The sequence below is a fragment of the Cricetulus griseus genome, chromosome 7, assembly GCF_003668045.3.
Source record: "Cricetulus griseus strain 17A/GY chromosome 7, alternate assembly CriGri-PICRH-1.0, whole genome shotgun sequence".
NCBI classification, from domain to species: Eukaryota; Metazoa; Chordata; class Mammalia; order Rodentia; family Cricetidae; genus Cricetulus; species Cricetulus griseus.
This window is the reverse complement of record NC_048600.1, coordinates 90,354,103-90,475,998: the sequence shown is the minus strand read 5'-3', so window position 1 is coordinate 90,475,998 and position 121,896 is coordinate 90,354,103. Positions and strand designations below refer to the sequence as shown.

At 43.4% G+C, this 121,896-nt stretch overlaps 3 protein-coding genes and 1 non-coding gene across 10 annotated transcripts; 2 read left to right on the top strand and 2 right to left on the bottom strand.

The window, feature by feature from the left end:
- Nucleotides 1-913: 913 nt before the first annotated feature.
- Nucleotides 914-26,211, top strand: Nsrp1 (nuclear speckle splicing regulatory protein 1). Of its 6 annotated transcripts, none has more exons than XM_035447631.1 (8): nucleotides 1,034-1,065; nucleotides 2,255-2,348; nucleotides 10,795-10,866; nucleotides 17,437-17,493; nucleotides 21,248-21,376; nucleotides 22,348-22,555; nucleotides 23,332-23,440; nucleotides 24,914-26,211. In XM_035447631.1, the coding sequence occupies exons 4-8, from the start codon at nucleotides 17,485-17,487 to the stop codon at nucleotides 25,914-25,916; spliced, it is 1,458 nt and encodes a 485-aa protein (XP_035303522.1). In that variant the 5' UTR covers nucleotides 1,034-1,065; nucleotides 2,255-2,348; nucleotides 10,795-10,866; nucleotides 17,437-17,484; the 3' UTR covers nucleotides 25,917-26,211. The 6 variants fall into 6 exon arrangements, with proteins under 6 accessions (XP_027282486.1, XP_035303522.1, XP_035303523.1 ...); XM_035447632.1 differs by lacking the exon at nucleotides 1,034-1,065 and adding an exon at nucleotides 1,379-1,530; XM_027426686.2 differs by lacking the exon at nucleotides 1,034-1,065 and adding an exon at nucleotides 1,574-1,726.
- Mir423 (microRNA mir-423) lies at nucleotides 1,289-1,366 on the top strand. Its single transcript, NR_105237.1, has one exon. It is a non-coding gene; the product is annotated as a microRNA mir-423 (primary transcript).
- Nucleotides 26,212-36,148: 9,937 nt separating the features above from the next.
- Nucleotides 36,149-57,414, bottom strand: Slc6a4 (solute carrier family 6 member 4). The gene is made up of 13 exons (XM_035448185.1): nucleotides 56,613-57,414; nucleotides 53,539-53,673; nucleotides 53,190-53,409; nucleotides 51,853-51,991; nucleotides 50,582-50,716; nucleotides 50,119-50,222; nucleotides 48,532-48,659; nucleotides 47,345-47,457; nucleotides 46,597-46,728; nucleotides 45,243-45,342; nucleotides 43,438-43,538; nucleotides 40,438-40,605; nucleotides 36,149-36,850 (listed from the first exon to the last, which is right to left on the bottom strand). Exons 1-13 carry the CDS (start codon nucleotides 56,953-56,955, stop codon nucleotides 36,776-36,778), a joined length of 1,893 nt encoding a protein of 630 aa, XP_035304076.1. The 5' UTR covers nucleotides 56,956-57,414; the 3' UTR covers nucleotides 36,149-36,775.
- A 21,403-nt stretch (nucleotides 57,415-78,817) lies between these two features.
- Blmh (bleomycin hydrolase) lies at nucleotides 78,818-119,569 on the bottom strand. Of its 2 annotated transcripts, XM_027426690.2 has the most exons (11): nucleotides 119,335-119,569; nucleotides 115,618-115,727; nucleotides 114,693-114,834; nucleotides 113,334-113,422; nucleotides 112,013-112,105; nucleotides 99,694-99,849; nucleotides 98,727-98,885; nucleotides 98,556-98,623; nucleotides 96,896-97,013; nucleotides 93,271-93,340; nucleotides 78,818-79,723 (listed from the first exon to the last, which is right to left on the bottom strand). In XM_027426690.2, the coding sequence occupies exons 1-11, from the start codon at nucleotides 119,552-119,554 to the stop codon at nucleotides 79,572-79,574; spliced, it is 1,377 nt and encodes a 458-aa protein (XP_027282491.1). In that variant the 5' UTR covers nucleotides 119,555-119,569; the 3' UTR covers nucleotides 78,818-79,571. The 2 variants fall into 2 exon arrangements, with proteins under 2 accessions (XP_027282491.1, XP_035303438.1); XM_035447547.1 differs by lacking the exon at nucleotides 115,618-115,727 and having other exon boundaries at nucleotides 119,335-119,470.
- Nucleotides 119,570-121,896: the final 2,327 nt, after the last annotated feature.

The following is a 121,896-nucleotide window of genomic DNA, read 5'->3' as shown; positions in this document are numbered from 1 at the left end:
AAAACAAAGCCATTTATACCAAAGCAGAGAAATGCCTCTTCTCTTTTGTAGTGTTGGTGTTCAAACCCAAGGCTTTGAGTAAGCTGGGTAAGCGTACCACGTTTGAAACATAAACCCAGACCTCAGGGTCACCCTAATGATACCATCCCACAAGTTCATACAACTTCCAAATATATGAGAGAAAAAAGAAAAGAGAAACAATTGTACAGACTTAACGGCCTTTCTATAACTGGTCTCTTAAACTGTTCTAGGACTAGTTTAGAATGGTGGATGCACAGGTGAAATGTGGCCTGAGTTTTTTTTTTTTTTTTTTTTTTTTTTTTTTTTTAATGCGGTGGCAAACCTGCGATGGAGTACCATCCACTCAAGAGGCTAAGACAGGAGAATATTCTGTACTACATAGCAAGATGGTCTCAAACAAAGAAGTAAAAAAGTATCAGATATGACACTGTTCCCTACGCCTAGCGGCACCACCATTATTGGTAAATTAATTTCAGTTCTCCGAAAGGGCCTGCAACTCAAGCATTCCGAAAGCTGAGGCAGGAGAACCCTGAATTCTAGGGCAGTCGGGGTTATATAGCATGACCCTGCTTGAAGAAAATAACCGGTTCTCATCGGCGTACTACTGTTTTTCGTTTTCTAATTACCCAGAGCCAGGTACCCTGAACAGCTTAGAAGGAAAACAAACAGATCCGTAGGTAGCGGGTTGGAAGCTAATTAAATTCAGATTGCTGGCTCCACCCCCACCAGGGCAGGATTCAAAAGGCGCGCGGTGGGATTTGTGATTCTATCTCCGGCGACGCGGCTCGTCCCAGGATCGCGCGTCAAGAGCCAATTTTGTCGTCCCCTCCTAGCGTCGACTTCGAGAACACTTGTCGGATCCGAAACAAACCGCGGCGGTAGGACGCTGCCTCGCATTGTCGTGCAAACATCCCCAGGACGACATCCCTCCGCCAGGCGAGTTCCAGCCACCGGAAGTGTGCGTACCCGCGTCGGCGTCAGCGTCACGTCCGCGTCAGCCACGTCCAGCGGAGACGGGAACAAGATGGCGGTCCCGGGCAGGCAGTGAGTGATGCGGGAGTTAGGGTCAGGCCGGGGAGTGAGAAGCCAGGGAGCCCGAGTCTTTAGGCTGAGGCGTCAGAGGTCGCCGGAAGTGCAGGGCCGCTGCCGTCAGGGCTAGAGGCGGGAGAAGGCGAGGAGTCCCGAGCAACATAGATTCCCCACCCCCGCCCCGTACATTTTTCCAGGATGCAAGCCCGAAGTTTGAGAAACTTGTGAGGAAATAAAGGAAGTTAGGCTGAGGGGCAGAGAGCGAGACTTTTCTATTTTCCAAAAGCTCGGTCTGAGGCCCCTCAGTCTTGCTTCCTACCCCGCGCTTGAGTTTCTCCCGGTTGGATGCGCTCAGGGGCTCTGAGAAGAGAAACTCCTGGGTCCCTTAGAGGGCCTGGTTCTCCTTGGCAGACGCTCAAGGCCTGCTTCCCGCCCTCCCTCTGGTGTTAGGAGTGTGGTGCTGAGAAGCCACAGGAAAGGGTAGGCAAATAGGAAGTGGGGTTGTACGCTGCCATGAAAAGACAAACACTGTAAACGTGCTTGAGGTGATACCTTGGGTGTGTAAACCCATCCGATGCCACGTCCCGTGGCCTCTGCAGTTTTCAAAGCCAGAAACCTCGAGAAACGGTCTGAGTTGAATCTGATGAGGATTCTCAGAGGCGCTAAGACAAAGCAAGTGAGCTCAACCGACGGTGATGGGAGCAAACCCCGTGGTGACATGCTCACAGACAAAAGCAGTTGAGCCTAATAGAATGGGAACTTGCCCGGATTTACGCTTGGGTTTCTCAGTTAATTCTCTAAAAAGTTTAAGTGGGTTTCATTATTCTAAGAACTTAGGAACTGTGTAATTACACAGTAGTGGGAAAAGATCAGATGACAGTTTAGAACATTTTGACTTTTAGCAAATTGTGTGCCTGTTGAAATTACTGTCACGTCACTATTTAAAACATTCCTGTATTCTTCGTTTACTTCTCTTCCTTAGTAAAAATAATGTTTTAGTTTGGCTCCGGTAGACAGATAATAATTACAAAATCATGACACATTAGAATTTTGAGATCTTTGCAAAGCAGCAAGTCCGTTAAGTGTTCATAGGGTGTAATGATATGTTTTGATTTGGGAAGTTCAACAGAAGAGGTAGTGGGTGTGCTATGTTTTAACATTTAAAGATAATGGCATGATTTCTATTTCAAAAACAAATATGCAGGTATGGGCTTATTTTGCCAAAGAAAACACAGCCGTTGCACCGAGTTTTGCAAAAACCATCAGTATTTGGGAATGATTCTGATGATGATGATGAGGTAAGGAAAACTTACTTTGAACTCCTGTATTTAAAAACTGCTTGTGGATTTGTGTCTTCACCTTCGCTAGTTGTCAGTACAGTGGTTTTGGAGTGTTATTTACAGACCTTTCAAAAGGACTATTTAAAGAGAGCTCTGCTGTTACTTTCTGTATGACTTAAGATGCCACCCCCTCTACCCCATACAATTAGTTACTTTTAGATAGTTTTGTACACTTTTTCCAGACACTAATAGTGATGCTACAGATTTCCTGACATGTTTCTAGGAATGAGCTAGTTTCTTAGTTTCTAATGTGTTAACTGACCTAAGATGATGATTTCTTTGTGAAATAGTTTTTGTAGTTATTTCTTGAATTTCTTTGTGCATAAATGGTTTTTGTAGTTATTCCTTCAGTGCCTTTTAAATGTAATTACTTTGTTATAATCGAGCTATTGAATAGTTACTTTTGATAAAACTGTGTGTCTGATATGAACATTTTCTATTTTTTTGTTTTGTTTTGATTTTCAAGACAGGGTTTCTCTGTGAATCCCTGGAACTGGCTCTGTAGATCAGGCTGGCTTCCAACTCACAGAGATCCTCCTGCCTCTGCCTCCTGCATGGTGGGATTAAAGGTATGTGCGCCAGCCAGTGGGTCAAGTGTGTGCTTGTCTTAACATTAAAGTCATTTATGTTTCTTAAAGATTCTTGAATCAGATTAATCTGTCACCTTGTTTGCTTTGACAAAAAAAAAAGCTTCTCTTTTAGATTTTTCTAATTATATATTAGCACAAGTAGATATTTTTTATTCTTTGCTTTTTTCTTTTTGAAAAAAATGGTTGTATTTGCCTCATGGTTTTTAAAAATTAAAGTTAAATTTACATACAAAAGGTTCAGATTTTATTAGCACAGTTTGTTTTGTGTGTTTGTTTTGAAGCAAGAGCTCCATGTGTGACAGAGTAACTGGCCTGGAATTCAGTATGTAGCTAGACTGGCTGAAAACTCACCATCATCTTGCCATGACTTTCTCTCCAAGTCCTGGGAGTCAGGGAGTTGATTAGTTCTATAGCTGTGGGGGGAACATCGTAAATAGATAAAGCTCACTAACTTACATTGACTCAGCTTATAAGTTTGAACATTATGGTAATGCAAAAGCAGCACACAGTCAGTAAAAGCATACTTGGAATGTTGGTCTCCCTGAACTAGCTGTATAGTACTCTTGTGCACACTGGGCAGTTAGTGGACTAAAGATAACAGCCATGGGATCAAGAGGGTAAATAGCCCATCTACAATATAATGTGTAGCTAAGCTATTATGTTTGGGAGGCTAAGGTATATTAAATATATTTTGTTGGTGGTGTTTTGTTTTTGTTTTGAGACTGGGTCTCACTGTATAGTCTGGCTGACCTGGAACTTAATGTGTAGACCAAGCTGGCCTCAAAGCTCTGCCTGTCTCTACCCTGTTTCCTGAGTGCTGGGTTTAAAGGCATATATTACAACACCCAGCAATAGTAAATGGTTTGTTTTCCTTAGGATATCAAGGCTTTTCGGGATTTAACCCCATTATAAATTGAAAGCCATCTGCATAGTGTTTTCATTCAGTTTAAAGTTAAGTGACAAAGACACATGTAAACACACTGAAGCAGATTGAAATTAAATTAGTAAGGATTCCTGTATACCTACTATCCTTTGATAGTCAAAATTACCCTGTGATATGTGTCTTATTTTCATCTTACAGATGAAGTTGAAATTCAAATAGGTTACGAAATTTTTCCATTACTAGTCCATAGAACTAATAAGTAAATGGCAAGATTAAGATTTGAATACAGGAGACAGCTAGAAGGTTTAGTCCATAAAGGCATGTAATGCCAACCCTGACACCTGAGCTCAGTTTCCAGGACCCACATGGTGGAGGGAGAGGACTGACTCTATTTGTCCTCTGATCTCTGTGTGCCATGATACCTGTGTGCCCCCCTCCCCCTACCCCACACACGTAAATAAATGTAATAATAAGATTTGAACACGAGTCTATCAGATTCTCAAACCTACATTTCCTTTTTTTTTTTTTTTCTTTCTTGCTCTGTTTGAATAATAGGGCTTTAAATGTTAGTGAAATATAGGCGACAAAAACCATCCATTGTGCTAAAGGAACACCAGGCAGGAATAGGCATTTAAGCAGCCTCTAAAGCTAGTTTAGATTTGAGTTTAAAAGAAAAAAGGTAAAGGTGGTGATCAAATCAGTTGAGAGAGAACAAAGAACATAATTATAAGGCATTTTTGTAGAGTAAGTGTTTAGATAAGAGAATGTTTAGAGAAGGAAAAAAATGTTGCAATGAGATTTTAGCAGGTTGAGGCCAGATTGTGGGATATCTTGCACTGTTTGTACAAAATGTCAACTTTACAATTCTAAGTAGTTTTTGAGTACTGTGTTTAGTTTACATAGTGATGCCATCCCATTTTTATCTTGTGTTTATCTTGAGAAGATAGCTCTTGAATTGTGAAGCACAGAAGGGGAAAAAATCTGAGGTTGGAGAGTCAAGAGTTTGAGGCCAGCCTGGGCTGTAGGTCCAAGAAGACCTTGTCTCAGAAGAAATGGGAGTGGGGAGGAGAGAAGAGATTCCCGTTTGTGGAGGTGACCTCTGGTCAGTTCTCCTGAGCACTGAGATTACAGATGCACAACCCCATACCCCCACTGTTTTATTAGCTCCAGGGATCAAGTTTAGGTTGTCATACTGTGTGGCAAGTACTTTTACCTGACAGGCCATCTCATTGACTTGGTTTTGCCCTTTTAAGAAAATACTAAGATACCATCTACATGCCATATACTTGTGTCTTATGCCCCCACCCCCACCCCCAGCGCTGAGGATCAAACCCAGGGCCTTGAGCTTGCTAAGCAAGCACTCTGTGAGCACTGAGCTAAATCCCCAACCCCTTCTGTTTTTATTTTTAAATTTCATTTATTTATTTATTTTGTTTGTGTATGCTCATATGTATGTCTGTGTGATTGTGTGGCCCATGTTCTTGTGTGGAGGTCAGAGGGCAACTTGTAGGAAAGGGGTCTCATCCCAGAGCCCACTTCACCTTTTTACATTGTATAGCTCATTTTAAGAGTTGTACAACCATCACTAATTTTTTTTAATAAAGATTATTTATTTATTTATTATGTATTATACATTCTGCTTCCATGTATATCTGCACACCAGAAGAGGGCACCAGATCTCATAATGGATGGTTGTGAGCCACCATGTGGTTGCTGGGAATTGAACTCTGGACCTCTGGAAGAGCAGTCGGTGGTCTTAACCTCTGAGCCATCTCTCCAGCCCGGTTGCTGGAAATTATATTAACAATTGTGGCATTATCAGAGTAGTGGCACCACTCTGCTTTCCCGTTGGTGTTATGTAGCAGTCCTAACACTCCTACATCCCCCCAACACAGTTATGAGATTAAAGGTTGTGCTACCTCACCTTTTTTTTTTTTTTTTTTAAGATTTTATTTATTATGTATACAACATTCTGCTTCCAGGAGAGGGCACCAGGTCTCATAACGGATGGCTGTGAGCCACCATGTGGTTGCTGGGAATTGAACTCAGGACCTCTGGAAGAGCAGTCAGTGCTCTTAACCTCTCTCCAGCCCCCATTACTTTTTTTATTTATTTATTTTTTTTTTTTTGGTTTTTCGAGACAGGGTTTCTCTGTGTAGCTTTGGAGCCTATCCTGGCACTCGCTCTGGAGACCAGGCTGGCCTCCAACTCACAGAGATCCGACTGTCTCTGCCTCCCGAGTGCTGAGATTAAAGGCGTGGTACCACCAACGCCCCCAGTTTTCTTTTTGAACATAGCTTTCTAGTGGTACCTCATTGTGCTTTTGATATTTCTTTGTAGACCAAGCTGAGCTTGGACTCATAGAGATCCACATACCTCTGCCTCCCAAGTGCTGGCATTAAAGGTGTGTGCCATCACTGCCTGGCTTGTATATTAAATATATAAAATAACCTGCTCAGTCATTGTTACTTATGTGTAGGTTAGTCAGTTATGCTCTTCCCTAGGGAAGACTATTTCTCCCACTCTCAACATTCTTTAGTTGCCTATAGTACTTTGTCAAGTACTGAAGTCTCCTGAACACATTAACATGTCTATTGTGTTGTTGTTTTTTTTTTTTTTTGTTTTGGTGGGTTTTTTTTGTTATTTATTTATTTATTTATTTATTTATTTATTTATTTTGAGACATGGTTTCTCTGTGTTACAGCTCTGTCCTGGAACTCGAACTCAGAGAGATCTGATTGCCTCTGCCTCCCAAGTACTGGGATTAAAGGCGTGCGCCACCACGCCTAGCTGTAAATAATTTTTTCATTCGTGAGTTGTCTTCATTTTCTTGTTAATGTGCTTTGAAGGGGAAATTTCAGTTTGAGGAAGGCATTTTTTTTTCTTCTGTTGCTAGTGCTTTGGTGCCATATATCAGAAAAACATTACATAAGTGAAGGCCACTAGGTTCACATCTATTGTGGTGTGAAGTAGTGATCCAATTTCATTCTTTTGCATGTAGCTATGGAGTTCTTCCAACACCATTTGTTGAAAAAAGACTATTTTCCATTAAATGTCTGGTGTTTCTGTGGCTTGTTTTAATACACAAGTCACTCTTTATTTTTAACCATGGAGCCTACAGAAAGCTTAGGTAGTTTATCATTCCTTTTTACGTTTAATCATCCTGGCATGCTTTGTAAACAAAGCAATATGAAACTTCACTGATGCTGTTGCTCTTTTTTTTCTGTCGTGAAACTAGGGTGGTAGCATCCGATCAAGGGTCCTCTAGAGTCAAAACTCTAGCTTTCTTCCTCCCTCTCTTCCATAACGGAACTTTGGTCATGTAGATTGTAAAAGACTTGAGAAGTCAAAAATAGGAAATGGTGAGGTGACCAGAAAACAGCAGTAGGAAGAAGGGAAGAAGTAGTGATAAATGGAGGCATATGATGGGCTTTGGGATCTAGGGGCCAAGACTACCTGGTGGGAACTGGAATTACCTAGATTCTAGAAGAATCTTAAACGAGGGTAGAGATTGTGTTTTAGGTAGGAGAAATAACCCTGGCATCCTCTTTGGTTTTTCGAGACAGGGTTTCTCTGTGGCTTTGGAGACTGTCCTGGAACTAGCTCTTGTAAACCAGACTGGTCTCGAACTCACAGAGATGTGCCTGCCTCTGCCTCCCGAGTGCTGGGATAAAAGGCGTGCACCACCACCACCTCGCTCCCTGGCATCCTCTTTACCTCCCCAGCAGCAGTTGACAGGGAATTACAGTTCAGTTCTTAACGGACAGGGTGTAAAACTGTTCCCCCAATAGCTTACTTGCCTATAAGAACATTTATCTACCTCATCCCAGTTTATCTTTGTACTGAGAAGTAAAGTAGGTTATTTAAATATTTGTGAAGTCTAAATGTTAAAACCTCTTTTTCATAACCAGCTGTTTAAACAGCCATAAAATTCTCTAAAGTACTGATGATACATAGAAACAGACTTTGTGGATCCTCAGAAGAGCATTAGATACAGCTGGAGAAAAACTACTGCAATGCAAAGCTCTTGCTTTTTAGTTAGCTTTTTTTTTTTTTTTTTTTTTCTTCATGGCTCATCAGAAACAAGATATCAAATTTTAGATCATACTTTATCTTCAGTGGTCCAGCAGAGGGGGCACTAGCACATGAGTTCTGTGGTATTGACGTGCTTATATTCTGGGCTGGTTTTGTTTGTTTATTTTTTGTGTGTAATGTGCGCGTTTATCTTGTGCCAAAGCACCTCAGAGGACAGACTGGGGTGTGGGTTCTTGTTTGCCCCCATATTTGGGGCAAGCTCTTGGTTGTTTATTGTTACATATTCTAGGCTAGCTGGCTCTCCGGCTCCCAGGAATTCTGTTTCTGCCTCCCACCTTGCAGTTAGAGCACTGGAGTTACAAGTGAGGTTGCCACATCCATCTTTGAAAGGATTCTGGAATTTGAACTCTGTCCTTAGTGCTAAGTCATTCCCTAGCCCCATGGCTAATTTTGCATAGAAAAGTGGTATTCTGGTGCTTGTATTTATGGGTTCTTGTTTTTTAACTATCTGAACTAATAAGGAATACTTAGTGGTTTGTTAGAGGAGAGAAGATAGCAAAGACAATGAGAGGTTCTTGTCCTAATGTTCTGATGTTCCGTACAGTCATCTGAGTAGGTTTTGATCATGCCATTTTCCCAGTGTGTCCTCTCTTCCAGTCCTTTGGTTACCAACCTTTTATGCCTATCTTTTAGATTATTTTAATAGCTTTTTAAATAGTTTCCTTATTGCTTTCTTTCTATGCTAATTTTAAATATGTTGTCAGTCAATCTGATCTTCACAAAGCACAAGTTAATCATTTTATAACACCTCAGTTCTTAAATTTAATTCTGTTTAATGCTTTGACCTTCAAATGCCTGTTAGCATTTTCACCTAACTCTGCGTCCATTCAAAGTATACTGCCATGTTATTAGTTCTTACAGCTCTGTTTTTCTTCATAATGAAAGTTTCGCATATATCTCTTCATGTCCATATTATAGCCATCCTTCAGAATTGAGAGCCAAAGCTACTTCCTATGAGATACTCTTTGATTTTTTTTTCCCCAGTGTACACATCCATGTGAAGATGAAAGACAGAGAAGGTGTCAAGTGCCCTTTTCTGTCACCTTCCATTTATTTCTTTTAAGACAGGGTCTCTGCCTGAACCTTGGGCTTGGGCTTTCTAAGCCAGGCTAGAAGCCAGCAAGACCCAGCAATTCTTATCCACATCCCTCAGAGCTGGGGTTTGTGGAATTGCCCAGTTTGTTATGTGAGTGTTGAGATCTGAACTCTGGTCCTCATGATTGCAGAGTTAGCTTTATTTACTACTGAGCTCTCTTCAGCCTACTAATGCAATTCTAATTACATAAACAGGTAGTTGGATCTGGCAAACAGTCTGTCACTTGCTGGCTCCTTACTGGGCTGCATGACTTCTCTGCTCCCCTCCTCTTCTTTCCTCCCCCTCTTCTCTCCACCTCTTCTGTTTTTGATGTAGCAGACTTTGAACTTGTGATCCTCCTGTCTCGGCTTTCTGAGTACTACAAATAGTATTACAAGTGGTATCACCATGCCTGATGATTCTTTTTAGCAGTACCCATGATAACAAATATGCCATGTGTCACAACATAATTCATGACTAATAGACTAAAACCATATGTTAGAAGACAGATTAAACATGAGACAGATTAAACACAAGATAAGTTAGTGAAAATTTCCCAATAATTATGAGTGCTTAAAAATTGTATTAGCCCCCAACCCCCAAAAAGGAAGCCAGGTGGTGGTGGCACACACTTTTAATCCTAGCACTCTGGAGGCAAAAGTAGGAGGATCTCTGTGAGTTCCAGGACAGTCAAAAAAAAATTGTATTAGGTGTTAGATTAAATTTCATTAGCTGTTTTCTTTTTTCCAGTATGTTACTGTCATGCATTACATTGATAAATTTTCCTAAAGTGAGACCACTTTTTTAAATACTAACATAAACCCCTCTTGGTCTTGGTATATATGCACAACTGTTTTTAAATTACAAAATGTAACATAAAATGAATCTTTTACTATTTTTAAAAATTATTTTGTGTGTATGTATGTCTGTGTACTGTTTATATGCCTAGTTCCCTGAGGAGGCCAGAAAAGGGCAACTGATCCCCTAGAATTAGAGTTATAGATGGTTTTAATCCACTGTGTGGATGCTAGAAATTGGACCTCGGTCCTCTGGAAGAGTACTCAGTGCTCTTAACCACTAAACCATCTGTCTAGCCCCCACTGTTTTTGTTTTGTTCTTTTGTAGCAGGATTTCATGTATAGTCCAAGTTGGCCTTGCACTTACCATGTAGCCTTGAATGATTCTCCTGCCTCTACCTCCTGGGTGCTTTGTTATCACACCTGGCTTCTTTCTTTTAAGTAACAGCCTTTTGGAGGGGTTGAACACCCTCCCCTTTGTGACAGCATCTTGAGGAACATTTGGTCCTCCTGCCTCTTCCTTCTGAGTGCAGGGATTATAGTTACATGGAACCATGCCCAGCCTTTGTTAGCTTTAATTTCTTTGAAGTACATTTAAACAGTTTTAAATTTTACTTAGTTGTGTGCATGTGTGCTCATGAGGTTAGAGGACAGCTTTCAGGAGTTTGATTCTCTCTACCTGGATTCTGAGAATTGAATTCAGTTTCAAGACTTGGCAGTAAGCACCTTTTAATTTCTAATATGGTAAATCTGTCTATATAGACAAAAGGTTTTGATGTCCCCAATAATTTAAGGAGTCTAAAACAGTCTTGAGAGACATTACATTCTGTTGGAGCCTTCTCAGCCTTCCTAATGCTTTGGTGATTCCCCGATCATAAAATTATTTTCATTGTTACTTCATAACTGTAATTTTGCCACTGTTATGAATCATGATGTAAATATCTGTGTTTTCCGATTGTTTTAGGTGGCCTCTGTGAAAGGGTTGTTGAACCATCAAAGAAGTCTTGACCCTTAATTTGAGAACCACTGCCCTAAGGTGTGTCTAGGCCCAGCACTTGGTGAACTTTTTACTTTAGCAGTTTGAACTTCTTGTTCTTGAAAACTGGGTTTTTTTGTTTTGTTTTGTTTTCTTTTCTTTTTTCTTTTACTTGGCAGTGTTTTACCTCCACCTTACTCAGTCCTTCTCAAATTCACATAGGACACATTTTAGGCAAGTGTTCTACTATTGAGTTAGCCACTTGTCCGGGGCAGTGGCATACTTGAGACCAGACATCTTGTCTGTCTGTGCTTCTGTATTATTTCCAATAAAGGCAGAAATGAAATCTGTTACTTGTCTTCCCAAAGAAGGCAGTATGTAAAAGTCCACATCTACATTGCTTCTTTTTGTTGTTGTTGTTGTTGTTGTTTTTGTTTTGTTTTTCCAGGCAGTGTTTCTCTATTTGCTTTGGAGCCTGTCCTGGAACTTGCTCTGTAGACCAGGCTGGCCTTGAACTCACAGATATCTGACTGCTTCCCTTCTGAATGCTGGGACTAAAGGCGTGCACCACTAATGCCCAACTTACATTGCTCCTTTTAATGTGAAATCCCCAATTAATCTGTCTTCTGCTATTCATGTTCTTGCTTCAAAATACCAACCCTTGGAGCCACTCCCACCTGTGTTTTGCACACAGTCTCTGTGGGTAGTTTGGTTCCTTGCCTTCTGTCTTTGAGTTTCAAGTATAGAGGGTAACTCTTAACTTTTCACCACAGTTGTGGATTTCCTGGTCATTTCTAGAGATCATGAGGAAGACAAGGCTGCAGCTTGTATTAATTTGCAGTTTGTAGCAAAGTTTGAACTTTACTTTCTTAGCTTGGTATTGTAAATGATTGTTTCATTTCTCTTAGTCTCAGTTTACCATGCTGCACACCTGTAATCCCAACAAGACAGAGGCCAAGGTAGAGGGAGCCTAGGTTAAAGGCCAGCCTTCAATATACTGCAAAACCTTGTCTCCAAAGCCTGACCCCGTGATATTTGCTATTTAAAGTTTGTGTTAAAGATGAAAATAGTTTATCTGCAGTGCCTAGCTTGGTGCTTGACATATGGTAAAAGTGCAGTGAGTTGTGTGTGTGTTACTACGGAAGGACGGACCCTTTCTGTATACAGTCATTACCATCATTAATCACTAGTTGTATGGGCTGGCTACATCCCACTAGGTGTTTGGTAATTTAGTAGCCTTGCTTTTTTGTAGCCTTTTAATTTTAATTTCCAGTTTGTAGCTATTAGCTAGGAGACATTATATTAGAAATCTTTCACAAGTAAGTCACTAATATTCATAGTTGCTTTTTGGAACTAGTATTTTATTGGGTTTATGTACAAGCTCATTGCCTCTTTCTCACTTATCCTATTTAACTGACAAATTTAATTAGAAGCCAGTAAAATTTTTACCTCTAAATTTGCAGAGTTAAATAACAAAATTAGTTTTTTATTTGTCTAAAACTGTATACATCTTCATATACTATACTGACAGGCTTTGATATTGCTTATTTCAGCTTTACCATAAAAATTATTTTTGCAAAGCTTTTCCTTTATTTTTATGACATGTCTCAGTGTTTATAGTCAGACAAAAAGTAATAATCCCATATTTCACTCTTGGACTTATCAAAAGCTCAAAATAAAATAGATCAAATCACTTTCTGAAACAAAATTACTTTATTAGTTTAGTAATAATTTGAGGTTACTTTAAAGATAAGAAGCAGCATTTGGGAGGAGATTCATTTCCTGCCTCCCAGCTTTATCTGCAAGAACTACAATCTTTAGTGTCAAGAGACTGTGTATTTATAACAGAACTCTAATAAAGTCTGTCCTGGGCACACTGCACACCTGACTTGGTCATTGCTATTATCTATGGGGTCCTAAACTATTTCTTGTCTTTAAAAAGAGAAATACATTGCCAAGTGTATTTTATTAAAATTGAGCTCACACAGGAAGGATAATAAGACCTTTGACTCTTCTGAGTGTGCTAGCTGTTGCCATCATGGTTTATATTGGTGCTTTTGAAAACAAGTTTATATTTCTAACTGAAAAAACATACAGAATTTTTATTTTATTGGTAAGTTAAAGAAAGTTGGAAGAGATACCTTTCTGCATACATGTTTTCATTAAACTTATAAATACTTGTTTTTCTGTCGCTAATTTTGGCTGATATAGTGAGACATAGAAAATATGTTCTGATTTTTTTTTCCTTTAATCAGGTTCTTACACTTTATGTGTTAGAGAACTGTACTGTTTTCATTATGAGCAATCCAAAACTGACCTTATATGTTTCCGTTATGCTGCTCATGGCTTTTTATCTCAGAGCAATTTTCATACAAAGCAGGTAAGGTAGTAATTTCAGAACTGCATCCTTTGTGACATTAGCACATGCAGTGTGTAGAAACTTCTGTGTGATAGTGCTTCAACAAAGGCAAGAGCCATTACACACACAGAAGACTTCTTCTGAGTGGTTTCTGACAACTGTCATTTCAAGGCACACTAAATCATTATCCTGCATGACTCTTGTCCTGAGCTATCTATTAGTTCACTATATACCACATCCCTTATCCTCTCTTGCTTTCCTTTTTAAACATACCATGTTGTGATTGATAAATAATATATTATTTTTGTCTAGGTAGGTTTTTTGTTTGTTGTTTGTTTTGAGACAGGGTTTCTCTGTGTAACCCTAAAACTAAGGCTGCCTTTGAACTCAGAGATCCACCTGCCTCTGCCCCCCAACTGCTGGGATTAAAGGTGTGCACTACCATGTCTAGCTGGTGGTTTTTAAATTTTATTTCACTTGTATTAGAGAGTGAACCCAGGACCTCATGCATGTTAGGTAAGTCTTCTATCACTTAGCCATATCCCAAACACCCATGTAGTATTTGAGAGTTTGAAGTATAGATCTTATTTTCAGTTAACACCATATCTAACTACAAATATATATATATTGTGTTGAGGCCAGAAGTAGATGTCAGGAATCATCCTGGTTACTTTTATGCCCTATTCATTCAGCCAGTTTCCTCTGTGGATCCCCTGCCTCTGCCTTCTGAAGCTGGAATTTATAGGTGGGCCACACACCCATCCAGCATGCATTTGAGTTCTGAACTCCAGTACTGACACTTTAACTCCTGAGTCATTTCCCTTGTCCCTTTTTTTTTTTTTTTCAGTGTGCCAGACCATGCTAGGCATGGTAGCACATGCCTGTAACTTCAGCATTTAAGAGACTGAGGCAGGAATAATGGAATAATACAAATTTGAGGCCAGCCTGGGCCCCACAGGGAGGATCTATCTAAGAATTAAAATGTTAAAAGGTGGGGGAAAGCATTAAAGTAGATAAAAATTATATGGTGGCTATTTAAAGTAAGGTGAGTATTGGTTATCACAATCAAGTGAATGAGATAAGCCAATGATAAAGTAATGGGCCAGTGCTTAGGAATATTGGTTGCAGGGAAACCGCAATTCTTCAGAAGAACAGAATTAAAGACGTAATTCAGAAATAGAAGTCAGAGCCAGAACATGTAAAGTCAAGTTAATAGGATGTAAAATCAGAAGTATAATCTACAAATAAGAGACAAATTATAGTATAGCAGCTGAATCTAAACATTGTAAATAAGTTAAATTATGTCTAGAATGAAGACATACTGCAGTTTAAGACTGATTTTTTTTTTTTTAAGAACAGAAAGCAGGTAACCAAAAATAGGTGAATCTAGAGTGTGTAGCCAGAAATAGGTCAAAGTCAAGTGTGTGTACAACAGCATGAACAAAAGAAGCAAAGCTGTGCACAAAATAGGAGCTCATACAGAATTCCTCACAAGGAAAGCCAGTTATTTCTATTCCTGAGAATAGAAATACTGAGAATAGTGGAAAATGGCCCTAGTCCTAACAAAGCACTTCTAATATATTCTGGGAAAAAATGCATATTTAATGAGACAGGGTTTCCCTATATAGTTCTGTCTGGCCTGGGACTCCCTATGTGGCCTACACTGGCCTTGAACACACAGAGATCTGCCTGCCTCTGCTTTTCCAGTGCTAGAGCTTAGATTAAAGGTGGACAGTTTCTGGAATTTTAATTGGATAATTTCTGAAATTTTAGTTTCTTAGGAGTGACTCACTATATATTCATTTTCATGTTATAAACATCTATTTGAGCAGAGATGTTTTATTAGGTGTCTAAGTGTCTATTTACTGGCAGTAGTGCCCAGAATGGTGTCTTCTACACAACAAGATCCTCAAATGATGGTTTAAAAGTGTTAAAATAATTAAGCCATTTTTAAATTTAAGTTGAAGTATTAATTCTCTACATCTGAAATATTACGATATTTAATAAATTTGTGTGCTTGACCTGTTCCTGCACTCAGAAATCTGAACAATTTTAAGCCAAAATTTCTTCCTCTTTTTTTTATAGATAAGGACAGTTGGCTTTGTCTTCAGTCTGAGCTCATAATAAAAATCTCACACATTCTTCACAACTCTTAAGCAGAGTTTATGACTGGGAAAAAATTAATATAAATAGTGGCTTAGTGTCCTCAAGTTTTTTCAGATTGTTACACAGCCTCTTGGTGAAAGCAAGCCAGCTGCTTCTCTCACGAATCATCCCAGCCCAGGAGGCAGATCAACTAACTAGTGACCAAAAAGTCTCCCCTATAGACCAGATCTCACTAAGCTCAATGTAGCAAACATTGGGTTGATTGAATCACTTTTATTCTCCAAGAATAAAATGACCATACTTGACTACGTCTTTTTTAGCTTTTTTGAGATGGGATTTCTCTGTGTAACTTTGTAGACCAGGCTGGCCTTGAACTCATAGAGATTCACCTGCCTCTGCCTCCCAAGTGCTGGGACTAAAGGTGTGCACCACCACCGCCAACATCATCTTTTGTCTTTAGCCCTTAGAATTGTGTGATGGATACCTATAGGTGGTAATTTTTTATTTGAAACTTAAACAGACAAAACCCTACTTACTTAGGTGCTATCTAAAGTGTCGGTTGGTGAATTAAAACATTTGCAAGGTTTCAGGTTCTGTAGGCTTCTTTCCTTAAGATTTTTGGCAGAAAATGTATTTTTAAGTATCTTTATGGATTTTTTTTCACTTTTAGGATGATTCAAATGTTTATATTTCTTCTTGCTTATAATTATAAACTCTTTAAATTTTTTCTTAGAGAATAATTTTTGTCTTCCTAAATTTAAAATGAATGGTAATCTATGGTTCAACAAAAAGGTACCTGTTAATTTCTTTTCTTTATTTTCTTTATTTCTTTTCTTTTCTTTTCTTTTCTTCTTTTTAAACAAAAGAATAGCAGTACCAGTAATGAATTTTCTTTTTTTTTTTTTTTTTGGTTTTTTGAGACAGGGTTTCTCTGTGTAGCTTTGGAGCCTAACCTGGCATTCGCTCCGTAGACCAGGCTGGCCTCGAATTCCACCTGCCTCTGCCTCCCGAGTGCTGGGATTAAATGCATGTTCCACCAACGCCCGGCTAAAGTTTCATTTTAGATTTACTATGAAGTGGTCTTAGGCAAAATCAGAATTGTTTGTATACTAATTTAAGTGTTGACAATAGTTATATATCATGGTTTTGTTTTCTCTATATATAAAATCCATTTTTTCCCTTAATAAGTTTATTGTTCCTGTCTCTGATTTATGGAAGATAAAAATCCATTTGCACTAATTAGAAAGATAGACATAAAATACATTGGCAGTATATATTATTCCTATAAATGTTTTAAATTGATAATCTGACAGGATTTAGGAGGCAGGGTCAGGCAGAGCTATGTGAGTTCAAGGCCAGCTTGGTCTACATGGCAAGATTCAGGCTAACCATGGCTACAGTAGTGAGACTCTGTCTCAAAAAGACAAACAAAAATTTTTATTGAAAGTGTTGCTTACCTGGGAGATCTGGATTCAGTGACCAATGCATTTGGCTATACTTTGGTAGTGTTTTAACATGCTAGTTCCATTCTCTTTGGCTGAATACCCAATAATAGGATTACTGGATTACATTGTAGTTAACCCTGTTTCCCCAAGTGACTTCCTGGCAGGGCTCTCTGTTCTGTATATCCTTGCAGCACTTGTCTTTTAGATAGTAGCTATTTCAGCTGGATTGCAGCAGTATCTTGTAGCTTCAGTTCATACTTTCTATTTGTAATGCTAAGTGTGTTTCTGTTTTTTGTGGTTTTTTTTTTTTTTTGAGACAGGTTTCTCTGGGTAACAGCTCTGGCTGTCCTGGAACTCACTTTATATAGACCAGGCTTGTCTCAAAATCACAGAGATCCACCTATGTCTATAGCTCATTATTCTGTATTACCCACTTCAGATGTATAGTGTACAAAATTCACAACCAGCTTTGTGTGTGTGTGTGTGTGTGTGTGTGTGTGTGTGTGTGTGTGTGTGTGTGTGTGTGTGTCTTAGAGTCTGTTCTGATGCATTACAATGGAAATTAATTTGTCTCCTGACATTTAGGGGGAAAGACCCTGTTGTTAACTTAATTAGTACTACCTTTTTATTTTTAATTCTTAAGTAAGAAACCATTTGCTGATCAGAATACTGGGAAAGGAATTTAAATTAGGTAAACAATGACATTTTTCTGTCTTGCAGACCTCCGTGAGTGAAAGCCTTCAGAGGGAAGCTGCTAAGAAACAGGCCATGAAACAGGTAGGGATGAAAGACGGAAATGCATTTTACCAAGTGTTTTGGTACCTAGTACTAGTACTGAGAGGAGAATAGAATAAATGTGTGTAATGAAGTTATTTTATTTCTTAAAATTTATTAAGTGTTTCTCAATTTATATATTTCGCAGACTTTCTTTATAAACTTTAAAAGGAAGACATAATTAATTCTATATTACAGCCTTGCTTTTGACTGACTCAGGAGTCTGGTAATAGGTTGTTTAGGTTGCTGGAATTTGTTTTCTTTATTGAATTTTGCTTGGAACTTTAGCAAAACTTAAGCTTGGAACAGAAGAAAATGTCTAGCCATAGACAAAGTGATTGCACAATTACTTCAAATTCATCTGCCAGAAAGGGGGAATGGTCAGGTCCTATTTGACAATGGTTTTGTTAGAAGCACTCTGGTGGCTCTAAGCACTGCTTCCCAGGCATCCATTATCTTTTAAAGTTCTGAGAATTCACCTGTGCTTCTGACTAAGAAAGTATCACTTGCCCCTTTTGTCGACACAACTAGATCTGAAAATGTACTGATTTCTGCTTTTAGAATACCATTATCTTGGATTTTGATGGTCCAAAGTATAATGCGGTGAACAAAGTTGAGAGAGAGAGCTACCCTAGTGCACCCTTCTCACCTGCCGCTGCTGTGTTTTCCCCGCCGTGACTGCCTCTGCTTCTTCGTGTCCCCACTTTCACCTCTGCTGCTTTAATTCCAAACTAACTTTTATCATGAAGTTTGGTAGCATTTACCAAATTGTAAAGAAAATATGAACTAGGAAATGGATGATACTTTGATAGTCTTTTTTTCCTTATTTATTTGGACCTGAGTTATACAGAACTGATGGTGAAATTTTGTCCTTTACCTATTTCACTAGAAAAAATACTGTGTGTCATTGTTAAATACAGCATTTTAGTGTAATTATCTAAATTGAAATAAGTCTAATGCTAAGATTATTACCCTTAGCTTGAATAGCTTGAATTGCCCTTGCATGTGTGAGGGTCAGGAGTTGGTTCTCTCCCTCACTTTCTTAGGGAGAGAACTCTTTATTTCTAGTTTCTGCCAATGTGTTTTCCTGTGTCTGCCTCCCACCGTGCTGCAGCAGTGCTGGGATTACAGATGTGCACCACCACATCCCTGTCCATGGTGCCAGGGTTTGAACGTGGGGGTCAGTTTTGCTCAAGGGCTTTTAGCTGCTGAGCCATTTCTCCTGTCCTGCGTTGTGTTTGTTTGTCTTAGTATATTTATTTAGAAATAATGTCTTGCCTATCACCTAGCCTGGCCTAGAATTTTTAATGCCCCTGCCTCAACCTCCCAAGTGCTGGGATAATAGGTGTATACCACCATGCATTGCTTCATACTACTTTTTCCAGGTTTATTTTATTATTGTTTGTTTGGTTTGGTTTTGGTTTTTTTGTTATTTTAGTTATTACGTCTGTTTTTAAATTTTAGGTTGGGAGTATGACATGGTATATGTGAGTAGGTCAGAAGCTAGCTTCCAGGACTGCTCTCTCCAGTCATCATAGTTGGTCAGGCTAGGTGTCACTGAGCCCTCTCACCAGCTCCTTTTCAGAGATTTTTTTGTTGGTACTATTTTTATCAGTAATTTACCAGCTTTTTTTCAAGTTTAAGTTCTTGGAATTAATTACAGTGAAATTTTAATTAAAAGCCCTACAAAAATGCATCCCAGTGTTAAAATATTGTAGCCATTTTCAGGACTTGACTGTCATTGTCCTCAGGACTTGTAATATGGCATCTCTCTAGCCCCCAGCCCTCACTGCCCCCCATATAATTTTTGTTGTTATTGTTTTGGTTTTTGAGACAGAGTTTCTCTGTGTAGCTTTGGAGCCTCTCCTGGAACTCTCTGTAGACCAGGCTAGTCTCGAATTCACAGAGATTTGCTTGTCTCTGTCTCCTGAGTACTGGCAGTAAAGGTATGCGCCACCACTGCCCAGCCCTGATATAATTCTTTAAAGGCATATATTTACCTCAGAGTACTCCTATCTTTTGTTGTTTTTGAGAGACAGGGTCTTTCTATAGCCCTGGCTGACCTGAAGCTCACTATGTAGCCAGCCCTGTTCTTGAACCCCTAAACCTTTTGCCTCCACCTCCCAAGCACTGTGATTACATGTGCCACCACTTCCAGATGTTGTGTTGTTGGTATTGGAAGTGACTATGTAGTATTTCTTAGATGCCATTTTTCCCTCTTTGGATTCTCCCAGCTAGTTTGTGGAGAGAGCAACAGTTCACTATCATTCAGTTTCTGAATATTGAGAAGTCCAGGATGTGGGATTCTTGGTATTTTTAACAATAATCCAGATAAAATTTATTTATATATGCATTATTCTAGACTCTGAAGGTTTAGTATAGAAACGTATGACAGACTGAGGGAGGGTGTAGCTCAGTGGTAATAGATTTGTTTGCCATGTGTATGGTCTTGGGGTTCAATCCTTAGTGCCGCAAAGAAACTTAAAGATAACCAGGTGGATTCTTTTGAATAATTATATCACCCTTTCTTAAAAAGGACCCTTTTAACATCTATATTAAACAAGTCATATAGCAGTTCAAGAAAAATATGTACAGCTCCACATTTCAGAAGCTAATGAGTTGAATCAAAAAATTACAGTTGTGGAACAGTAAAAAGGTGGTAACATTAAACATACTATTAGGAGTTCAGGGGCTGGAGAGATAGGTTGGCAGTTCAGAGTACTCTTGCAGAAGACCAGGGTCAGGTCCAACACCCACCTGGAAGCTCACAACCACATGTTCATTACTGTTCCAGGGGATTGGGCTCCCTCTTGTGCCCTCCTGGGCAGTAGAGTCAAATACTGCCATGTACCGTGTTTTATCAGACTCAAACACAATGTTGATAGTTAAATTTCCCAGAGATGGCCTCATTTGAGAGGTAGAGGGTTGAGCTAGCTCTGAAACTTGTAGTAAATTTCTTTTTTAAAAAAATTTATTTCATATGTATAAGTTTCACATGTATGTATGTATGTACTATGTATATATCTATCCATGTATGTGCACTTGTGTGACTGATGTCTTCAGAAGCCAGACCATCAGATCTTCTGAACTGGAGTTAATGTACAGTTGTGAACCAACATTGGCATATGCTGGGAATTTAACCGAGGTCCCTACAAGAGTAGCCAGTGCTCTTAACCCCTGAGCTGTCTTTCTAGCCTCTAGATAAGATTTTGATATGCCATAAAAGGAAGAGAAAGATAGAAACATGATAAAAGCAGAGGACATTATATGATTGATAATGTAAAAATTAATAATATGGCTCCCATTTAATGCTGTGTTTGGATTTTTTAATGTTAGGAACTTTAATGTTTTTCAATTTATTAGGAAACCTATTAAACATAACATAAAAAGCCAGGTCTATGTGTTGCTCAGTCATCCTTATGACTTTTGAAATTTTTGATGTGCAAAATTGTATATAATTGAAAATGTCTTAGTGTTTGAGCACTTACTCCCTGTGTTATCACAACTTGACAGATATAATAATCATTCTTCTAGGTGAGGAAAATTAAAGCACACAAATTGCTCAGAGCCAGTGGAGCCAGGGTTTAAACCCAGATGGTCTGCTGTAGAGTTCACATTCATGTCCCATCTTGTACAGTTTCTAAGACACATTTCTAATGTATGAACCTTTCTGGAAAAAAAAAAAAAAAAAAAGACTTCTTTTTTAGTGGTATCTGTTGGCTGGTGCATATTTTTTAAACCTTTACCTTTTTTAAAGACCAAACTGGAGATTCAGAAAGCCCTTGCAGAAGATTCCACTGTGTATGAGTATGACAGCATCTATGATGAAATGCAGAAAAAGAAGGAAGAAAGTAATCCCAAGCTGCTGCTGGGAAAAGACCGGAAGGTTAGTAGCTGAAATACAACTTTCTTTGATTTTGGCCTTGTTTTTTTCTTTGTTTTTGGTTTTGGCTTTTTGGTATTATTTTGAAAGTGACTTAAGTAAAAAATAAAATTAGTTATTGCAATGAGTTCTTGGTTCTAAATTATAGATTTGAGTTTTAGAATCTAGGCCCTAGCAGATGTAAAGTGAATTATTCAGTATTTTGATTTTTTTTTTTTACCTTGCAATCTTTGCGAATAATTTTTTGAAAATTTTTCTTTAACAATTCTGTATACTAGATTTAAACTGCTTCTGGTTTGTTTTCTGATTCATTCATTTGTTGAATTAAGACTATCAAGTAGCCAGGCATGGTGGAACACACTTTAAATCCCAATACTTGAGAGGCAGAGGCAGGTGGGCATGAGTTCAAGGACAGCTGGGATTACATGGTAAGACCCTGTTTCAAAAAATAATCTTTTAGAACCAGGCATGGTGGCATATGCCCTTGGGAGACTAAGGCAGGAGAGTCCAAAGATAAGAACCATCCTTGGATATATAGAAAGTTCAAGGCCAACTTGGACTGTGTTATGTACTATCTCAATAAAACAAAGTAAAAAGAAAACTAGGAGCTAGGAACTAAACATGATGGCACTGAGGAAGATAGGCAACGGTATTGCCAAGAATCTGAGGCCAGTCTGGTCTATGCACCTCGTGGGAGCAAGTTTCTCTAGCTCTCATCTACCTTAAACCAGGTATTAGACTGAGCTGACCTTGAAGTTGGTGTGACTATCCTGCCTTTGACTCCCACAGGCTAGGATTATAAGTGTGTGCTACTGTTCCCTCTGCTACACTTCAATTCATAGTAGAAACCATTTCAGTAGTAGTTTTGCTAGCAAATTTATTCTGAGTTTTATATAGACACACTGTTTAAATTTAATATTTCTATATTAACGGGTGTCATTTTGTTTCCTCTTTTTAAAATTTTTTTTCTCTAGCCCAAATATATCCACAACTTACTAAAAGCAGTGGAGATCAGAAAAAAGGAACAGGAAAAAAGAATGGAAAAGAAAATACAGAGAGAACGAGAGATGGAAAAGGGAGAATTTGATGACAAAGAGGCATTTGTAACATCTGCTTATAAAAAAAAACTAGAAGAAAGAGCTGAAGAGGAGGAAAGAGAAAAGAAGGCGGCTGCCCTGGAAGGTAAAAGGAGGAAGGTACGGCAGCAGATTGCTGCCCGAGCCATTTGCTCTGTCGCCAGACAACAGTGTATGGTGGTAGAGGCAGGGTTACATCAAAAACACAGCTGAACTCTTAAGTGACCGTTAGTCCTTTGGGGCTTTTCATTTAGTTCTTATTTTATTACTTTAACTGTGATAATTACAAGCCATTGTCTTAGAAATTCCAAATGTAAAAACATGTATAATGCATAACAACATTACATTTACCAGAAGCATAAATAAACTTTAAACTCTAATTCCATATTCTAAATGAGAAAATGTTTAACAGTAGTCAAGGAATATTAACTGGGCAGTTAGAAAAAGAATATCATTAATAATCAGGGGCTACGGAATATCTTAGCCATTGAATTGAGTGCTTCTCAAGGCCAAACTATGATATGTACTTATCAGTAATTTAATTGGCAAATGCTCTTCAATTTTAAGTGAAAGAAAAGTAAATCTGTAAGGTTGTATCTGGGCCAGGGAGATGGTTCAGCAGGTATAGGAGCTTGCCACCAAACCAGACAACCTGAGTTTGATTCCTTGGGCCTGCAGGATGGCAAGAGAGTACCAGCTCCCACAGGCTATCCAGTGGCCTCCACATGCTTGTGCATAGACACACCAGTCAGTTAAAAGCACTGAACCTGGGCTAGAGGATGTTACTCATCTTTGTATGGCATATTTTCTGCATGTGTGAAATGAAGCTGTGCTCTGCTTTGCTGAATCTGTAATCTCAGTTTGTCTTTGCTTCCCCTCCAGCACGACTGGATGTGACCAAGCAGAAAGATCTTAGTGGATTTTATAGGCACCTGTTAAATCAAGCCGTTGGTGAAGAAGCAGTTCCTAAGTCCAGCTTCCGTGAAGCCAGGTAAGAGGCGGCAAGTGAAATGTTTAGAAGAAAGATAGCCTTGACAGTCAGTGGTTATGCAATTTGGGAGTCATTTTAAACTGTTGAGTAGAAGGCTACAGCATTGGGTATTTATTGTGTTGTCAGTCAACAAAACCTAATTGGGTGAGTGAGTTTACAGTTTCCTAACTTAAAAACCTAAAGATTCAGGTCGGTGTGATTTTTATTCTACAGCTCACCAAAAAATTATTATTTTATATTAAAACATTTTAGTGTATAAAATTTCTGAATATTTAAGTGCTTGATGGGTCTTTTATATATAGCCTTAAAGGAAGAACCAAACAAAACTACAAACATAGCTCTGGTGCTTGAGAATAATTACTGCAAGAAGTAAGGAGAGATTGGTAAAGGGTTGGGTCACACAGCCTGTGCTTCTACATGATCATCAGATAGCATGTGATACAAAAGTGGCTTATCTTCTTGAGGGGAACCCAGCCTCTATAAATGTCATAGTCACAAATAAGAGCCTAAAGCTGTCCTGTGTAATATCAGCAGGAGCCATAGGTTGGGTGTTCAGGTAACTTAAAAGTAAATAAAATCTAAAATTTTAATCTTAATTCTACATTGCAAGTATTATGTTGCCATTTTTGGCTAATGACTGCCATACCAAACAGCTCAAATGTAGTTATTACCATTTCTTTAGACATTTTCTTTATCCATCTCTGATCTGGTAAAAGCGAAGGATTAGAAGACGCTTACATAAAATTTTAAAGTATTATAGGAATGCTAAGCTAATTGTGTCATGTGTACAGTACAGCTAAATGTAAAGGAGAATTTGCAGAGGACATGGATATTTTAGAACACTTGACTAGCATGCTTAACTCCAGCCAGTCCTCCAACACTAGGAACAAGCAATCATGTATGAGTGTTATCAATGAGTTAATCACCCAGCTGGAAAAATGTAGTCATATAAATAATTTTAGGGTTGCTGATGGCAGCAGCCAGGAAGGTTGAGCAGTTTCTTTTCTGTTGTGATAGGCACTGAGACACTGTATCAGGGTCACGATGCCTTTCTAATCTTGGAAAAGTTTAATTAGTAATGTTTAGAATTAGGTTTGGTACTGTTAGGACTTTAAAGAACAAAATGAAAGAACTTCATGTTGTGAAAATAGAACTTAGATCCATGGCATACTTTTCCTAATTATTCTTTGTCTAGAACTAGAAAGAAAAATGAGACCTTGTACAGACCCTTTCCTAAAGGTTCTGGTAACCTAAGAGAGAAGGACTGTGTTCTTTATTTTACTACTATCAGCATTAAAATGCTCGAAGCTGTTTGAAAGTACTAATTGGAAAGATAAGTAGACAATGATCAGAAGGACATATTTAGTTGTATTGAGTAAAGCGTTGAGAAAATTCACATGAGCGTTCCTTTGTTTTCCACAACTAATAAAGTAGTTTTTTCTATGTATATGATTTTTTTTTTTTCTTTTACAGGACTGGAATAAAAGAAGAGAAGCCTAGGGGTTACTCTGATGAAGCAAATTCAGAGGACAGACTGCAGCAGAACTGCCTTCTCCAAGCTGGTGGAGAGGGGAAAAACCCCGATGCTGACAGTGATTTTGACACTAAGAGCAGTGAGGATGATGAAAGGGAAGAAAATAAAGTCAGCCACAGAAGGGAAGAAGAGACTAAGAAGTACCCCAGGCATCACAAGAATCGGACCCACTCTCGATCCTCTAGTGAAGAAAGAGGACATGGTGCTAAGCACCATTCCAGAAGTCCCAAGTCAAGAGGACACGACCAAAAGGGAGGTCAGCACCAGAACAGGCAGGCCAGAGAGCAGGAGAGCTGTCAGATGGACCACAGCCACCGGAAAGAAAAGAGTTCTCACAGGCACAGAGAAATCGATCACAAAGATCACTACCGGAAGAGGCATGAGCAAGAAGATAATGTGAGGGGGCGAGAGCAGAGAGAAAGGCAGGACAGAGAATGGAAAAGGGAGAAATACTCCTCCAGAGAACAAGACAAAAGCAGACAGTGGAATGACCACGACCACGACCAATACAATGAGAAAGAAAAGAAAAGCAAAGAGAAAGAAGAACATATGAAAGGAAGAAAGGAAAGATATGAAAACAACGGGAGATACAGAGAGATGGAAAAACAAGAAAGAAATCGAGACAGAAGGGAAAGCAGCCCAAGATCTAGACCAAAGGATGAGTTTCTTGACCAGGAAAGATCCAACAAAGTAAGAAACATGGAAAAGGACAATGGGGACCAAGAGAAGCCCTCTCGTTCTGAAACATCACTAGCAACAAAACATAGACTGGCAGAGGAAAGGCAGGAGAAGGGCAATGAGCAATCGAAGCCCCCCGAGGCCTTGAGCAAGTTTGCAAAGCGGAGCAATGAGGAAACTGTGATGTCAGCGAGAGACAGGTACCTGGCCAGGCAGATGGCGCGGATTAATGCAAAGACTTACATTGAGAAAGAGGAGGACTAATGACTGCCAGGATCTCGAGTTCCTTGGAAGCATAGAACACTGTGAACCCTGGAACTTGCTTTAAGAAAGCAACTGGGTTTGTGAACAGTGACTGGAGGGTGTTTCTTAAAGTGTATTTTCAAAATTTGTGAACTCAAAAGTCAGTGCTTGTCGGGACTTGTGAGATAGTTAATCTGTATTAATTTGTTGGTTGTACTCAAGAATCATACAGTGTTAAATCTTCCTGTAGATTCTTTGTGAAGAAAATTGGCTTCATTATAACCATTAAAAATAACTAATAATGTTGCTTTTGAGATTTTTTGGTTTTGTGTTTATTTATTTTACCCAAATGGGTGTTTTGCTTGCATGTGAGTCAGTGCACCAAGTGGGTGCCTAGTACCCACAGAGAAGGCCAGAAGAAAGCATGAGATCCCCTGGAACTGAAGTTACAGATGCCTGTGATCCACCATGTGAGTTCTGGGCATTGAACTTGGGTCCTCTGGAAGAGCAACAGGTGCTCTGAAATACTGAGCCATCTCTCCAGCTCAGAGGTTTTTGATTTTTATTATGTCCTGCTTTTGTTTGAGGGGTTGGATTTTGGGGTGGGGAGGGGTCGTTATTATTGAGATGAGGTCCCACTCTTGTTGCCCAACCTGCTTTGGAACTCCTGTACTCAGGTGATTCTCCTGTCCCAGCCTCCCGAGTGCTAGAACTATAGGTACATGACTGACCCCATGTCCAGTTTGTCATGTTTCTCTTGTGGCAGAAACTTATTTTGTAAATACTGCCTTTTAAGTTAAAATACATGAATTTTGGAAGTAGGAAAAAAATGGTATATGTTCTGAAATTTGTTTTGAAATACAACATATAGATCATGCATGTTGTCTAAATAACTTTTTGATCCACACCATACTTGGCTTAAATAAAAATAAAGATAGTGATGTACTCCTGCATTTAATTTACCTTTTACTTTATTGTAAAAGTAATTTCCAGGTTAGGGACAAGGCTCAGTAATAGAGCTCTTGTCTAACATGCACAAGGCCCTGGAATTGATGCCCAGGATTGAAAAGAGTCAGTAATTTCGTTCATGTTTAATTCCTTGTTGTTTAGAAGATGTCACTTTATTTTGTATGTTTGTATTTTGCAAGTTACTAAGTTGGTATATAAGTAAATCTGTTGGCTGAAAATGAAAAGATGTTTTATATACTCGAACAAGGAGACTGAAACCTGTCAAAAATCCATTTCTCTGTTCAAATAAAACTACAATTTTTGAACTATGTCCTTGACACCTGCCACTGGCGGTTGCATACTGTAAATTTATTCACATGTAAAGAAAGGATGACCACCAGGAAAAAATAATTCTCTAGCATGTTTTCCCATTACAGAAAAGCCATTTATCTCATGATACTTTATCGTGAAGAGTTTACGGTTTTAGAAGAATAAGCTTGGTCTAGGGGCAAGTTGGCTTAGATGAAAAACCATTTTATATTGAGAGGCATATTTATTTTTACTATATTCTTAGGTCCTAAAAGGAAACATTACAAATCGAATGTCTAGATCCCTGGCTGACTTAGTGAATGTTACATTCTTGTAGATCTTGACAAGTCCTAAAAAACACTGATTTACACAGGGGAGCAACCTAAGTGGAAAGATAAGATCATGGAAGAGCAGGAGTGATCTCAAACTTTCAACAGAGAGAGAGAGGAGAGCATCGTTCCTTATGATTTTATTATGGTGTGCAAAATAGTCTGAGGAGGGAGAGATTACATCAAAGAGATCAAACAGCTCATTTTCCCTTACCCCGAAGTTCAAATACTTCCACAAAGCACATTGGCTACTTTGGAGAGGAAAAGATACCAATTGGTTAAGATATGTAGATTGTCCCTGAATAAGCAGAAGCTCTTATCTCTGCCCTTCAGTTTTGGGAACGGTATCCTGATTTTCCCTTGGAAAGCACCCAACACCCTTTCATTTTTGTTTTTTATGTGTGTTTATGTTCATGCATCATGTATGCTATGTGTAGGAGAGCACCCATAGAGGCCAAAAGAGGGTGTTGGATCTCCTGAAGCTGGAGTTGCATGTAGTTGTGTGCCACAGGCTGTGGGTGCTGCAAACCAATCCCTGCAAGACCTTAGAGCACACTCAACCACTGGGCCATTGCTCCAGCCACCTTTTCATTGGTTGGGTTTGGCTTTCCAAGAGTGAGTTCAAGGCCATTCTGGACTACATGAAATTGATCCAGTCTAAAAGAGAACCAGAGCTCACACAAAGATGATCTCAACACTTGGGTTCCCATGCCTTTAATCCCAGCACTTACAGAGGAATATAAGTCAGGAGGAGACAGAAGCTTAGTGCAGTCTTGAGGTTCAGTGGATAGCATTGGTAGAAGTAACTCTAGTGGCTGACTGCTTTGCTTCTCTGATCTTCAGCTTTAACCCCCATCATCTGTTACATGCTACAGTTGCCTTTGCCCACATGGCCACTAGAGCCACCTATGATTCTAGCCCCAGATGATCTGATGGCCTCTTCTTACTTCCAAGGGCAATGTGTACACTTAGTACACAGACATGCATGTAGGTAGAACACCCATACACAGAAAAATAAATTTTAAAAAATAAACTGCACATTTGATGAATAGAGTATTTGAAGTCTCAGAAGTCCCCTTATTAATAAGACAAAAGATAAGACCCTTTAGAGTCTTTGCAAACTAGAAAGCCTTAGTCAAGATTGAAGATGACATCGACGTTGAGGGATAAATGAAAAGAACTTGCTCCATCTGATAGGGTGTGACGGGAATGGTGTAGCACAGGACTTGAGACATGCCTAACAGAAACACACAGCTAGACTTGGGTGTAAAACCAGTCAAGTCAGTTCATTAAGTATTAAGTTGATTATCCAAAATAACTGCACATAATCTCCCAAAGCACCAAGGCCATGAAAGATGGAAAACTCCTAGAATGGAGACAAAGGATCTGAAACAAAGCGAAAAATGGTGTTCTGGGTGGATCTATTTGTACAACGGTCATCAATGAGGTCAGGATGAGAAGGCAGAAAGTAAAGGCGTTGCTGTCCTGATATGATAGTTGTATTGTAGTCAAGGGAATGTCATCGCTTGTAGGAAACAAGTCCCTCATCATCCTTATTTTTTGTAGTTAAGATCTATGTTTTAAGATCTTTTTTTAAAATCCAAATCCACTCAGAAATCAACATTATCCTCTCCATTTTCCCTACTGAAATTTTAGTTTATGAAAACCATACAGTTAGAAACAATAAATACAGGTGATCATTTTAAGATCCTCAGAGATATATATTGCCTAGTGATGTGTCCCTAAAGAAAATCCTGCAATTGAAACGTCACACTCAGTGCTGGCCAGGCTTGTAGCACATCAAGCTGCCTGTCACATGGACCCATGTATGACATGTAGCCTCAATTCCGGAGCATTTTGTTTTCTCATTCCTGCCACCCACCTGTTGCTTACATTCATTCTCTTTTACTTTGACAATTGTCCTGGCAAGCTTTATGTCAACCTGGCACAAACTAGAGTCATCTGAGAAGAGGGAAGCTCAGTTGAGAAAATGCCTTCATAAGATCTGGCTGATAGCAAGCCTGTAGGGCTTTTTCTTAATTAGTGATTGATATAGGAGGGCCCAGCCCATTGGGGGTGGAGCCACCCTGGGCTGGTGGTCCTGGGTTCTTTAAGACAGCAAGCTAAACAAGCCACGTGGATCAAGCCAGTAAGCAGCTCTGCATCAGCTCCTGCATCTGGGATCCTGCCCTGCTTGAGTTCCTGCCCTGACTTCCTTCAGTGATGAACAGAGATATAGAAGTGTAAGCCCCATAAGCCCTTTCCTCCACAAGTTGCTTCGATCATGGTGTTTCATCACTGTAAACCTAACTAGGCCAAGTTGGTACCCGGATAGTGGGATATTGCTGTGACAGAGCTGACCATCTAATTTTGGGGAGGATTGTGGGAGGACTTTGGAACATAGGGCTAGAAAAGCCATTGAGTGTTGAGGGCTCAGTGAAGTGTTCGTGGGACCTTGGAAGATACGAATGTTGAAAGCAGTGCAGATGGTGGAGCCTGGCTTGTGAAGTTTTAATCCCAGCACACCAGAAGCAGAGGTAGGTGGACCTCTGAGTTCGAGGCCACCCTGATCTACAGAGTGAGTTCTAGAACAGCCAGGGCTACACAGAGAAACTCTGTTTTGAGAAACAAAAAAACAAAACAAAACAAAAATCTGTGATGTCTGGTCAGTTAGGGCAAAGAGTCTGTTGTGATTAAGAAGAGACCAGCGTCACGGAGGTGACCTCTTCTGGGAAGTGTTTCCTCAGGGTCAGCACGAAGAAGCTGTGGTCCAAAAGTGGCCACGGTTGAACTTGCCGTTGGCAGCTGAACTTGGTAGTGTAAGGCTCACCCAGGTGCTGCTGGTTTTAAAGGCGTGAAGGGGTCATGGAGAGCAGCTGAAGCTTGGCACTGAGTGGCAGGGCTGGAGTCCCTGAAGAGAGCCCGGGAGAGGCTACTGCTGAAAGTGCAGCCCGCTTACAGCAGAAGACCCCAGCATTTTGGAGATACAAGTACCATGGGGCAACTACCAAGAATAGCAGCAGTGGAGTGGAACTATCCTGAGCTTAGAAGACACAAGCTCTGTGTGCTGCAGAGGGCAGGAGCTGGAGAGATGACCCAGGCCCTTTGCAGGGGTCCAGAAGACTTTGAGTAGATCCCAGGTAATTTGACATTGTTACTTAGTTGGAGTTTGGTTTTGCTTTGTTCAGATTGTGACTGTGACCTGGTTATTCCTTCCAGAAATAAGAAAAAACTTAAGCTAGTTTTGATCTTTACAGGAACCCAGAGCTGAAAGATTTTTAAACTTAAACAAAAAGGTATTTTTGTAATTTTACAGAGAATTATTTGAATTTTAAAAGAGACTGGATATTTTTAAAGAGACAATTTTTAAAGTGTTAGAATTGTTAAGGCTGGGTACCTTTTTAAGTTTGTAAAGTGTTTATATGTAATATTCTTATTAATGTGTGATCTTGGGGATGAGCAAGAAAGGAAAGGTTGTGGATTAAAAGCTCTCTTTCTTTCTCTCTCTCTCTCTCTCTCTCTCTCTCTCTCTCTCTCTCTCTCTCTCGTGTGTGTGTGTGTGTGTGTGTGTGTGTGTGTGTGTGTGTGTGTGTGTGTGTGTGTGTGTGAACTTGAGGAATTCAGCCTCCCCGAGCCTCAGGCTCCTCCTTTGCAGACCTGGGAGCCATCTGTTAGACCAATGGTGACCAAATGAAATGGCACATGATAGACTACAAAGAACTGTAACAACCCATTTAGTTTTTCTGAAATGTATTATTCATAGTTCAAGTGGGGTTTTTTGTTCGTTTGTTGAGACAGGGTTTATCTGTGTAGCCCTGGCTGTTCTGGAACTCATTCTGGAGATCAGGCCAACCTGGAACTCTCAGAGACCTACCTGTAACATGAATTCTTTTTTTTTTTTTCCTTTGCAGATTTTTTTTAAAATTTGAATTAGAAACAAGATTGTTTTACATGGCAATCCCAGTTCCCTCTCCCTCCCCTCCTCCCCTACCACCCCTCCCCAACTAAAACCCTACCTATCACATATCCTTTCTGCTCCTCCTGGATGAAGAGGCTTTCCATAGGGTGTCATCAGAGTCTATAGTATCCTTTGGGATAGGGCCTAGGCCCATCCCTGTGTGTCTTGGCTCAGGGAGTATTCCTCTATGTGGGATGGGTTCCCAGAGTCCACACCTATGCTAGGGATAAGTACTGAACTACTACAGGAGGCCCCATAGATTTCCGAGGTTTCCCCACTGAAACCTATATTCTTAGGGTCTGGATCAGTCCCATGCTGGTATCCAGCTATCAAACTGGGGAGCAAGAGTTCCCCGATGTTCAGGTCAGCTGTTTCTGTGGGTTTCGCCAGCCTGGTCTGGACCCCTTTGTTCTTCACTTGTCCTTCTCTGCATGTGGATTCCAGTTCCGTTCAGTGATTAGTTGTGGGTGTCTGCTTCTACTTCCACCAGCTGCTGGATGAAGGCTATCGGGTAGCATACAAGTCAGTCATCAATCTCATTATCAGGGGAGGGCATTTAAGGTAGCCTCTCCTCTGTTGCTTAGAGTGTTAGCTGGTGTCATCTTTGTAGATCTCCAGTCATTTCCCTAGGGCCTGATTTCTCTGTAAACCTAAAATGTCTCCCTCTATTATGGTATCTCCTTTCTTGTTATCGTCTATTCTCCACCTGACTCAACCTTTCTGCTCCCTCGTGTCCCCCTCACCCCTCTTCTTCTTCCCTTCTCATTCTCTCAGCTCCCTCTTCCCATGCTCCCAATTTGCTCAGGAGATCTTGTCCCTTTCCCCTTATCCAGGGGACCATGTATGTCTCTGTTAGGGTCCTCCTTGTTTACTAGCTTCTCTGGCAGTGTGGATTGTAGGCTGGTAATCCTTTTACTCTATGTCTAAAATCCACATACTGCTTACTGGCTTGATCCAAGTGGCTTGTTTAGCTTGCTGTCTCACAGAACCCAGGATCACCAGCCCAGAGTGCTGGTGGCACACGCCTTTAATCCCAGCACTCGGGAAGCAGAGGCAGGTAGATCTCTGTGAGTTTGAGGCCAGTTTTGTCTACAAGAGCTAGTTCCAGGACAGCTAGGGCTACACAGAGAAACGCTGTCTCAAAAAAACTCCCAGAGTCAGATATTGGGGGGAAAAGAGGGCCTGAAGGATCAGAGAAGCAGAGCAGTCGGCCACTAGCACTAGAGTTCATTCTTACCTCTACCAATGCTCAGACCAAAGGAGCAATAATCCTGTCCTCAGACTGCTTCCTCAGACTGCCTAGACTGCCCTGAGCTCCTGTCTCCTCCCACCGTATACTCCTCTCTGCTGAGCCTTATCGCTATCTCCACCTCCTTGGTGCTGGCCTTAAAGGCGTTGTGATCCCAACACTTGTTGCTTTGTGTGAGCTCTGTTTCTCTTTTGGACAAATTCAATCTCATGTAGGCCAAGGTAGCCCTGAACTCACAGAGATCTGTCTGCCTCTGTCTCCAGAGTGCTGGGATGAAAGGTGTGTGCCACCACTGCCAGACTCAAGGTGGTTTTCATATTAAATATTTGTAAATGATATGCCTGAGGGACTATTTAAATGTTTGACATTTATCTTAGGAGTTTGAATTTTTAAATGAAAGTTTTTTTAAAAGATTTATTTATTATGTATATAGTATAATGTCTGCATGTATGCCTGCACGCCAGAAGAGGGCACAAGATCTCATTCTAAGATGGCTGTGAACCACCATGTGGTCGCTGGGAATTGAACTCAGGACCTCTGGAAGAGCAGCCAGTGCTCTTCACCTCTGAGCCATCTCTCCAGCCCCTAAATGAAAGTTTTAATATAAAAAGTCACATATGACAAAGCAATGATAAAGTAATAAAATCTCCTTTTCTTGAGTCAACTTTTGCAGTCTTTCTTATTCTAATTTATCTTGCCATTCTCCTCTCCCAGGGTTTGTATTACTTTTCCTATCTAAGATTGCATTGACGAGATTCCACCCTGCACTCTGAAGGCTACGTGGTTAAAGCTTTTAAACGAACCCTTTTTATCATTGACCTTTTTTGCTGCTCTTACCAAATAGCTTACAAAGCACCTTAAAGAAAGGAGGGTTTATTTTGGCTCAGTGTGTGAGTGCAGTCCATCGTAGTGAGGGGGATGTGGCAGAAAGAGCAGTCCATCATAGCGGGAGAAGCATGGCGGAGAGCCTGGTCCATCCCGTGTGAGGTGTGAAGCAACAGGGCTCACTGCATTCACAGTCCAGGAGCAGCGAGATGGATGCTGGTTCTCGGCTTTCTCCTTTTTATTCAGTTTGGTTCCTAAGCAAAAGGAATGGTGCTGCCCATGCTGAGGGTGGGTCTTCCTCACTGCCACTGCCAGGTGTTTGTCTTCTAGACGATTCTAAATCCTATCAAGTTGAGCCATCACACTTCTAACGTTACCAGTGACTATTCCATTATACACCTCCCCAAATGTGAAATATGAAATTCATTTTCCGGTTTTACTTGCGGTTTTTTTTGGGGGGGAGGGGCATTTTGGTGGAAAGAAACTCCTGGAATTGTTAGACCCCCGGAAAACTCAGGCTTCCAGGGTCTTAGCCCAAGACCTCCGTCACCCCAATCACCAGGGGGATTCGAAAGCTTGCTGCATGAGGCTTTATTGTTGTTTAATGAGCTAACCCCATGTTAGCTCAGGTCTTTCACCCACCCGCCATGGTAGATGGCTAGCAAAGACAGCTCCAACCAGCTGCAGAGAGATCTTATAGGGCAGCGTAAGGGGAGTGTCTAGGGGTACGCACAGGCTCAGGATTGGTGTGCCTCCAGGCTTGGAGGGCTTGCCCTGTGTTGATTGGCCAATTGGTTGTTATGGCCCATAGGCCCTCCCAGGGTGGTTGCTATGCTCTGTGTGTCATTGCTGTGCACTTATCAGTAAAGCACACCCAGAGCCGTAAAGCATAGCGCCACCAGCTAACTTCTGATTGGTTCCTTGCCACGAGGCAGGCATCTGACTTCTAGTGACTAGGACAAGGTCATGGCAAGCATGTGTTACTGTCATGGCTGCCGAAATGGGGAGCTGGTCCCTTCAGAATATCAATATCAAAACTTAATCTTTTTCTATTCGCAAAATTAAATGCCAGCCTGGCTGGATACAGGATTCTAGGTTGAAAGCCTTCTCTTTGCTGAGTGTCGTGATTCTCTGTGTTCCTTAAACTCAGGATATCATATGAGAACACTTGAATTTGCACGTGAGTACTTTATAGGATCACTGTTCTGTATTGCCAGAGCTTTTGAGAGGCCAAGGGCCAGGTTAGGCTGCGTACTCTAATACCTGTTTTTCTTCCTTCTGGGCTTCATATTCCTTCTGCTACTTTGTCAACATTTTCTTCTCAGAGTCCCAAACCAAATATCTAGAGGCAATTTCTTTAAATTCATGTAAGGTCACCTTTTTTCTTAGCCTAAGAAATAGCCTTTGCCTTTTTGCCTCTTCTCCAACTTCCTCCCCCTCCTCCTCCCCCACTTTCTCTCCCTCCTCCCCTTTCCTCCTGCCCCTCCTTTCACTGACCGAGAATTCATTAACAAATCAATTCATCTCCAAGCCATCCCTGGTTGTTCCAATTGCATGATTGGTATCTTCCACACTAAGGGGCTGAGAAGTTGAGTTCTGTTTCATACAATACTGAGATCTCCTCCCCCTCCTCCCTCCTCCCTGTAGATCTCTCCATCCTCCTGCCTGTTTTCTTCATCTTGGACTGAGGTTTCTTCTCCTCCTCACCCTCCAGTTCTGAACTTTCTTTTCCCTCCTCCTCTAGCTCTGAGGCCTCTTGATCCCTTGACTGAGGTGTTTGTTTCTCCTTCCATCTCAAAGGTTACTTACTCCTTACTTATTCTCCGAGTTCTTCATGCCTAACCTAGCAATTACCTTTCATGAACAGGAAGCTCAAGTCATCACTTTGGTGTGTTCCTCCAGCGTTATGTTTGAGTCTGAGTTTTACTTTTTTTGAATCCCGTTTTTTTCGTCTTGCTTGATTTGCTATTTCATTCTATGGAGAGCATCTTCTAGTAATTATTGGTGTGTGAATGTGTGTACATTGGGAGGGCACACGTCCAGTGTGTGTATGGAGGGCAGAAAACAAGTTAGTGGGGTAGTTTCTCTCCCCCCCCCACCTTTATATGGGTTCCATAGATTGGACTAAGGTCACCAGGTTTTTGTACAATGTGCCTTTATCTGCTGAGCCAGATAAGAGTTTTACTACTAAGTTTTCTGAGACTTTTATAGTTATCTCAGATTCTCCAATTGTTCCTGGATGGAGTAGACCTGCCCTTGGCTCACAGAATGGACCTATGCACCCCAGAGCTAAGAGGAAGTTGGATTTGCCCTGTGTTCACAGGACAAATAACCTGAACAGTTGAACCCTTCAGTCATTTAAAGTAGAGCTTTCAGCAGACACCCGGCTGAACATGGAAGCTGCATCTGGCCACAACCATCTTGAAAATAGTCTACTAATAGGACTAGTAGACTAATAGACCAGGCCCGATTTGTTCCCAGAACATTAGCCTCAGTGTTTAACTGTGTGTGTGTGTAGGAGACATTGGAGAGAACAGGTGGCCAAACACTGGATTGCCACTGAAAGGATGGTAGCAGAACATGCTTCTAACATAATAACACACACACAGTGCTACACATGGAGTAGGTAGAATTTTTTAATGTAAGAAAAATTAGAGGATGCTTATATAGTTTGTAATGGACCCAGAACACCAGGTCTAAGAGTACACAGACACAACAATGTACAGACACAAAAACTCACACATACACATCATTTATTCAGTTTAGCATCATTACATCTTCCGTTCTTGACTGCACAGTAGCAAGTGTGTTAGAAGGTTCTAGTAGATTCCAGCTATCGATTCTATGCTACTGAGAAAATATATGGCTAGCAAGACATCCCTGTTTTCTCTTAGGTGGTTTATGCATTCATGGACAACGAAGGCTCTAGAAGCAAAGAGATGTGAGATCACATGGTCATACCAAAAAAAAAAAATTACACAGACTTTCACAGACTTAATTCTAAGCCTAACGCTAACTGATGAGTACCCTCAACACACTCCCTCACATGTCCCAACAGAGGCCAGTTCAGCTATGTCACCTCCATGTGGCAGTGTGTCCAAGAGATTTCATGGAAAGAAGTGGCTGGCACCACAGTCCTTTAAGACCGTGTCAAATGAAGAAAGACCTTGCTTCATCGGGCTTGGCTGAGAGGGGGAGAGGTGGAGGTGCGGCTTGTCACAGCTAAGAGAGGAGGCTGGGAAGCTGTTTCCTCCCTGGTGTGTTACACAGCATTCAAGCGGATGTCCCCACAGGGAATTTCTGTTGGTGTTTCAGGAGTGATACTTTTAATAATGCGCTGTTGGGGGAAGAAAATACAATGTTATGAAGTCTTGTTTGAAAAGATATTTCCACATTTAATATTAAAACACTGAACAGTATTTTAATGACATTTCATAATAAGTTGGAATAGTCTCATTGGCCTTTAAAAGAGAAATTCCCAATTTATCTAATATGGGTAACAATGGCAGAGTGGAGAACACAAGCATCCGTAGAGCAAGTGAGGATATCATTGTGACACTTAATGGAGGACCTTGCTGGCCATAGCATCACGGACTTTAAAGAGACAAGGCTTGTCAGAGCCACACAGACTTGGGGACAAACAGGCTGGATTTCAGTTCTCCCTCCCCTTGGCCATAGAGCCCAGTGCCATGGGTCAGTGACACCCACCCTTTACCATGTTGTAAACTATTGTTGATAAAAAATATATATAATTAGGATTAGTCTTAAGTGGAGTTATGATATGCAGGAAAGAGCTAATTAAAGCATTGGGAGAGGCAAGCCCAGTAAATAACATTATAAAGAAAGTGGCTTTTATGCCCCACCCCCTTCCTATATGTATGCTGCCCCTTTGGCTGATTCCCCCGTTACCAGGCTTAGGTATTTAATTTTATACGTGTGTAGGTGCACCTATGCGAGTGCATATGTGGGGGTTGGAAGATGGCTTACAGATGTCAGTTTTCTGCTGTGTAAGTTCCTGCAATTTAACTCGTCTAGCCTGGTGGTAAGAGCCATTTTGCCAGACCACCAGACTACTATTGACTCAAACTTTGTCATGCCCTGGCCTTGTGCAAGATGGTAACCAGCTAATCTAAGTATGCAGCATTGTGGACAGCTTCACCAATGTGTTCACTAGAGACCATCTCCCATTCTCTTTGTGTGGGTCAAAGGCTTTCTCTAATGACGACTTTAGCTAGTGAATGACCCCAGCCTTGAGCCCTTTAGGCTGCTACTGCCTGTGATACTTTCCCAAATTAGACCACCAAATGGCTCTTATTCTGTACACTGCAGACTTACACGGGTGGTCCCCAGCTTGAGGTGGATCACTACAACCCATTTTTCCTTTGTGAAAATGCAAAAGTGACATCCGTTCAGTAGAAACTCTATTCTAAATTCTGATCTTTTCCCGAGCAAGTGACATTGCTCTCTCCTGATGCTCGGTAGTGCCAGCAAGCAGCCATGAGAATAACTGTACTGTGCTATGTTGCTAGGCTATGTTGTTCAAGAGGCTAGGTATATTCATTGTATTTTTAAATGACATTTTCAATTTATGATGGGTTTATCAGGATCTAATCTCATAAAGCCCAGAGCATCTGGATATGACCAGTACCCAGCAGAGTTCAACCATTTACTTCTCTCTTAAATTTACTTTTTTTTTTTTTAACCAAACCAAAATTTTATATGGAACCTCCCTTCCTCCCAGAGTGCTTCTGTCAAATCTAGAAATTAATGAAAACAGGAATAGTAAAGGTCTCTGAGAGTTTCCTGTAAAGAAGGGGAATGGATTTTTTCCCTTAATTCAGTCTTCTCTAGATTTCTCTACCTGGCAGGGTCACTGCTGCTACTCACCAGAACACACTCTGGTCCCATGAGTACATTTTACTGATGCAGAAACCAAGGCCCAGAGGCAAGTGCTTTTCCTGGCTGACTAGGTCCCATCCTTAAGATTCCCCGGGCTTTCTCAGCTGCATCCTGGAAACCTACAGTCTCCCATCTGGTGGCCTTTGGTAAAGACGCCCTGTCATCTCACCTACTGCCAATGGGTTTGGGCTCTGTCACACTTCCTTGGGTGGTATTTCCTTGAAACTAACTGAAAATCTGCAAGAAAGCTAGGATTTGAGGGGGCAGCCTGTGACAAAATACTGACATTTGTTAGCCTGGAGTTCCTACTTCTTACCCTGGCCTCTGGGTTTGTAGCAAAAAAGGTGGTGGACCTTCCCAGCCATCATTAAAGGGTGCCTGGAGGAATGAGTGCAGTGACTCTGGATCTGGGAATGTATTGCAGGAAAATGACTGTCTGGCCCCTCGGGGAGGAAAGGTGATAAGCCTGCTTTGGTTTGATTATAGACATTGTCAAGAGCTGAGTTTTCTCCACCTTGAGTTTAGTTTTCCTACCTAGAAAAAGGAATGGATTCAGTTGTTCTCAGAAAAGGATGTTTGTCTCATGCTCTAATGAAATGTCTGAGTGCTCTAGTGTGGTGGCCTACTCAGTACACAAGTTTTGCTTACTACAAGCCACAGTCTAGCCCACTGGGTTCTCAAAAGCCTCCTGCTTTCCCCTGATGCCACCCTTCACCTCTGAGCTCTTCCCTTGCAAACACAAGGGCCCTCAGACTGTCCCGGTGTGACATTCATTACTGTGTGTAAAAAATTCGTACTGCTGTGGCAGAAACCCACCTGAACAATAACATTTAAAACATTTCAGGTCTGTGGGAGTCAAGTGACACTGTCATGAGTCCTAGTAGTAGAGCCACTAACCCTGGCAGCAGGGCATGAAAATGGCCACTATTCTGTCCCTAGCATTTAACATCAGTTTCTACACTGCCAAATGGTCAGCTCAGAAGAAGAGAAACTGCACCCAAAAATGCAAAGTCACTGGCCAAAGAGAAGATCTGGAGAGTCCCTGGACTGTGTTGTCTTCAGACAAGTCACCAAAATAATGACCTTGACGATGTTTTCCCCACCCTTGGTGTTCTTGTCTGCCTATAGTACCTGTGCCCATCCACCTGCCAAGGTCTCTCGAGAGCCAAATGAGATGACCTACAGGCAGACACTTTGGCAAGTTTGCATCTTACAGAAATTGTTAGGGATTTAAGAACTTATAAATTCAGATATCAATAATCATTTTTTCTATTATGGCTCCAGTGGTCTGAGCTACAACTTTAATATCCAACTTTGTTGGGTGGGTGACAGTTTTTAAGCTAAACTGTTATTGTAACATCCTTATTTTGCAATGTTCTTCAAGTAAGTACTTAACACATTGATGTAACGAAAAAGACCTTGGCACCAGACATGGTGGCCACACCTTTAATCCCAGCACTCAAGAGGCAGAGGCAGGTGAATCTGAATTGGAGGCCAGCCTGAGTCCCAAAACAGAGAAAAAAAGGACCATGGCACTTTTAAACCAAAACCTTCACTTATCTGTGCCCTGGATGTCACACATGTGTGGGCTATGCCAATGGCAAGCAGCAGGTAAAGGGATGGTAAGCTTAGGAAGCCAAACAGAGCCCAGACAGAACCCTTCAGAGAACCCAGTCACTTTAGACAGGGTCTCATATAACCCAGGCTGGCCCCAAAATCAGTGTCACAGAAGGCCTCCACCTCCCCAGCATTGTGATTCATCAGGCTCAGCGCACTCTTTGTCACTGTGTTTATGAGTGGTAATGAAAAAGGCAGCCATTTAACTGTCTCTACCTTCAATGAGGTAAGTGGAACTCTGTAAACATATAAGACAAAGAGCCTTCTGGTGGGTTTTATCTTTTGAATAACATATAACAAGAGAATTACTTTCTTCCCAATTATCCTATCTCTCTCTCTCTCTCTCTCTCTCTCTCTCTCTCTCTCTCTCTCTCTCTCTCTCTCTCTCTCTCATTAGCTGGCACATACCTCCTTAAGTGTCCCCGGAGTGCTGATCAGCCGATAAATGATATACGTAGGGATGCAGACGATGGATGACATCCCCAGGCAGTAGCCCAAGATGATACTCCAGTGAGGATAATTGTATTGGAAAAGCCGAAGTTGGGGTGGGCTCATCAAAAAACTGCAAATGATGAACTAAGACAAATTCCAAGAAACATTGAAAATCTTAAATACAAGCACTGAAGACCACATCTGAGATTCTACTAGGGGATATACTAGATTGAATTTATTACCAACTAAAAGTCAAAAACAAAATTGGTACATTCCCTGTCTGGGTTTCTTCACCTAATTGCATCCCTACAATTACTCCAAAGGCAGGGGGATGTAGCAAGCACCTCCTTCTGCCAAGGAGAAGAGGCCAGCACCCAGTGGGACTGGCCAGCAAACAGACGACCTGGGCAGCCCCACTGTTTATCTCTGCTTTGTTGTCTTGTCCAGCATTTCATTACTGTTTAGGTTCGATGGACGGTGCCTTCTGTCTAGGAGAGAGAAACTGAGGAGTATGTTCTCTTGGGAATGCTCCTTCCCATCTTTGCTCTCCGAGTTAGGCTCTGCAGCCCTGGGTTTCAGTAAGAATGACTACAAGGATGCATCTCAACACAAGTGACAGTCTGCTATGGGCCCTCACGGGAAGGAATAGTGGAAGCAAGGGAAGCAGCTTAACACATTTTTCACTTGAAAAATCCTGTGAAATTTTTGATGAAAAATTCAAATCTCTTAACACCCAACTTAGATTTTTCTTATTTTCAGTTTGGTTTCCAGAATGGTTTTGGCCTAGGCACCACTGTGTCGAAATCACTATTGCTCCTGACTTAATTTTATTTTAGTGCTGCATGCTCAGAAAGAAGACACTAATGTAAGTTATTTATGGAGCTAAACATCTATTTGTATCTGTTCTCCCTTTTGTCTGCAGGTGATAAAATGGGAAATTGTTAAGCACACATCCTTCTTCGGAGCAGTGCTAGCCTGTGTCCAGGAGGAGGAGGGCTTCAGCCCAAACCTGGCTACTGAGGAAGGTAACTGGGAATAGAGGTGGGGAAGATCCAGTCAGGAGCCATCCTTGACAGAACTGGGCTATCTGCTGTCAAGTTTGTGAGCTCCGCCAGGGCCCAAGCTTGTCACACTCCCTCACTGAGCCCAGTCTCTCTTCTCATTCAATCTATTTCCTTTCTTTCTTCCTTTTTTTTTTTCTAACTTTGTTTCAGTGAAAAAGATGGTGAGTAATGTGCCTGCATTAGTCTCTACATGGGTGGTGACCGTGAGCTTGCAGAAACAGACCAACAAAAAACCCAGGGCCTCCAGACCCAGACAAGAATGAGGCACTCACCTCATGTGTGAGGGGAAGACAAAATATTTTTGTATAATCTGTCAGAGACAGGACCCCATGGGCACAGACCTGGGTCAGGAGAACGAGGAGAGTCCCACAGGTTCAGGGGCAGGCCCAGCATTTTGATAAAATGATTTCCATATTAAGCACTGAATTAAAATAGTATTTATCTTGAGTACTGGTGTTTTATGTCCCCTGGTGTGGTCTCACTTGCCTGCCCCAGTCTGGGACTGTACACTGCTTCCTTGCTGGGTAGGGATATGAAAGCAATAAGCAAAAATGCCTCTACCCTCAAGGCATTAATCTACTGTGCCTTCTTCCATGAAAAATGAATGAAAGGGTTTAAGTGGATTATCGAGAAGCATAGGTATTAATGCAAGCTAATAACCTATTTATGGCAGGACTCGAGCTTTTGGTCACAGAAGTCTTAATCTGAGCCTCTGAATAGAAAAGCACCAAACTCTGCCAGGTGTATGAACACTTGCCTTCAATCCCAGCACTCCAGAGGCAGGGGGATCATTGTGAGTTTGAGGCTAACGTGGGTTTTACATAACAAGTTCCAGCCAGGACCACAGACCCTATAAAAGCTAGCACACAAAACAGAAAAAGACAGACTTCTGGATTTAAAAGAAACCGGCTGCTTGATGATGCACACCTGGAGTCCCTACTACTTGAAAAACTGAGGTGAGGATTTCCTGGGTTAAGTTCAAGACCAGCAAACCTTGTTTAAAATTAAAAAAAATTTTTTTATATAGGCTAAAAGCACTAAGCGACCAATGAGCTGACAAAGCAAGATGAACTACTGGACTAAAACCTAAAGAGCACAGCCAGGGCCTACACAAAAGTCACCATGTGTGTGCCCCTTCAAGGTGCAGCATCTAGAATTAAGGATGAAATTGCTAGGACCCCTCTCAGGACTCTCCCAGCAATACTCACAGTGTATCTTTCCTTGGTCTTGAATAATATTTGTCCCGTGATTTTAATGACACTAAGCCTCAATTTCCTTAAATGTTAAGGAGAAGAAACAAGCCAGGTGCAGTCGCTCATGCCTGTGGTAGCAGCACTTGAAGGCCAGCCTGGGCTAATTATAGAGTTCCAGGCCAACTCAATCTCCATACAGAGGCTGTCTTTAAAAACAAACAGAAAAAAATCCCTTTCTGAATTATCATAAGGATTACAAGGGCGATGGGTGTAAATTTGGTGCCGAGTCAGCTCTGGCACACTGCTCGGGAAAGCTAGGGTGATTCCTTGTGTTCAGTGTCAGAACCAGGTGAGCAGTGGCAGGCACAGCTGCTGGGAGGCCCCCGACAGAGGCCTTCTTGGAGTGCTAGCTTATTTTTGTCTCTTGGTAAGATTTTGTCCTCAGAGAAGTGCTGGGTTTCTAACTCTTTGAGATACACACCCTGGGTTTGCATGTTCTTCTGTCTGTGTGTTACAACACTTCAGTAGCCTTTTTGATTTTTCAAGAGAGGATTTCTTTGTGTAGTGCTTGCTGCCCTAGAGACCAGGCTACCCTTGAACTCAGAGATCCACCTGCCTCTGCCTCCCGAGTGCTGGTATTAAAGGCGTGCGCCACCATTGCCTGGCCTTATTTCTTATAAATAAATACCTGGGACAACAAGGCAGAAGTGACAACTCACCAGGAGAAACAGAGGGCTGATGGCTACCCAGCAGAACCTCCAGAACCAACCCGGGCTGAAGCCAAGCATTTCCTTCACGTCACTGCAGAACTGAGTGATACCTAGAATTGCCCAAAGGAGAATTTGACTGAAAGAACATGAACTTCTACCTCCTGAGCCTCTGAGGCAGGGTCAACAGGGTCAGGAATGGGAGTGGGAATTCCTCCCTGAGCTGGTGGAGTCGCTCTGGTACTTCTCCACATGATGGGGTGGTGTGTGTGTGGGGGGGGGAGGTGTATTACAAAACTGAATCATTTTTATAGCAAGCAAAATTCACAGAGCCAGAAAGTTGATGGACACCTAGGCAGAGAGCCAAGTTCCCGGTTGGTGCCCACACTGTCATTCTAAGATCTCAGCCTGAATTTGATTACAGTGTTAACTGTAGGAAGGAAGTCATTTAGGAATGGTGAGTCTGCCTTGCAGAAACCAACTTGGACTATCCACTGGCAACTTTCAAGGAGATTCTTTTAAAGATTTATTTCATGTGTATGAGTGTTTTGCCTCCATGTATGTCTGTGCATCCTGTGTGTGCATGGGGCCCACAGAGAAGGCAGGAGAGGGTGTCAACCCCCGCCCCCCCGAAACTGGAGTTGTGAGCCACCATGGGTACTGGGAATCAAACCCAGGTCCTCTGGGAGAGCAACCAGGGTTCTTAACCACTGAGTCATTTCTCCGGCTCTTCCAGGGAATTTTTTAACCACAATATTGCTTTGTATGCCAGGCCAAGATCCAGGTTCTTCTGTAAAAAATTGCTGGCATTAATGTGGCAACTCCCACTGACAAGTGAGGGCGTGAAGAGTGAAAGTGCTTTCAGCTGCTTTCTCCAGAAGTCTGAAGTTCCTAGGGCAGGTCTACATGGTGACTTTGAACTCTGTCCTCTGAAATAGACCCTGAACTCAGTTCTCAGAACCAACAGGTGACTCACAACCTCCTACAAGACCAACTTCAGGGAATCCAGTACTCTCCTCCAGCCTCTGCAGGCTGCTACTCTCTCTCTCTCTCTCTCTCTCTCTCTCTCTCTCTCTCTCTCTCTCTCTCTCTTTCTCTCCTCTCTCACACACACACAACCATTTTCTTTACACTGTGCATAATGACTACCGTGAAAAACTAGTTGAGCATAGAGACTGGAAAGCAAATGCATTTCCAGAATGAGCTGTTTGCTTCTGGATCATACAGACACGTCTCTGAACATGTGCTCTCCCTGTCAGTGCCTGTGCCCTCCCCTCCCCCAGGCCAGGGCTCCTGGCAGCTCTGCCAATAGAGCGCAGCTCACTTCCTGTACCTCTTCTCACCACTGTCAAAGTCCATCCCAGGACCAGAGGGAGTGGCCCCGGGGACTTGGGGACTTGCCGATGCAGAGACAGCAAGACATTCTTTTCTCATTAGTAGACAAAGACTTAAGCTCTGCCTCAGCACTCTGGAAAGGGGTCCTGCTGGAGATGCTTAAACCTGGGGCGCTCTCACTGAAGCACACTGCACATCAGGTCCTAAAACACCACACCACTGTCGGTAAACTGGCCAACTTTAGCTGTTCTCTCCTGCATAAATGTTTAAAAAAACAAAATCAGGGGGTATGGCAACTGCGGTACAGTGTGGAGGAAATGATGGGTGGCCATAGAGAGTCCTCCACTGAGATTATCTTAGACTTGTCAGGAGATCACACTTAGCCAACTGCCCCTTCCTGTCCTCCTCTGATGAAACCAGGACTGGCTCCATGCATACTGAGGGTGATAGAGAAAGAGCCCTCCCTGGAAGGGGCTTCTTACCATAGAACCAAGACACAGCAACGGCTTCTATGAGTGCCACCGTGAGCACTGCGGGCGCCGTGGCATACTCCTCCAGCAGCGTCACCACATAGGCCCCACCCTGGGAACGAGATTACAGATGTGGTTAACAGTCTTCTGAGGTGCAACCCTCCTCATTACAAAGGCCTGCAGAAACTTCTGAACCGAGGGCGATGAGTGGGTGTTTCTCTCTATGGAGATGTTCTAAGTGCCCCAGGGCTGTCTTGTGGAGTGGCCTTTGAATGTGTCCTTATCTGACACTTTACCCTGTGGAGCACATTTTTTTTTAATGATGCTGAGAGCTGAACCCACAGCCTGGGGCATGTGAGGCTCTACCACTGAGCCCTCAGCCCCCTAGCTCATCCTTATTTTACCCACTACACTATAAGAGACAAACTCTGAGAAGCCTCTATATTCACTTTCAACTTACTGACCACTTTGCAGACTCAACCTTGGAGAACCCACAGTGGTAATACTGAATCTGGAAGTTGGGCCTGGCGGACACACCCTTAATCCCAGCACTAGGGAGGCAGGAGGATCTCCGAGTTTGAGGCCAGCCTGGTCCGTACAGATTACTCCAGGACAGCACAGAGAAGCCCTGTCTAGAAAAAGACAAGACAAATTCTGAATGTGGAATGACCAACTTGACACAGAAGCGCGTAGGTTACTGTTGTGCGCCTTTTTTTTTCTAACGTCTGACCCCCCCCCAAGACCTATGCAGCCCCCTACCCTGTCCTGGTAAAATGCTGGAGTCACTGAGGTCATCGCTTGAGCCAGAAGGACACAAGTCCATGATGTCACACTATCTGATGTGCACTTGACTATATTTGCCTTGGCTACTAAACAAAGATGGAGAAGGGGAGATGGGTGACGGGAGAGGAGCTGACTTCTTCACATGGAGAACTCTAAAGGAGACAAAATAGCATTGCATCCAAGACACCAGGACAAAGCACCCTGGAAAGGTGGAAGTGCAAATCCTAACTTCTCCCCAGGTATTTTTCCAAGCCTGAAACATAACTGGATCTGTTGTGAAACACTCAGCACTCCCACCCCACATGCCATGCACAGATCTCGAAGAAGGTAATGCAGAAATAACTTCTCGTTAGTGACAAATTTTTCAAGGCTGAAAATTGAACCCGGGACCTCATATTATGCTAGCCAAGCACCCTAACGCTAAGCTGCATCCTCAACCCATGATAAGCGTTTCAATACTGCTAGCAACACCCCTGGAGGCCCTCAAGTGAGCACACTGTGGAAATGAAAGGATAGGATCCATGCTGGTGGAGTACTGGTGCCCTAGCAGAGGCCGCTCGCAGCCAGAGGCCCCGGGACTCACAGAAGTCAGTGTGAGCAGGGATCCCAAGATGCAAGTAATGACCACGATGAGCACAAACCACTCCCGACGCTTGGCCCAGATGTGTGGAAACTCATCCAGCACTGCTGTTATCACGCCTTCCAGGCCTGCAAACTAAAAGATACATGCAGATGGTCACAGTGCAGTCTTGGGACAAGCCTGTGCCTTAAGAACAGTAACAGGAAGAGAGATAAGACTACAAAGTGAACAGTCAAGCTGATCAAGACCAGTTTGCCCACTCACTGGCCTGTGAACATGGCTGGAAACCCATTTCTATCTGATACCATCTTCAGAACCCATCACTTAGACCATGCAGGCAAGAAAATAGAGCACACACAACTTCAGCATTTGGTGTGTCTGAGAGAGACTGGGTATCCCAAGGCCAGCTCAATGCCCTCTCTGACAGTTACAAGTCTCTGAGCTGAGCCTTTAGGCGCCATCAGGGGTAAAGAAGGAAAACAAGTAATTTATATATGCTGAGCCCTTTGTGCCAGGCTCTTTTCCTACATTATGCCAATAATAACTATTGTACCCAGTGCAAAAGGTGCCACTGCTGAGAGGAGTGGTCTGGGGGACAGAATGGGGAGGAAGGGAAGAGGAGGGTGAGAGGGGAATTGCCAGGAGGAAGCAGACAGCACCTCGTGAGGGTTTGGGTGGTAGGAAGTGAGTCTAGACATTTCCTGCTCCCTTTCCTCTCATCCTCCCAGACCCACTTTCCGTCTCTACTCACCGTGCTGTCCAAACCCAGTGTGATTAGCATGAGGAAGAAGATGATGGCAAAGAATGTGGATGCTGGCATGTTGGCTATAGCCTCTGCATATGTGATGAAGAGGAGGCTGGGGCCTGAAACAGGGAGAGGGAGGAAGAGGAGGAGGTGGATGCTGAGACCCATCTTACCAAGCAAAGTAGAATGAGCACACAGAAGTTTACAGTTCTCACCATAAGTCCTCCCTACCCCCCAGGGAATCAGGCTTTGTCAGTACCAAAGGTTTCTTCACACCTGACATTTTGCAAAGCCAGGGAGAAGAGTATCCACCTTGAAAACTGTGTGTCTTCAACCCAGGAAATAGAAGAGACTTAAGACTGGGACACAACAAGCTCCAGTACTTGATGGTTCTATGTTTTATTGTCATGGCCAGGACTGCTATAGCTAAAGTACATTGTGATGTCCTCAGCACCAGAATAGCAGGAGATGGACTAAGGATCCCCTGCCATTTTATTTTATTTTATTTTATTTTATTAGTTCAAATTAGGAATAAGCTTGCTTCAGATGTCAATCCCTTCTCCCTCTCCCTCCCTGCCATTTTTAAGTAACCCCTTCTTTATACATTTGGGGGTACTATGGTATGAACTCCAGCATCTGAACATCATAGGCAAGTGCTCTACCACTGACCTATAACCCATCCCCCAGCTCTTAAAATCATTTTGACCATGTGACAAACAACTTCTCAAGCCCTCATGGTCAGCTAGGGATGCTATCATTTGGTTAAAGTACTATATCTGACAAAAATACAAATATTTCTCATGTCCCCGGGGCTCCATCTACTTGGTCTCATTGCTTTAAATATCTGTTCTGCTATTTCCCAAGAAAACAGTAAGCAGCATGGCCACATCAGTTAAATCTTACCTCTCCGCAAGGGAAGTCCTAAGGACTAGTAGTTTTTTGCCTACTAGACTGGACCATACTACGAGATCATCCCAGTGCCCAGACCCACTGATTTTAAAGCTATCATACAAGTCATTTTTAATCCCATCATGCACTGGGCACTAAGAGAATTGAATTTGTGGGTGGGCTGAGATCACAAGGCAATTAAGTTTCTTTCAAATCTTTGAAAATTTAAAAGAACAGTTGAAAAGTTTACTTATTTCTAGAGATCCAAAGTATATCAATTCCATAAACAGAGCCCTGGATCCTACCTGCATCTTTGGCCACCTCAGACACATCTTCGTTCCTCATCTCTGCCATGTAGCCAAGCACCGTGAAGATGACAAAGCCAGAAACGAAGCTCGTCATGCAATTTACCACACTGGTCACCAGGGCATCTCTGGAGTGAAAAACCCAGGCTACCTGAGACACTTCTGGGGTAGGGAGTCTAAGAAACACCTATCTGTGTCTCCTGCTGAGACAGGTCTCCATTCCCAACCTACCCTCAACATCTCCCAGAGTTCTATCCCCAAATGCTGTGACTGCCACACACAGCATGGGGAAGGCACATCAGGGATATTTTAAGACATGGTCATAAACCGGGTACAGTAGCAAGTGCCTTAATTCCACCTCTTGGAAGGCTGAGTGAGGCAGGAGGATTGTGAGTTCAAGGCCACAGAGCTATGAGCTACAGAGCAAGGGGGGACAGACCAAGACAGGGACAGGGAGAGCCGCTGTGGAAACAGCACACTATGGACCTCTCCACTTTAACCAGGAGAGGCAGTGCCCTGGAGTGGGGCCTTAGCCAGAGGGGTCCAGGAAGGGGCTTTGGCCTCACATTTGTGAAGCTGAAATTTCAATATTATCTTTAAATCACAAGACTGCTGAGGAGATACCTTGATAATTTTTAAGACTCCATTACATAGTTTTAGCTGGTATCCCAACACAAGGCCACATTCCTTAGAGGGTGTGTGAACTCCTCCCCCACCTTCAGAAAGAATAGATTCCATAATTGTATTGATAATGGTATAAATGGACTCCTGGGCATTGCCATCTGTACAGGAAGATTTACTATCTAAAGGTGATCAGTGGCACTGGAGCCACCATCATCGCAACGCTCCTATTTTAAACTATGCAAGCATGACTCTTCTGCAAGCATGGCATTTTGTTGTAAGCTAAAATAGTTCAATCATTATACTTTATTTGTAGGTATAGTCAGTTTATAATTTTTGTGAAACACATATATTTGATTTTGGTTTTTGAGATAGGGCTTCTCTGTGTAGTCCTAGCTGTCCTAGAACTTGCTTTGTAGGCCAGGTGAACTCAAGAGATCTGTCTCTGCCTTCCGAATGCTAGGATTAAAGGTGTGTGCACTACCATGCTTAGCTAATTGTAAAGCATAATTACTACTGTATGCTGTAGTTTTTTATAACCTTGCTATAACATTTCTTTGTTTTGTTACTTGTTTTAGGCAAGATCTCGTGTAGCCCAACACAACATTGAACTCAGTCTGTAGCTGAGGCTGGCCTTGAACTCTTCAATCACTTCTGTCTCTACCTCCCAAGTGCTGAGACTATAGGAAGACCCCATAACCCCCAACTAAGAATTTCTTATTTTATATATATGACTCTCACAAAACAGAAGTATCTTGGAGACTTTCTCAACCTCTGGATAAGCCTGGGTAAGATATAGGCTGGATGGGCACTATGGCCATGGATGAATGGCCAAGAGCTTGTGATACCCCCGAGGGACAATGCCCTCATGGTGTGGGTCCAGACGGGTTTGAGACCATCTCCCTTCCTTAGACTATCTGTCTGTCACTCCATTTCCCAGCTTGCTCCACAGTCCCACGCACTCACTGGTAGCAGTTGTTGTTGAACTTGTTGTAGCTAGCAAAAGCCAGGAGAACCCCAAAGCCTGGGCCAAGAGAGAAGAAGATCTGAGCAGCAGCATCCACCCACACCTGGAACACATCAGGGGAGGGCACAGGGTGCACGTGAGACCTGGGCCGCAGATGAGCAAAGCAGCCCCCTCAGGCCTCCATTCGGTCATGCGCTGGGCAGAAGCCAGCGTCTCCAGGCCCACTGCCGGGATGGCCACTTCCCTGGCGAACTTCAAGTGATTTCTCTTTCTACCATTTAAACTTAGTCCCATTCAGTGGCCTCCAGACACTGTGTTCTTAGTGCTTGTATTTCTGAACTAAAGTACCATTGCTGACTTGCACATTAAATTTAAGCTGTCCCTACTGTCCTATTTGAAAAAGCATTGGCTTTATCTAGTGAAAATCAGGCCAAGTGCACACTGCTTTCTTCCATAGCTCACCCCTGTCTCCAAGAGTTTCTGCCAGTTGGGTTTCAAGTAGAAGATAACCCCTCTCCAGGCTCCAGGAAGGGTGGCCCCCCTCACCAGCAGGACAGACAGGACGATGTAAGGGAAGGTGGCTGTCACCCATACCACCTAAGATGAAGAACAGAAACATGAGTTAGAGACAGCAAAGAAAGGAGACAGGTGGTGGCAGGGTCTTTTACTACTGAAGATCTCTGGGAATGGGGGTCCATTTATTCTGTCACTGTAAGAAGCAGCATAGCCTGGCAGGAGGAGCCATATCATCAAGCCTGAGGGCTGGGTGTAACAGACTGCTATAATTCTGCCATTTGAAACGCTGAGGCAGGAGGATTCCCATGAGTTCATGGCCAGCATGGGCTGCATAGTGAGATGCCGTTCTGAAAAGCCAACAGACAGAAGCAGCAATAACAAAAGCCCACTGCCTTCAGCGATCTGACTGCTTGCCAGTACTCCCTACCTCTAAGTCTGCTCCACATCTGTTAAAGAGGGCCAGAATCTAATGGCAAGCAATTCAATTAGCCAGTGGAGAAAAGCTCTGGGTATGGTTCATGAGCAGCTTTCAGTAAATTGTGGCCAATATTAGCAACTGAGCTTACCACTAGGCTATATATATATATATATATATATATATATATATATATATATGTGTGTGTGTGTGTGTGTGTGTGTGTGTGTGTGTGTGTGTGTGTATAATTTGTATACACACGCATATATGTGTGGAGGCCAGAGGTTGACATTGGGTGTTTTCCTCAGGTAACTTTTTAAGCTCTCATGAAGCCTGAAGCTCACCCATTCACTTAACCTGACTGACCAGCAAGCCCAGGGGTCCTCCTATCTCTGGATCCTGACCCCTCCCTCCCCCATTGCTGGGATTGTAGTGCACACTCATGCACTGCTGTGTGCAGCTTTTTACATGAGTGTTGGTGACACACACTCGAGTCTTCTTCACATTTCTGTGGCAAGTACTTCCTCTAAGCCACCTCTCCAGCCCCTATACATTTTCTAATATAAAGGGGCTGAATTGTACCTTCATTTAATTACATGCACTTACATGCATGTAAACGATATTGGTTAATTTCTAGAACCTTCTAACAGATGTGATGAAGTCAGTATCATAGAATGTGTTTGGTGTTGAGGCAAACTGATTTTCTCCTGCTCAGTAGCCATCCAGGGTAATGGTCTCGAGTTTTTGTGACACTGTGGGGTCCTGGGCAGTCCAGGACAAGCAGCAGCAGAGTCGTCCTCACCTTGCCAGATGTTTTGACTCCTTTCCAGATGCTAAAGTAGATAATGGTGAAGATGAGGATGATGCAGAGAGCAAGCTGCCAGCTGATGGTCCCCAGGTCCTGGAGTCCCTTAGACTGGTGGATCTGCAGGACATGGCGCCTGGAGTGACAGAAGAACCTGTGAGAGCCACCTGAGCACACGCTTGTGATACCGCCAGAGGACAGTGAGCACCACCAGGAGCCTCAGGAGGGCTGGAATGGGCCTTGCTCGCCCTGAAAGAGCCCCAGATGGCCCTGGGAGGAGCAGTCAGCCCAAAGCCAGGCCTCGTCCCTCCCCTTCCACTGTCTAGAACCAGAACCTCTTAACTGGCAAGACCAGCTTCCCAGTACATGGGAATCTGTGTGTAAACAATGAGCCCTTTACTCTAAGTTAGCTCTGGATTTTGGCTACTATTGCCTAAAAGCCCTATGTTAAAAATACTACTGGGCTGGGGAAACAGCATACTAGAAGAGCAACTGCCTAGCATGTGTAAGACCCCAGGTTTTAACACCATAAGAAAAATAAAATCCTAGATTCTCCAAGTATCTTCCAAAGGGCAGGTCCCACTCACAAAGTCAGCACACCAACTCAGAAACAAGTTTTGAACAACTGAAGCAATAGAGTGTTTGGCTTCCATGGCAACCAGCGGAAGGAGAAGAAGCCAGCAAAGAAGGGTAGCTTTTATGCAGAGGAATACCTTTGGGGAGTGAAGGGTAGGGTCAGTGTGGACATGGTGGGGCAGTTTGGCCTGGCGCATGGGGTGTACGGAGACAAGGAAGGGTCAGTTTATAGAGCAGTTGGAATAGAGTCCCAACTCCAAATCCCGGAGGGAGCAACGCTGCCATCCCTACACTCACATTTGTTCCCTAATCCTTAGCAACTTCACCTCTCAGATCTACCAGGAGACCCGGAAGGGCTCACGGAGTCCCACCCATCCCTGAACCATAGGCAGTCAAAGTTTGCTGGGATAAGATATTTTCTTCAGTGGTGTAGCACTGGTAAGTTGCCCAGGCTCCCAAAAGCAACCAACATTAAACTCATGTGTCACCAGAAAGAGTAATAATAATAGTAATAATAATGACCATAGAAGGGGAGGGAGTCAGGAAGAGGGTAAGTAGGAGTGAATGTAAGCAAAATACACCATATCCATGCGTGTAAACGTCATAATGGAACCTGCTTTGTGTAACTAATACATGCTAATGAAATACTTTAAAAGAAGTCTGCCAAGAGAGGGGTGAAGAGTTTTTGGTCCCTAAGATGCCAAGATGGGGTGCGTGGCCTGTCCTTAACAGACCATGCCCTCCTCACATGTACTTACAAGTAAAACTCCTCAGCAGGTGACGTGGAGTGGGGTGTCCAGGTGATGTTGTCCTGGGAGAAGTAGTTGGTACAATTGTCCGTGTTCCAAGAGTTCTTGCAGCTGGTCCAGGGCAGCTGGTCGGTGAAGGACGAGACGAGGTAGTAGAGCGCCCAGGCTATAATGGTGTTGTAGTAGGAGGCAATATAGAAGGCAATGATGCAGATGGCATAGCCAATCCCTGGACAGTGGGTGAGAAAGGCCAAGTTCACAGGGTAGCTCAGACCCATAAAGCCCAAGAGATTAATGAACTAGGTCCCAGGTATTTATGGACCTTGTCCGGCACCTTCTCCCCCAACCCGTCAGTTACCTTTGAAAATTGGGCAGATCTTCCTCCATATAGAAATGCACCCATTTCGGTGGTACTGGCCCAGTGCAAGCTCCATGTAAAAAAGTGGGATTCCCCCAAAGATGGCCATGATGGTATAGGGGAGGAGGAAGGCACCTGTGACAGAAGGGAGACAATTTTACTTCCTGCCCACATCTGTCCCCACATCAGCCTGCTAATGTGGAGATGAGCTCACAGTAGGCGGCCTGGTCTTAGTGCTTTGAGCGAGGTTACAGTAGACAAAGTTCCAGGGGTACTATCAAGTGTGTGTGACCCCCCTGGCTGGGTTGGTTAACATGATTGTTGACATTGTAGAGTCATCTGGGAAGGGAATCTCAATGAGGAAGTCTTTTTGTTTGTTTGTGTTTTTGTTTTTTGAGACAGGGTTTCTCATGTAACAGCCCTGGCTGCCCTGGAACTCACTTTGTAGACCAGGCTGGTCTCAGACTCACAGAGATCTGCCTGCCACTACCTTGAAAGGGATTAAAAGTGTGGTTGCCACACCCAGAAATCTTGATTGGATTGGCCTGTGAGAGACTTTAACTGTGTAAATGGACATGGAAAACCCCATCCAGAATGTAGGCAGCACTACTTCATGGGTTGGGCCCTAGATTGAATGAAAAGGAGACACTTAGCTGAGCCAGCATGCATGCATGCATGTGACTAGTGGCTTCAAGTTCCTGCCATCTAGAACTTTCAGTGTGATGGACTGTAACCTGGCATCGTGAGACAAATAAACTCTCTATAAGCATTTTTGTCTTGATATTTCACTGAAGTAACAAGAAACAAAGCTAAGATAGTGTCTTAGGACAGATCGAAGCAAAAACAAGCAAGCAAAAGACAAGACAAGCGAACAATACAGAAAGAGGTGCCTGAGGGAGTCAAGGGAAAGAGGCTGGGCTGGAGTCAACAGAGAAGGTGCCAGGACGGTCATGGGTCGTTCAGAGAGTCACCAGTCTAACTCAAGTTTGGGTTTTAGTAAATTAGTGGCTTTCTGCTAAAAAGAGTTTGGCCAGGACCAAACCAGAGAGCGTTCTCTAGGCAAGGCCCTGGTTATTGTTAGCCAAAGGATTTAAAGGCAAAACCCACAAAGTTGTAATTTTGGGGAGCGAAATTAACTCATATGCTGTTTGGGTGCTGGAGAGCCTTGGTTTTACAACCGATGTCCAAGAAGGTGCCTCAGCCATCCAAGCAAGCAAGCATTTCATACAAAAGCAGAACTTAGCAGCTAGCCTGTTTAATTTTGTGACTCTATAAGGATAGTGGAGGCAGTAAAATATTTTGCAAAAATCAGCAATATTTTTAAGACTAACCTAACTGTACCAGGAAGTGGTTCATCTTGGGCCAGCTGACAGAGTACACTCAAGGTAGGAGCAACATCCTCGTGGCTTATACAAGCTAAAAAAACAACAACTTATATTTCTATAAGCCTAGCACAGTAAATTTATCCTCTAAACGTAATGTCCACCATTATGAACAAGGACCACCTCCACCTTTGTCTGAGCTCTGATTTCTTCTCTCATCAGATGATGGTGCCAGAGTCACACATCATAGTCACAGGTGACTCTAAAAGCTAACCTCCAGATTCGAGGGTCCACCCCAGGCCTCACGAAGTAGTTGTCCAGGTGTGGGAACAATGCGGAACTGTCCAATGATCTACACAGATGACTCCAGGAAGGATCTGTGACTCACAGAACCAGGTCCTCCATAGTACTACCTATGACTCTAGACCCTTGAGCACTGATATTTTGACTGTGTATTCATTATTCCATTGAGCCAGAGTAGTTCCTCACAAGCCATCACTGTTTGAGAGCATGGCTGAAAATAGTTGTTTCTCACAGAACAAGATTGAGGTTTAGCCCAAAAGGCAAGTCAGCTATGGTTTCCCCTGATAACCTTCCTGCCTAAAAGGGCTTCACCCCTAAAGACCTAAACTTAGTGTGACTCAGAAAGGGCCACGTAATCACAGTCACTGTGAGCAAACGGCTTGAGAATCAAAACCATGCTGTGTTTTTATGGTGACCCTCAACTCATCCAAAGGATTTACCCGATTGGCTTTACAGCAGGATCCAGCCCCTCATATAAGGCTCAGGGTAAAAGTCCTGTCAAACAGGTGATAAGGAGAACATGATTTCCAATCCTCCCAGGCAAGAGGTGTGCAACCTCCCATGGCCTAAGGAGCTGCCTTCATAGTCACACAGCAGTCATTAAAAGATGAAGAAACTTTGTGTTAGGTCACAGAAGTCTGGATAACAGAAATGAATTACCTCTTGGATCTCAGTGTAGTTGTCTCTCAGCTTGTCAAAATACATGTCCTCCAACTGACACCTATTGTTTCTTGCCCAGTATCCACACAGAGGGTCAGTACCTACTCATCTGTCTCCCCCAGTCTGCTCTGCCCTCTCTCAGGCTCCCCAGCTCACACATACAGTCAACAACACAACTACTCTAGAGCCTTAGGGTCACTAGGATGGACAAGACACGGCATCCACAACACCAGAGATGTAAACGTAGCCCTGTATGCTCTGGGGTTGGCATGAATATCATACTGAGGCTGGGTTCAACTCTGGATCACTTCAAGTCTGATAACTTAAAGACTCTGGAACTAAACTAGTGCCATTCTCTGACCTCACACAAGCCCAAAGTCCCAGAAGGGTCTGGAGCTTTACAGTCACCTCCCAGTATTCCCTCCCACAGGCGTCACACCTCCCCGCTCTGCCAGTAGAACTTCAGCACAGTGTAGTGAGTGTTCTCTTGCTTTTCACTCACTCATAGAAGCCTGACTAATACAGGATGAGAAGGAAAGTCCTTCAGCAAATGAGAAACAGACAATGCTATAAACCAGGGCCAGCTTCACAACCTGAAAGCCACACACAGGCTTCCTTAGGCTTCTGGCTGACTGGAGACTTGACTAGCATGAAAGCCTAGGTTTTACATTTCTCAGTCTCATGTCGGTCACACAAGACAGTAAAGATGTGTTTTGTCTTAGGGCCTCCCATGAGGGTTAACAACCCACCCCTGGGTGGGAGCCTCTGCTGGTGGCCCATGGTACTAACCTCCGCCATTCTGGTAGCATATGTAGGGGAAACGCCAGATGTTGCCCAGGTCTACAGCATAGCCAATGACAGACAGGAGAAAATCCATCTTCTTGCCCCAGGTCTCCCGTTCCCCTTGGCGAATCTCAGCCACCAGGGTGGTGGTGGCAGCTGGGATAGAGTGTGTAGCTTCGTCTCCTGCACTCGTGTTGGGAACTGAAGAATACCCATTGGATATTTGGCCAGGCTCTGCCCTGTTCCCTGGGGTGGGGACACCCTTCTGTAGAACACCATTTTCTTGACAGTCCTCTCTGTCCTTGCACGCTGACAGCACTTTCTGAGAATTCAAGGGTGTGGTCTCCATCCTGTTGGTCAGTAAATGATACCGATGCCCATCTGCCAAGCACCCAAACTTGGCTTGATTCTCCTCCCAGTGTTATGGTGACAAAGCCAAGAGCTCTGTTGGAGAAGCATACAGAGAAAGGAGAGAGAAAGTAGGGGTTCATTTGTTTGGGGTATTAATCATTCACGTTTCATTTTTTAAGAAAGCTCTCACTCTGTAGCCCAGGTTGGCCTTGAACTTGCAGTAGACCTCCTTTCCCAGCTTCCCGAGTGCAGGAATTACAAGCTTAAATGATCTTAGGTGACAGGGTTACAAATGCTCTTATCTGTAAGCCAGCGCATTTGCTCAGAGTCAATAAAATCAACTAAACTTTTCCACAAATGGAGGGTGTCAAATCACCATCAAGTAATTTGAAAAGGAAACAAAACAAAAATAGCAAGTCACCAAGATTGCTTGCATAGGCTCTACTTAAGAACCAGCACTTGCGTCATTTAGAGGGACACCAGTGTCCCCTGTAGTTTATCAGTAACCCAGAGGAATGTCAGCAGAGGTTCCCTGCAGAGCCAGAGAGCCCTGCCCTGAATGCCATGCCTAGAAACAGCAGCACAGCCGCAGCTTCTGTCTGTCTGCCAGCTGGGACAGTCCTCTCCTTTTAAACTGAGCACCTGATGCTAGATCTTACATATGCTGCCAAGGTGGTCTAAAGAGGAAAAGAGAAGCAAAATACCACCCTTGGGCGTTGCCTGATATCTGGGTCTTTTCTCAACTTCCCCGACTGGCTCCAGGAAGATTCCAGCTGCCTGCAGCTATGTCCAGCCCACCCACGCTCCACCTTTCAGCCTTCCCAGGTCCTCTGCAGGTCCCAGTGGGCCATGTCTGTCACTGCTCCTCACCATTCATCCTATTGCCACTTCCCAGCAACTTCTGGGGCTAAGGTTGTCACTGCAGCCATGAGCACACCGGTGTGTTCGTCCCGAGAGTCAAGGAGAAAAGTGTGCATGCCGCTGACCCCAGACTTGCCTGGTGACCCTGTTCCCATGTGCCCTGCAGAAGGCTGGATCCTGGCAGCTGCAACTTTATTTCACTGCCATGACGGGGAGCAGGGGAGCAGCTGGGCTCTCTTCTGGACTGAGGGTGAGATTTCTACACGTGGAGTAGTAATCTGAGCCCTTTTGGACTTTAACCCCTCTGCCTGCTATAAACTTAGAAGGCCTTCCAAGTCACTCTCCATTTCTTTTCAGCACTTGGCAGTTTGGGAATTAGACTATGCTTCTGCTTCATTAAGATGATGCCATACCTTTCTAGAAATGGACTCTTACACTGCTCACAATGACAGAGATCCCATGCCAGCTTCAAAGCCCAACCATGGGAGGAGGGCAAACGCTCAGCTCCTTCCTTCTAGGGTTTTCAGGAAACCACATATTTCTCCTTTCTTTTCTTTGCTTTCTCGACGGGATCAACAATCGAGGCTGGCCTTGAACTTACCATGTGGTAAGGGTGAATTTGAATTTGTCTGACTTTTCTGCTTCCACGTCTCAGTGCTAGATCACATGAGTGCACCACTGTGTCTGGGTTTATGCTGCACCGGGGACTGAAGGCAGGACTCTGCACACTGGGCAAGCATTCTACCAACTGAGCTACATCATAGCTCTCAATACAGACAGGTGTGAAGACAAAAATACTGTGAGGGGCTAGGCATATATCTAAGTGGTAGGGCATTTGTTTAGCATACAGAGTTCCCACACACGTACACAGAATGAAAAACCTGAACACACTGTGCACTGTGGATATAAATGTTGGCAAAGATTAGACACAAACAGCAGGAGATGAGAGTAAGAGTTTTGTGCTCAATGTTTTTTTTTTTTTTTTTTTCTGTAGAGAGTTTGGGTTTTAAAAGGATTGACTATCGCCAAAAAATATTTAGAGAAACAAGGGGGAAATTTGGTTACATGTAGATATGCATATATGTCTCGCCGTGTCCTTGGGTCTACCCTGCCCAGCTGTTCGGCCCCCATTCTACCTCAGACTCAAGGATGCAAATGCCACTGGAAAAAAATAGGGGATTCTGATGGATCAGTGTAGACAGAGCCTCATTCTGCTCGCTTGTTACACCAGTGTCTAGATTATGCTGGTTCTCCACGGTGTGACCTAAACTAGACTTGATAAAGACCTTTGTCTTGGAGGTGCTAGAGATCAAACCACAGCTTCATAGGTGCTGCAAACCCGCTTTACCGCTGAGCTGGAGCCCGAGCCCTGATAAACGTCAAACATAGCACATACTCCCTCATCTGCCACAAGTTAGCTGCTCATCAGTCACACACATATTTATATTTATTTATATACCTGTGTTTAGTATATTATTTATCATGTATTATTACATATATGTATATTTATATAATATTATATCTTTATATTTAAATGTACTTAATACATATTTGTGTGTGTGTGTATGCATGTGCATGTGTGGGGTGGGCCGATGCTGCTATATCAATAAAGCTAAAGAGAAAACTATGTTGAGCGTGAACTTGGTTTTTCCCACTAAACACAGGAAAACCTGATGACCAAACAGGAGATAACAGCAAATGTCCCGGGCGTGAGGATGGCCGAGAGCGGGCAGTGACTGCTCAAGAGTGGTTCCTTACTCTCTTCTCCATCCTGCCTGAAGGAACTGCTCCCCAGCACCAACACCAGAACTTTCCTCACACTTAAATTGCAGGATAGAGGGTGGATCAACTCAGAGGACAGACCCTAGGGAAGGGAAGAGGCAGCCACAGCCTCAGGAGCCAAATAGTGTGTTCTAGATTCCGTGTTTTAGTTTTTTTCCCTTGGGCATCTTGCAGCAAGGATGGAAATTTGTATGGGCTGGTGCTCTCAGGGGCAATATGTATTTCCCAGGGTGCCAGGGGCTCAGCCCCTAAGATATAGTCTTCATTTCTTGGCAGTTATGATGAGCAGCTCCTGGGAGGACAATATCTGAGTCTCTATTTTTATCTCAACCATCATAAAGCTTTAGTTTCCTGAAATATCTGCCCAGTGCTTTCTAACTTGATAAAAATAAAATAAACCTGGTCCGAGCATCCCTCGGGCAACAAGAGACGCCAGGTTGCTTCTCCACAGGGGTCTGTCTCTTTCCATCAGCTTTACTTTCTAGGGTTCTATCCCACCCCCAACTTTAGATCACAGCACCTGAGATGCAAAGTTACAACCCCTTGAAACCACAAAACATGCTCCCATCAATTTAGTCTCCCTGCCTTTCCCCATTAGAGGAAAAGTCCTTCCAGCTACCAGTCTGGCTCCAGAAGGTCCCTTGGCCTAAGCTCCCTCCTGGTGGTCCCGACTCCCTTCTGACCTCACTGATGGTCCAGAGCCCCACTCTGGCTTTCCTGACACCTGCCTCCCGTAACAATGGTGGAGAAGTACAGGTCGTTAAGAAGATTGGTTTCTAAGAATCCTCTCCTGAAAGCTTTTCTAAAAGATATTTTTATCTTGCAGGGTAAGAAGACGGCAAAGGAGGTCAGTATTACAGCGCAGACCTCCTCCTGGCAGGCTTTGAATTTATCCGTGGACAGAAAGTGCCCCAGAAGCTGCCCTCAGCACATAAACACGGTTATCCCAGGTGGCACCCCAGCACCCAACTGTGCTGTGAGGCTATAGTCTGCTCCCACCCCCCACTCCCACTCCCCACCCCCCCCACCCCCACTCCCACCCCACTCCCCACCCAGGGGTGGCTTGGCAGCTACCTGATGGTTCACTTTCTATTCACATTCCCATTTCCCACCAATTCTCTCAATTTGTCCCTACTTAGTTAAAAAGAAGTGTTTCTAGGCTGGGGGCCATGCTAAGTGGCAGAGTGTCTGCCTGGTAGGAGCCTTGAGGCCCTGGTTCCATCCCCAGAACTGAAAGAGGCGGGGGAAGCCTGGGAGGAGAGACAAACCCTGTTTCTGGTTAAACTTCTGGTCAAATCTTCATTTTTCTTTGCACAAACCGTCTCTGTAGCCAGGGGAACCGGTGTCTGAACAAGCAAATAATTATAACAATTAGTCATAAAATACCCGACCCTCTGGAAATGCCGGTGACTCTTATGTTTAACGCCCATTGGCACATTCTAAAGAAATATTCTGGGAGTTTTGTACTCTGACTTTACCTGTCAAGATCAAAGCGAGCTCACGTCTCAGGATACTCCATTTCCATTTTCAAAACCAAAACAAACCTCCAGCATGAATTATGGGTTGAACAATGAGATAAGATTAATTACAGGTCATCAAGCCAAGTGGTAATTTGCATTCTCTGTGAGGGAGGAAGGAGGAGGCAGAGCTGTGGGTCTCTAACAGCAATAAACATCAACCTACTCCAGAGAGGCATGGACTCTGCCCAGCAGTACAGACCTACCGTCCTCTAAAATATAGGGCCATGTTCACAGGGAAGCTGGCACTTCCTGAAGGAGCTGAGGAGCCTGGGGTTCCTGCCCACTAGCCACACAAATGGCATGAGGATGTCCCTCATGCTAACTCGGAGTCACTCAGTAGTGTGTGCCACGGGACCTTGGAACTTTGATTCCTCCTCTCAGGCTCTACCGGTAAAGTGCTGGCTTGCATTTGTAATCGCCCAGGGCTGTGGAGCATGCTGAGGTGGGTAACATCAAGCCATAAAGACCCCAGCTTCCCCCTCAAGTGAAATAAAGAGATGTGGGGGACAAACCAAATCTAGTTTAGATATGACCTCCACGGTCACTGCCATGCCCTATGCAAAGGAGTCCTTGTTTGAGAGATACCTTTGTTGTCTGGAATGGAATGAATAGGGGACATTCCTCAGAGTGGTTTGGGACAGTTACTGGGAAAACCAAAAAGTTCAGTACTGGCAACAGAAAAGGGACATCCCAATTTCTCCAAACAGGGTACAGTCTAGAGGAGGAGACACCAGGATGGATCCAGCTGTGCCCAAGGGCAGGCAAAACTATAATGGGTTATTGTACATTTAAAAACAAATGCCAGGCAGTGGTGGTGCACGCCTTTAACCCCGGAACTGAGGAGGCAGAGGCAGGAGGATCTCTGAGTTTGAGGGCAACCTGGTCTACAGAGCAAGCGCCAGGATAGGCGCCAAAGCTACAAAGAGAAATCCTGTCTCAAAAAACAAAACAAAACAAAACAAAAACCAACAACAAAAAAGGAATGGGTTTGGCACAAACAGGCAAGTATAGTCTCAGTGAGTCACATGCCCAGACAGTCACCATATCCTGTCATTTAACAGGTCTGTGGCCCATGGTGCTTCTTTCTGTCTCAAACATCTACACTGACAACCCAGAGTCATCACTTATTGGCTGTGTGACTTTGACCAGGCCACTTAACATCTCTGAGCCTCTTATTAGTTCCTCAAGTTTAGAGGTAGAACATAAAAATTAAAAGGCTCTTGTGGGGATTATAGTATGACAAATGCTGGATTTAGCACTAGCAGCACACAGGGAACAACAAATGACAATAGGTGTTTCCGTGCCGCCAACACACAGGACACCCATTCTGCTTTCTATTTCACAATCCTAGTAGGGAAACTAAGACACACAGGGCTTGTGACTTGGGGAACTAGAGGCTCACTGGCTTTGTGCACATGGTCATCTGGGAAACTTGTAAACAGATATTTGGGCTGTGCGCCCGAGGTCTGTGTTGGGAGGCACATAAACAAGCACCCCAAGTTATTTCAGGGTGAGCCCTGAAACATGCCTGTGTATCGCCACACTATGCTGGGAGGCCTGTCCAGAGACACTCTGACTCCTCCATGAGGCTTCCTCTTTGCACCCTGGCCCAAGATTAGCCCTGAATAATTACTCACTCATCACGCACATCCTTGACGATGTGTTTGCTTCAGGTTCCTCTGGAACAGGCCCGTGGCCTCAGGTCAGCGCTCCAGAACCTGCTTACTGGAGCGAGCCTTATTTGGCTCTCCACCTGGAGGGACTGCAGCTCTGTACTGTGCTGTCCTGCAGCCCACTGGAGCCCAGAAGAGACAAGTGTTTCTTCTCCACCCAGGCCCAGGGTCCCACCCTAAGAGCCCTGTCCCTCCCATCCCTCCCCCATAGGGTAGACCCACTGGGCATCCCTAGGTGGAGGAGGGGACATTTCAACAACAGTTCCAAGATTCCAACAGATCCAGGGCTGAAGAATCAGGATTAAAGAGGAGCCTGAACTCAGAACACCCACTTGCCAGTTGCCTGTTTGAAATTGGGGTGCGTTTCCTACTTACAGAGAAGTAAACGTTATTCAAACAACTCGGTAAAATACAGCATGCAGCTGCTGGAACCCACCAGAAGCCAACTGTTTATTTAACCCTCTGTTTCTCAAAGGAAACTAAAAGCAGATAAGGCAGCTGACTCCCCTGCACAGGCCTGGAGAGGTGTCTTCTAGGCCCCTGAAGGGCTTTTGAAGTAGCCAGGTGGAATTTTTTATTCTATTTAACTTAATTTCAAACCGGTCCTGTGGCTCACATCTGTAATCCCAGCACCTTGGAAGCTGAGGCAGGAAGAGTGGACAGAGTGAAGGGCCAGGCTGGGCTAGCAGGACATCTTGCTTTGAAGAACAAAAGGGAGATAAGATTCCCTTCACAACACACAACTTTTAGCAGAAGAAAACGCTGTCCATGCTTTGTTGCTGTCATGTATTTAAATGTGGACAAGGAAAAGAAAGGCAAATGAGGTGTGAGTGGCAGGAATGTCACCTTAAACACTTTAAATCAGGTTTGCTTTCCAGTGTTGAAGATGGATCAGGGCCTTGCATACACCAGCCTAGCCCTCTATCACCAAGCCTCACCCTACCCAGAAATCAAGATAAAATAGGAATGTCTCCATCGTAGCTTTGCTTTATTAAAGACACTCTTATGTGGCACAGACACCATGAAACCGTACGAGTGAGGGGAGGAAGATAGAAGATGACCATCTGAGCGAGGGGCTAGGGAAATGGCTCAGTGAGAAAAGTGCTTGCTATACATGCATGGGATCCCCAGCACACTCATGAAATCGGGGCAGGGTGGCAGTCTAACTCTAGCATTGCGTTGGTGATAGCAGGTGAGGCGTGGATACAGGAAAAATCTCAGAGACAACCACCCCCCCCCCCTGTCAATCTAGTCCAAACACCAAGTTTCAGGTTCAGTGAGACTACCTGAAAACAAAGTTAAGATTGAGGAGGATGCCGTCATCCACCTCTGGTCACATGTGCCCACACAAGCAAGTACATCCCCACACATTCATGCACACACACGTATGCACAGGGTGGAGAAAGAGGAAAGACAGACCAATGCATGTGGCCGCTCCCCCAGATGAGTAGTTTACAAAGAGTAAACCCACCCACTAATGAGGACATTGCTGAGACGGGCAAGTGGATACCGGCTAGATTATGGTACTGTGCGGAGACTGCTCTGTAGCGCGACAGAGAAGTGTGTGCGTGGAGGGCATCTTCGGAAATCACACTGAAACATTTAGGGGTAAACGCTCAGCCAAAAGCATCATACTCTGAATGCATAACTTTTATAATCACATTAATGATATTATAACCAATGTCACATTCTGCATACTTGGCAAAAAATGGATGATTTTTCCATATTTTTTTGTCTTTGTTTTTGTGTTGAGAAAGTCTCACTATGGAACCCAGGTTAGCTTCAAACTCCCCATCCTCTTGCTTCTGCTTCCACGTCCCCAGGCTTGGGATTGCAGATGTGAGTCACCAAACCCAGCCTCAGCTGAAATCAGCAAGAAGAAACTTAATTCCACCCTTAGACCAGGCTGGGGCTCTAGTCAGCCCTCTCCCAGGGCTGGGGACAGGGAATGCTCAGAATGGCTAATCCCACCTTGGTCTTCCCTCCTTTTCCTCCATCCAACTCTGTTCCTTCAAAACAAGGCAATAGCGAATACGGTCAATGAGACACTTAGCCAGGGGGCAGGTTCTAGGCCTGGCAGGGTCCTGAGAACCATGGCTTAGGTGGCTTCTCCTCTAGGGTTTTCTGGATCCTCTATCCCTCATTTTAAGGCCCTCCCTTGAGGGTGGGGGTATTTAGTTGAAGAACTCAGTTTGCTCCTATTTTATTCCACAGGTCAGAAACAGAAGAAATAAACTGTTTTGGCTTTCTCCCCTTGAACATGTCCCAGAAGGCTATACAAACACATAGGATGACAATAGCCCTACTCATCCTCCTGTCACCTGGCCTGGGCTCCAGAGTCTCTCAGAGCACCCAGCTGTTTCCTGAGCTAGTCGAGAAGCAGCACCTTCAGGCCATCACCTGACCTATGCAGCCCTTCTCACCTCTGCCCTCCCTACTGCAAACACTGTCAGGAAGAGCTGGGCCTTGGGACCCCAGGCTTCCTTCACTTGTCAGTGCCTGGAAAACCGGGACATCTCCTCCACAAATCTACATGGCCAGGGTGCTTCTCGGGCTTTGCACATTCATGGAATTCATCCAGTCATGGAGTTTAACTTATGACTTCATACCTAATAAGTCCCCGAGTCCAGCAGGGTTGGGTGGGAGTTTGGGAGCTGCTGCCAGCCCCTAGGGGAAGCCAAGCAGAGGGGGAAGCGACAAAGGCATTCTGAAGCCACACGCCTGCCTCATCTCTACTGATTTGGTTGCCCTGTTAGACACAGACTGAGAAAAAACACTTGCTGGTTTTGAGGTGTTACTCACAGATTAGCACTTTCTGAATGTGGACCAATGTCACTGCCAAGAGTTCAGCCTGGAAATAAAGTGGCTGTGTTGGCCCATGGTGGGTCCCATGCCCACCCTAGCAATGTGCTGCCCCTCTGTGCTCGGGGACAATCAGGCATGCCGGGTTTCTTTTTAAAGAGTAACTCGATCTATTTTTCCACCTGAGTCTCTCCTAGGAAGATGTATTTTCTTTAGGACACTGTTTTGTCTGAGAAGGAAGCAGTTTCCTTGAAGTGACTTCCCCTGCCCCCAAAGGACAAGCTGTAGCTGTACCAACTTCAAGTAGAAATAAGCAGGTGTTTTGTCAAATGTGGGTCTCCTATCCATGCCTGTTTGGCTGGACACTGAAAACCTCGGAGAGGGGCCCAACCTAGAAACTAGCAGAGAAGTCAGCCTGTCTGTGCACCTGGAGGTCAGCTAGCACGGGTCACTGAGGAGTCCAGGAATCCATCCACTAGCTGGGTGTGGTTTAGGCACAGAACTTACAGCATTCAAAGTCTCTGTCCTTGCAAAAGCACAAGGAGATCCCAGGAGCACTCCATCTCCCAGCAGTGTCCCGGCAGGGTCTCAGCCCTTTTGCACCATGATTACAGTTTGCATTTTCTTCAAGAAGGAAGGTTAGGACCTCGGCTACAGGCACTGGAAACACCATGTTTCCAGGGTCCCCATTCCCTCTTACTCAACATTGGTTCATGAGCCCCAAAGGACTGTCAATGTTACTGAAAACTGAAGCCCCATTTGTCTTCCCCACATAAAATGACTGCGTAATTTCCCATCTGGCCATTGGCATCTGAAGTTAAGAGTTAAGTCATAACCACATCCTGCTAATACAGTAATCCAAAGTAAAATTCAGGCAGCCTAGGCACCCAAATGATATCACAACGAAGGGACTGCCATGTACTGGCTTCAATTCCAGAATGACCTGTGTTTCTCTTGGGCAGGGCACCCAGGCTATTTGCAAGCCTGCCATGGATGGTGCCCAGGCCAGCTACCTAACCCCTGCTGCTCCCTCAGTACCCTCATTCCACAGTCACCACCCATCTGGGAAATTCTTCCACATGCCCTGTCCCCCATCCTGCTCCTCCCCAAAAGTTTCATCAAAATGCTCATATGATTCTACATATTCCCCCAAAGAGGGATTTCTAAGATCTTGGATTTCATGAAGGTGTCAGCATAGCCCGTCTCCCCTTCCTCACCCTGGAGATGCACATAGAGGAAACTAAGACAGGCTTGAATGCACAGGCTGGGATTTTCCACTTTGAAATGACCTGCGGGGGCCACCAGGGGGTAATGGATCCCAGGTTTGTCGTGGAAGAGTTTCAATCTGCTCTTGTTCAGGGAAGTTACGTACCCAACTGAGCAAGCCACTTGGGTTATAGGGCTTTGTTTTGTTTTTAAGACAAGTCTCATGTAACCTAGGCTAAGCAGGGAAGATGACCTTGAACTCCTGGTTGCTACAAATGTGCTCCATTGCACCAGGCAGAGCCAGTCTTTATTATGTCTACTTTACCATGCCAAGTCCCCACAATGCTGCACCTAGGACATTTCAGAGATTAACCGCCAGGCTAGATAGGCAAATCCCTTTCTTTCCACGTTGCTTAGTAATAGGATGCCTAGGGCCAAGCCTCACAGCTGCCCCAAATAGTGGAAGTTAAGATTGCCTGACCTACAGAACCCTCCCATGAGCTGGAGCTGGAGCAGTCAGTCACTCTCACCTGGGGACCAGGCTGGGAGAGGAAGAAGCACCTTCAGGTGTCAGCAGTACCACAAAAAAGGGAAGGGCCATAGTCTGAGCCCTTTCTCCCTCCATCCCTGCCTCCCAGCCACTGATGCCACCCACTCTCTACTACATTTAAATAAAGCCCAGTGTTACCTTCTTAGACAGTTTTCCTATGTGACTGAAAACACATTAAATATTTGATCTCCCCTTACTACGATGAGAGCTAGCAGGTCCATAAATAATCCATTGACCTGGTTCATTTTTCTGGACAAAATTGATCATAAAAATACATACACACAGGCGTTTGTGTTGTCTGACTCTTAGAAATTCTACCCTTCAAAATTTTGAGCACTCTGAACTGAAAAAAGAATAACTCAATATGCACCCCCACCCCGTGCAAAAAAGGAAATCTCCTTCGTGGCCACCAGCTTTTTAGAAACAATTTGAAACGTATATCCCAGCCCCCACCAACTGCTGGTTACACACTTCGGTGTGTGACACAGCCCAGTGGCGTTTCCATAAATTCTGAATGGCCTGTGAACTGTCTGAGTTGGCACGGGCTCTCCAGCAAAGCCATCCGAGCTCAGAGAGGCTTGGACCTCATTAAGTGTCACTCACTGGTTAATTGTATCTGCCAGCGTTTTGCATAAAGCCACCAGCCTGTGTCCCAAAAGTAAAACCCAAGCACGAACCACCGCTGGAAAGTACAGCAACTTTTGCGGAAGAGCAAGAGCGAGGCTGGGCGAGGCCAGTGCGAGGTTCCCCCAGGTTTCCATCAGGTCCCTCGCAGGGACCCTGCGCGGTGAAGACAAAGGCGCCCTAAGCCCGGAGAGTCAAGCGCGGGACGGAGAGCTTCTGAAAAGGAGCGTGGGTTAAAGACAAAAAAGAAAAAAAAAATTTTAATGGAAAGCGACCCACCTGCGGGAGGCGCGGCGGCGGGTCCCGGGCTGCGGAGGCGGCGCGACCCTCGCGCCCTCGAGGCACCGGCGCGGCCGCTGGAGTGGCGCCGCCCGCAGCGCTATTTGTACTCGCGGTCCCTCACATGGTCTGATCTCTAGATAGCCGCCGCCAAAGAGCTCCGCAAGAATTTTTGCGTCACTTTGAGACCGAAGAACTTTATGTTTTTCCACGGCCGCAGCTGGGCTCTAAGTGGAGGCGGGGGGGGGGGGGGAGGGCAGGGGGAGGAGCGGGGTCCACGCACCCTGGCTGGTGGGAGGCGAACAGAGCCCCCCTCTCATCCACACTCGCACTCACCCACACTCGCACTCACCCACACTCACACACTCATCCACACTCATTCACACACACACTCATCCACACACACTCATCTACACTCACACACTCATCCACACTCATTCACACACACACTCATCCACACTCACACACTCATCCACATTCATTCACACACACACTCATCCACACTCATTCACACACACACTCATCCACACTCATACACTCATCCACACTCACACTCATCCACATTCACACACTCATCCACACTCATCCACACGCACACACTCATCCACACTCGCGCGCACACACGCCAGCCAGGGCTCAGGGCAGGGACAGGGACAGGCAGGGCGAAGGATGATTCTTCTGCTCTTGGATTTGGGTGGCGGGAGGATGCTCCACTAATCGAAGTTAATTTCTTCCTTTACCAAATCTGCCCCCAATTGTGTGTAGGTCCTGCTCCAAAGAGCGCTCCTTCTTGACCACAGAGGGCACCCCCCCGCCCCCCGACAGATCTGGACCGTCTTTCCAAGAACTTCAAGGAGCCCTGGCATTGTCCTGGCTTCTCTAGGTGGGACGTGAGCTCAGCCGGGAGCCTCCACATGCCGGGAGCCGCCTACAATAAGTACCCCGGGAGGAATCGAGGGGGCTGCGGTCTTGCTAGCTAGCCACAGATGAAAACAGTTTTGCAGAGAACATCGGAGCTGGGCCGTGGACCCGCCCGTGCCCGTGGGGCTGGGCACCCGACAAACGACCAGCCTTTGAAGGCACTCAGCGTTTCAACGGCAGCACATTGTTGTCAAGTGTGTATGGATTGTTTTGTTCAACACATACACACAGGCTTAAGCATGACTTTATTGTCGCTACATTCTTTTGTCATCAAAATTACTGGAACTTTTTTTTTTTTTTTTTAAGAGCAGATGCGGTACTTGTTTTGGACCGTACCTGAGCCAGAGAAGCCAGGACCTGGGCTGGCCAGCCCTATCTCTCCTCATCTAGCCAGGGAACAGGGGGAGCAACACCAAAGCTGGGAAGGAGATAGTAATGGCGAGTCTGCGAGAAAGCTTCGGCCCCTTTGTTCCAGAGGGACTTGAATGTTAGACCTCGGAACCCCCAGCTGGGTTGAGGAAGGCTTGGATGGCTCTCCCTCCGCAGGTGTGGGCGGCTCCCAGCCGCAGGGATCATCAATACGAGGCTTTGGTGCCACCTAGGCGCCAGGGCGGGGGACTGCAGGGAGAGGCCGGAGCTTTTCCCGAGCTCTGGGGAGGGTGGACTGGGGAAGCTACCCTGGGTACCCAGGGTCGCAGGGCCTTCACCGGGCTCCTCCTATCCAATGAACACAGTGTCTGCTATCCCCCCCGCCGCGCCCCCCGCCCCCGGGACTGTAACTACGTTGCAGACACAAGGCTGCCCAAGAATAAGGTCGTTTTGAGAAGGGTTCCAGGCAGGCAGAGGAGCAGGGTTCTTGTCTTCACTTTGGCTGTCCCCTTATGGATTAATCCTCACGAGCTCACTCCTGACCTTCCTAGGCCCTGCCTCCTCCTGCCCGGCTGCTTCCCCCTTCTTGGTACTGCCACCTTGTGTGTGCTTGGGTGTTGGCGACATTCCTCCGAACTGGATGAGATAGGGGACTGCAAACCCTCTAGTGTTTGGGGTTGGGCCAGGCCCTTAACCACAGAATCCCGGGTCTTGTCTTGGAGAATGATAGCAATGTTGGTCCAGTCAGGCTGTGAGGGATGGAGAGGCTCTCTCTTCCGGAATGATCAGTTCTCCCTTCAGCTGGGACTAACCCCGGGTGGTCTCTCAGAGCTGTAAGAAAGGCAACTCTGCTGTGCACACGGTGCCCATCCCTCACTCCCCACAGCTCCCCTGGCCAGTGTGCATTCATAACCTCCCTCCAAGTGTTTTCTTTCCTCTTATCCAGAGGCCACTCTGCAGGAGCAACTGTCCAGCAGTCCTCTCAGCACGCTTGGCCCTTCTCCCAGCAGAGCCCTGTTTGCCTTCCCACACATCCTGACTTCCTCTCCCACCAAGAGCCGTTTCTGACATTTGGTGGGGATACAGGGAGGAGATGCAAGCCAGAAGCCCACAAAGGCATTGCACTGAGTTGGTACATGAGAACTGGAGGAAGGACAAAGGGGCCGAGGAGACTGATGGAGGGGAGGATACCAGGCATTCCTCTTTGCTCACTTGCTTTATCCCAGAGACATGGGGCTCAGGTGCTAGGTGCAGCCATCTTCCACAGCAACAGACACCACCACCGCCATCACCACCACTATAACCAGTAAGACTTCCAACAATGATCCACTGAGGATATGGCCAGGACAAAGCCCTATGATTGCCAGCCGCTCCCTCAGGAAGCTCCTGGTGCCATGTCTGTCTGTCTGTCTGCCTGCCCTCTGTTTACACAGTGACAGAAGACGGAAGCCCTCCCTTCTTCCTGGGCTTCTTCTCCTCCCTGCCTTGTGGGTTTCTTCTCCAGTCCAGGAAATGGCAACCAGCACTACTCCCTGTCAGGGAATCTGCTGCTTCAGAGGTCCACCATGGTGGTCTAGGATCTCCACAGCAGTTACCAGAGGCTGACCCAGCTGATGGAACCAGATGAAGGGGTGGCAGGGAAGGCTCAGGTAACATTAGTGAGCTGACCAGTTAGTGTGTAGGGAGGGCCAGACACAGCTCTGACAATGGCAGGGAACACAGTAAATAGACTTTGTCTTGGTCACTTTTTTTCTGGTCTCAGCCATTCCTGAGTTTCAGGCCTCTGAGGAACACAACCTCCTCCAAATGCTACACCACCCTGACTGCCACCTCTTGCCTGTGCCTCACCGGCTGTCCTCTCACTTGAGTGCCCATTATTTTAATTCCTCTCAGAACTTCCTTATGGAAGTGGTCCTACCTCACAGGAGCACTCGTGGGCCAATGGTAGTAAAGCTGGATCCTGCTGCCAGCCTCCCCATCAATGCTCTCCCACCACTAACAAACCCCTCAGGAGCAACTCTGAAATCACAAAATATAATACTTGTTACACTGGTGTTGATGTGAGTGACATTTGCTATTCAGGTTTTTTAAAAGTGGGGAAAGGTGGGCGTGGCTAATGTGGAAGGTGTGGGGGGATTTAGAAACAAGGATTGGCGGGGGTGCATTTCCAGGGTTTTGAAACATCTTCCTCTGTAGCCCAGGCTGACCTTAACTTTGAAAGTTTCTTGCCAGGCTGAGGTGGCCTCCCTCATTGCCTGACTTTGAACCAGCCTTTGTGTGTGTGGGGCGGGGGAGGCAATGAAGGCCAGAGGTTTATATTGGTGTCTTTCCTAATTGCTCTACACAGGTTTTTGAGAGAGTATCTCTCCACCATTTGGCTAGTTGATGCTCCAGGGACCCCCGTCCCCCAGCACTGGAGTTGCAAGCATGCTTGTTTTCACCCAGCTTTGGTTATTTATTTATTTATAATATAGATTCTGGGAATTGAACTCTGAGTCCTCTAGCTTGTGTAGCAACCACTTTGCTAACTGAGCCATCTCTCCATCTCCTGAGCGGAGGTTTTTCTATTCTTATACCCATCCTACTAGATTGCCTCCCCTATCTGTAAACACCCCTAATTAGGGTCACATTCTGGTGGCAGCTGGTTTCCTACTCCACCTTGGTAGAGAAGCCAGAAGCACAGAGTTCCAGGAGGGCCCTACGCCTATGTGTACAGATGTGGACAGCACTTCCGTCTCCAGATGCCCCAGTCCCCCACGAAGCTCGGAGCTGCTTGGGAGTCTGATGTGGTAATCAAAACCAGCCTTTAGGGCAGGAAGAGAAACCATGGCGTATCAACAGTCATCCTGGGGTCAGGGCTGGGGTGGTGATACCTAAGGTAAAGGTGTTGCACAGAGAGACCACGCGTCTATATATAAAGAAGAGGAGAGAAAGGGGGGGAAGAAATTCCATACAGTGGTTAAAACTTGACATAGGAGTACCCCTAGATTTACTGATATGAGTAGGGGGGTGAGTGCACACAATGGGGTAATGTGCACTCATAACTAAACAGAAAAATCAGGACATAGTTGAGACTTTGGTAAGAAAATGCTGGAGGTGGTAAGAACTCACTCTGCACGGTATATCTTTAAAAAAAAAAGATGTGTGTATAAATATATATATATATATGTTATGCATTTATATAAACAAATTTGTGTATGTGGGTGTGTGACTATACATCATATGTGGCTGGTGCCCACCATAGAGGCCAGAAGAGTGCATTAGATTCCCTGGAGTTGGAATTGCAAATGGTTGTGAGCTGCCTGATGTGGATGCTGAGAACCCACACATCTAGAAAGGCCTGACGTGCTCTTAACCACAGAGACATCTCTCTGGCGCACTGTGCACTTTTCATACTCTTAAGAATTTGCAGTAGGGGCTGGAGAGATGGCTCAGTAGTAAAAGCACTTGCTATTTCAGAGGACTCTGGAGGGTCCCCACCATCCATAGGGCAGCTCACAGCCATCTGTAACTACAGTTCTAAGGGATCCAATGTCCTTCTGGCCTCTGCAGGCACCAGACACATACACATACATGCAGGCAAACACTCATACACATAAAATGAAAATAATTTTAAAAACTTTCAGGAATGCTTTTATATTTTTTCCAGAAAAGCAGGTTTTGCACCTGCTAAGCAAGCCTTCTACCAGTGTAAAATGACCCCAGCCTCAAAGCAGCTTTCTTTAGTTTAAATAATACATAAATAAATAGTAAGAAAAATGGGGAGAAGAGAAAGGCATCCTAAGGGGCCAAGCTTCCGGCAAATAGAGCAAGCCCTGGAAAACTGGTAGCTTCTCTTGCCACCACATAGACAATGGTCTTCCAGACGGGCCAGTGACTCCTCATCTGCATTGTGTGTGTGTGTGTGTGTGTGTGTGTGTGTGTGTGTGTGTGTGTGTGTGTGTGTGCGCGTGTGCGCGTGCGCGCGCGCGCGCGACCAGAGGGGAAAGCCAGAACCCTGCTCAGCCGCTTAGGGCTGCAGAAGTGAGCAGGAGCCATTCCCCTGTGTCTGTTTCCCTCCCCTTTCCCTCTCCTGTCGGAGCTCTTTTGGACTTTTCTCCACCCCCCCACCCCCACTTCATGATAACCAGGGTTGTGCATCTGGGGTGTTCCCCACAGTCCCTTCTTGGTAAGCTGGCTACCATCCCCTTGGAGGTCTGTGGTCTATCTATGTGGTCAGAAGTGGCCATGCTTTCCCTCTGCAGCTTCAGGCTGTCACAGGCCCCATGGTGCTGCATGGAAGCCTCACATATAGTCACTTTCCTTTTCCACAGCCTAGTTCCCTCCTCAGTGACAGATTCAGCTGGGGATCAGGGAATTGTCTTAAGCCCCCAGGGAGCCTTAGTGACACATCAGGAATGCTAGAGAAGCTCAGGAGAGAGGCTTTTAGTAAAATCTGCCATTTGTTGAGCATCTTCTAAATATATGCATACACAATGTCTGTCCTCTTCCTGTCATATAGGTTAAATGCCGGATTATTAAAAATAAATTAGTGTTGCTCATGTTCAACAGAGCTTTCATACTTAATGAATTTTAAGATAACGGTTTTAATGCAGGTAATATGGAAACAGACTGAGAGAACATCAGAGGCTCTCCAGGCTCCCACCGCCTCTAAGCTGAGTCACCAGGCCAGCTTGACTAACTAGAAATAGGAAGGGTTCAAGCCAGAAGGCGGCTAAGCAGGCCTTTGCTCGTTGCTCTGCCTCTTCTCACCACTTGTGCAGACCCAGGCAATTTAACAATGATTATGGCCGGGCGTTGGTGGCGCACGCCTTTAATCCCAGCACTGCCTTTAATCCCAGCACTGCCTTTAATCCCAGCACTCGGGCGGCAGAGGCAGGTGGATCTCTGTGAGATTGAGGCGAGCCTGGTCTACAATGCTACACAGAGACCCTGACTAGAAAGAAAACAAAATAAACAAAAAAAAGAATGACAATGTATGTAGTAACAGGGGCTCTTCTCCTGTTCACCTTGTCCCCATCCAGCTGCTTACAGGGAAGCAGGCTTCAGATCTCTGTATAAACTTGTAACTGATTACAGCTGTCAGAATGTGGGGTACATTCAATCAGTTATTTGGAGAATATACTGCGGGGTGGGGGGGACCGATGACAGTTCCTGCCCTCTGGGAAGCTGGCAGGGAGTACTGACTTTGGGGAAACCAAACAATATATAAGTAAATAAATTCAGAAGGCCTTAAATGTTATGATGAAAATAGATTCTAGTAACAGGACAGAGTGACAGTATCCAGAGGAAGTGGGGGGGCGGGGGCTGGCTCCTTAGATGAGGTGACCTGATGGCCTTTGACATCATCTATGATCTGAATACTAAGAAGTCAGCCAAACGAAGACCGGAAGGAGGAGCATCAGGAAGAGGGAACAGTGGGGAGACAGAACTGAAGATAGGGTGTTCAAGAGATAAACTGGAGCCGAGCAAGTAAGGACATCAGGCTTGGAGAGGTGATCTGGGTGTGACTTTGTGCCCCTGTCACTGAAAATGTCTAAATAGAAGTTAAGGACTTCTGTAGATCTTTTTTTTGGTGGGGGAGGGTGTTTGAGACAGGGTTTCTCTGTGGCTTTGGAGGCTGTCCTGGAACTAGCTCTTATAGACCAGGCTGGTCTCGAGCTCACAGAGATCTGTCTGCCTCTGCCTCCCGGGTGCTGGGATTAAAGGCATGTGCCACCGCAGCCACCACCACCCTGCATGACTTCTGTAGATCTTAGGTATGTTTACATCAGGTGAGCCATTAAGGGTCCCTCTAGGTGAGATCGGGGATGATACAGATTTCTGTAGGGCTGTGCATCTGATACTGAAAATGGAACTCAGAGCCTCACACATGCTCGAGAAGCACTCTATCCACAAGTCACACCCCAGCCCATGGAAGTCACTACAGTCCTACCTTGGCTGTCCTAGCCTTCAGCAGCTGGTCTCAAAAAGCAATTATCATAGGGCAGCTGGAAAGAAAGGACCAGAGTCCACCCTGCCCACTTCCCGCTGTGCATTAGCCGTCCCTCCAGGGGTTAAGCAAGATCGCAAGCTAAGGAGGGCAACTACAACCCTCCCTCAGGCTGGTATGAGTTCAATGTCCTAGTTTCAATACATGTGTTCCACAAACCCCAGAGAGTAAGAGGCAGCTCCATGAAAAGCATGGAAGTTATTAACATGCTGTCCTCAGTACGAGAGGGCTCATCTGGAATCACTTTAAAAACAAAATCAACAAATGACTAACTGCAACAAGGCACTCCCTTCCCACAGGAGGCACTTGAGGGGAGTGCCTACCCAGTACCCATAACCACATGGGAAGGCATGTCCCATTATCAGGTCCTGGTTTCTGACAGTCAGCATGACTCTCAAGAGGATTCAGCACGGGTGGGGGGGGGCGGCTTCCAGAGTCACCAACTTTGCCTTCCGGTGATGCATCAGGGAGAGTGAGCCCTCACCATCCGTTCCGGGCACCCAGAAGACACAGTTCCCACTCTTTGCTTCTACTTACTGGACCTTGTTTGGGTTTTTTTTGTAGCCCTGGTTGACCTGGAACTATGTAAACCAGGTTAGCCTTGAACTTAAAGAGATCTGCTGGCCTCTGCCTCCTGAGTGCTGGGACAACAGGGTCTCACTCTAGCCCTGGCACCAAGGATTGAACCTGGGGTCCTGCCCTTTAAATGCTATTACGAAGCTGTGTCCACAGACCACACGTGAAACTTTCTTAAAATTCAACCATTATAGTATAGTCTATCTCATATGTCAGAGTTGTAATGTGGTCCATACTCCAACGACAGGACACTTAGGTGAGGAATCAAAACCAGAAGACGAGTTGAAATGTGTCCCTGTGTTTAAAAATCAACTCAGTGACCCAAGAAGAGATTGCACAGGAAATTTAGCCTGAATTATAATTAGATTAGTTATACAAATACATATCAAAAGGGATCAGAAAGGATTAAGCCTAATGGAAGAAATACTAGCAAAGGCTAATGGATTCACAAAACCAAGAGTTTTTTTCAAAAAATGAAAGAAAACAGATGTAGAAACCCACAACTAGCCATTGGGCCAAGCTCCTGGAGTACAATCGAAGTGAGGGAGGAGCAATAATATGAACAAAGGAGTCAAGACCATGATGGGGAAACCCACAGAATCAGCTGACCCAAGCTAGTGAGAGATCACTGACTCGGGTCTGACAAATAGGGAACCTGCATAAGACCGAACTAGACTCCCTTAATAAAGGTGACAATGGTACGACTGGGACAATATATGAGGCCATTGGCAGTAGGGTCTAAGATCTAACACTTATGTACAAACTGACTTAGTGGAGCCCATTCTATATGGAGAGATACCTTGCCCAACCTAGACATGGGGTGGGGGTGGGGTGGGGAATGCCTTGGTCCTGCCTCAACGAGATGATGGGACAGATTTATTAGACTTCCTAGGGAAGGCCTTACCCTCTCCAAGGAGCAGATGGGAGATGGGGAGGAGTTGGAGGAGCAGGAGGAGAGGAGGGAGGGGGAACTGGGATTGGAATATAAAAAATAAAAAGAAAGTGAAAGTAAATTAACAAATTTTTTGTAAGACTTGGCAAGTTTATTCATTTTTTTTTTTTTTAATATATGTGCATTGGTGTTTTGCCTACACGTTATGTGTGAGAATGCCAGATCCCCTGGAACTGGAGTTAGACAGTTGTGAGCTGCCATGTGTGTGCTGTATTATTGTGGGTCTTGTGTAGGACTGTGTGATGTGTGCAGTTAAACACAGACATGCACATGACATTCGGAAGCCAGAGGACAACTCTCAGTTGGTCCTCTCCTTCTACCTTGGGTCCTGGGGACTGAACTCAGGTGTCAGGCTTGTCCAGCAAGCACTTTTCTCAGCTGAGCCATCTTACCAGCCCTTTATCTTCTGTGGACTGTTTGTGTTTTCTTACTCGATTCATCCTTGTCTGGGAAATATCTTACATTTTCTTCCTAGGAATCCAGAAAGTTTTAGTGTACACGTTAACACACCATTATCTAAAATTATTTTATCTTCTACCCAAATGTTAAGACTTTCAATATATCAATCCCAATTACCTGTCTCTCTAGCTACTTTTATGGTTTTGGGTTTTGTTTTGTTTTGTTTTTGGTGAGGGGTGTTTGTTCTGAGACAAGGTCTTACTATGTAGCTGGCCTGAAACTAGCCATGGAAATTAGGCTGGTCTCAAACCTACAGAGATCTAACTGCCTCTGAGTTTTCTTGTTTGTAGTTTTCTTAGAAGACTTGGCCAGTCTTTGCTGATACATTTTAAAATCCCCACACTGGATTTCCCCATCTGCTGGGGAAAACTCAATTTTTATTTTTATTTTTTGTAAAAATGCCCTTATTTCATCTTGAAAGGTTTTATGGATATAGAAATCTAGCTCTTTTTTCCCCCCTCATCATATCTTTTGTATTTCTTTGTTTTGTTTGCAATAGGTTCTTGATCACAGTCCAGGCTCGTCTGGAACTCATTATATATCCAAAGCTGACCTTTAACTCCTGGCAATCCTCCTGACTCAGCCCTTCAGTGCCAGAGCCACTATACTCCACCTCTCAAGCACTCCCAAGATGCACCCCACTGTTTCTGGTACATGTAGTTTCAAATGAGAAGTTAGCTGTCAGTTTCCTTGGCCTCAATTTAGAGGTGATATGTATTTTCATATCTGGTTTCACGTGTGTACTGATGGATTATCACCCTAGAATAGGATGACTCAAATACTGTGGACATACTGGCTAAGGCCTGTATCTTTCTCTAATTTGACCTTGGGACATGCCATGACAAATAACATCCCCTGCTAGGGTTGGGAACAATTTTGGGGAGCCAGAAAAATCTGGGGCGGAGACAATGATGTAAGTGATATATGGAGGCCCTTCTCAGTGTTCAATGAAACAGATGCAGTCTGTCCACCCATGCTCATTAGCCCCAAGGCTAACAATGCATTGGAGATGCCACCTTGTAGAGACATTGGATCTGGGTGGGAGGATGAGGCAGTGTTGGGTGTCAGGAACACAGGCTCTCAAGATTTGGTGCATGAAGGCCCTTTGCAGAAGTCATGAGGATGATAAGGGTGGGCAGGCGCAGGCTGGCTCATATCCTGCAGAGCAGCTGAAGTAGGGAAACCCTGAGCTCTGCTCCTGTTTCTTCACTTTGAAGAGCCTCAACCATTGGCTGCTCCCATTTGTAGCTAAATACACACTTCTCAGAGTTTACAGATCAAACACACTGGCTTATTCTCATTTAGCAAAGTATTTTATTCAAAAGCTTCTCAGCACCATCGAGTTATCAGAAAGAATGAGCGTCACTTTCTCTCCCCACCCAATCCCCAAGACAGAGACTCAAGCTAACCTGTCAGTGGGGCACCCCAGTGACCACAGCTGAGCTCCTGACAAGATTTGCTCTAAGCCTCTGTTTAAGCTGACTCAAGTGGAGCTGTGCCCCACAGGAAGGAATCATGTCAGACCCGATCAACCTTCCCCTCTAAGGCTATTAGACTCACATGAAGCAACCCTGCAAAAGTTGAATTAGTGACTGCCATGTAGGAAGGACAGTGACCTGTGAGGCAGCATGCAGCACTGAGAGTTCAAATCCTAGCTAACCCTCCCCCAATCTACTCTAGGAACAGGAGCACAGATCTGTTTGTTCTCCGTACACCTCAGCTGCTCATCTTATTCTCTTACTACAAATACAAAGACCATGACAGTTAGGACAGTTACATCTGATGAAGATGCTAAGAGATCCTGAGCTGTTAGAGATGAGGAGAGCAGACAGTGTGGCCCCATCTCCCCCCCCCCATTTTTTCCTTTATGAATATTTTGTTTCAGCATAAAGCATCTTTCCCAAAGAGGTTCTTGGAGGAGACTGGGAACCCAAGAGTCTGCCTGTGTCCTGTGGGAACAGCCACCCATGTAACTTTGGTTTCAGTCCCTGGATCTGTCCTTGGCAGCTACATCCGATGGGAGGAGGAAAGAGCTGGAGCAGTGCCACTCACTCAGCCAAAGCCCCCATGGGATCCCATGCCGGCAGGACAATGGGCTCCTGCTCCAACACAGCCAGCACCTCTTCCGGGACATGCTTCCTGTCCACTACCACCTCGTAGACATACTCAGAGAACCACTCATCAGTCATGCACAGGTAACCTGGAGAGGAGACAAGAGGCACTCATGAATTCAGAGGGTGGGCAGAGAGCAGGGAACCTCCTGCAAAAAGGTCTTTTACAAAAATGTATTCCAGCTTTAACTTTTAATTGCCTTTGAAACTCAGTCTTACTAGCAATTCTGTGAAACATTAGGACAGACATGGCTCTATCTTTACCAATTAGGAAATGGGGGCTCAGAGTAACTTTAGAAGACCTTCTTGGGAGAAACATCTATGTCTTCTTCCTTACCCTTGGTCCTGTGTAGGAATTAATACCACAGATGCAGGTTTACATAAACAGAGAGAAAGGTGGCTAAGTGTCTATAGCAACATCCTGTGGGTAGTGGATGCTCTTTCCTGCAAGTCCTTTGATGTGTGCACCATGCTCCTGTTTAGGTACATGTTTGCATATGCTTGTGCTCTGCATTTCTTCCCTAGCTCATAATCATGCTTTGTTTTTTTAACACATACTTTATTAGTCTCATTTTCCTTTTGTTCTTCATACTGGTAGTGGCTTAGGCAGAATATCTGCACACTCTTGTAATAGCAGCGTTTGGGAAGTGAAGGCAAGAAGATCAAGATTTCAAAACCATATAGGGGGTTCAAGGCCAGCATGGGCTACATGAGACCCTGACTCAAAAACAAAACAAAGCACCTAGTACACACAGAGAGACATAGAGACAAATGCATTCAAGCACACAGGTGTGTGCACACCTCCCCACCACCCCCCAAACTCCAAAAGGGTTCTCTATTGATGCAGTTTCCAAACTTGCCCTCAAGACAGGTTTATACTCTTAAAAATAATTAAAGGTGGCTGGAGAGATAGCTCAGTGGTTTAGAGTACTTGTTGCTCTTGCAGAGGACCTAGGTTTGATTTCCAGCACTGACATGGTGACATAACCACCCACTCCAATTCCAGGGATCCAATGCATTCTGATCCCCAAGGGCACCAAGTACATATGCAGCACACATTCACACTGGCAGAAGAAACTCACACACACAGAATTCAATAAATAAACCTAAAGAATAATTAAAAACCCTAAGTTATACCTATATACCAATGACTACTTATTATACTAAAAACTAAGTTTAAACAGTTCTAAGGGCTGGGTAGATGGCTCAGTGGGTAAAGTGCTTGCTGTACATAAGGGTTTGCATTCAGATCACTAGCACCCACAAAGAAAGCTGCATGATGGTAAGCTCCTGAAGGAAGACTCTGGGGTATGGAGAGAGATGGATCCCAGAGCCTTGCTGGCCAGCCACAGCAAGTTCCCAGTTCAGTGAGAAACATAGCTTCAAAAAAGAAGGGTGGAGACGATGGAGGAAGACATAGCTTGTGCACATGTGCAGACCAGCAAGACCACCCCCTCACGAGAAACACTCTAATGAGCTCAGTGGTGAACATTTGCCTACTGTGCAGTTTCCATTCCCAGCATCACACAGGCATAGGCACACACACACACACACACACACACACACACACACACACACACACACACACACACACACACACACACACGAGTGCTCTCAGGACTGAAGCAAGTCTTGTCAGGGGCTGCTTCTTCCGACTGTGGGTAAGAACACAGAGCATGGCCTGTGCTGCTTCTGACCTGCCCTGATTCCCCACGGGCCTCTGGCTCTGCTCTGTCAGGTACTCAGGCCTTACCGTTACCTGTATCAGTGCTAACTAAATCAAATCCTGCTACATCTGAAGTATACACTCCTGAGAAACTCAGCATCTGCCCTGTCAAAGAGACACTCTGGCTAATGCCTGGAATCCTAGCACTAAGAGGATGAAGCAGGACAAATACTACAAGTCAGAAGCCAGCCTAGGCTACAAAGTGAGACCATCTAAAAAACTCCTCAACACCATCTGAGACATTAGCCATCATCCCCTCCCCACAGTGCAGGCTGAGCATGTCCTAGACCAGCTCTGGGCAGTGAAGCAGGTAAAGGACAGAGGCAGACTCCTGTAATAAAGTTCTGTGTCCTAACAATACTATCGCCACACAATCAAATGAGTCTTCGAAGACTGCCCAGAGAAAATGGACAGAAAGTACATCTGCACTATCTTGTTCCAAAAGCAGATCAGATTAAGTCCTCACAAATTAAATCTCCTATCAATTGTAGCCCACCCTTTCCATGTCTCTGCCAAGAGGACCTGCCTTGATTAGCCTCTCTCTGCAGGATATGAGTTCTTGGAGGCCCACGACACCCTTACAGTGTGAAGGCTGTCAAGTAATTGCACCCTGGGAAGATAACGGACGTGGCAGCCCCAACTGTTGACACTGCATGTCTCGGAGTTTCACCAAGAAGATTAGGATCAGTGAGACTGAAACCAGGAGTGCTGAGAAGAGTCGGGAGCCCAAGGGTGCTGTGATGCACTCCTGTAGCAGACTGTGGGTATGGGGTTCTGAACTGAAGGCTCTGCTCCCAGTACAAGAAAGACCAGCAAATTGGGATTCCAAATCTAACATTTAGGAAGACAGACAATGTAATATATAATGAAGTCAACTTCAGACATACAATTCACTTAACCATTAGTGTCATACTTACATTCTTTGAGCAAATACAATAAAATAAACAAGCAATTCCTAAGGCAGTCGACAATGCTGCTGAGTTCTGTATGGGAGAGGGCAGAACCCACTGAAGGATAGGCAGGGTCTGGGATAAAGCTGCAGAGCTGGGTGCTGAAGCTCACTCATGGAACAGCTCCAGATGGCTGGTTTATGGATGGGCGAGCTTACCAGAGTTTCTGACCCTTTGCCAGGGAACTGAGATTTAAACCTTGCAGACTACATTAAAACAACAAAACACTACCATTTTTTTAAATTAATAAATATTTTTAAATTACTTTGTTTCTAATGATACGTATGTATACATACAGTATAGGCCCATGGAACCAGAAGAGGAAGCTGTATCTCCTGGAGCTGAGTTACAGGTGGCCAGTGGGCTGTCTGTCTTCTTGAGTGGGTGCTGAGAACTAAACCCAGATCCTCAGGAAAGAAGCAGTGTGCTCTTAGTTGCTGAGCCAGCTCCAGCCAATACTGTCATTTATGAACTAGAAATAATTTCTAATTTTTCTCATCTTTGTTCTAGGACATTCTTCACCTGACAATTTGTAGTTAATTATTATTTTCTATTAAAAAGGGGAGAGGGGCTGGAAAGATGGCTCAGCAGTTAAGAGCATTGGCTGCTCTCCCAGAGGTCCCAAGTTCAATCCCCAGTAACCACATGTTGGCTCACAGCCATTTATAACAGGATCTGATGCCCTCTTCTGGCATGCAGGTATACATGCAGATAGACTACCATATACATAAAATAAATAAATCTTAAAAAAATTGTTAAAAACAAACAAGTATGATAATAACCAAGTCATAAGCTAGGTGTGGTAGTGCATACCTGTAACCCCAGCCACAGAGGGCCAGACAGGAAGACCACACATTTGAGGCTGGCCTGAGCAATGTAATGAGACTCTCTATATAAATGAGACATTACCTGCTCAGCTCCGGTGAGTGTGTCCAGCTGCACTGACCTAAGGATGCCAACTTTTCACCTGACACCCTAACTCAGGATGTAGCAAGGTTCCCAGAAAGGAAACTGAAACCTGCTTGTCTCGTGTTCCAAACTGAGACAGAGTGAGAGATACCTTACAGAACATTAGCTAGCCACTGTGATGACACTGCAAAGAATACACAGCAACTTGGGAAAGTATTTAAAAGTAGACATAAGCAGTATATCCTCTGTAATTTCTATGTTACAAGTGGAGGGCTCCACACACAGTACATGCACTGTACACACACACACACTCCAAGACATAACAGTAACTAAACAGCATGTCACGCCATGACGTAATGCATGTTCTCTCTCCCAGATATTTGACATGTTCTATTATTTTTTGACTACTTAAAAAGTTGTCCAAGAGGCAGAGGCAGAGGCAGAGGCAGAGGCAGAGGCAGAGGCAGAGAGGCAGAGGCAGAGGCAGAGCAGAGAGGCAGAGGAGAGGCAGAGGCAGAGCAGCAGGCAGGCAGGGCAGGGCAGGGCGGCAGGCAGAGGGGCAGAGGGGCAGAGGGGCAGAGGGGCAGAGGGGCAGAGAGGCAGAGAAGCAGAGAAGCAGAGGCAGGTGTATCTCTGTAAGTTCAAGGCTAGCCTGATCTACAAAGCTACACAGAGAAATCCTGTCTCATAAAACAAAACAAACAAACAAAAGTTACTCAAATAATTCAAGTTTACTATAAGAAAAGGTTTTTAGAAACATGGTAAGAAGAGGAAGAAGAGAAAATTTCAAAACTATCTACCCCACTAGATGAACCTATTAATTTTACATTGCAGCTTCAGTAAGTCTACTTGTAGACTGCATCCTAAGGGACAAAGCACCACACACTGCTTCTCCAGTTCCTTTCTTGCCATGCACTAGCTCAGTCTCACTTTAAGTGTCAAGTCTGTGTGAATCATCCACCCCACCACTGAAGTCTGGACTGTCTGCTCATGCTCAGGAATACTACTAACACTAACAATGCTCCTGGAACTGAGTCTGTATCTGCATTCTCCATCTCCACTTGTCTTTACAGAGCAATTATATAGCTAACTGCCAACCTTCCTGTTCCTGTAGGTTTGTCTGAGCCATTTTTAAGTTTTCTTGTATCTGAGGGCTCAAGATGGTTTAGTGGGTGAAAACACTTGCTGTCAAGTTCAATGACCTGAGTGTGATGCTTGCAACTCACAGGGTAGAGTGAATTCAAGTTGCCCTCTACCTTCCATATGCTGGATGCACAGACCCAAGTGTGCACACATACAAATACATGTATGGAGAAAAGAAAAGAAAAGCAGTAGAGGCTGGAGAGATGACTCAATAGTTAAGATCCATGCTGCTCTTCCAGACCTGAGTTCAGTTCTCAGAACCCATGTTGGGTAGCTCATAACCATCTGTAACTAGCTCCAGGAGACCCAATACCCACCCTCTTCTAGCGCACATACACAGAGAGACACACACATTAAAAAACAAAAGCCTCTTAACAAAAAGTACAGCAATAAATTATCAGAGCTCTGTCTTGCCCTTTGTAATAGATTAATGTTTATAAAGAAAAAGGCAGAGGGAGGTAACCAAATAACCACTTGCACTTGTGACTGTCACTTGGACGTGACCTAAGAAGCCGCTTCTCCTCCAGACTAGACACAGACGTCTGGCTGGGCTGAGGACACATTCATGGTCATGACCCCTTGCTGATAATAGAGGAGATATCCATAGAGCCGGATATTATGGGTGGCCTCTCTCAGACACAAAAGCTAGAGAAGGTAAGGTGGCCCTGCTAAAGGCACAGGAAAAATGAGGCATAGTGAAACAGCACACACAGTAAAAAATTTGGGTATCTTTACAAGTGTTTAAATTACATTTATTTTAATGTGCAAACATGCCACGGTGTAGGAGTCAGAAGGCAACTTTTGGGAGACGGTTTTCTCCTTCCACCATGTGGATCTCAGGAACCAATCTCACAGTGTAAGGTTTAGCAGCAAGGTCCTTTACCCAATTTCACTGGCTCCATTTACACTTTTTTCTCCTTTTTTGTTTTGTTTTGTTTTTGTTTTTGAGACAGCCTTAGCTGTCCTTGTCTGTCCTGAGCTTGCTCTGTAGACCAGGCTGGCCTGGAACTCACAAAGATCCACCTGTCTCTACCTTCTGAGTGCTGGGATTAAAGTGTGCGCCATACCTGGCTTCCATTTAGACTTTTAAAAACCATAACAAAATTCAATAAGCCAAAGTGCACCCACCCCGAGGAAGTGCCCTTCCCTAAGTAGTGCAGAGATAGCTGCTTACCTCAGTGCTCAAAGGCCTCTCTCCCTGGACCCTGAGTGAAAGCTGAGCAAGCCTGAGACTACACATGCCTGGGTCAGGCCAGGGTCTTTCCTGCCCAAGGGTCTGTTTTCACAAGTAACTCTTCTCTGCCCCCAGCCCCTCCCAACCATCACTCCTTGTTATAGAGTAAGCCCCCTCAATGGCAGGCCACATTACTGCTTGGCCACACACCTCTGACTTGCCCAAAGCATGCTCCAAATGTCAAGAACTGCTGTCTGAGCTACCGACTCCCTAGCTAGCCTCTCCACAGCCCTGGCAAGAAGTCCCACTGTTATCCTGCACTTACTCCTATGTGTGTCATACACACACACACACACACACACACACAGACACACACACACACACACACAGAGAGAGAGAGAGAGAGAGAGAGAGAGAGAGAGAGAGACAGAGACAGAGACAGAGAGAAAGAGAGAGAGACTTACAACCTCAACCATCCCAGCTTCAGTACCTCTGCCTCCACTGTACTAGACAGAATAACAATAGTGAAATGCTGGTTTGGCACACAGGACACAGTGCAGGCACCCCAATCTCCTAAAGTTACTGAAACGGCGTGTGCATCTAAGCCCAAAGCTCTTCCATTTGCTCTGCCTGCTCTGCCATTACATTACTATGCCCCGCCCCCCAATCTCCCAAACACCCACAACCTGGCTGCTGAGGTAGCCTTTCCACCCTCACCTCCTCAGTAACCTCAGCCCTGCATTCCTGCATCTCCCCACTGAGGGACCATGCCCAGCCCTTCCTCTCTCCAGTCACCTGCCTCTTGGAGAAATCACCTTTGCTTTTCTCGGTCTATTTGTCCTGTATCTTACAGTCTGAGGAGCACACCATGAATGCCACTTCTGTCACATCACAGCCCTCTTCAAATCCTGTTCCCATGTCCCAGGAGATTAAGTATAAATTCCTCTGAGGGTCAGGGACATTCATCCCATCACGGTCTATGCACGGGTCTCTGCATACCATTGATAAATGTGAGTTGATGCCACTGCTAATGGCTTTTCCTCAGCACTAGGTTTGCCGATCTTTACTGCCTTTTCTCACGAAACTGAGCTTACACTGTAACTGTGATGTAATAGTAGTCATGCCGAGATCTGAATTCTCAAAGCTCTGAAGCCAGACCCATGGGCAAGTCAGACAGTCCTTTCCAAAGGGAAAAGTGAGTGAGCCAATACTCCTGCTCCCATCAGTCTAGAGTGTTAATGAAAGCAGCCAAGGCTGTGTTGTGCTTCCTCTGCACTTCACATAACAGTTACACACCAGCTTTAGAGATGAGAAAGCCACACTCAGGCTCAATACCATCACAACACCACACAAAGCCAATGGATGGTGGGACACTTGGAGGCCTCCACATATCCTAACTCCTAATTCTATGTTGATCTTCCATCCACGGCACAAAACACTCTTTAGGGCAAAATAGATTCTTTTGCAGGAAAAAGCACAAACACACACATAACATTTGTTAACTAGGACAGCAATTCTCTCAGGCCTGAAGCCTTGGATCTGGAGTATGTCCCTATGCCCACAATGGCAGCTGTCTCAAGTCCTGCAAGTCAATAAGGAAGCAGCCCTGACCCACACAGCCTGTGCTTCCTCTATTCCACTCATATGCACTAGTTCTCAACCCAAGTCATTCAGGCATTTAGTTAATAAGGATTAGCAATGAAAAGGCCTTTTCAAAGAACTGAACTCCCCAGATGTAACAGGCAGCAGCTAAGTCAACCAATTGTGGAGAACATGAAACACTCTGCCATGGAGTAACAAACTCAACCAATTCCAGGAGATCAAGGACCTCTGCTTTTAGCTCACAAAGTTACTACAGCCAGTTCAACTCCATGTCACATATCATTTATATTATTTGAGTTTTTATATTATTTTACCCAATGTGAGCCTTAAACACATCAGCAAATATTGGTTGTTCTCTGTAAGTCATATATGACTACAGAATCCATGAGACCTGAATCCCAATCCCATGCAACCTGTACACATCAAAATCTCTCAATAAACTTCTAGTGCTTTACACACAGCACAGGTACAACCACACAGTCACATCCTACCAGGACACCACGCTGTGAAATAAACACACACATTAGAGAACCCAATTTTATAAGGCAAGGTGCCATCTAAGGGCCTAACAGAAACATGGAATACTAACTCTGGAGTTTGAGTAATTGTCATATACAGTCTGAGCAAAGCTTTACTTGTCACTTCCTTTGATGGCTGCAGAGAAACCATGACACCCCTTTTACAGGAAGGACAACCAGCTGTGCTGCTGGGAGAGCAGTGTGAAAGCAGGAGCCTGCAAGCCCCTTCGAGGATCTGTCACCAGGCGCTGACAGCCAGGGTTTCACCACAGCATACCTGCTTCCACAGTATAAAATCATAGAAATGCAGTGAGTTTTGTGTTAAACTTGGAATTACTGCTTTCAAAACTATATGCTGCTTGGCTAGTGAGACACTTACTGGTCATGATGTTGGGTATAATAAGGACATAACATAAATTGGCAAGTAAGTGTCTTTCTGATTAATAGCCAACATGCTGAAGTTTCTCTAATTGGAAACACAGGGTTCCTTTTTAAGAGGAAGTCTAAACATTTTCCTAAAATGAAATCAGGAATAGGTATATTTATTAGTAAGATGATTTAAAAAAAATATGGGTTAAAATAATTTTAAAAGCTCATGTACCTGAAAGATGCAAAGCAATCTGAATGTGCAAAACTAGTCTCTGCTCAAATGAAAAATAAGACATTTTGTTTTGTTTTTTAATACAGGGTTCTTTGTATAGCTTTGGCTGGCCTAGAACTAGTTCTATAGACCAGACCTGCCTTGAACTTGTAGAGATCCACCTGACTCTGTCTCCTGAGTGCTTGGATTAAAGGTGTATGCCACCACAGCCCTGCTAAAAGACATTTTTTAAAAGATCAAGATTTTCATCCAATGAAGAGAATTTGCAGTATTATAAATATCATCTCCTCTCAAGAGTTACATTGTTCTTTTACTTTTTCATGTAATCTCAGAAGCCAGAAGGCTAAGATAGAAGGATCGCTGAGAGTTCAAAGCCAGCCAAGGCTACAGTGTGGTATGCTGTCTCAAGACAGACACAGACACAGACACAGACACAGACACAGACACAGACACACAGACACACAGACACACAGACACACAGACAGACAGACAGACAGACAGACACACACACACACACACACACACACACACACACTTAAAAAGCAGAATGAATACGCACTAAGAACTATGTTATACGAGACTCTGTCTCAGAACAACAAAGAATAGAGTACCTTCAGCCACTGTTTCTGGCCACTAAGGATCATTGTCTTACTTTTCTATTGCTGTTAAGAGACCATAATCAGGGTAACTGTATAGAAGAGTTTATTTGGGGCTTAAGGTTTCAGGTTAGAGTTCATGACCATCATGGCAAGAAACATGGCAGCAGGCAGGCAAGGTACTAAAGCCTTAGCTAAGAACTCCATCTTGGAACGACAACCACAAGACCTAACCGGAAATGGTATGGACCTTTGAAAACTCAAAATCCATCCCTGTGACATAACTTCACCAATAAGGCCATACCTCCTAATTCTTCCCAAAAAGTTCCACCAACTGAAGACCAAGCATTCAAACAGAAATACCACATCATGAACGGTCTTGTGATTGGGCCAGATGCTTCCAAAACAGAAATTCAGAGAAAGCATGGCTTGGCAGTCAGGAAAACTAGCTCTGTTGTCAGTCTGGGCTCTGATTTTGGCTCCATCACAGATCACTGAGGGACTATAGTCACTCTAGCTTAAAGACTATTCTCTCTCAGATAAATTTCTGACTAAGGATAAGAGGAACCAAAGGTGATTTCCTCTTTTTTTGGGAGGTGGGGTGGGGTAGGGAGGGAGGGCTGACACCAGGTCTCATACAACACAAGATGACCTTGAACTCTGAAGTACTAGGGTTACAGTATTGGCCACTACCCTCAGCACTATTTCCTCGAACTTAAACTTCTAAACATCTTATAAAATATTTTACCAGATCACCCTTTTTAAACTAAAAAATAAGGTGGGAAATCCCAGTCTCTTTGGTCATCTCACTATGAGATTCACTTCTGATAGGATCCATAAACGAGGATCCAATGAGGCCAGTATTTCAAGCAGGGAGGAAAACAACTGTGTGGGACGCCTGCTCAGCATGCATTCCATTTCTAGTGCAGCCGATTGAATACTCACACTCACCAACATGAAGTAGCTCAACTGGTGCAGCAAGGCAAGACTCAAATCCTCCTCTGTCTCTCTTGGTCAGAAGGAGCCTCTGCCCATTTTGTGAAACAGGTTATCTGATTTACCCTGTAGTCTCTGGGCAGGAAATGCCAGGAACGTGCCAATGGAGAAGACTGAAGCCAGGCCAGGGGAAAGAGCAAGAGCAGCCTCCTGCCTAGGTATCTTTGCTTGTTTATTTCCAGCTTGTATTATCAAAGCTGTTTTTCAGAAACATGGATCTTAACAGACAGAAATCCCAAAGAGAACAGTAACAAACTGTTAACAATGTCTATAGAAACAAGACACCAGGGTCCCGCTTCACACAAATTACAAGGCCTGCCTCCATGAGGCCAGCCAGTGCCCACCAGGATGACAGACAGGAGGACCTTGCTGGAGTAAACATACATTGTCAGCAGAATAACACACTAGGTGCTCTCCGAAGGCCAGGCCAAGTGTGCCAATACAATTAGATCATGTTTTCCTTCCTTCCTGTTAAGTCAGGAAGGACATTACCAAGAAACACATAAGAGTTATTTACTTTGGCTTTGAAGGAACTATTCCTTGCCCATCCCCAGTTCAATCTCTTATCTTTGTGGCTCTATAATCTCAGGCATTTTAGCTATTTGAGAACAACAACCAAAATAGTATTCAGCCTTCACTAAACGGTGAAGATTCCACAGTGTGAGCATGAAGACCCTGCTTCTCTCAATATAACAGAGGCTGTGAGACTGATTAGTTAAACCTGCACTGCACAGGGCAAAAGGGTCCAACGAAAGGGGAAGCTAGCAAAGTGGTCAGAGTCTTCTCCAAATCAAGTATTTAGCTTCAGAGTAGTAAAACACACAAAACACAGAACACTCTCCTAGCTTTATGAGTGTCCATCCTTTCTTCTATCTAAAACCTAGTAATGTCATAGAATGAAAATGCCAAAAAAGCAAGCTGGAACTTTAGTCCTTTTCTTGGATGTAACACCATTTACAAAGATGAGCCATGAGGCAGAGAGGTTCCCCTGAAGCAAGAGAAAAATGACTTGAACCCAGTATTTTAGGTTTGCTACAAGTAATCCAATCCTTTTAGACATAAGTATCCCTTTTTTAAAAAATTAAAATGAGAGAAGCATGAACACAGTCCCTACTGCTACAGATTATGCAGGTGAGTTTCCTGCATCTGGGGAAATTGGAGGGGGTCAACACTGGAGTACAATGGATGAGCCTCGCTCAGGGAACCACCTTTGTGCATCTTTGTGGGATATTTGTACACTGTGTGAAAATGTTTTGCTGTGATTGGTGTAATAAAAAGCTGAACAGCCAATAGCTAGGCAGGAGATATAGGTGGGATTTCTGGGGAGAGAGAGGAAGAAGAGGAATCTAGGCATGTGGGAAACATGGGAAGAAACAGGAGATGCAAGATAGAACAGAGGCAATACCACTTGATAGAACACAGATTAATATACATGGGTTAATTTAAGTTATAAGAGCTAGTGGGATAAGCCGAAGCTAATGGCCAAGATTTCATAATTAAAAAGATGTCTCTGTGTTGTTATTTGGGAGCTGGCTGGTGGTACAGAGAAAGACATGCTACATTCATAGCATTCTTAACCATACTGACTTACAGATTTAACAGAGTACCCTTCACTCTTTTTGCTAGCTTTGTTAAAGCGTAAAGCCTCTACTCCTAGATGCCAATTGCATTTGTATTAAAATGAATAATTTACCTATTAAGAAAACATACTTTTTAAAAACTACTGCATTTTAATTCATAACAGTGAATTTAAAAATTACAGAATCATAGAAGAGGGACATGTGATCACCAAATACTGACAGAAGTGCACTAACAAGGCTTGTATTTGTTTATATAAACAAGGGGCTGCCAAGCTTCACACCAACTCCTAGGGATGGTTAGCCAAAATCTACCAGTGATCATTTTCATGAGGAAAAGGAAGAGACTTTGATGGATAGTTAAACAGTCTCAGATAGATGCTGGCCATCATAGACAGACAGGGCTGTGCCACTCAGATACTGAAGTGAGTTCCTCAGCTAGTCTCAGACAGTTTCCAAACACGAGCAAGAGAAGCACCATCTGGTCACTTTCAAACTCCTCACCTCTAGCTTCTGAACTTGGACATCAGCATTCCAAAGAACACAGTTGAAAATCACTATTCTAACACAGATGGGGGCCCCAGGAAGGAAGGGTGAGATCAAACCCTCCCTCCTTCTGAGCTGTTTTGAGTCCTGCTGGATGAGATGTGTGCCTAAGTTTGGTTTTAAGTGTCTATCTTGCAACTCTGGTTTCCACTCTCTCCTTTCATTCTTGTCCCTAGTCTAGTAGGCTGTGTGGTTAATATTTTCTGATTTACAGATGATTTAATATTTACAGATGCTGAGAAAGAGATGGCCACAAAGCACCATCAGTCCACATATGTATGTGGTCCTATCACATGTGACTGTAGCTACTGCTTTTGTTTTACAATAATGGGAACTGTCCTAGGTAGGGCCTTATGCATAGGTAAGCCCCCTACTCCTGAGCTATAAGCCCAGCCCACTTTGGGATTCTATCTTGAAAAAGGGCCTCACTAAGTTTCCCAGGCTGACTGAACACTCAGTCCTTCTGCTGAGATAACAGGGCTATGCTATACACCTGGCTTTCCCCCCTCTTTCTCCCTCCTTCATAGGGCCCTGTGCCTGTAAAGCAAGCACTCTACCACTGAGCTATATCCCCAGCCCCCATTTTCAGCTTGAAGCTCTAAAATTTAAAGCATAAAAACAGCCTTAAAAAAAAAAAAGCTTTTATAAATCAACAAAACAATCTCAAGGTTTCCAAGAACATGCCCAACTATTAATCAGTGGTCAGTTAGAGATCTTAATTTTTTTTTACTTAGCCATATTTGAAATATTTCTACAACTTGCATATACCTATGGTATTTTCTTTAAACTTGACACCGTAACTTATTCTGATTTCTACCAGGGTTTGGAATTTCAGTATAAAAAACAGTTTTAAATGGTAACTTTAGGCTTCATAACGTAAGAGAATCCTCAGAGATCCCTACAGAATGTTTCTTTTTGCCAATTCCACTCTCCATCTTGGAAGGCTTCTTTCTCTCATATGCTAGTGCAGTGACAAAAAACTTATGAAATGCCACATACCAAGGATACTGTAAAGGACTCACCACCTTCCATTCAACCAAGATTTTCTGTTACAGTCCTGTACAGTCAGTACGGTTTGTACAAATAACAACACATGCTGGTCTCAGCTAACTTGGGAATTTAGAGACATGTAGGCCATAGGAACCCTGGGCTAACAATAGCCTGCTATTTTCCTGTAGGATAGCCGAGTCAGAGGGATGAGTACTGGCAAATCCCCTACACTGGAACAGCTTTCTACCCAGAGAGGCAGAGTACAGCAGATCCCAGGTTTACTGAGTAAGTAGTCGAACCTTACTTACCTTTGTGGCCATGGTCTTCACCCCAGGAATTCTCTACTCTCCATTTCACAAATGCACCATCCTGATCATCCTGCCAGAGAGTGAACAACAGTACAGAGTCTGAAATGAGATTCTCTTAGCTGGTGTCACATCATTTTAAGTCATCTCAGGCTGCTTAGAATACTGTGAGCAGATATGTGATACACATACCCCCCAGAAGACACTCCAGTATTAGAGAGCAAAAATACAATAAAATAAGAAACACTAACTCCATTTTTGTTTCAAAGATCTATATTTTATTTATGTGAGTGTGTGATCGCGTGCATATGTGTGGGTGCCATCAGAGGCCAGCAAGTGTGAGACCTTCTAGAGTTGGAGTTACAGGCAGCTAGTTAGTTTCCGAGCCCCCTGACTATAGGTGCTGCAACACAAAACCTGATCCTCTAAAGAGCAATAAGCCCTCTTAACCACTGAACCATCCCCCTCCCCATGATACCTCCTCCTTTATTTTCTATTCTATACAGGAAAGAAAAAGAACATAGGGCTAGTTGGAGGGCTCAGTGGGTAAAGGACTTGATATACAAGCCTGACTACCTTAGTTGGATCTCTGGAACCAAATAAAGGTGGATGAAGAGAACCAATTCCTCAAAGCACAAAGCTGTCCCCAGGGACTATAGCTTTCACTCAAAATTTTTCCAGAACCTTGTTCTCTCTTATTCAAATCCAGATCTTAGCTGGTAGCAGTGGCACACTCCTGCAGTCCCAGCCCTGGGGAGCCTGAGCCAGGAAGACTGAGTGCCAGAGCCCAGTTTGGTCTGTATCCAAAACCAAAACCTAATCTTACGGGTTTAATTATATTTATATAAGTTATAGGGTTTGGTTTGCATTAATTTTAGGAGAGATTTTAAGACCTGATCAAAGTTCTTAAAAAGAAAAACAAAATATCATGATACCCAGTTTTCTATTTAGGGAATCTAAGTAATGATATCCTCCAAATATATTCTTTTACTGATTCAGTTACATAAATACTGAATTTAATATAAGAGATTAAATGACAAAGCAAAAATAAAAAGAGCAATTTCATAAACAAAGCCCAGCCAGTTCAGCTGTTCTCCCTCTTGTCTTCATTAATAAAATAAGCTCAATTTTCATCTTCTCAAATAGACAATGACACTCACCATGATAACCTCATTCAAAGTCTTTATTAGAGACACAGAAAGGGACAAAAAGCAAGCTCCATTTGGGAAAAACATTTTTCTCTGTGTTTACCCAGGACATTGTTGATGTCAGAACAGTTCATATCACTCTAGCATGAGAAAGGCACTGACTGACCCTTGTTCCATCTGTTAGCTCCCACTTGCATGTCACTGCCGGATGAGGGTCATCTATGTGGGATTCAGTTTCCTATGCCTTTGCCCACCCCCAAACATTCTACTCTTAGCAAGTTTCTTAGATTTCAGATTTAGCCAATAAACAAATCTACAGGCATCCTACACCTGTACCAAGAACATGTAACTATCCTCGCTGAGCCTGGCTTGTTAAATGTCTGCTTTTGCTCTCTATCCTTACCATTGCAATCTCTCTTCTCTTCCTCTGAAATATCATCATTAGAATCGCATCTATTCACTGACAAAGTCTGACAATGTGGATTCTTGTGTAATCTAGACCAAAGTTGTCAACTAGATCACTGACAAATCAAGAATGATACATGGTCCTGCTTCGTAGAGCTCCCCTGAGTGTGCATTTATCTCAGTATGACCATTAAAACAGTTCAAACTAGTTTTAGTGATTGAAAGCTCATAGCTATAGGAAAGAAAACTTTTTTCTTTTCTTTTCTTCTCTCTCTCTCTCTCTCTCTCTCTCTCTCTCTCTCTCTCTCTCTCTCTCTCTTTTTTGAGATAAAATCTTACACTATAGCCAGGCTAGCTTCGAACTCATGGCAATTCTCCTGCCTCTATCTCCTGAATGTTAAGACTTACAAGCTTGAGCAACAACGCTTGGCAAATGTTTTCCTTTTAAAAAAATGTATGTGTAGGAATGTGTTGCTGCATGCACATGAATGGCTTTCCCATGGCTTTCCCAATCTACAAAGGCAGCTGAAACTGTACTCCACAAACCTGTCTGTATCCTGGTGTTGGGATGCCTCTACCTATAGAGCTGAGAAGATACAATGATGAAGAAAACATCTCCCTGGCTGTAAGGCCTCACCTTCTGTATCAATTTAGGAAAAGTGCATGAGGAGCAGGAATGAGCGCTGGCTGCCTAATTAGTTCAGGGTGCCTTATATACCACACTGCACCTGAACTCATAAAAGTGAGAACATCTAAGAGTCGTATTAAAGACCAAACCCTATAATTTATATAAATGTAATTAAACCTGTAAGATTAGGTTTTGCATTCTTCTGTTTTGAGGCAGAGTCTTGAGATACAGACCAAACTGGGCTCTGGCACTCAGTCTTCCTGGCTCAGGCTCCCCAGGGCTGGGACTGCAGGAATGTGCCACTGCTACCAGCTAAGATCTGGATTTGCATAAGAGAGCACAAGGTTCTGGAACAATGTGAGGTCAAAAGACGACCCTCAAATGAAGTAGCTACAAGGGATGGGAGGAAGGTATAGAATGGAAACTCTATCCCACTCAGTTTTGCCTGAAGAGCACACAAGCAATTCAGACAAAAGCCTCAGAAATATCAGGAATTCTAGGAGGACAGTTAAGAAAGTCTGGCATAAGCCGGGCGTTGGTGGCACACGCCTTTAATCCCAGCACTTGGGAGGCAGAGGCAGGCGGATCTCTGTGAGTTCGAGACCAGCCTGGTCTACAAAAGCTAGTTCCAGGACAGCCTCCAAAGCTACAGAGAAACCCTGTCTTGAAAAACCAAAAAAAAAAAAAAAAAAAAAAAAGTCTGGCATAACAATATTTCTAAATGTCTTAGTTTCATAAATCTAGTGGGCAGCATAGCAAAACCAGCTACAAAGTATTTCCTAAAATAATTTAGTAAGGTAGGTAGCCTGTGGGTGCCTTTCTAGTGAGGGTGCTGGAGAAAGAACACGAACACGTTTGCTTGTGAGGATAAAGAGCCAACATAGCTCAAGTCTCTCTTCTGTGCTCCCTGACCATTCTATAGCCTAGAATGGTGCTTATTTGTGAAAGGGTCCAAGAAACAGCAGTAGCATCATTCACAGAGAGCTCAAAGCATTTACACCCCAATTTCTACAGCTATGTATAAATCCAGTGATGGCCATGGAGGCCATAAATTGTTGTATATGACAGTAACTTGTGAATCTGGATGACCAATTCAAAGAAGGTAAGTCTGAGCAAGGCCATCAAGATACTTACTCTAAGAGCCTATTTCAGTTTTTCAGAGGACATCTTTTTCTAGGTTCCTTTACCAACCTTCCAAACTACAGAAAAGAAGTTACCTCTTTGCTTCTTGCTGACCCAAATTTTCCTTCTCACTGTATGTTATTGTTTTTATTACCACTGAGCAAGTAACCAAACACCACCTGACACAGGAACAACATCTTATTTGGAAGTTAACATTAACAGAAATCAAATATAGACTGCCTATGGCCCTGCTGGACGGAAAGTCTGCAGGAGAATGCGGATCCCTTGTGCATCAGTAGACCCATTAGTGACATGCTGGGCCTACCTTCTCTGAGACAGCAGTGAAGGTCATGGCGTGGGTCATGAGTGACTCACCAAAAGCCAACCTCTCAGCTTTATTCATGTTCTTCAAGGAGACACCAAACACTAACTCATGGTCATAGCTGTAAAAAGAATGACAGAATAAAATAAAGAGAGTGTAGCCAGCCTAAGTACTCGAGGACACGGAGCCTGGCAGCTCCAAAGGAGTGGCTCTGCAAACAAGCGGCACGCAAAGAATCACCCTCAGTGGGTGCCCACTCCTTACATGTCACTACAGTACGCAGGACAATATGAGGAGACTAAATATAAACTCTCAATAGTAAATGTTGACAAGTTCAATCTATACTGTTATTTTAGAAAGAAAACTTACCTTTTTGCATTTTTTTGTTTGTTTTTGTTTTTTTGGTTGGTTTTTTGTTGTTGTTTGAGACAGGGTCTCTGTACATAGCTCTGACTGTCTTGGAACTTACTCTGTAGACCAGGCTGCCCTCCATTTCAGAGATCCACCTGCGCCTGCCTCTACCTCCTGAGTGCTAGATGTACACCACCATGCTGGGCAAGAAAACTTTCAAAAAATGAAAAAGCTTTTAAAGCAACTTCTTATAGAAATGGTCTCTTTCAAGTTGGCAGACCCTCCTGGTTTCTGAATCAAACCACTAACTGTGGAATTAATTTATAGGTAGGGCCTTACATAGCCCAGGCTGGCCTTGAGCTCACTATATAGCAGAGCTTGACTTTAACTCTTGACTCTTCCTGCCTCCACAAGCCTGTGTCACCACACTTGGCTCTGAAGGTAAAATTTAAATATCCAAATGCTAAAATGTTGGAAACTAATTTCAAATATAAAACCAAAAAGTCTCACCATTAGAAATCTCTTTCCTTTTGTTAACTATAAAGACATTACTCCTACTAGTAACAATTATTTGGATAAACCTAAAATGATGTACTTATTTTATTATTTTTGTAAAGATTTCATGTGTGTTTCTGAGTATATGTCACATGTCTGCGGGTGTCCATGTAGGTCAGAAGAGAACATCAGATCCCCTGAAGCTGGAGTTACAGGTAACTATGAGCTGTCTGACATTAGCTGGGAACTGAACTCAGGTCCTCTGCAAGAGCAGCAAGTGCTCTTAACCATGCTCAGCCATCTCTCCGGCCCCTAAAATGATATATTTTAAAACCAAGGAATCTTGTCTCATTCAGCTTGGAAATGAACCTTCAATGTCACCAAAGATGAAGGAGAATGATCTAAGGTAAATATATAAATTAGCCCAACTTGTCCTAAAAAGAAAATATATAAGGCATTAAAGGTAGAGAAGCATTTAAAGAAGACCAATAAAAGAGCTCTGGAAAGTCTCTCATTACACCCCAAGAGTGCCGCGCAGCTTTCTGGACGACCCACTGCATGTTCAGGGTCTTTCCCACATAGGCCAGTGTCCCAGGAACACCAATGAGTTCTCTCTAGTTCGATCTTGGTTTCCTGGGTTACAGCAGTTACACGTGCGGTCTCTGCCAGGAGCCACCACTTCACAGATGCAGAGAAAGGCCCACCCTTAGGCCAACCTCAATGTCTTGATGAACCTCAGCAGAGGCATTTCGTACACGAGTGCACTCCAACAGCAACAACCCACAAAGAACTTTCTATTTGAATTCCGTGCACTCACACATTCATGTCACTGAGGCCCAGCTTGCCATTGAAGTGTTTTCCAACATCACAGCCAAACCACACAGCCTAGAAATAGAAGAAAGTCAACATAAACCAAAGTAGTGAAAAGGAAAGAAGCAGCTATGTTAACCCCCATGTGGGAGACACAGAAACATAAGGCAGTACTAACCTCTCCATCTTTGATGGAGGCAGCAACCATCTTTTTCAAGAAGTCAATGGGCTGGTTGTTATACAGCGTTTTTCTCCCTCCAACCATATTGCTCAAGTAGTCTACTGTGTACAATTTATTGTACTTGTGCTGGGGCCGTGGGTCATTCACAAAACAAATCTTTTGAGATCAAGAACATGTGTATTAGAGCACAAGACCAAGGATGTCAAGCAAGACACAACAACCCTCTCTGCTAGGTTGTTATGGTTACAACAAGCTCATCACCTCTAACTACAAGAATAAACACTATAGCCACAAGGTAAAAGTAACAAACAAAACCTGGCCAAACACATATAAAGGAGGGCACTGCATATTCTATTAGCACAAAGAACACACTTGAGAGCTGTCTCTACCTGTCTTCCGTATTGGTAAAAACTGCCCCCAAATTAATTCTGCATATAACCCAAAAGGCACCACTCATGGAACAGTGCCACAGGCCCTTCCTCAACGTGTAACAGAGGCTCAATGTGTAGCAATGCAATTTTCTTGGAAGAGGGTCAAAAAGCCCATCAAAGAAGGAGGCCCTGATCATCCTGCTAGACAGATACGAAGAAAGAAGAACAGCTAACAGTGGATGCCTCCTTTAACAACAGAGTTCCCAGAAAGGCCAGGAGATTAGGGTGCTCTGAGCCTATGCGCAACATCCAATATACCAGCAGCTTACTTTGTACCTGAGATTGATCTGGACCCTAAATTGCAGGGAAGAAGGTTGGGGATGTGGGAAGAAACTGACTCTTGGCCTAGAGTCAGAAATTCTCTGAAGAGAAACACTCCTAGTGTTAGGTGCATATGAACTTCAGAGAAAACAAAAAGTTTCTTTAGCATCTAGTTTGATGGATGTGCACATTAACCTGGGAATCTTATATTCTCTGTAAACAACAGACACTTAAATGTAAATAGCCAGCAGCTTCTGATACTAGTCTCTAACCTTATCTTCCATATTGAAGAGAGGCTTCACATGTTCCTGGTAAAACTGCAAGGGTGTTATGGGACCAATCTTGTGGTAATTTTTATCTTTGTCTCGATACTCCCAGGTGAAGGTCTCTGGTGGGTTACCCAAACAGATGCACACCACTCGGAATATCTGTAAGAGAGGGAGTGATTAAGAGTTTCATTTCCACAAGCCTGAAAAGTGTTAAGGAATTAACAGCTACGTTTCAAACCCAAAAATTACAAAAGAAATCTACTACTGCTCCAAAATTCAGAAGTTATCAAAAGTCAACATCTACAACACAACACTGAAATGTGAATAGATTAATATTCTTAGCAATGTGCTGAAAATTAAATTTCCTTAAGAAGCTTGCCCACACCAGGCATGGTGGCGCAAGCCTTTAATCCTAGCACTTGGGAGGCAGAGGCAGGTAGATCTCTGGGAGTTTGAGGCCAGCCTGGTCTACATAGGAAGTTCCAGGCCAGTCAAAGCAAATATAAGGCCCTGTCTGGAAAGAAAAGAAAGAGAAGGGAAGGGAGGGGAAGGGAGGGAAAAGCTTGCCTACTACTAATACCCAACAAAATCTAAAAGTTGTTACTTTGCTAATTGTTCATTTGGAACCTCCAGCTTGCCCCTGCACAATCCAAAAAGCCCCATTCCTGTCTCTCTCTCCAAACCCTACATGCTCAGAGAGTCTGTGAACAAACAAAAGGCACCAAAAAGCCCAGCTCCACATTCTTGGAGGTTACTCTGGCTTCCTCCCCTGAAATTCCCAGTCATTCAAGTCCCCACCTAAGTGGTCAGTTTTTGACCATACATGGGCACAAACCCAGCTTTTGGTGGACATGTCATCGCCCATCACCTACAGCCCATAAAATCTGCCTGCTTTTGTTTGGGCACAATTTCTCTGGCCTCCATCTCCAGGACTGGAGAACCCGCCCAGGAGTTGCTCTGCTCAAATAAACCTGTTGTTATACTTTTTCAATTCGGTTTGTCCTGGCTTACTACATCATCGGAAAAACCTATGGGGGAGTGATGGGCAGAAAATGTATTACTGATGATTTGGTTTACTTTTTAAGATGTTTTTGTATGTATGAATGTTTTCGCAAACTTGTATATATCTGTAACACATATGTACCTGGTACCCACAAAGCCTAGGAACTGCCAGATCCCACGGAACGTGAGTTCAGACAGTGGATGTTGCCTCGTAGGTGCTGGGGACTATACCCCAGTTCCTCAGCAAGAGCAGCTGAGTCATCTTTCCAGTCCTGCTAAATTGTTTAACAAATACTGCACTGTTTCATGATTCTCTTCCACTCTCATTCCTTTCCCTCCATTCTTCGTGTGTGTGTGTGTGTGTGTGTGTGTGTGTGTGTGTGTGTGTGTGTGTGTGTGTGTGTGTTGTGTGTGTGTGTGCGCGCGCGTGAATCATAGCACTGGGGATTGAATCAAAGCCCTATTAATGCTAGGTAAGTGCTCTAACTTTGAACAATATCACCAGTCCCCAAATAATGTATTTTTAAAATACACACATGCACGCACACACGCACGCCTGTATATTTCTTTCTGGGGTTTTTGAAACAGGATTTCTCTGTGTAGCTTTGGAGCCTTTGCTGGAATTCGCTCTGTAGACCAGGTTGACCTCAAACTCACACACAGATCTGCCCGCCTCTGTCTCCCAAGTGCTGGATTAAAGGTATATGCCACCACCGCCCAGCACCTTCTTTATATTTTTAATTACGTGTATATATGTGTCTGTGTGGCAAGGCACAGGTGCTGGAGGAGATCAGAGGCATTTGATCCCTCTGGAACCAGAGATGTAGGAACTTATAACCTACCCCATATGGATACTAGGAATCAAACTCAGATCCTCTGCAAGAGCTCTTAACTAGCCCCCAATAATATATCTTCTTAAATATATAACAAGACCTTTGTGTTAGCATTATTTTTCAAAGATATGTTTGTATTATTTTCATTTCCATTTATACAAAGAAAACAGGAAACAATACTTTGTACAAGGTCAGAATATATTTCCTTTTCTTCTCATATTTACTTGTCTTTTTTTTTTTTTTTAAATACTATTGTGGTTGTCTGAATAAGAATGGCCCCCATAGGCCCATAATTTGAACACTTAGTCACCAGGGAGTGGCACAATTTGAAAGCATTAGAGGATTAAGATGAGTGGCCTTGTTGGTGAAGGAAATGTGTCTCTAGGAATGGGCTTTGAGGTTATAAAGCCCAAAGTCAGTCAGTCTCTCTCTCTCTCTCTCTCTCTCTCTCTCTCTCTCTCTCTCTCTGCACCTATGGTTCAAGATGTAGTTCTCAGCTACTGCTCCAGTGCCCGTCTGCATGCCATCTTGCTTCCTGTGACGATAATGGACTAAACCTCTGAAATTATAAGCAAGCTCCCAATTAAATGCTTTCTCTTATAATAGTTGCCTTGGTCATGGTGACTCTTCACAGCAACCGAACAATGACTAAGACAACTATTCTCGGTCTAGTGGGATCTTTAATCCCAGCACTTGGAAGGCAAGTGGATCTCTGTAGTTAAAGGCTAGCCTTGAGTATATAGCAAGTTTTAGACCAGCCAGAACTACATAGTGAATCTCTCTCTCTCTCTCTCTCTCTCTCTCTCTCTCTCTCTCTCTCTCTCTCTCTCTCTCTCTCTCTCACACACACACACACTCAAAACCACAACAATTTGCCTCTTCTTTCTCTACCCTGTTCTAGGTTCATCTCTACTCAGCTTCCCATGTTGAGCTACATACTTGCCTGCTCCATTACATTCAAGAAGTGGGTTTCACTTACTAAGGGCATCTGTCTGGTGCTAGTCTATATGTACTTACTAGGTTCACTTATTAATTACTGTAACACTCCTTCCCTTTTTTCAGATGAGATTGTGACTCAAAGAAATGAAGTAATCTACTTAAAATCATAGCAGGTGACTGTAAGATCAGCATCTGAACTGAAGCTGTGTGCCATTAAAGAGAAGTATTGCTTCTTAGCCACAAGCTTTAAAAAGAGACCATCTACTGAAGGCCTACTGTGTTGTACTACAATCTACATACTATAGCTCTCAATCCTCTTAACCAAAATGGCAGCTGTTACTGTCACTGTTTTTTTTTTTTGGTTTTTCAAGACAGGGTTTCTCTGTGGCTTTGGAGGCTGTCTTGGAACTAGCTCTTGTAGACCAGAAATCCACCTGCCTCTGCCTCCGAGTGCTGGGACTAAAGGCATATGCCACCACTGCCCGGCTTACTGTCACTTTATAAAGACCAAAGCTCAGGAAGTAAGTAGCATGCTTGAAGTCCCAGAGTCAGGAAAAGCCAGATCAGAACTGGGTTCAGACTCAACTTTCCAAAAGATTATAAATTTACCTCACAGCTTTCTGGGTTTCATGTAACTTTTCTCCTCTAACACAGTACAAGGTTTTTAAGAACAAGGACCAGCAAACTGTCCTCTGACCTCCACACCTGGGTCATGGAATGCTTGTGTCCACATGTGCATATATGTGGGCACTACTCTTAACTATTTTCAGCATTCATGGAAGTAACGAACAACAGAACAGAATGCATTAAAAATGGGTCCCGGGTTCTTTTTTTTTTTTAATAAACAACTCACATACTTTCCCAAGGTAACTATCATTTGACTGCTACAGCCATGGCTCAGTTTTGCCTACTCTTAAACTTCATACAAATGGAACACAAAGCATACACCTTTGTGTCTGGTTTCCTCTTATCAACTGTCTATGGGCTTCACTCATGTTTCCATGCGAATAAAGCAGTTTTTTCTTTATTGCTGTGATTCCTCTATCTTTACAGAAGGAGGTTAACCTTCAAAAGAGGTTATGCTTACCTTTCATCCTGTTCTGTTGTTTCCCAAGAGACAAGCGTCCTCTATTAGGATTCACCATGTAGTTTATGAGCTTGCATGGCTGGAACATCAACCACCATCTTCTAATGCTACATTCCCAAAGACCACACAGCATTTTAGATTTGCTCAGTGCTAAGGCTACTGAAGGCAACTTTAGGACTCTGTTGCCATGAGGATACTACCACTGGTAACTAAAGTAGAAACCATGATTTGTATGTTCAAATGTTGTGTAAGTACCGTTCACTAACCAACTGTGCCACTGGAGCACCCGCTGTGTGTTCTGCTAACATACATGTATGTATACGTATCAGTGAAATTGTTCTGGTCAACTCCCAAGTTATCCAAAGGTGGTGAATCCACCAAGCTCTGGCCAAATAAAACAGAGTGAAAGATTAAGACAAATAAGTGAACTTCAGGTTACTTCTAAACATATTTTAAAGACAAGTAAGAACATTTTCCTCTCTAAGGTGCACTGTGCCTTATAGTATATTGTGCCTCCTTATCTGAATATCTGAAGTAAAAAGTATTAAATTACTACCTCCTCCCCAAAGCTGCACCTGAAGCAACACACACACACACACACACACACACACACACACACACACACACCCCACAAAAAGCATCAGAAGAAATCTGTCAAAACAGCTGAGCAGGTAAGCCTGAGGACCTGAGTTTTATTTTCAGAACCCACATAAAGGTGGAAGGAAATCAATCTCTCAAAGCTGTCCCCTCTGGCCTCCTTATGTACACCCACAAACACATCATACACACAAGCACTAATAAAATAATACTAATAAAGTTTTTTAAACCTTTTAAAAAGAAGTCTGCATTTATGTTATCAAACTGAATTCCCTAGTAAGTCCCTTTGCCAGACGACAGCTACTCAGTTGTCTACCCCTTATAAATCTAAAGCTTTTAATCAAACATACATGATAGGACTGAGAGCTCTTCCTTTTAGATTCTAGAAAATGTTTTCAACTTAAGACACATAGTTTTGCAAGCCAGGAGTAGCATACACCTTAAGTCCCAGCACGGGGAGGCAGAAGCAGGCCAATTTCTGAGTTTGAGGCCAGTCTGGTCTACACAGTGAGTCCTAGGACAGCCAGAGCTACAAAGTGAGAGAGAGACTGTCTCAAAAAACAAACAAACAAAAACACATGGAGTTTTACTATTTAGTTGTTTATAACAGCTATAAATACCCAAAGTCATCCACCCCTGAGCCCATCTGTACCAATGTGGAGGGGACATCTGGCCCCAGTCAAGTAACAACAAATAATTTTAAGGGATCCTATGAAGTATCACCTCTAAGGTTCATAAGATTGTTTTGAAATAACACTATTTCCAAAGGTACAAAAATGACAGTTAATGCTGAATACCCAACTCTGCTCTCTGGTGGACAAAGCAGGAGTGTCACCTGACATTCACGACACAGAAGATGCACAACAGCACAACCATGTTCCTCAGAATATAATTACATATTAGAATCCACCATTAAGCAATCAGGGGAAGGCACTGGTGAGTTTGGAATTCTCTCTCTCATTCCAGCACCACTGCTCCTCCCCTTATTTTCTCCATGGGATATTACACTTTTTATATATTTTATTTGTCTCTGCCTACTAGAAAGTAAACTACACAGAGGAAGGAATTCCTACCTGATTTGTTCACTGCTAAATTCCCAATGCCTAGAACAGTGTGATGCACTGTAATTTGCTATCTGTGCCTTTTAATTGTGATTTCAAAGCAAACAGTATAGAACCCAACCTGATTTAAAAAACAAAACAAGAACCCACAAAAAACTACCACAGTCAAGGGAATGAGCATAAGCAATGTCGGCTTTCCAAACCACTGGAAAGCTAAAGGCTTTCAGCAGAGACACCTGGACCCGATTCTACTCTCCCAACCCCCAAGCAAATAATTATGAGGTCTTGTTGACTTTTATTTTTTAAAAAAAGAAGCCAATGCTTTCAAGTTATTTTTCTCAGTAATAAGTTACTGGAAAAATTCTGCCCTGCCTCTGACCCGCTAAGACCCTTCTCCCTCTCCCCTCTGACCCACTGAGACCCTTCTCCCTCTCCCCTCTCCCTCGCATCTTTGGAAGAAGGCAGTCAAGAGAAGCCATGCTGAACATGGCTACATGTGCCTCTTAAGTCCATCTGGCTTTTAATTCTTGATTAATTTAATTGCCAATTAAGTTGGAAATTTAAAGTACTCTTACTTTGGGAATTCGTAATCTTTGTCCATCAATATACAACCCTTCAGAAATGCTGAAGTCTGTATAAGAAAGATTTATTTCCTATCTCTAATTAAATACATCCTCAAAGGGGGTTCAAGAGTTGGCTCAACAGTTAAGAGGACCCAGAGGACCTTCCAGAGGACCCAGATTCAATTCCCAGCACCCACATGGCAGCTCATAACCATCTGTAACTCTAGTTCCAGGAGGTCAGACACCCTCACACAAACATACATGCAGGCAAAACACTAATGCACATATATAAAAATAAATTATAAAATAATCCATCTTCTAAGAAGTCAGAGTCTAAGTTTCAAGTCTAATTTTAATTTTTTTTTCGTTTTACATACCAACCCCAGTTCTCCCTCCCTCCCCTTTGAGTTTTACTTTGTAAAAAACAAACAAACAACAAAAAAAACCCTATTTTAATTGGCTTCTAAAACTATTTTCCCCTAGCAGAGTTTTACTTTCACTGACTTGTCAGTGACATAGCAAATGGTACAAACAGCATAAGGAAAGAAGAAAAAAGGCACAAAATGCATGGGATTCAGAACAAAAGGAACGCCCACCCGGCTTCAATTTAAAGACAAACAAATTGGACAGAGTCAATTCTCATGCACATGGCTGCATCTGGAAGATAGAGAAGTCGGACAGGTGAGAGAGAAAGGATGTACTGGGGAAGGCCATCATAAATATCCACAAGGTGAGAAATAGAGAACTTAAAGCCAGCCAGGGTAGACAAGGAATGAATGAAAGGTTAGATGGAGACAGTAGTTCGGAGAAAACTGGTAAATCTGAAGATGCCAGAGGTTGGAACGATGTAGAGGTGGCACAATCTTAGAAGCAATGGTTGTTAAAAAAATTTAAAAAATCTAAATCATGGTAAAACTTAAGTTACTTCCATTGTTATAAAGTACAAAGCTACAATGCTGTTTTGTTTTGAGATACTGTCTCACTATCTAGTCTAGAGTAGCTCCAATTTGCAATCCTCCTGCTCAGCTTCCCCAGTGGGGAGATTACAGATATGTGTCACAGTGTCCAGCTTGCTACAATGTTCTTAAGAAATCAATTACCTGAACTCCCTACTTTTACAGATGGAGAAACTAGGTTTAAAGGTAAAATGAACCACTCATCAGCCTGGCCACAAACATCTTCATAAAAGCGGTGAACTTTGAAGGCAGTTCAGGAGTTCAATGAACTAACTATTGGAGAGTTACATAATGGACCTTTGTGACTAAGTTACACAGAGAGAGGGGACAGGAGGGAAGCACTCTCTACTACTTCCTGATGGATACTATGGAAGAAGATGCTAAAGACAAAAACCACTACTTAAGTAAAGTGAGCAGATACACCTGGAGGCATCAAATCTATCTCCTCTGATCAGAGGAAAGGCATGTAACGTGCATGCTGGTATATACAAGGTATATGCTGCTCTGAGATGCTAAGAGAACTCACTCCCAGGGCAACCAACAGTGTTCTTGAGATCGCCTCTAGAGTGGTGTGTGGATTAAAGAAATAGAAATGCAGACTTTCCCACCCCACTACAGACCCACTCAATCTGTATTCTCTGCACTGCTTTACATAATGTAAGTACTTCATTAGACCATATCTATCCCTCCCTCCTCTCAAATCTTCTCAGTTATTATTTCTCTCCTTTATTCTTTCCCACAGTTTCCCTACTCCTGATTTAACTGATAAAAATCTTTCCCTCATATCTATAATCTTCCCTCAAGACACCATGACATCACCAAGATATTTCCCCTTCCCTGCCTTCCACAGAGCTCACTGGCAAGTCCTGACAGCATCCCTTCTAGACAAACCCAGAGATGTCTCGAGTCTCACTCTCCTGGCCTTGCCAAAACTGCTGTAATCTCTAACCTGTGTGGTTACAATTTAACTTTCCATCTAGTTTCTCTATTTCTACAATCCGTTCTCAAAATACCCAGAGTAAAGGTGTGTCTATTCCTGTCTGTCCAAACACACACACACACACTCACTCTCCACCCCCCCCCTTCCTTGAAACAAGGTTTTATGTAGCCATACTGGTCTTAATCTTGTGATTCTCCTGCCTCAGCCTCAGCCTTCCAAGCACTACAATTACAAGTGTGTGCCACTATATACAGGTTCAGAGCAGGAAAAAAAAAATTTAGCTTAAACCCTCTACAAGCTACCTTACTTAGAATAAGATGCAAGCTTTTCACCACAGCTCTGGGTCCTGTGTTAGCCCAGTTCCCATTTCCTCTGCAATCTGTCCCACTCAACCCAACCTTCACTTCCCAGGCTCAAGCCATTGTGCCTTTTTTCTATTTATTAGTCAGGAACACCAGTTTCTTCCATCATGGGGCATTTGTCCTTGCTGTCCCCTGCCTGGCTCACTCTTAGTACTCTTAGCTCAGCTCAGATTTGACCTCAGGAAGACCTAGCCAAACAGGTAAAATATGAATCCTGGTTAAGAGTGCATGCTGCACTTGCAGAGGGTCTGACTGAGATGATTCCCACCACCCATATCCAATGGCTTATACTCACCTTATACCCACTGTATCTCATCTGACACACTCTTCTGATGTCCTCAGACACCACACACACACACACACACACACACACACACACACACACACACACACACACACACACACACACACACTGTGGTGTTTTTAATAGTGAATTTTAGGATTTGAAGAGGTGATTCAATGGTTAAAAGCACTTGCTGCTCTTGTGGAAGACCCAACCATTTTTAACTCCTGTTTTAGGGGATTCAATAGCCTCTTCTGACCCCTGCAGGTTCCTGCACACACATGGTACACAAACATACACTCAGACACATACACACAAAATTATATATATATACACACACACACACAATTTTTAGGATATTAATATAGTTCATAAAATCTCAGCCTCACCCAAAATCATATATGAGATAATATTGTTACCTATCAGACTGACCCAAATCTAATTGTCACTAATAATGGGAAAAGACATTAGCATAATGCCCAGATAATTTGGAATGTATTATCAGACCCTCCCACTTCCCCTCCTCTGAATACTCAAGACCTTTGAATGTTAGGCAAATACTGTATCACTAAGCTATCTCCTTAGCTCAATGCTTCATTTTAAGGCTTATTTATTTATTTATTTGATTTTTTTGAGACAGGGTTTCTCTATGTACCCCTGGCTGTCCTGGAGCTTGCTCTGTAGACCAAATTGGCCTCCATCCCAGAGGTCCACCTGCCTCTAGGATTAAAGGTATGTGCCACCACCACTTGACAGGCTTATTTTCATTTTATGTGCATGAGTGCTTGCCTACATGTTGCCTGGTGTCCAGAGGCTGAAGGAGGGTGTAGGATCCCCTGGAACTGTAATTACAGATGGTTATGACAAATCATGTGGGTGTTGGGAACAGAATTAGGGTCCTCTGAAAAAGCAGTCAGTGCTCTTAACCATTGAGCCAGCTCTCCAGACCTATTAATAGTGTTTTTAAGAATCCCAGTTATATAATTTCCTAAGCTGTCAAAATTACTTCCTGCCCCTTTTCATGGCCCTGACAACTATCAGTTTTGGTCTTTGCTTCAGGATTTATTTTTAATAGAGCATGTTTTGGAAGAGAATACATTAATAATCCTAAAGGGATCCGGAGGCTTCAAGAATGAGCACATGGGGAACACCTGTAATTGAAGTGGCTACAGGATTCCAAAAAGATCTGCTGAGTCTATCACGTCCACAAACCACCTACACTCCTCTCTGAAAGAATGCCTTTGGCATAAACAAGTTCCATTCAACTACCTTGGCTTCATGGTTACTCACTGAAGTCATCATTGAGACTTGCCCATAAGGCTAGGTAAATCATAGGCACTAATTTGTGGCTTTAAGTGAAGCTAGACTCTTCATTACAAGAGTCAGGTTCAATAATGAGGAGTTATTTGGAAGATTGTAAAAATGTAAAAACCTACCACACAGATTCTGTAGTGAACAGATGAAGTAAGTCATTAAGTAAACAATCCTACAAAGTATTATCTTTGGATTTCAAGGTAGGGGTAGAAGAATTGAAAACAAAACAAAACAAAACAAAACATGTAAAAAAATGTATGCCTATAATTCTGTATCATTTACTGTCCTCTACTAATCCTATGGTTAGGACATAAATCTTAAGACACATTATTAATCCAAGGATCACTAAAGCAAACACCATAGACTAAAATGATGCTTACGATCTGTAAGAGGTAGGTAATCTCTGGGGGCCGGAGAGATGGCTCGGGCAGTTAAGAGCATTTATTCTTGCAGAGGACCCAGCCACCCACAAGGCAGCACACCACTGTCCGTAACTCTAGTTTCAGGGAATCTGATGTCTTTCTGGCCTCTGTGGGCACGGCACTGCACTTCCACATATGCCGGCAAAACACTCAGAAGTAAAAATAAATCCTAGAAGGCAGGGTGGTGAAGGCACAAGCCTTTAATCCCAGCACTTAGGAGGCAGAGGCCAGCCTGGTCTACAAGAGTGAGTTCTTGAAAAAAAAAAAAAAGTAGTAGTAGTACTATCTGAACCTTTTCATTAACCAGTAGCACACAATCTTTTAAAAAAGTTATTATATTCACTTATTTATGCATGCATGTGTGAAAATCAGAGGATAACTAGCAGAAACCCATCATTCCCTTTCACCATTGGGTCCCAAAGATTGAATTTAGGTCATCAAGCTTGGAGGCACTAGGTCAGACCTGCTGAGTCACTTGCTGGCCCTGACTGTACAGTCTTCAACCCCAATCTAATCACAAGTTAAGGCATACTGTCAGTAGAGAAGGCCTCAGCAAGAAACACCATTCCAAATGGGAAGAGAGGTCAACAAATGTTTACTGAGTGTTTGCTATATGCAGGGTACTAGAACCTGGCATTCTGACATTGAATTCCTTAACTGACCTCCTTCCTATCCCTGACTCCCCACCATTCCAACAAGGGAAGTATTTTAAATCCCAAACTGAGTCTCAGGTTAGTGAGCAGATCACAGGATATAGGTAACAAAGTTCAAATTTAAATGCATGATACATCTAACTCTAGAGTCTCTTTCCTCTGTACTAAGAGACTGTTCTTCAACAGAACATTTAAGAAAATTGAATATGGGGCTAGAGAGATAGCTCAGTGATTAAGAGCATTCCAGAGGACTGAATATAATTTAAATGCAGTTAGCAAATAAACACTGTACATTCATCTATTCAAGTATGTAAAAAACAGCCACCATGTCAAAAACTGGGTATGTAACTCATGAACAAATCAAGACTTGAAGTAGTAAGGAACTTGTCCCAGGCCATGCAGCCAAGCAGGAAAGGCCATTGATCTGACTCTGAAGACTGCTGCGCTATTTCCCTTAAACATTCATGTTTTCCACAGAAGTGACAAAATGTGAAGTCACTCCACTCCCGTCTAAATATGATCTCACCAAATGTGCCCACGGGCTAGCGAAGGTAGTATCTGTTCTTTACTCAGAGAATTTTGGCTTCATATCTACTAGTATTGAATATGAATATGGTTAATACAGACTCTTATCTGCCTGGATAATAAGTACCTATTTGCCAACTTTTCATTTTTCTAAGTGTTTTATACACATTCCTTTTAATAGATACAATCATTGACAGCTCCTCATTACACATCTAGCATAGTTTATTATCATTATTCATGGTTTTTCTTTTTTCCAAAAGACTAAACTTGTAAAGCCATGGATATAGCTCAGGTAGAGCACACAAGAGTCCCTGAGTTTCATTTTCAGTGCTGGGAGAGGGAGAATAGGAGGGTATACCACACAAAAACTGAGCTCTTTGATGATAGCTGAAACTTGTGTTCTCATCTTTATTCCCTTAATCCCAAACTCACAGTAAGTATTATTTATAAAATGCATAAAAATGGTTTTTATATAGAACCTAAACTAGGAATTAGGAAAGCACAGTATAACTCCTCAAAATACAAGCAAGTGTAAATCTCTTTTTTTCAGCTTTAAAATTAGTAGTTTTTGTTGTTTTGTTGAAATAGGGTATCCTGTAGCCAAGGTCATACAGCCAAGGCTGACCTTAAACTCTTGATCCTTTTGTCTCCATCTCTTAAGTGAAAAATAGGTAGCTTTCATTCAATTAAATATTCACTGCAGTGACTGTATACCATAATCAGCTTAGCAGGATATCCTGAGAGCTTTTTAAAAGAGCCACAAAAAGTCCAAAGATCCTTATTACCTCCTCCATCATGGCATCTTGTGTAGCTGAGATCTCCCCTTTGGTTGCTCCACTGTGTACCAGGTTCCGTAGCCGTATACAGAATTCTCTCATCTATGACAGAAACTTATTCAGCATTCCAGTAGTTACATAAGCTCTTAATAAGCCTAACAGATCACCACTAGCTATGCTTGGAAGTATAATACAGCTGAACCCTGGGCAAAGTTTATAAAAACAAATGATTTTCCCCAACTGGTCCATTTAAACAGGTAGTGAAAAATACTTTCAATAAGGACACAGATGTGGCTATTCCCAAAGAATACTGCATAAAACTGATCTTTTTCTGCAACTGACAGCCCCTATCCCCTACCCTACCTCCCATGCATGGGAGAACGTCTGGTTCTTTTACCCACCACCCTTAGAAAAGCAGGAGACAGATCATGGAAGCACTAAGCACTCTTACACGTTCTCATTTAGAATTCTATTTGCTGTCCACTTTACCTTCTCTGCCAGTCACTGTGACCATGGCTACATCAACCTCTAACATGGCTTTCTGTTTTCTTCAATTTTGGGAGAAGCCCAACATTAAAGAGATTCTGAAACTCAACTGCAGTGCTAAAGCAACTTGTTTTCTATCAAAACAAAATCCAATGCTAAGGTTTATGATCTTTTAGTCTTTGGATAAGAGACCCTAGAGTTCTCTGAGTAGGAAACAGTCTACATCTAATACTGGGGAAATATCTATCCATATTTTTAAATGCACTCTTTTCCCTGGAGTTAACATCTAATTTCAGCCTTGTAGATATGGGCGGCAGATTTTGGAAACTTCCAGTTTTCAAAAAAGGGATCTGTCAAGCAGAGCACCACCGCACAGGGCTTATAATCATCCTTGGGAAATGTGGAGGAGAAATGATTCATTAGGGTAACTTAAGCCATAAAAACAGCTCAGTGACTACATCAAATCCTAGTGGGTGGTTAAACCTCACTGATGTGGTCTGGGTAAGCCAAAGAACAAAGCACACTTCTGAAGGAAGTCTTACAAATTGCTCTGCTTGCTTCTGCTAGTACATGAAGCAGTCTCAGCATACCTCTACTAAAAGAAAGTGAGCAGCACAGAAACGTGTGTGTTCGAGACTCATGTTAACTGAACCCAGGACCTTTTTTCCCTTTAATACATATAACACTAAAATCAACAGAAACAAGACACAATAATCTTAATGATTTCTTGAGGTTAGCATGTAGCTACAGTGCTGATAGAACTTGACATCAATAGTTATCTTGTCTCTTTAAAAGTTTTAAAGTCAAGTGCATTAACCCAGTTCATCCTACTCATATTCCGTACCTTGTGATTCAGAATATCATTCATTCTTCTGCTTGCCTCTGTCGTATGAGATTCAGGGAAGCATTTCTTAGGGACAACACCATATTTTTCTAAAAGACAACAAATTTTAGTGTTCAATAAAGTGAAAATAAATTCTAGTATTAAAAATCTTATTGAAATTATTGGTTCCTTTAAAATATGCTGTATTAATAAATAGGGGTGGGGTTTTGTTTACTTGTTTGAGAAAGGGTTTCCTGTAGTCTATGCTGTGTCTAAGAATAACCCTAATCTTTTGTCTTTCTGCCTCGACCTCCCGAGTATTAAGATTATGGGCAAATACCGGGCACATATCACTAGACCTGGTTTATTTGGTGCTGAGGATTGAACCCAGAGCTTTGTGCATGCCAGGCAGAACTCTACCCATTGGACCTCATACCCAGATCTTACCAGTCTTGTTGTATTGTTTGTTTCTAAGAACTGAATGGAGGGCCTCCAGCACACTGACAAAGTGCTATACCTCCAATCCCTTAAACAGACTTTTAACATGTACAGTTATCTACCTTTAAGTTAATTCTGATATTTCTACCTATCATACTTTTTTATAAAATGCAGGGTTTTGTTTGCTTTGTCTGCTGGTTTGTTGAGCTCTGCATTACTAGGGATCAAACCCAAGGCCATGTGCATGGCAGACAAGCACTCTACCACTGATCTATACCACCAAACCAATTTTCTTTTCCTTTCAAATTTATTTTATGAGTATTTTGTCTGCATTTATGTATGTGTACCATGTGTGTACCTGAGGCCAGAAGAGTGTCTGGAGTTACAGATGGTTGTAACCTACTTAGGAACTTAACCTGGGTCTTCTGTAACAGGGGTAAGTCCTCTTAGCTGCTTACCCATCTCTTTAGTCCTATTAATATGCTTCTTGATTCCCCAATGCTTTCTTTTAAAATTATTTTAGTGTGTATGGATGTTTTGCCTGCATGTATGACTGTGCACCATGTAAAAGAAGAAGAAAATTTTAATACACTAGAACTGGAGTTACAGATGGTCATGGGACACGTGTAGGTTCTCGAAATTGAACCTGGGTCCTCTGAAAGAGTAACCGGTGCTCTTTAGTCACTGAGCCATCTCTCCAGACCCTCAGTGATTTTTTTTATGGGAAGTTACTACTAATTAATTCTTCTCCCAGACAAGCCTTCATGGTATCTATTTCTCATTAGTTAAAGAAAGGGACTTCACAGCCAGAATGAGAAGGAAAGGTTTGCAGAGCAACTACGCAGCCCTCGTGGAAGCTAGTTCCACTGTGTACATAACCACCAAAGAAATGACCTATTCCTAACTGCAGAGCTTGCAATTCCATTAGAGACAAGCTCTTACCAACAATATTGACAAGCATATCCCATTGTCCACCATCATTTGTAGGGTTCATAAGCAAATACTGCACCAGCCTCCCATCTTCAGGCTCTTTTTTCTGGGCTGTGTCCACAAAAGCATTCAAGAAGAAATAACAGCGTTCAACCTAAAGTAAGACAAGATAAATAAAATTAAAGGCAAAGGGAGGCAATCAGGTCACTGGCATGCATGATCAGCAGAATGGGAGTCCTGGGACAACTAAGAATCCAATATTTAAGTTTTTTAAAACTGAAGCTGGTAATTAAATATCAGTATTTGGCTTCAAAAAAAATATCAGGTCTTTTCTTATACTTGCAAATACATTTCAACATATGTATCCATGTACTGCACATACATTATAATGTTTAAATAAATCCTATTTTAGAGTCTTTAATCACTAAACATCTAATGGAGTTACATTTTAAAGAGTTTTAAATGAAATAAAAATATTTACTGCTTTTTGCCGCCCCCCAGAAAGGTGCTACCAAAAGAAACTGTTTGCTTAAAAGACCAAATGGCCTAAATAAAGACGCTAGAAAGGGAAATTGCTGAAAATATAGTTTTAAATTTTAAATAAAGAAAACACAAGCAGTGGGTCAACAGAGTTGTTATTTCCTCAGAGAACACAGTCACCTACCAAACAGAAAGCAGCTGTAGGGCTAGAGTTCAGGGTTAGAGCCTTGTCAACAACACGCCAAAAGCCCTGCTCTGACCCTAGCACCAGAAAAGGAAAAGAAGGAAATGTACTTCTGCCTTTGAGAAGATAGACTTCTGATACTTGGGAAATCAGAACAGTAGCACATCTATAATAAAAAGATACACTGTAACAAGAAAAGCAAAATAATACAAAAGCCTCCCCTAACTAGGCTGCTATCAAAACAAAAGGAATCATGCAAGGTCAGTGCCCTACCTTGTCCCAAAAAAACAGGTAAGATTGACTAAACTCAAATTCTTCAATATTAAATTTTTTCATGAATGGAAGTCTCATAACATTCAAACAAGAAAATATCCAGCATCGTCCTAAAATGAGAAAGCAAACCATGAAGTTATGACTGTTTATAGAATACAATGCCCCAACTGTATTTCCTAACACCAAATCCATTAAGACCTGGACTAAATAAATTAAGACTAAATAAGAAATAACAAATATTAAATTTATTTGTTTTTGACAGTCTCATATAGCCCACTATATACAGCCAGGATGGTCTTGAATGCCTGATCTCCTGCTTCATGTCTAGGAATTTAGGCATGCGTCACCATACTTGGTTTTATGTGGTACTAAGAACTGAACCCAGGACTTTGTATATGCCAAGAACAGAAATATTAAAACCAAAGCAAAACGAAAGACATGTGACATGTATTGTTACTACTATACAATATACACAAACAAATAGACACACACACAGAAGCTTAACATTCTCTCTCTCTCTCTCTCTCTCTCTCTCTCTCTCTAATAAAAACCCAACCAGAACCTTTTAGGTTGGTCATGGTGGCTCATACCTATAACCCTAGTATTAGGACACTGAAGCAAGACTACTGCTATGAGTTCAAGGTCAGTCTAAATAATATAGTGAGTTCTAGGATAACCTAGAAATTCTAAGAAAAAAAATGAACAGAGATCATGAATAAATTACATGATACCCAAAAAGGACAAAGAAGGTAAAGAAACTTTTGCTTTTTAAGTTCTTCATAAGCCATTAGTGAAGTGGGAAAACATAATTTTTCTTCTTGATAATGCACAAATTGGCAAGGACCTGGAAAAAATAAACATTCCACTTCTTAACAGAGAACCAAGGAAACACAAATTACCTGAGAATGATTTGGGAGTAAAAACCCTAATTTGAAATGAACAAAAACCTTAATTTGGAATGAACAAAAACCTTAATTTGGTATGAACAAAAACCTTAATTTGAAATGAACAAAAACCTTCATTTGGAATGGACAAGAAACCTTCATTTGGAATGGACAGCGCATCCCTCCGTGAGTGCTAAATCTAACAAAAAGCACTTGCCTATTTTCTCAAAAAAATGAGTTTTTAAAGAACATATTTGACTAACTGGGCTATATAAATATTTAAACACAAAAGTTTGGTAGGGCTTAAGCAAGAGGATCACTTCAGCTCAAGAGTTAAACATATATATAATTTAAAATTTGAGACATGAATGAAACAACAAAATATTTTCCTCTTTAATCATGTTAACACAGTAAAGTTACTTAGAAGCACTATTGTTCCACGATGGAGGTGTTGCTCATTTGGGAGAATGCAATAAACCCTGGACTCATCCTCAGCATCACATAAATTAGATATGGTAGTACATGCCTGCAATCATAACCCAACACATGGGAGGTGGAGGCAAGAGGACAAGAGGTTCAAGGTCATTGTTAGCTACAAAGGAGGGTTATTCTTCTACTCTATTTTCACAGCTTCACACTCTTTATATGCACCTGGCCATCAGTATCCACATTTCCTTCCTTCCTTCCTTCCTTCCTTCCTTCCTTCCTTCTTAAAGGTTTATTTATGTATACAGTGTTCTGCCTGGATGTATGCCTGCATGCCAGAAGAGGCGCCAGATCTCATTGTGGATGGTTGTGAACCAACTTGCGGGTGCTGGACCTCTGGAAGAGCAGCCAGTGCTCTTAGCCGCTGAGCCATCTCTCCAGCCCCAGTAGTCACATTTTCAACCACAACACACCATCATTCTCCCATTTAGTATGTTTCTGACATAACGATGTTCTAAACGTATACATAAGACTTTATGACAAGCATTAACAACATAATCATGTTTTCATTTACCCTTGTAAAGGCATAACCAGAGCCTCTGTAGTTCACCACTTTCTATACCAATGTGAGTTTTTAAAGGTCTATTTCCAATGACACTCAACATTTCTATGTGAGGTCATGTTCAGAACGTTCAAATATTTTGCCTCACAGAAACGGATAGAATCTAGTATCTGTAAGCATCCCAAAATAGTGTGGACTAGGGAAACTTCGGACTGATGCCTTTACCAAAACATGACTCTACTGCAAGATAAACTCAGGGTCTCTATTCTGAAAGCCTTTGTGAGCCTTGAGTAAAGATGCTCTTCTGGAGGAAAATTCAGGGGAAATTTCCAACATATTTGGATAGAATGTCTTATGAAAAATGAAAAGGTTTATAAAAGGCACATATAAAAATTCTTAAAGTATGACCTAATATTAAAAACATCCATACAGAGAATAAAGACGAGGGGTAAACAACTATTCTACTGGTATGTGGACGATTTTCTACACTGAACAAGAATGATTTTGTTACAAAGAAAAAAACTTAAACTATGTTTCTGAATAGTGTTGTCTTTATTTTAGGGTTATCTGTATATAATCTCTCTCCTGCTCACTGTTTCTAGTTCTGCTACTTCTGAGTGAACTGTTAAGATAAAAACATCACAAGAACAAATTACATTGCTCATACACTATTAGTATTTATAATGGATTAAAGAGATACACCATATAAGACCTATCTAGCCTGTTCCAGATTAACATTTCCAAGGTTACCCTAGGAGACCATTTAATAGAACACATAGGGCTATTGTGATATGTTAGCTAGATAGACTAACAGATCACACCATCACAAACACTTCTGAACGAAGGGCCTGGGAATGCTAGATAAGCACTTTCTACTACATGAAAAGATTTTTGCAAGGCCATACTTTTTGTCCTTTAAGATTTAAAAATCTTATAAGATATAATTTACATACAGCAAAACACTGCCCATGTTGAATATATTCTTTGAGTTTTGAATTCCTCTAAGTAGCAATAATGTGTTTTCTGTAAGTACACACAGACTTGGAGTAGTTTCAAAACAATGAAAACTAATGGAAGGTGCCTTTAGCTCAATTTTGCTCTGAGAATATTTCTCCTATTTGGATTCCTGGATAAGCAATCTCTCAGTGTAGATGTATTTCTAACAGTGGTTACTGGACAGCGGGCAGGAAAAGAAGAATTCTCACCTAGCAAGGAATGAGAACTCAAGAATACTACAAAGTAGCCTACTGATGGGAACTGACCTACCAGCACAGTAACTCCAGCTGCAACCATGGAGCATATTTTAAAATAACAGTAAATGACATTTTGTTGTAATCACATTAAGGTTTTTTGTTTGTTTGTTTGTTTTGGTTTTTTTTGAGACAGGGTTTCTCTGTGTAGCTTTGGAGCCTATCAGCACAATTTTGGGAAGTCTTCCTGGGCATGGATGTTTTTGTATGGACTGTTTGTGACCAAGGGCATAGCTCGTCTTTGCTTTAGGTTTATCTGCAACCTCTCCCCTGTAACTGTTTAATCTTCTGCTACTTCTAGATGAGCAGTTAAAGACAAAAACTGCATGAGAACAAACCACACATATCCAGCCTCACATAACAGCAAGACAATATGGCGATGTGCATTCAATGACCACCATCCATTTGTCACCTTAGTGTTTTAAACTAAACGCTTGCTAACAAGCAACGTTCTTGGGCCTGCCTTCTCCTGTGCCTCTTCTCTGGTTTGTTACAAGTATTTTCAACGTGTTACAAAGCTGTTCTCTCAAGGCCATTTTTAGGACAACAAAATAGGCTGCTGCCAGTAAAGAAGGCAAGAAGTTGAAGACCTCACCAGAGCTCTTCTGGTTGGTGACCGGTTTGCCTTCCTGAGGTACAACATGCTGGAACACATGCTGAGCACCCTGGACCGTAGCCCTCTTCAGACAGATGTCCAGCAGATCATGGGTGGTCCCGACATTCTGGGCTAGTACGAACTGGGGGTCAGAATTTAGTTTGTGGATCAGAGCAGCTACCTTCTCCGTATTCAGTCCTGCGGAGAAAGCAAACGCCATTATAATTGTACCACCAGCTCCCCCCAAAAGAGGCCGACGGGGGCAGCTTTAGGACAAAGTCACTGTAGATGCGAGATTTAACTTCGCAAGAGCATCCTGCAGTGCTGAAGCCAGAAAGCCCTCCCTGTCCGCTGCCTAGCTGGCCGGACCTAGTTCTCGCACCCAGAGCGCCGGAAAAAGGAAACCCGCTCAATGGTGGCCGAGAGAAACGGGGTCCGCGTAGGGACAAAACTCCCCCTTCGCGTTGCTGAGTCAGCGCCGTCGGGGCTGGCCCCGCCTGGGGGAGGGCCGATAGGGGGCGGCCTCGCTGGCGCTAGGGCAGGCATCGTAGCCCGGGCGCGGCCGGGCCAAGCCACCCACGTTGGCAATCCCAGTCACCAGCATTGCTCACTCTTCATCCCAGCAGCGCCCTCCGCCATCTCTCATCCCCCTCCGTGGTCACAAGGAAGACCTCCCGGGATCTCAAGCTCTCACAGGAAGTAAGCTGAGGGTTCCGTGCTGAGCCCGATTCCCTCACATTCTAACAATGGGGAAACTAACGCCCAAAAGTCTTCTAAGAAGCCAAAAAGAGGCTCCAGGAGGTGAAAAGGAACCCAGGGTCCCAAAATTAGGTATGGGACCTTAGGATGGGTTGGCAGGTCTCAAGAAATCCACCCAAAAGCTTTTCCTGTAAGCACTTAGCTGACCAATCTGTTTATTTTTCAATTGCAACTTGTTGCTTGGATTCTAAAGAGAACGAAGTTCTTGAATTTGAAAGGATTTTGGAACCAATCTCTTTCCCACCCACCCATAAGCTACTACCACGGTTCTACAAATACACACATCTGCTCATTCTGGGCATCATCCACACATTCTGGGCATCAAGGCTCATGAGCCAGCGACTCCTAAGCCCAACTCTCGTGCCTAAGGAGAATGACTAGGTCAGTTTTGAGTACCAACCCCCCCCTCCCCTTCATTTACAAAACCTGTAAATGAAACACACGCCCTTCAAGATAACTAATCAGTTTTTCAAGATTAGGTGGTGGAGCACTGCATATAAAATAAGTACAACTGCATACTGTAACTATTCGGATTTTCTGTGGAACCTAGAATCTAAGTCTTAAGTTAATAATCATCCGTGTTTCAGAGGGATTCTGATGTTTGAAAAAGCCACATGCAGATACCCATCTGTCATTTGAGAATTCAGTCTCTGTGTCTCCAAGAGACTTCGCTAAAGGCTGGCAATGCGACATAGCCACCATCTTCAAGGGAGCCAGCCCATCAACTACCCTACTCAGAATTTTCCATTTTCTGAAAAAGAGAAACAAGCTAAACTTGTGCCGAAAGAAATCGCTGATGGTTTCACAAAATCATGTTCTAACTTCCTGCCCAATTCAAAGCATAAACTCTTACTCAACATCTGCAGTCCTCACCAAGCTTCTGGTGACATGAAGATTAAAAAGTTTAATCTTGTCCTCAAGAAACTCATGATGTGGCCTGAGAGATGGATGGCTCAGCAGATGAGAGCACTTGCTGCTTTTCCAGAAAACTGTGAAGTCTACCTCCAGGGATCCAACACTCCCTTCTGGCTACCGCGAGCACTCATCACATGTGCACATGTATACACAGAGACACACACACACACACATAAAAAAAACTTTTTAAAAATGTGATGAGAAAGACATTAAACATAATCTACAATAACCACACAGGTGATAAGGCTGGGTTCAATAGAAGAACACTTGCTTAGCTTGTAAGGGGACCCTGGATTTAGTCCCCCAGCACCCCACAAAAAGAAAAAGGGGACAGGTGATCATAATTTTGAAGTGTGGATGGAATTTTACAAGACAAAGAATAAGAGAGAGGGCATTTGATGTAACAGCGAAGACAGAAGGCGTGAGAGCTCACGACATCAAACTGTGCGTCACAATCTGATGTGGTTAAAAGCAAAGAATGCATTGAGATCAGAGGCAAGGTGCGAGACCCGGAAAGTAGGTTTACTGGGATGTGAAGGGTTTTATATGCCACACCTGAGCATCTGGACTTTATTCTATGCTTAATTAGGAGTCAAAAATAGTTTTCAACAAGGAGCAATATTCTCAGATCTGTATGAAGAAAAATCTGGTGGCTATGGAGAAGGGGAAGATACTGGAGACAGGGAAATGAGTCAGAATGCTGTTACAGTAGAACACTTGGGAGATAACAGCAGCCTTGGATTGTGGGAAGGGAGGAAGCATAGATAGCCTCAAAGCTTTCAGTTGAATTAGAGGATAGAAGGTGACATCATTAACCAAGACCCAGTTTTTTAAAACAGTAGGTTTTAACCCCATATGGGATCATATAACTGGAGGTGGGATGGGGCT

What these genes read in the sequence shown, in the direction of transcription:
- Nsrp1 (XM_027426685.2), top strand. Translation starts at nt 1,046, where the DNA reads ATGGCGGTCCCGGGCAGGCA. An exon ending in GAAGGCGGCTGCCCTGGAAG is followed by an intron (nt 22,556 to 23,331) that starts GTAAAAGGAGGA and finishes CTTCCCCTCCAG; the next exon opens with CACGACTGGATGTGACCAAG. An exon ending in TCCAGCTTCCGTGAAGCCAG is followed by an intron (nt 23,441 to 24,913) that starts GTAAGAGGCGGC and finishes TTTCTTTTACAG; the next exon opens with GACTGGAATAAAAGAAGAGA.
- Slc6a4 (XM_035448185.1), bottom strand. Translation starts at nt 56,955, where the DNA reads ATGGAGACCACACCCTTGAATTCTCAGAAAGTGCTGTCAGCGTGCAAG. An exon ending in GATCTGCCCAATTTTCAAAG is followed by an intron (nt 53,410 to 53,538) that starts GTAACTGACGGG and finishes CCCACTGTCCAG; the next exon opens with GGATTGGCTATGCCATCTGC. An exon ending in CACTGGGTTTGGACAGCACG is followed by an intron (nt 46,729 to 47,344) that starts GTGAGTAGAGAC and finishes TGTATCTTTTAG; the next exon opens with TTTGCAGGCCTGGAAGGCGT.
- Blmh (XM_027426690.2), bottom strand. Translation starts at nt 119,554, where the DNA reads ATGGCGTTTGCTTTCTCCGCAGGACTGAATACGGAGAAGGTAGCTGCT. An exon ending in TCTTCAATATGGAAGATAAG is followed by an intron (nt 98,886 to 99,693) that starts GTTAGAGACTAG and finishes TGATCTCAAAAG; the next exon opens with ATTTGTTTTGTGAATGACCC. An exon ending in CCTCCATCAAAGATGGAGAG is followed by an intron (nt 98,624 to 98,726) that starts GTTAGTACTGCC and finishes TTCTATTTCTAG; the next exon opens with GCTGTGTGGTTTGGCTGTGA.